Raw genomic sequence first — 144,179 nt, 5'->3', positions numbered from 1 at the left:
TTAATAGATGTCACTGTCAGCATAACTGTACCAAAACGAACGAAAATTTACATACGGTATTAATTAGATAAAATGTTCATGTCTTCCATGTTCTTTTCTTTTTTTCTTTTCCTTTTCTTCATTTTTTAGCAAAAACGCAACCTTCGAATACTATAATTTGACCTTATTCAAATAGAATCTATATCCGATGCAGCTATTTATGAATTAATAGTCATAGTACCAGATCACCTTTTCCAGTTAGTTCTTCCCACTTTTGACCACTTTTGACCTTTCGTTATTTACTTATTATACTAAAATGTTGACCAATGGAGCGCCGACATTGAAACTTGCCTAGGGTAATACCCCTCAGCGTGGTGATTAGGTTTTGGTAGGAGTTGTTATAATTTTTACTTGGACGCAAATAAGTTACAGTGTTGGAGCTAGTGCGAGTAGAAAATTAGTTGAAAGCTTAAAACATTCACAGAACACCTGTGCTTAGTGTAGCAAAAAGCTTTGTAAAGATTGTTTATATTTGATGTAAAAGTGAGAAATTACAAACAGTCGTGCTATATAATTGTGTAATGCGGGTCACATAGTTTTGTGTAGAAACTTTGGGCTAATGGCCCATATAAAACTACCGGCAGTGAGACTATATTTATAGCAAAATTTATAAAACTATAAATATTAGGACCAGGACCGAAAATGGGGGCATAAGTCCTATGGTGATCTAATTCACGCAAAGTTTCATTTCTGCGACAATACCAATAAGTTTTTGTTTTTTTATGTATTAACTTGCACTGTGTGATGTGTTTTTGGTTTCTTGTTTTAATTAAAATCTTTCAATTATTGATTTATTTTCAGATCTTTGAGAAATGAATGTTTTGAATCAACATTACATAAGGCACAGTTGATTTTCTTATTTTCTTCCACCTAACTCGGTGGCCCATATCACACAGAGGATAAACCATATGGGCCACATCAAGGTCAAAGTTCAACAGCAGTTTGTTCCGGAAGCGTCATGTATTCGGTTTTGGATTTCTGGCTACTTGGATTTCTGGCTACTTTTTTGCTACTATTGTATATATCAACAAGCCGGATTTGGTGAAAAAATAGGTTAATATTTTAAAGTTATCGCAATTTCTACTTAGATGGCCCATATTTACCTCCTTTTCCTTACGTGCTAAAATTTTACAATGACAATTAAGGTATGCAATGATGGAATTAGTCTGTTTTGACAACACAAACTCAAACAGAAAATTTATACAGTATAATAGTTTACAAAACTAAATATCTTGTTTATCGACAATCTTGAATAAATTTACCTAAGTTACTAGTAATAAATGCAATGCTTGTATTACACAAAAATATCAGTTTATTCACCAACAGAAAATTTAACGAGTATAATTATTTTTTTAAATTTATTTCTGGCAGCGTCAAGTATGTTATGGCTTGCTTTTGGCATGGCGGCCAAACTAATGGCGTGTTTCGGAATATACAGTAAGTAAATACAACTTAACCTAACCACAAGATAAAAGTTTCATGTAAACGAAACATCAATTTGAAGAGGTAGATTCACAACGAAGAGGTGCAGTTTTACAGTCAACTTGCTAAATAAGGTAGAAAGAAAAAAGGCAAGGCGCTCTGATAGTATCCTCCACTACTTGTCAAACATACATCAGTGTTAGGTTGATTGCTTACAAAACCAGATATTCCAGTCGTAGATTTGCCTGGTTGTGTATGCTGTGAATAACCAAGCGAATATAACGGGTTTTGATTGGCTCGTCGAAGTAGTTGACAGCGTACGTGTTGCGGTCAAAATTTCCTGGAAAAATCTAAAACAAAATAATATTATAATATTAATAATAAAATAATATATAATAATATAGAGCATATAAAATAATATAAATAATAATAATAAAATAATATATAATATAATATATAATAATATAATATATATATATATATATATATAATATAATATATATAATAATATATAATATATATAATATATAATATATAATAATATATAGAATAATATAAATAATAATAATAAAATAATATTATAACACTATATTATACATCAAATAGTGAATGGCAGAAAATTACTAAAACATAATCTTTGGCTGAATTATTGATTAATTTTAGAAACCTATGTCTTCAGACTGAAAAGGTCTCTCTGGTATCTTTACTTTGGGCCATGCCCCTCATTTTCAATGGTTTTTTAAATAGTTCAGTACTTTAACGAAGCACTTTTGTTTCTCGACCGTCGAGTGTACCAAGAATTGATAGCGATAGACATCAAGTAATTGATTTTCGCTCGCGTAATAAAGAAGTCTTGATAATCGTATAAGACCAAAGTCTATTCCTGTCACCACCCCCATATTTTCCAAGACTTTGCCGAAAGGCTGCCTAAACTCGGCCAATCTTTGACAAATCGAAGGAGCAACTCATGTTAAAAGCTTCACTTAAGTGGTATTTGTTTTTCAAAATTAAAGTTTCTGAGATTATTGCAGCAGCTACGATGCAAAACAGGATAGCAGACAAGACTTTGGTTCAATTCGAATCGAAAATCGAATTAAGTTTAATTCAAGAAACGTAATCAAACAGCAACTTTTACTCAAGTTCCTTTACAATCTTTTTATGTCTTAAAACCTTGTTTGGCTAGACAGTTAATAATGGAAATGAGATGGAAGACTGTCTTCCATCCCATCATCCAAATCAATCTTCCATCCCATTCCATCTTTGACATTTTCCATCTTCCATCTCACAATATGCCATCCATTCCATCCCATCCTATTCCCTGGTTTTGGATAAAGTTATTTTTTATCCGAAGTCCTACCCATTGAAAATTGTTCCAAAATAATTCCAAACACTCTTTATCATCTTCATCAAACTCATCAAAGCATAATCATGTTTGCAAAATTAGTTTACATACAGAAATTATAACCTAAAGGAAATTACTAGATTCATCACTTGACACGTGATAGCCTACTTTATATCCCTTGAGTGTAGTTTTCATTTTCTGAGTTTTTATTCAGTTTCAAAGGCTTAGTAAAATATTTTTCAATCTCTATTTTTTTTAAATTAATTAAAGTTTACAAATATCATTGCAAGATGAGTTAATTACAGCCGCTTGTTTTGGACTAATTTTGTCCAATCTCAAATTTTGGGTTGGTTTAGAATGGACAAGGTTCTGGCCACCACTTCTTGGAAGTGGCATTTCTTTTGACATTTGAAAAACATTTGGCAACAGTTTTTCTCAACTCACCCTCTTTTTGGCAGTTAAACTTAAGATAGCCTCAGGGATTCATAGTATAGGGATCGCCAACTCGGCTGAATATCTGACAAGAGGAGTGTAAAAGTGTTGCCAAATGTTTTTTAAATTAAAAAAAACTAATTTTTTGGCATTTTTAAAGAGTTAGTGCTCGCCCAAAGCTTGTCCGTTTATTTACGGGCAAGTTTATTTACGGGTCCGTTTATTTACGATAGCCTAGTTGGGAATCTTCTAAAATCCTGAACGAAATATTATCATTTTACTTTCCCGTTTACTATCATGCTTTTTATATTCACATATCTATTATTTAATATTAACAGTAAAAACAGTGGCATGCACAAGACAGCGAAAGCTTATATTGCGCCAACCTATAGGCCTATAACCGACATAGGCTATATTATAAGACATTGAAGTGGCATTTGTTCTCCGAAAATATCAAATTGAATTGAATGCCCCCAACCAGGCCCGGATTTAGGGGGGCAGAGGGTGCAGGTGCCCCGGGCCCCCCATTTGAAGAGCTCCCCGAATTAGAAAAAAGGTAATTTTGTGTTATTAATTTTTTTTAGCTATTGAAGTTTCTGCAAAATGCTGTGTAGTGCAGTGCTGGATTAATGTTACTGTAGACGTAGAGATGGTTTTTCGCCCCAACAGCGCCAAAAAATTATTTGCACAGGGGTCCCCCGATGTAAAAGTGCCCCGAGCCCCCCATCAGCTAAATCCGACCCTGCCCCCAACCGTTACGAGATCCTGCATACGCCACTGTGTAGAGGTTTAAAAATAAAGCGAACTGCTTCCTGTCGTAATTTTGTACTCACTTTGTCTTTTCCCTGAGCAGTTTTTATCTTTATCCAGTTGGTTGTCCAAAACTCAATTTTAAAGCTGGTTATCCAATGGTCATGGTTTTCTCTTCCTTGAGTGATAATTCCAAATACTAAGAGCTCACGATTAAAATCTACTCTGATCCATTCGCCGACAGCCTCTATAATGCAATTCAAGCAGGTTCATCGTAATCACAAACAATTTGACAATCCAAAACACTTACAGCTTTTTTCATAAACTTGATCATTTCTATTGCTTTTCCACTGCGTCAGCTACAACAAAACTGGGCACCAATAGCCTAAACAACTTAATTCAAAGAATCTAAAACACTCAAAACAAAACTCAATTTTTTCAGACATATCAAGAAGATCTCTGCCTGGGTGGTCACTTTTTTGAGAGAGGTGTGCCCGCGGCAGAAACAGCGAATGACAATTTTTCAACAAGAATCAATTGACCAGCCAAGAACATTTTAAATCACTGCACCTATAAGGTGGCAAAATTCACAAGCCCAGCATCTGGTTTATAACGGGTAACATTGGCAATAATACATACGAGTACAACGATTGTTTTTCTAACTTCAAAGTTACGTTGTTTAAAACATTATTAAAGTTCAGATTTTTTTATGAAATGTAAATGGTTTTTGAATCGATTTTTATTTGTCAAATTTCATACAGGCGCATCGTAAACATGTTTGCCATTGGTTATTTTTATGTGTGTGTGCATGTGTTGCCAGGTTAGGTTTTTCAGGGTTTTTTAAATCGCTAATTAATGGTAGATATTTTGGCTATACCAAGATTTTAATAGGCCTAACCCAAAAAGATCCAAGAAAAATAAACAATTAAGTTACTGAGTTCCAAAAGAAGTTTAAAAAAAAAAAAAAAAAAAAAGCTGTTTGCACAAAAGACTACTGTTGCTGGCTCGCACAATTCAAAACAACATAAAAGTTAAAGTTTGAAAATTTAGTCTTGTAGCTCATAAGCTATGGTGCTATGACGTTTGCACAATATGTCTGTGTGGTATAATTTTTGATGCAAGTAGAGTAACTAAATTAAACGACCTTACCATAAAAAGGAGGTAACTTTATTCAAAACGTAGCTTGATCTACTTCTCGTTTATCTCCAATTAAAACCGGTAAAAGTCAATTAAGGCTATGTAGCCAAATTTAGTACAATCATGATGCATTGATAACGTTCTATTGACATTTGGCTGTAACAACTTAACCTAATTTACAAAAAAACACTAATAAAATCATCTCCTCGCAAATAAAAACAATAGGCTTCTAAAGTCTCATGCAGCCCAGTCACGAGCCGTATGTTGTACACTTTTACTTTAGAATTAGACAGTTTACTTACTGCCTGCTTTCGGCACCCATGCACCGCCATGTGAGTCCTGGCGAACATTATCCAGCCTTCCGTAAAATGGAGCAAATCTTTCACTCCATTGCGACGAAGCCGTGATTGCACTGTTCGGTATTGTCCCACTTTTTACTCCAGCGTAAAAAAGAGGAACTGCAACACAAAAGGAATACAAGTTGGTGTTGCAGAACAAGGAGGTGAAATAATAGAAAATCATCGAAATCAATTTGAAAAAAAGTGAAATAAAAAACTCGACGTGTGAACACTTCATAAGTAGAAATTAAAATTAAAATTGATCAAGTTTGTAACTGAAAACCATACACCTGGAATCAAACCAAGAACCTTCGTCTGAGTTCGAGAAACCTAAGAATGTTGACGCAATTAACTGACAAGTCAATTCAATTGACGCAACCAACTTATAGCTTAAAGCAATCTTTTTTTAGCTTATTGTATGTTTGTGAAATTTTTTGAAAGTAGAAGTATTGAAAAACGCTTCGTCAAAAAACAAACATCAATAAATGTCTCCAAGGTTTCTTTTAATTGATATTGTTTCCGAAGTTGATGTATTTTAATAAAAAAACAATAATAGTAATTGGCACTGTTCTTTCAAAATCAGAACCACAACAGTATCCCTGTCTTCGTTGGTTCTACATGCAAAAGTATTTTACAATGGAAGATTAAAGTAGGCTACTATATTGAAGAATTTATCTTTCAAACCAAACTCAAGTTGTTTTAAATATGACCAAAAGATTGTATTTTTTCATTGAAAGGTTGCTAAAACGTGCTGAAGTCTTTTTCCTCTTTTTCGACCCATTTGCAGGAAATATATTGGATTCTCAGCACGTGGGTTTATTATGGTTAATGACTGGCATGATCAAGGTAATAATTCAAGTGTTTGCGATGCTATATATTTTCTAATGATGATAATATCGTTACTCAAATCCAGTGACGTTCGGTGGCTTAAACCGTTGGGAAAGCAACTTGGAAATATGCTGCAGCAAGGTAGTAGGCACGAAGGGCGTAACCGTCGGGCGAAGCCCGAAGGCGTGTTGCCGAAGACAACACTTCCAGCGGGAGGTCTGGGGAGCCTCCCCCAAAAATTTTTGAAAAACACTTCCAATTTGGTGCGCTCTGAGAGCATTTCCAAAACAAATCAAAAATAAAAATCTGTCAAATTGTGCTTCGCCTATGTCGTGATCATACATTCATTTAATGTTTAGAAGTCATGAACAATCTTAATTTTAACGTTGCAGCACCAAAATCCTGTGTTAGGCATGGAATAATAGTTGTCTAAATGTTTAATTCGTCATAAATGTTCATTCTCAGATATTCAGTTAGGCCTACACTACAAAAACTAACACTTAGGCCTAAACATTACAACCGCAAGCAATTTGTACAAAAACCTGGAAGTTTGCCTCCTGCGTATAGAAGCTTAACAAACTAAATATTGCATCCGCACCTGAACGTTCATTGGCGAAGTAACGTTATATCAACGCTGTAAAAGGGGCAAAGGCATGACTATGAAAGCTAGTACAGTAGGCTAAAGTACATGGCGAGGAGACATCAAAAAACAGCAACAAGCTTTTTGGCATTATGATGCTGTGCGTGTACCGTGACGAGAGACCATTCTGACGAGTTAGTCTGGTCGCTCTAGCGAATGTACGCATTGACGTCAATGGGAAAGCACAACTAACCATACCATAACCATAACACATCTGATTGGCTAAGCAGCTGGTGACGTTTTGCAAAACGAGTGAGGATTGGATAAAACGAAGGCGTTTTTTGACATTTTTTGAACCTGGGAAAGCAACTTTGATAGTTGATTTTCCTGGAGCTGCAGTGGTTGTTTCTGACAGAAGCGGCGTTAATTGGCATTTATAGGCAAGACATGCGGTTTGGTGAGGACTTAGACTACTCACAAGCGTTACGAGTAATTCTAGTCACGAATACAGTAATTTTCAAGTTAAAATAGACGTGATAAAAATAATAAGTTAAACCTAGAATTCAGTCATTATATTTTGCATAGTTTTTGCTAAGGTAAGCACTGCTTTCCTTGCTTTCCCTCACCAATCGTCACTGCTCAAATCCTTACGGTGACTCAGTGCTACAAAGGATTTACACAGTTTTCGGATAACCTACCCCACAAACTAATAATACAAGGTTTTGCATGTTATGAATTCTTAGAGTAAATAAATTGCTTAAAAATATTTTTTTTACGGGTTTTGGAAATATTTCCAGAGCATCCAAAGGCCAGTGCTTCGTTACAAGAAACTCCTTGTAATCTCCAACCGGTATAATCGCATTTCATAAGGCTGTTTTCATTGGCTCCACACTGAAGAGGCTCAAGAAAAATCTAGAATGCAGCAAACCAAATAAACACAAAAAACAAAGAATTTCTACAAAGTTAATCAACAGTTTGCCTTTTATGCAGAGTCGATCATGTTAACAGCGAGGTAGCAAAATTGCACCCTTAATAACAGAATTCAAAAACTAGGGTCTTGCTTTAATTGTGTTTCGTGTAAATAATGCAGTATTAATATTTACAACAAAAATGTGGCCAAATAGGTTGTTTTAATTGGTAGGTTGTCTTCTTGTCGTAAAAACCTAGTTACGACTCTTTCAAAAAATCCAGACTGTATCCAAAACAACCTTTTCAAGAAGTAACAAGTAGGGTATAGTATTACAAGCTTTGGTGTGAAGGCGAGGTTGCGTCAATCTTGGTCAGACAGTTTATCTGTAGTCAAATCAAGTATGGAAGTTCCATGACCTTGTTTGCCTGACAGATTTCTTGGTGCTCGCAAGCCTCAGCGTGTTGATCCAGGTCATGTTAGAGTAGATATAACTGGTTTAACTTTATTTACAGGAGAGTAAAAATATAGCTAACAAAAAAAACATTGAATCAACGGTAGGCTTGATATTTGATGGTTGATGGAAATGCTCTAACAAAAGCAACTCTGGAATTTTAAGGTATTCTCGTTGTCGTCATGTGAGCCTCTGAGGCCGAGAGTCTATTCTTTTACCTTTTACTCTATTTTTTACTATTCTGTTACTATAAATAATGAAGGTTGACAGACTTTGCGTTGTAAAGATTTTCAAGTTATGTCTCACTTTTAGAAAGTATCAAAATCATCAATGAAATTGTGAAATGGAACTTACTTGATTAAGCGGGACTCCACTCGAAACAATATTCTCCTCCAACACTCCCATCCCATATGATTTACACATTACAAACTTATTAAGACGATTTGTTGTTTCATCTGGAGACTGAAAAACATTTGTAAGCGTTTTTACCTGAACAAATTTTCTTGAAAATTACGTTTTCTTCCTCTAGTGTCGTCTTCACACCAGTTTACGTCATAACACACGTCATAGCTAATGTCACAACAGGCATTGTTTCACTTTGCTTTAAATCTAAAATCTCACTCTTGCACAAATGCACAGTCTTTATTATACCGTACAAGTTATAACCAGAGAACACAAAATACAAAAACGACTTTCAATTTGTTTTGTTTCATTTTTAATGAAAGCTCGTTAATTCTCGTTTTTTTCAACTGGTTGCAAAAACATCTTGTCTTATGCGGCAACAAAACGCATTATTACAGACACTTGCTGGAGTAATGGAGAGCCATAACCCATTGAGTAAAGTTTTCAGAAGAAACTTGTGTGAAATACAAGGTTGCTAAATAACATAGGATATCGCTTACTTTAAAGCACATATCGATGTGAGTACTTCAACCAACGGTGAATATTTTTTAGCAATTCAGAAAATCTCTACCCATTCATTCTTCCTCTTCTACATCTATAGTCATGGTGGATTCAGGGAGGCGATTGGGGCGATCTCGCCAGTCACAGAAAAGTAACTTTATTCACGGTGTAGCCTATACTTGCAAAGTCTTATTAATGTAGATCGTTACATTGTTGGGCTTGTTGAAGTCGTCCCATCCTAATGCTACTTGCTGCATCCGACCCAATATACTGCAGCGAAACACATACCTTGCATAGATATCTCCACTTTGGCTCAAACCACTCGCTGTCGTCGTAAATAATGGCCTCTCCATAACTTCCGTTGGTTAGTCGCACTGGCGCTGAAATAATTTAGTAATAACTTTCTTGGCCTGTGAAATCATTGTTTTTGGGCTTTTCAAATACACCGATAAATATAATATGCCTTCGATATCCCATGTAGAAAACAAACACGTAACGTAGGCTACAGGTCCTTTTACAATAGTATGAGGCTAAATCGACATAAATTTATGAACAAAAAGATCTTGTAACGTGATGATTTTTCAATGCTAGTTTGAATTTTGAAAAAGTGATAAGCCTGCAAAGTTTTCGCACAGAGCCGCCATCTGTCATGTAGCGTTCTATTCAAGCCGTTTAGTTTTATTTATTTTATTTTGTAACCGTTTGAAACTCTTTATTAAGTCAGAACGATTGCTAAGGCGGAGGTTTGAACAGAGATTAGCCTACCTTGTTGCATAACACTAGTGATGAGATTTCAGGTGTTTTGTCCGCTTTTTGTCTTTGCAGAAAGTAGACTACAAGTTTAAAAGTAAGAAAGCAACAGTGAAAAAATAAATGCAATATTGCATGATTTGTATTTGAACAGTTGGCCGTTGCCCTATCAATTGCGTTGAACAAACGTCCCTTTCTTTCTAATAATAACCACTTTATGTTGTCTCCATTAATGTAACAACATAAATACAATGATATAACAGGTGCAACATGGAGGAAAATCAGAAGCACCAAATGACAATAGAGTCATCGAGAAAGCTGATTCTAATTTGGCAAGCTGTGATGTGTCTTGCCAACACACATGTTAGCTCTTGTTGGGTTAGTGTCATCTTTTCGAGCATCGTGCAGGCACTATAACCACTTAGCAACTCCAGCAATTTTTTGTCGTTGTTTGTTGAAATTGAAAAATAAGAAGATTTGTTTCGTTTTATTTTAACACAATTTAGGATAAACTTACTGTTACAAGATGGCGTCCAACAGGCAACTGTTTCTTCAAAATCTCCGTTGCAAGATTTATGATCCGGTAAAGTTCCGTACCGACAAGTTCTGCTCCGATTTCTTGTTCCTTCACCACAACTTGAAATACTGCTGCAGTCGCTCCATGGACCCCAGTGTGTCCAATCTTGTAAAAAAAAACTTTTTTCAAAGATTACTCAAGTGATATATAACTATCAGACATACAAAAGAAATTAGATTCGTTATAAGTATCAGGGCCGTTGGGAGAATAACTTGGGTCGTGTACAAACGAAATGTTTGGGCCCCAACACAAGACGCTTCTAAGAAAAACAACTATAACCAAAAAATACGAATCGGTTTCTTTAAATCCAAGGCCATTTAGAAAGATTACGGCCCTTAAAGTATTTCAGGACCCGGTTACATACGTACTCCCTGCACCCTATGTTAATGCTACTGGATGTAAAGTGATAATTAAGGCCAATTTTATTTTGACCTAAAAAAAAATTTTTTTGACTTTATTTTTATCAAATTTTGACTTTATTTTGACCTAACGAAATTGCCTATTTGTAGAGGACACAGTTATACCTTGAATTGATACCGGTTACCCAAACATAATCTTTTGCCGATTTCAGACCCAAATGTAATATTTCGTTATTCCTAATATTCAAACTGTTGATCTTCGAAAAGACTTTAGCCTACCGAACTGCAATCGGTACAAGACCACGTTTGTGAAGAGGGAGTGTTTTATAAAAATCATTTAAATACGTAACAATGAATAAACAAGCGACAATTTGCGATAAAAGTTACTGCTGATCTAAGTGGGTATTGTGACATATTTGATAATTCCTGCTTTCATGGGTTAATATGGTTTAATTGTGTCGCAGTTCCTGATTTACAACGCTTCCACAAGGATTTTGACAAAATTACTCTTAAGAAACACAAAAAGTTTGTCAAAAGCCATAATTTGACAAATTTTGACTTTATTATCAATTTTGACTTTATTTTGACTTATCAACTTCTTAGAAACAGCCCCCTAGGTACTGAAAACAACTTTATTCTTTGATTCGTGGATAAACGAGGTCCTTAAAAAAATTTGGCTTTATTGACTTCTGCTGGCGCTAGTGATAATAATAATAATAATGCTTGTATTTTATATAGCGTTGTATCCATCGCAGATTGCGTGGCTCTTCAGCGCTTTACAAAGTCTTTGGTAGCCTATGACCCGACAAGGTATCGAACCCATGCCTACCGATTCAAAGGCGGACGCACTACCCACTAAGCCACCGAGTGTGAGTTGTAGAATTCATGTTCTTGACAGGAAACATTTTTATTGTTCATCCATGATAAATGTCAAAAATCAACCTTTCTTGCTGTTGACAGCATAAACAGGCTTCGTCTTCTTGCAATGGCGGTTATATCATCAACAACTACACTGTCTTAGTTTTACGCAGCCGAGCGAGCACTCTGCGTGTATTGGCCTCAAGGCTCAAGCAAAGGCAACAACCATCGTGTACAACAAAACAAAAGGATTGGTAAGATTATCGAAACAATAAAACAAGGAATTGGTAAAAATGACATCAAAAGATGGGTTGGAATCTTTAGACACCAAGTTTTTGTTCAGCAGTGAAAGTTTTCTCAATACAGAAGGTCAACTTACGAGGGCAAGGTGAATCAGCACATAATCTTCGTTCCTGTGTTCTCCCTTCGCAAGTCCACCCAAGATCGTTGTTGCTGCATGCGCGGATTCTAATTTGCCTGCTCCCCCCACACGATACAGGGCAGGGGGCCCAACTATTCCATGGTAACCAATTCGTCAAGAAACCTAAAAAAACACAAGTCGGACATAAACCGTACTTTGGCAAATGTGTTTCTTTTATCAAAACCGCTTGATAAACTTGCTTTTTGTGTCTGAGCCTGGATGGGCTACAAAAAAATACTTGGGTGTTTTATTGTGATAACCGACAATTTTTGAAATGACTATTTACTACTGTTTTTAAGAAATTACAGAGAAGTAAGTAATTATCGAGGCGAAATACTGCAATTAACTTTACCCGTGGACGTTGTTATGATAGCAATTTTACAGCGACGCATACGCTTTAAACAACTCTTTAAACTAACACAACTTTTAAAATATAAAATTATACAAAAAAATTATTTTGTTTTATAAAGATTACTTTATCAAGTTAGCTGTGTACCCAAGTGGTGAGAACCCCGCAATATTCCAAAAAGAGTACCGATTCGACACCACTGAGCATGCGGCTGTGTTTTCAGCTAGACACTAATAATGACATGCTTAAAGGGGAACACAACGTCTCGATTTCTTGTCTTTCCGTCCACTGAATCTAAATCTTTCAAGCACCCGGTATAAGCTTAAATACAAAAAAAACAACTTAAATACAAGATAAAAAATAATAAATTCCAAGTTGAAATACAAGACCGAAAATAAACATTCTTTTACGGCTGAAAGCCGAAAGAAACCCAAAAAATAAAGGTGAGTTATAAAAAGAAATGGATCCTACTAAAATAACAAATATTTTCAAATTAATTTTTATTTTTAAAACTTGTTTCAGGAAACTAAACTTTTTACTAACCTTCGCGGGTGAAAACAGTTTTCTGACATTGATGTCCACCTCCCATGGCAGGAGAACAAACATGATCTTCAGGACATGGAGAAGATGAACAAGGTCCAAGATCAAACTGTGGATCACAAAAAGTTTGCAAAGTCAGTTTGTTTACACAAATGCTTTGAAGCAGTAAAGATGCTTGCGATAAACAACTAAGCTCTAACAGTTTCCGATCTGGTTGAAATGCTGGACTTAGGGTTTGATTTATAGGATATATCATTTTTCACACTTTTACTTGTCCTTCTTGTTTTTAACTTTTCTTTTGTAATCTCATATAGTTGGTTGTCTACTCCTCGACGAAGGCACAGTAGGCTACTACACCAAACATGTTTGAATTTTTCATTTCTTTTGTTTATATCATCTGTCTATGATAGTTCGCACATTACAGCATCCAAAATTATTATTTAAAAATTATTGTGCATTTTATTTGTGTAGGACCACATTTAGCGTCTGATATAAATAGTAACTGTAAGATTGTAACATATTAATTCCGCAATGGGGTGGGAAAATGTGTGTATCATTTCTTCATAAAAGGCATTTAGTATGAGTAATAACTAAACTTATTTGGTACATGCATGCAAAGCACTAATAATTGTCCAAAGGAATATTTGATAAAAAATAAAAGCAGGTTAACAAAACATTTTGCTCCATACCACACAATAGTCGGGCATTCATCATCATCAGCCAGTCATGCTACTGCTGGTAGATGACCTCCACATATGTTTCCACACTATTCTATGTTCCGCTGTTCTCATCCAGGTGTGATGCCAATCTTTTCTTCAATGCTATTCCGCCATCTTCTTTTTGGTCTCCCTCTAGTTCTTTTTGCATATTTTTATTCTGTGGTTATTCTGGCCCATCCGCTGTCTGTCATTCTGGCTACATGTCCCGCTCATTGCTATTTCAGATTTGTTGCTGTTTCAATGACATCTTTGATATGTTTACTTGTTTCTGATACCTTCGTTTCTAATCTTGTCTTTTCTATTTGTGTTTAGTATTATTCTTTCCATGTTCCTTTGCGCTGCTGCCAGTTTTAATGTTTTCTGTGTGTGTGTGCTCCATATGTAAAAGTTGGTAATATTACTTTGTCCATAATTTTTCGTTTCAAGCTAACTGGAATGTTCTTACTCTGTAAAAAAGTGCTATATTGATCAAATCTTCTCCAGCCTGATGTTATCCTTTGGGTGATCTCAGTTTCGATGTCGTTTCCTGGTGTTATTATTTTTCCTAGATATTTGTATTGCTCAACTCCTTTTATCTTTTCTACATCTATCCCGTTCTTGGTTGTTTCCTTGCTGTCTCGTTACATATTATTTTGTCTTTTTCTTGTTCATCTTCATTATCAAGATTAAAAATATATTTCAATAAATATATAAAATACCATTCTAAACAACTAATTGTGACGACTAAGGTCACTGGAAGATGTTCTTGTACAATCGAATTAATCTTTTTTTATTATTGAACGGGGAACAATAGCAAATATTATAGGTAACATTTTTGTGAAAAACTTTTATCAAAAGAAGTAGGTAACTTTTATTTAGAGTTAAATGATTAGGTCACATACCAAACACTAAAAGAGCATATCTACGTCGTGTGGCACATGCTAAACCTGTTTGGAGGCAAAGTTTTGTAGGCTACTATACCTGTATGTTCTATCCAGATAGCAGTCTGCTATTTTTACAATGATTCAACGTCTGCAGACGTTCAACCAATGTAAAGATGACGAATTTTTTTGTGTGGGTACAGTAAAATCCAATATGGCAATCACAGCTTCCCAGATACTGCTTATGCAATAAAATACAGCTTCCCAACAATATTCTGTTATCAACACTGCGTCATTCAAAAATTGCTACATTAGTTCATTTGTATTTGCTGTAAGCGTCTTATGTACTTTCGGCTCTTACATTTCTACATTGAACGCGGAGAGGCGGGGCAGTCACCTTCAATTTGCGTCTATTGCAAGTGGCAACACTGCTAAACGGAGACTATCAAAAACTGAATCTCGATCAAAACTTTCAAAAGCCTTTATAAGAATCACTCTTTCAATGCGCAGTACTGTAGTTCCGTTGTCTACGATTATTATCGTCCCAGCATTTTCCAGCTAAACACCAAGGTCATCACATGGAGCAAAATTGATGTGATAGAGAAGTTTGCTCATAGGAACCAGGTTTTGTCGTCCTCCTCCAGAAGTCACATTGCCTTTCTGCAGACAAGGTAGTGATGATACTCATCCATACCCCACCACAAACTCGCTGGGTTTATGCAAGGCAGGAAGCATGGTCTTGCCATGTTTGTCCATGAGAGATGATTGGAAGATGCAAAGTTCTGCATTGTGATAAATAGGTCTACTGTAACTGCATTAATGTCAATTGTAAACAAAATGTGGTTGAATCGAATCACTTTTTTTCTTTTACACCTTTCACTAATATGATCAAAACGTTTGAAAAATGCCATTCCATACAATGTAAAGCATACTCCGATCGGGGGACTTTGAACCTTTGATGTTGGATTTTCTACATAACGAAACAATTCAGATTGTAAAAAAAATGGCAAAGAAAATTATTACGACTAGAATGAAACTTGCCTCTCCTATCAGTTCGATGCTCTGTCTAGTCAGGTACTGGGATCCTATGTGCTTCACCAGACCTTGGTGTGTTGGCAGCAGTTTGTCATCTATTTGTATCCAGTTTGGAACTTTAGTTAACTGTCGATCCGTTTTGCTCAATTCGCACTTTTCCTCTAAGCTGAGATAGTTGTACGATTTACAACTGTAAAATATTCAGCATGCTGTTAATATTCTGAAGGGTTTTAATTCATTTCAAAATGCTTTTTGTGTTATGCATAATAATTAATAATATGTATCCTCTCTAATCTAATTCGTAGGCTACTAATACCACAAAAAAGCGCTCTTTGCGAAGCAAATTAAGTTTGTATTGATCTTCTCTCGCGTGATAATTTTATAGCGACAGTTGTAGCAAATTATAATTATTTAACGTTTAAGTTATGATACCTTGATAGCTATTACAATATAATTAACAGTCATTTTGATACTTTGTGCATACTTCTGTGAATCAAAAGTTGGAAAATTGAATACACTATTATCGAAGGATCCTTTCCAATACAGGGTAAATAAGCTTATTTTGTTATAAAATAATCAATAAGTGACCGTCAAACTCTCCAGCAGCCATGAATGGAATTAGTAACAATGGACATTTAATAAATATTTTACAAAATGTCAAAACAATGCAACATTAAGATAGACCTGCTTCGAGCAATGGTTGTTGCAACGTTTATTAGAAATTGACAAGATGCGCATTGACATGATGCGCATTGACACGATGCACATTAACATGATGCACATTGCCTTGATGCGCATTGACAAGATGCGCAAATGGTCAGTGAAGCAATAAAACAACTCATATGTTTCAGTTTTTTACTTTGCATTCATCAGATGTACGTTGCAGCTACTGCTAGAAACGATATCATTCCTGATGAACACCCAATCTAATCCCTGTTAGAAGAGTCAATATTTTTTTTAGTGCCGTAACTTTCAACCTATTTGTGCTCACGACCCCCTCTTTAAAGGACTATCAAGCTGACAGACCCTTGAAATGCCTAATTGGACTTTAGTTTTAATTTTCAGCACTTTTTTAAATGTCAATAAGCTACACTCACAGTCCCTATAAAATGCTTTTCGCAGACTTCTTGGTGATCCACGGACTACAGCGCAGGGTATGACATCCACTGCCGTCCGCCCCGTTAGCTCATTGGTTACGCGCCCGGCTCAAGATTACGCTGCGCTGGTTTGACTCTCCGGGTGTGCGCTTGAGCAACGCATATCAGGACTGCTCTTCATTCAGCGGCACCTAGTGAATGGAATAATTGCCCAACAAGAACACTTTAACAATCGGAAAACTTTACTCTGCCAATCTCGGTAACTGGCCCTGAGTCAAGAGCCTCTACAAGTATGTAAAACTACCAAGAATAACCTATCAAGGCTTTGTCAGTCCGAGGATAAAAATTCAAAAACCAAACCACTGGTTTATAAATTCAAATTTTAAAAATTCGTTTTCTATATTTCTTCTAGCCTACTCCATCACAAATAACTCACCGTCCATCTTGGAGACAGAACAATGCACACTGATGCACGTCATAACACGTCATGCTTCGGTAAAGATGCGAAGGGAAACGATACCCAACTTCACTTGAATCAGCTGATTTGCTTCTTTTAAAAGTATTTCTCGGAGCACGAATTTCCTCTCCAAGAATTACTAATTGTTTTGAACAAATTAAAATAAAAAGCAATAGATATGAAACGAGCGATTTCATATTTAAGCAGCAGAAGCCTGTATGCAACGTTAAATAATGAAATAGCCTAATCTGAACAACACTGTAGAAAGTTACTCCTGCTATTCACATAAGTAGGCCTATAGTTATCTGAAACTATTTAAAAGTTACGTTTTGTCCCCAGTAGTTAGTCGTATATGGCACAATTTACAACTGCAGACTGTTTGACCTTCTAACAGGTCTTCAGCAGCAATAGGTCTCTGATGTGGGCTACAAATGTTACAAAGAACGAAATGAAGACATTGCCAAATGTTAACACTTTGCTCCTCAAAGGGAGGCCGGATTTGGCCCCCCCCTCATATTTCCTTTAATTATTTGAAGCACAGTAACGCCATGCACTTGGTTTTTCTTGACTTTTCCTAAAATTGCCAGGCGGATCTGATGATATTAAATTTGATGCTAAAAGTTGTGTAGTTTTCTTGTAAATTCAAGATTTTGGTGAATTTTTGCTATTTCTAGCTAACTTCCAGCAAAGCGTGAAATGGATTACATTGCGATGACAAGCCATAAGCTCATAATTGCTTCGTGCATCGATATGCGCGAGCAGAGAGAAGCATTCTCTTGCTTTCTTTTGTTTGGTTTGACCTCAATAATACAAAGCGCGTTATTTCTTATGCTACAAAGAAAAGCCAGTGATCGCAAAGCTGTTAATTAGAAACAATAATAGCAAACGTTTTTTGCGTTATCAGCTCTACAAAGAAGAATAGCAATCCACGATCAAAATAGTAGACTATGGAGGCCACAAACTATTCAAAACAGTTGTTTCAAGCAGATAATATTCATTGACGAATAAAAAACGTTACAATAAGAAATCTTCTCTTGGATAAAGACACGAAAACTTGGTTTCGAAATAAACGTTCTATGGAAATGCTCTCATTGACAAAACTTGCAATTGAGGAAATGTATCACTGCAAATGCTTTTGGGAGAAGCCGGAGAAATAGCGTTTTTGCAAACAGTAATTGTGAGATACTCAAAATTATGAGATAGGCTTCATTTACACGTAGCAGCTAACTCGATGGCGTCCCTTCACTGATTTATGTCGCCTACTTGTTGTTATGTCCTGTATTTTTGTTTCACAGTGCACTGTGTTTTGTTCCAAAGAGCGCAAAATAAAGATGATAATGCTTCATCTACATTACAAAATATTTTGTAATGTAGGCCTACAAACAAAATGTACAATGTACACAATGTACATTACAAAATATTTTGTACTGTAGACGAGGCATAAAGTTAGGCGTCACATAAGACAAACAACAAATCAGCTTTCTTCATCATTGATTCAACATCTGAATACGTTGCGCCAATGTATAAGAGGCCGGCTATTGTGAAGACCCGCCATTTAGGCTATAAACGATCCGATTATACCAAAAGTGGGACAAACTAGTGGATCAAAGAATGAATAAACAATGCTGAGAAAACTAAATCTAAGTGACGAACAATACCGATGTCTTCATTTATCTTGGAAAAATGCTGCCCAAACTTATCAACAAAAAATACCGTAAATAACGGCAAGGATCCCGAAAGCAGAATTTGCTCAACTTTGGCATGAATTTAGTCAGACATCTACAGTAATAATTCCACACATACAATAACGGGCTCTCAACTGCTGTAAGATAACACGATGGTTCTGGTTCTGGGCGATTTGTGTAACAGTTTAGGGGAAGACACTACTTGAAATGATGCACCACACAAAAGATTTTCAATGAAGACTGAGTCTAAAAACCGATGTGGATTGTGCTGCACAATGACTTCAAGTTCAGGACAGACAAGGCACAAAAATATCACGATAAAAATAAAGACCTTGTGGGAGATTTTCGAGAATCATAACACGATGCAAATACCAAAAACGCATGGTTTGCATGCTGCTCTAAGCTGGCCGGCAACCACAAAGGTAGACAATACAGGCAGTTTATAATTCGATAACAGCGCAATAAACATTATAAATACGTAAACCGACAATTTTCTTTTACAAACGTTTTACGTCTAATAGTAAATTTTCCCTCAACAATTTTTTGTGAAGCACTTGCAAACCACGGTTTTATAAAATAATTCATCATTATTATTTTTTACTTCTCGGATATTGTAAAACGTCATCAGCAAAATCACAAAAAAAATTTCATTACTTCAATGTAGTAGGCCTAAGAATTTCTTATAGAATTGTAGCCACGTTGTTTCAACAAAGAAGCCATTTTTTAGCAATATAGAGTTATAGAAAATAATTTGCAATCATGCAAATGGTTGGAAAGAATCTAGGAAGTCTTCTCACAATCTGGCACAAAATGATTATGTTTATTGTATCTCTGTAAAATGTTTTACGACAAACTTTGAAGCTTCGTTATAATCATTTTTATCTTTGAAGTCAAAAGTTATTTTTTTTTTTTTGGCCAGAAACATAATCACTGCCTTGCTGATGTTGTCGATATTACGCGTATTTTTAGTGCTTCAAACAATAAGGACCCAGTCAGCAATCCAGTCCTTTTACATTGATTCAACATTTGTAAACGTTAAATTTATGTAGATTTGCTGACTGTGGGTTATTTCACATTTCCTTTGTTTACGCACGTTCCTCAATTCGCTGTTGCATTATTTCGACGCTGGCGGCAATTCGCTGTTGCATTATTTCGAATTGATTGACACAATCTTCAATAAAAAGTGAGCTTCGAACTTAGCTTTGTTGATATAAATGCTGTATTTTTTGTGGATGTAATTTATGAGTCATGTTTATAAACACCCGTAAGCGAAATGACTTATGATGTGGCCTGCATGATATTTGTGATGCGACTTGACACAAATCCACAATTTCAAAAGCACCTAATTTGAACTTAGAAATTTCAGATAATTTCAACAACTTGTTCAACTGTCTTCTCTCTACTAAAAATATTCATACTACAAACTCAATTGTAGACCTAAATACACAAACGAAGATGTAAACAGCTATTCAAGCAGGCTAAGGTGTTACTTATGAGAAATTTGGTTCCATAAAACTAGAAGCTAGCCATGAGTTTGGGAATGCATTAGTTTAGGATAAAAATGTAAGACAACAAACGCAGTTTTGTTTTTTTTTCAAATTCGTGTAACAATGTTACTTTGATTGTAACTATTTTAGAATCAGTGAGTAGCTTACAATAAGATTTGCTCGCAAGTCGTAAATTCTAATCAATGCAATGATTCGGCACACCGCACACACACTTCGTGCGTTCGATCGAGCTCTTTGTTATTCAGAAGTTTGCATGAAATCGGATTAGCACGGTAATTAAATAGCGGCAAGTTAAATCAAAATTGTCGTTTTTGGGTACCTTTGCAAAAATTGAAATATCAAGTTTAACATATAAAATTTTAAAATAATGACTTTTCAAACTTATATACAAATGATTTGCTTTCACACCAGTGCAACTTCTGTTCAAATAGCATCAGCGGATAACACGTAACAGCTGATTGAATTTGATCCAAAAACGGCCCCCCCTTGAGCAGTTAACTTCCAAAAAAACGTTGAAAAGCAAAGGGTTAATGACCATGGATAGCGATGTCAGATGTCAGCAATGGATACAGCGCTGTATAAAAACAAGCATCATTACTACTATTATCATAAACCTTATGATTTTACACTGGAGTTTGAAAAGCTAAACGATAAGTCATACATGAGAGAAAAGGTGATATTATTAATTTTGTTTTGTCTCCAATTATTTTACTCAATTTGACAAATAGTAGCCTGTGCCAATTGTGCTATAACCTATATTTAGCCTCGCGCCACTACTTTCAATCTACTATCATTGTCAAAGTAACAGAATTTCGACCACCATGAATATTTCATGAACTGGACAGATTAGCGTAGGCTACTTAAAAAAAGGTGTCAAAAGTAGCCTATTAACATTATCATGACCAGGTTAATCATGAAACGAAACAGAGAGGCAGGTGGGTTTTTATTTTTAGATTATTTTTTGGAAAAATAATGCAGGCTAGATTGTAAACGGTAATCTGCAACAACTCACAACTGCACAAAAGCACAACAGACCACAATATATAACATTCACTCTTATTATAGGTTATGATTTATAAAACTAAATTGAAACTAATCCAATCTATAACCATCAGCTATTTGCTTTCTTAATAATGCTTTGCAGTGATTTGCGATGCAGTACAAGCCCAGTGTTAAGCAAGTTAAGCCATCTTTTAAATATAAGACTATTTGAAAATTCTTTATGATGAGTTCAGTTTATATATAAAGTCAATAAACCAATGGTTTATTAAAACGAGGAATCGTAGAAATCTTGTATTTCTTTCACTTATTGGACTAAAGCAGGAGTCACCAACCTTTTTTGCATGCGGGCCACTTTGGCACTAAGGAGAGCTGTGGCGGGCCGCACTAATAAAATTTTCGGTAGTTTAACTCTACAGTAATGCTAGAAAAGAACGCATTTCGTACCCAATATCCAGCGTTACATGTTGTTCATACTTATGTTGTTTTGCGCACTTATAGCTAGGCGAGCGGTTTCATCAGAATATTCATCGCCAAGCAAGATTGGTGTTGTCACTTTGCTTCACAAAAGATATCTTGCAATTAACAGTTTTAGTAAACAAGGAAATGTTTGACACATCGCAATACAGGCAACAATACTTGCCTGCAAACATATCAGAAAAAAATTGGCTCCAATAACAGGAAAAAAGGAACCAGGCACCATGAAACAAACGCTTGTGGAAATCACCGAAAAAACGTTTCTATCGTAATTCATGAACAGTCTTCCCTCTAAAAAAGCAATGAGTTAGTTTTTCATCCTTTTTGTGAGAGTCTATAAAACCGTCTTTCTTGATTATTAGACAACTGTCACTTGTGGTGCTTATCAGCATGGCAAGATTAGTTGATTAACAACATTTTTCAGTACGAAGCTAAATATTTTCATAATACAACCAGAAAAAGTCTTTAAATTTATATATAATATTTTGCCAATTTATTATAACTTGAGTTAGCAAAACAACCTATTTTGCCAACAAAAAACTTGCATAAAGGGAACACTGCTCGTGAAACACAATAATGGTGAAACGCACACTAGTGTTTACATGACATTTACAAACTTAAAATAAGCAACCCTATATGCTCACAGACAATTTCGAAATTCGAAAACAGACGTTTTAATCAACCACTGGGATAGTGTGGCTGGACATCGCATTGGAACAACTTTAAGCGACCCCTACCTAGAACTACAATCTGATTGGTCGGTCAGTGGAATCGTATGCAAAGCAAAAATATGCTTCCGGAAAGTAGTTTTTGCATTCATGCTCTTTAACTCCTCAAGAAAAGTATTTTTGGTTATACTTATACGCTGATACCTTCCGCGGGCCGCACATAACAGCGTGGCGGGCCGCCAGTTGGTGACCCCTGGACTAAAGTACAAGCCGGCTACATAATCGACCGGTGACAGACCTGGTACAACGTTTGAAAGAGTGTTGGTTCAATACCGCGCAACAGCATGCGGTTTTGTCTTTTGCAGGGCGCTTAAGCATGCCTGAAGGTACAATGGCTGTTTTCTTTCTCGTCCACTTTTTCTAAATCTTCAACTACCGGGCGTGAAGCGTAGATACGATCAAAGTACGAGTATTATTGTATTGTATACCAACTGTACAGTATAATCTGTAAAAGTTGTGGAAAATGATGTTAATTATGTAAAAAACACAGACTGAGGAAAAAAGAATATTTTGAAACAATATTTCGTTTTAGCGCGTAAAATCGAACGTCTTGATTCCGGCTAAGGTTTTTTAGAAAAGCGTTTCACTTGAATCTAGTGATCTTGAAAGGAAGTTCAAATTACCACTTCAAAGTTAATCATGCTGATTCCCAACGGTAAGCCTAACCTTCCTTTCCGGCGTGCAAAGAATTCTAGTTAACATCGTTCTTTTGAAAACAAAAAACTTTTTAAAATGATTGTTTTTAAAACTTAGGATTGAAAAGGATAACAATGAGTGACATTTTAATTTTGCATAAGGATATCAACTTATTTTTTTTTACTTGGTTTTCATTTTACTTTGGTGACTTGTATTGTCAAGTTCGATTTTTTTTCAGTTTTTATTTTTCAAACCCTGGTTTACATCCGATGGATATAACTTTTCATCGTAGTTAAAGTAAGGGTATACCACATTGTCAAACAACTAAAGCCAAATATCCGTGTTCCACGGTGTTCGTTAGAAGAGCATGGTTGGTCATGTGATGGCAACTCGCCGTTTAAATTTTATGGTTGTCCATCAATCTACTTTGTAACCAGCACATGAAGTTTTTCTGGTCATTGTCAGAATTTTATAGCTCAAATAATTTCATTTTGCAAAATTATTTTAGTTTGAGTTAGTAAAATAAAAAACGATTTTTTTTTATTCCTAGTTGAGCACTGAGCAGCCCTGTTGCAGCCTATCTGAGGTTCGAGTTCAGTTTGTCAACTATCTAACAACTAATAGCCTAATCCTGTCAATGAGCTCAAACAAAAAAACTTTAATGTGAATTTATTACAATTTTTCTATTCCACATACTACAACGCTTAACACTGACAACACCACAGAAAATGTTTTGTTTATTTTCAAATTTACTAAATTGTTTCATCACATAGCATATTCCTTGCACGATCACGTCACGAATAAAAATAAACTGATCAATATTCTACCCCTGATACATGGGTCAATGATATTGAAACTGACATTTAAAAAACAAAATTTGCAAGAATATAAAACTCAGTGGAATCCGTTTAATAAATCCATAGATAACAAATCCATTTGCGCATTAAATCCAATTTCCTGTGGAACGGATCTTTGGTATTGCATATCAACGGTAGTTATTACATTCTAAAACCTTTACAGCCAGTTTTGTATATAGGCTATAGTTTTGTAGGCTATAGTATTGTATATACTGTATATATTTAAATGTGGCATCTACCGCTTATTAAATCCAAAATCTCAGTACGGTACTGAAAAAGAATTATTAAGCAAATTCTACAGTGGTATTTAACATTATGCAGAAACAAGAAGCTCATTAAGTATTCCGCTGATATCAACTTTCTTGAAATCTTCGTAGGACAATAGCAAGACACCTTCGTCATTCTTTTTCAAAGCGGTGAAGACTTCATCAGTTTTTTTAACTGCTCTATCCATTGCCGACATTGCTGATTTTGTTGCAAGGTGTTCCAGTCTATAGTAAGCCTGAAACAATAAGTTGAGATATTTTTGAGATATATTAGATTTATTTTTATTGAGGATTGGAACTAACCTTTTAAGGATTGGAACTAACCAGACACAGAGGAGAAACGTAAAGAACATGCATTACGGAATGCAAAACTCCGTTTTCCGCCTGCAACCAGTAGCGGTGACATGGGGATCCAAGGTTACGTTTTGACCCGATCCGAGATGAATTAAAGACCAGAAACTTTTCCAGAAAGCCAAAAAATTCAAAAACATCGTTTTGTAAATATTTGCATTAGTGCATATTTAGCGGTGATTTGTTTTTGAGGCCCAGACATGTCATTGGTAGGCTACCGGGCCCAAATTGGCCTCTCAACGACTCTGTCTACAACCCTCTGCTTAGAAGGGCAATGCTCAAATCGATAGTTTTTTAAGGTTCGTCACCAGTTCCTCTTTTAGCCAAGAGCCTAAACAAACCCTTAAGAAAAAGAAGATACGGATTAAGTATCTATCAGTTTCACCTATGATGCAAACGAAGGTGTGTGTTCAGCCATAAAATGTTGACTTTTAATGCAATACAGTTAATTATAGTACAGACATACCGGTACAATACAAAGTAACTTCGATAGGTTTAACATATTTTATTTGTAAGATGATGTAGCCTAAAGTAATTTCTGATGAGAACACAAGTAAGCTACGTGTCGTAAACGTTTGAGAGTTAATTTTAATTTTGTTTCATTTTCTTTATGTGATAAAATAAATGATGTTAAACTCATCGAAGTTAATTTGTTTTGCATGTCTGTGGTACAAAACAATGAATTCTCAACCAAAGATTTAACTGTGTATTATTAATAAAACAAATTTACAAGATGATCACAAGAACCTTTTATTTGTAACAAGTCGAACATAAATCTAAACACCTCTTACTGCAAAAAGAAACATTAACTCTTTTCTTGAAATGAATCCATCATCATCTTCATCCATCAACCGAAAAGCGAAATGAGTCTTCTCCTCCTTATCTCCGAGAGAAACGGCAGAAAGGCCACAAACGAATTCTTGGAAATCAATCACACCATTTTCATCAGCATCGTATGTCCTGCGATAACAATAGCTGTCAGCAAAGACTTTAGTTAGGCCTGTGTCATATTTTCATTGCTTAAAAAGAGAACAAGTATTGCCAGCAAGTAAATATAAGTAGAATTTACCGTTTGAAGAACTACACCATGTTTTTATCAGCATCGTATGTCCTGTAATGGCAACAGGTGTTAGCAGAGCCAGGGACTTTATCACAACCTTCAAACTTTAGCACTAAACAATGGCAAGCGAAGCACCTTCAACGTTAGTGTCTGCATCGTTAGAAGAACCTCCCGGCCAGCTTTTTGGTCATGCGTAAATGTCATGACGATTGACGAACTACATAGAGGCCGAGACAACGCACAATGGGTGTTCCAGACAATTGTTCACCAAATCAAGCATCATATAAAACCGTTCAGGTCTACTGAATCTTAGCGTATTACGTAATGAAATATTTCTAAAAAATGAGCAGATTGCACAATCGTTTGCAAGACCTGTAAAGCATTGCAGCTGCAGCATAACATTACATCATCGTTAAATCTTTAATTACTTGAACAGGTGTAAGCCAAACTTGAACAGGTGCTTGAATAACTTATCATTGCTTATCATTACTACGTCACAGTAGCTGCCTACTTGCGTTTGAAATATTGCAAGCTATTCTCGTCATTTTTTAAATTGTTGCTTGAAGAGTGGTCGAATATTTAACCGTTTGCTTTGTGCTTGCCAGCTGGACAAAATTTCCGTCTTTATCCAAGTAATTTGCATTGTAGTGACAAGTTTTAGTGGCGTACGGTGTTGCGTCCCAATTTCGACAGCCAGTGGCTATTTTTACAGAAATACGATTCTCGAATAGACGTTTCCAGAAGAGTGTTTCTTTCGGTCATTACATACAGACGAACGGATCTGGGAATCTTATGTTACAATTTTCCGACAAAGAGATTATGGTTTACCGCTGTGACCATAAATAATAAAGACGATTCTCTGGCTAGAGTTTGTACGGAAGCACGGGCAAGACATAAATAATAAAGACGAAGTTGTTGGTTGGTAGTCTACAGAAGCAAAGAATAATAAAGACGAAGTTGTTGGTTGGTAGGCTGCAGAAGCACAATGGGATTGTTAAAACTGAGGGCAGATAGTGACTTCATAGTGTCATTGTGTTCAGTGAAATTGCTCTGCAGATGCTTCCATTTTGCAGTGCGCTTAGTTCAGGGCAGTTGGGAACTATTTCGCTTCAACGTATACCTGTGCTTAGTTAGAAATTAGAACTTAAAAGTTAGAAGTCTAAACTTGGTAGGAAAGTGATTTATCGGTGTCCTTTGTCAGCATAAGGATGAGATAGACCGACATTTGAAACAGAAACAGCCTACTTTGATTGGTTTTGGCGCTTCATAATTATGATTTTTAATCGTTTCAAAATCCAAGCAATTTCATTTTAGTTGTCGTCGTATCCAGTCTTACACCCGGTGGTTGAAGCTTTAGATTAAGTGGACGAAAGGCAAGGAAGCCAATCTTCGTGTCCACCTTCAGGCATGCCTTTAAGTGTCCTGCCAAAGACACAGCCGCATGCTTATGAGCGATGTCGAACCGGCGCCCTCTCGATCGCCGTTTCAGCGCTCTCACCACTCGGCTATGCACTATGCAGCCGACGTCATTCAGTTGTGCGGTCGTAACGAAAGCGAAAAATCTCAGAACGTAATGAGCTGCCTGACTAAGTTTGACCCAACACGTCTGACGCTTATAGGAATAAGATCACCAGCTGAGCGTATGAGGCTGCTATACAAAACTACTAGACTAGGCTACTATAGTTTGAGAATCTCAAATAAGCAGTAGAAGATTGTAGCACGATTGTTACCACGTAGAAGATTGTGAAATCTTAGATAATGTGAGAAACATAGCTAGCTTGGCGTTACCACCGGAAAGCTGCCATGCTAAACCTTACACATTGCGGTTGTAAATCTTAGCCTGAAGAAACATAAATAAGAAAGAAAGGTTTCATACCTGAAGGCGTGCTTTGCAAAGCCTACTGCATCCGCATCCGGATACTTTTCTTTGTAGGTTTTTATGAAATCTTCTTTGTTAACTGATTTTGAGGAGTATCTGGTTTTGAACACCTTATAAAGGTCCATGATTTCTTGCTGTGAAAACCCAGTTTTGCCTACAATTTCTGATAAATTTTTTGGCTTAGATGACGAGCCTCCCATGTTTAATAATTTTCAAGGAAACTTTGAACTAAATTATCATTAAAATAACGAAAGTCAAAACTCGAATTAGTAAAAATTATAAAAGTTCAAATGATTTGCTGTAAAAATATGAAATGTTATTGCGTGTTGTTAATCTTGCGCAGGGTTGATACCTTTAAAAGACGACGATTTGATACCAGTTCCGGTTCACATTCAGTTCCAGTTCACAGTCACCTCACACCTAGACATTTGCAGCTTTCAACAAGTTTAGCTAAAGGTGATTTAATACAGGCCTTCTCAAACTATGGCTCGTGACCCTAAACAGGGTCGCAAAACGTAATTTTTGGGTGGTCATATAAATTAAAAGTGGGCTTTATCGGGTAGTTAACATTGTAAACTGTCCAACAAAGGATCACATGAAAAATTTAATTTCTTAAATAGAGTCGTACACTAAAAAGGTTTGAGAAGCTCTGGTTTAATAATCATATTTTGTTTTAATTACTTTGTTTTTAATCAGAGGCATGAACAAAACGAAGACTGAAATTTTCCTCTTGCCTGTGGATCAAATCGTTCACAAGTCTTTAAATGTAGACAGTTTTCTTGGCCGATGAAGAAAAAATATCTGTCATAAGGTAGTTCATTTCAGTGTGTTATTATTTCTGACCATTACAACCAAAATAATGCATGCCTTCAAGCGAAAAAAAAGCAAAGAATTTTTTCTAAAAACAGGGAGTATTTTAATTTTGAACAACGTTTGTGAGCATCATGTGTCGTAGATGAAAAATGTCTTACAACCATTCGGTTTTGAAATGTAACAATAAAAAATCATGTACTTCTAGACTACCTAGAAGGTAGTCTAGAAGTACATGAAAAAATCTACCACCTTCTTAACAATTAGTTTGCTTGCGCCATTACTCAAGACATGACCAGATGATTTGATCACGTGCAAGAAAACGTAACGTTATGAGTTATGTCACTCCTGATGATCAAAACTCTGATGACATTTTCTCGGCATTTCTGCTTGAAATTATGCTGCTGTAAATATCATAGACTGAGATACCATCATGGACTGCGATATTATCATAGACCATTATATTATTGATATATCATTGAGAATATGGTTCAACAAATTCTCGATGGTTCAACAAAGCAAACTCTCTACCAAAGTTTTATGATATATCATTGTTGAACATAAACTTATATATTATCATAAGCTGTTAGAGGCTATCATCATAGATTGCTATACTATCATAAAATACTGATTTCTATATTGGGTTGTTATGTTATATTAACAACGCAGGGCTGTTCAAACATCATATTATTCCACTTTTTTGTTTTATTGCCCCTCTTCGTACGACACCATCAAGTTAGACGTTTCTCGTCATTCTATGTTACGTAATAGAACTGTTCTGACAACGTCAAAAGACGTCGTACCAAATTAGCAGAGTCTCTAAGTGGGTCAATGAAGATAAAAGTCAAAAGCTTCCAGTGTTACTAAAGCGTGAGATCTACCGCTTCATCATCCATCCCAATAGTGACTTAACAGTAAAATCTTTATTTGCTTCCTTTTAAATGTTCATGTCAGGTGGCATTCTAAATAAACAAATATCGGTCATCTTTACATTGGTTTAACGTCAGCAGACGCTAAATCAATGTAAAAACGACCAATTTTGCTGTATGGGATGTAGCGGTAGACCTCAAGCTATAGTAGCACCAACGCTTTATTCAACATTTGTTCTTTTCAATACTTTTCCATAGTTTTGATCACCTAATTTTTGAAGGTTTTGTACATCTTAGAATGCTTCTCCTTTTGATGGCTTCGTTTATCATACTGCTGCTGCCAACCATGCTACTCACTCCAAGATATTCAAACTAGTAGCCTACCTGCAAAGTTATGGCAGCTCAGTGCTGCGTGTTGTAGGTTAGGCTGCACTAGAAAAGGTTTCGAATTCCAACGTCGATTGGAAAAAACAAGTAAAATTGTTTTGGTGTTAGACACATGCTGTCCAGTTCTATTCTCGCTTAAAGCAGCGGTTCTTAACCTTTTGCCTTGTCGGCACCCCCTTCTAGGATTGGCTGAAAAGTAATAGTCGCCTACAATTCAAAATTTTTGTTGAATTCTGATAAAAACAACTTTGCTGCTTACGTCGTATTGTAACAAATCAAAAAAAACAACTTGATATTTCAGCATCCTCGCACCCGCCTAGGCACAGGTCTCGCACCCCTTAGTGGTGCGTGGACCCCTGGTTAAGAACCCCTGCCTTAGACTATGCTTGTAATCATATGCCAGTTGCAAACACTGTCGTGCGCGTATGTGTACGCTACCATATTGCAAAAAAAAAACAATAACATGACTCGTTTGGTCTCTTCCGCAACTATTTTTAAGTCTGACAGCTTTGGAACTTTGGTCGCTTTAACTTTATACTACTGTAGTTAAAGCAGGATATGCTGAATCGGATAGAATAAAGAACGATGGCGCGATATAGGCTTGAAGCAATAAATTGAAGGCTGAGACCCACTACAAAAATCCCTTCTTTTCGTGTTACAGAAGCCCTGTCTGCATGGCAAGAGTAGCCATATGAATGCCTAATGTAAGTTAGACCTGCAAGCTTGTAAAACACGCTGTTGATTCTTACGCAGTTACCAGGTGTAATTAGTTTTGCATTATGTTTTAATATTCTACTGGACATACGAAAAGCTAACAGGCTGATCTCTAGCGATTGATTCTTCGCTTATAGCTTGAGATATGACAGTTTTAATACTACAGCCAGAAGGTAAAGCAATTTGCGTTGATGTGTATTTTTTGTTGACACAAACACTATGTCAATATGGGCATCGCCCACGAATAAAATGTTTGGATAAACCTATGCTTGTTGACCCAAAACAAATTAATATCATTGTTTATACACAATATGGCAGGTTAACCAGGACCGAATTAAACCCAGGGTATGAGACCTTGAATCGGAATCACTCCCCATGCAAACTTTCAAGCTATTGTAGCAGTATCTTTATTCTTTTCCTATCAAACAATTGAGAATCTCTGGACAAGCTTAAATGGATGAGCCCTAACACAAAGGTGAGCCCTGCAGCCAGAGGTGTGAAAAGTGGTTCACACTCTTTGCATATGTAAGTTATTGAATATCAAGCTTCTGCAGCAGTGTTTCCATATTTTTTCTTTTAAAATGCAAAAAAAATTAAACTAAAAATGAATGGGCCGTGAAACGACCTCGCCAACTTTAGGCTGTGACCTTCTAGGACGGGAGATTAATACGGTCCTGTTCACAATTGCCTGCGTAGCAGTGTGAGGGGGGGTCACCGCACAAGCAAATTTAAAAACCAATAGGCTATTACGGTATTTTCTGCATTTAGTTGGCGTTGATGGATAGGCTCCATGGATCTTCGTTTTTGCTTGGTAACTTCAACTACGGATTATATAGCCTACTGCACACATCTTCACCTCCGTATAACCACAAAAATAAAACAGTCTCACAAAAACCTTGTTTTTCATTAATTGTACCTTACAGAGACATTGCGGTGTTCGGTGTTCCCAATGTAAGGTATAGGCTGTGTCCTGCTAGTTTCCTATAGGTTCCTTGTTGTTACAGAAAACAGAATGATTTCGTCCGCATTGACAGCGTTTCAAAATAAACAAAGCACATTTTAGGCCTACCAAAAGTAGGCCGCGATAAATTAGATTGTAGGAGTGCAGAGCATATGGCTTACTCAGCCAGCCAAAGCTTACCAACTAATGTAAGCGTAGAGCTTAGCCTCCAGCTGGTCGATGGTAATGTTAATTTTTCCAACAGTTGACTGCTCTAAGAGAGTCTAAGAGAATTGACTTCTCTAAGAGGTCTGCAGACCTATAAGGTGATGAAGCAATGACTGAATTAGTGTGAAGCTAAAAGATTTTGAGCGGCCGGTAATGGCTTAGCTTAAATAATTTCCTGTTTAGGAAGTAAGCTAGACGTTGTGTTTTGATGCGAAGTAGGGGTGTTTAGACCACACAACAATTTGTTTTATAAAATAATTCGTTTTAAAGTAAATCTAGGCTAGGAATGCATGAACATTCCTTGCCATTGATTGTGTCCACTTTTTTAAATTTTAAAGTTTGTGGGCCTTGTGAGGCTCTTGCCAAACTGCAGTTTGATAGGTTTGCCCACCCCTGGCCTATAGCTAGTCCGACACAAGAACGTTGGCTATGGAGCAGCAGCATATTGTCTTGAATAGACATCGGTAGAGTTTGCGAGAAGGTCAGGGGGTTACTTCTGTTATTCGCGATGAATATTAAGGGACCACCCCTTTACAGGAAGAGCAAGAACTGAAAGAAATTGCCACGTAGTCTATTTGTAAATTTCACATTGTATTCATAAAGTACTTTCGTAGAAATAATGTGGTTGATTCCTTTAATAAAACCTTTCTGCTACTGTAAAACTCAAGTAAACTATGTCTCCTTGAAGCGGTTGACTGCCTCAAATCAATTAGATGTTATTGTAACGAAATTGGTTTCTAACCATAAAAATGAGGCTGAGTAACTGTTGTTGCGTGATTATTGCATCATGGTTGAATTCAATACGGACTAATTTTTGTAGATAGACCACAACTCTTCATTTTTGTTAGAAACTTCTTCTTACTTTGATCAACTTATATTTCTCCTTGAGGAGATGTATTTTTAGAGGTATCTTGTTTAAAGGACAGGGCTTTTTATTGGCGCCCTGCCTCAATTAGCCTTTCAACGGGTCTGAGACTGTTGTCGGTGTTGCAATCGAGGAAAATTTTATACTGAAAATTCGGTCTTAGGCACGTCAGCTATGCTATGCTTGGCGTACATTGTCAGCAGCACGTCAAAACCTCTGCTATGTTTGGCCTGTATTTTTGTTTGCTGTTATGGCCATAAATAAAAAACAAACTGTTAGTTGAGACTAATACTGGGCTAACAGGTTCCATAGCTTACTCGAAAGTAACAGGTACCTTTCTCAGAAACCGATAAACTATGATCAGAATGATCTTTTACCTTTCTTATAGGCTACAAATATTTTTTAATTTCCATAAATCAAGAAAAGGAGGTGAAGTGTTATACATTCAGCGTGTCCTAAGCATTGACGTAAACCAGCAAGCAGCCTAACCGGAAAGGCTCCCGTGTTTGAAACCTGCAGCAAGTCATGTCGTTTAATTAAAACCTGATTTAATTTCATTGGCCATTTTCAAAACAAAAATGATCGAGGAACCAACATTCACAAAGGTAAGCTAGCCTGGACTTCTCAAACCTTTTTGTTCGCGAGCCCTTTTAATCTCCTAAAATGTTTCGCGGCCCCTTACGATTAAAACGACGAACAGTGCGAAATATACATTTGTGATATTTATTGAAAAGCTTAAATCTAACGAAAACCAAAAACAATTTACCGGCACTCAGTTCAGTTTGTTTTTATTTATTTCTGACTATAACAACGCAAAACAAAGAGCAAACACATTTATTCAGTGTGATGGGTGTGACTGCTCTCTGCCACAAAGCAAGTCCAGCCGTGGCTCAGTGTTTGTTAATGCAGGTCTCAAGGCGGTTTCAACATTGTATAGGATGGAACGGTAGGCGAAGTGAGAACATTTCAGATAAATCAATTGAAATTTTGGTTTCCAGAATCCAGATGTTCAATTTTTTGATGAACGCATCAATTTTAGATTTCAATGCAAAATATTGATGTTTTCTCCTAGGAGGGCAAATTAAATCCGTTCAGTTTTTCAAGCAAATCTCACATTTGCCATAATTTCATAAGCTAGATGTCATTGCGAAAGTGATGGACCAAGACTGAATTTTATTCTGTTGGAAAAATCACGATTTCGGTTTTCAACGTTAATTGGCTAGCCATTTTAAAGCTTTAACTTTTGAAAGCCACCTCACTTTACGATGCAATAAAAGAGTTTTTAACTCCGATTCTAACTTATTTCACCTCATAAATTTTCAAAAATACGGTATCTTTAGGTAGCCATGGGGCAGCCTATTGAGTGCGCGAGTAAAGTTAATAACTGTCACAGCATCTCGCACAAAAGTGTTAAATATGCAGTACTTTGTGCAAATTGCTACACTTTCTGCAACCCTTGAAGTACGTTACGCGACCCCCAGTTTGGGAAGCCCTGGGCTAAGCTATGCGGTATGAAAAAAGAATAAGTTACTACTTCTAGTAGCCTAGAGGTTTTAATTAGTTGGTGCAGCAAACAAACGCAATTCATTGGAAACACCAAAACCAATTTCAATAATAACAACAACACGAATAATTTCAACTATTATTTAATCTTAAACTTTAGTAGATGTTGTGGTGACTCTGAGGCCTATTGTAGTATAGGCCTACTAGAGCTCAAAAAGTTTACCACATGACTATATCTTTCAGCATCTCGTGAAACCAAACGCTGATCCTGTGATTGTAAGCGCCTTCATTCACCGCTAAAACATTGTAAACGTAACATATTCACAACATTTAGGCTACTACTAAAGTTTTGACGCACCAATGATCGACTATAAAACTTCATATTAGCAAGGCTATATATTCTCACTTTCTTTGTGTAATCCTACAAGTGTAGACTACAATAGCCTGACAATATGCTGGCATGGTCGTTTGCAATGAGTCATCAGAAAATTTAATAAGTTTCAACAAATTGAATCTTCTAAAGATCACAACAATCTTCTCCTTTCTAGGCAGTGAAAATCGCATATTTTAATTAAAAATAATCATATCTCTAAAAAGGAGGGTCCTCATCAACAAAACATAGTGTTCGCCGGCCCAAGCGACACACCGGCAAAGTACCAGAGTTTTCGGCTTATCTTTCCTTGACCCCGAGGACTGATAACAATGTATCGCTTTGCAATACAATCCAAAAAGCAAACGTGCAATCCCAAAATTCATTGGGAAGCAGGAAAAAAGCACATTTTTGTGTAAACTACTGAAAACGATATGACTGGGTTGTCGTATATCCATGCTGATCTCCAAATCATTGAAGATTTAGATCTATGCTTAACCTACTTTAGGTGTCTTTGTTGAGAATTCGTTCCTGTTTTGTTGGTGAATATCTTGTTAGAGATAAAAGTAACCATCAATTTACATTTTTTACGGTAGGTAGCTTATCTTTAACATTTCAGGTTTAACATTTCAGGTTTTCAAGATGTTGCAGATAATTCAGACAACAATCTAGCCTATCGGGTAACAACGACACCCCCGCGAAGAAAACACTTAGACGAGATTTACAACGAACCCACAAAACTGTCTGTAGCATAGTAAAACGTTGCAAAAAAAATGGCGCATCTTTGTTTCCTTTTACCATGCACACCAGATAATGTATTCCTTAACATGCGCCATTTTTTGTGCAACATTTTTGTATGATGAAGACAGTTTTGTATGTTCGGTGTAAATCTCGCCTTACTGTAGTTTTGATTAACAAAACGTTTTACAATAACACGTCAATCGAGTCTTTGTCTATGAATAAAGAAACACAAGTATATGCTATACTCGCAGCTAATTAAGAAATCCATCTACTGCAGAGATCTGATGCTATTTTGGTTCTCCTGTGCCACCACTAACTTGCAGCAGCAAAATCAGATTTGGATCTTCTCCTGCCGCCATTTTGAATTCTTCCAATGTTATTTTCGAGTCTCCGTTTTTGTCCATTCTCTCAAATATTTGATCCACCCGCTGCTGGGGAGTAAGCTTATCAGCAATTACTTGAGATAGTTTTTCCTCGCCAACCATTCTGTAAATCGCCTAAAAACACATAAAAGAGGAAGTTAGCCTATATAAATATGTCTCAAAATACGTAAATACGTTGCAGAATATCCATAGGCTATACACACTACACAGGGTTGTGTTAACCGGACCCCCTTTCCGTCTGAAGAGGTTACCGGCGTCCAAGCTTTTTTGGCCATTTAAAATTTAAAAAAAAGTAAAAATAGTACCTCATATAAATCAACAAATTAAAAAAGGGAATCATATATCTTCATGCAAGCCTTCATGTACCGTAATTATTTCCAGCATTTCTTTCTTTGTCACGTGACCGTTATTGTCCTGGTCATACATGTTGAAAGCCCAATCCAGCTTTTCCTCGAATGACCCCCTTGACGTCACAGAGAGGGCGCACATGAACTCTCGAAAGTCGATAGTGCCATCACCGTTGTTGTCAAAGGTTCTAAATCCGTATCAGCATAATAGTATAGCTAGCCTATGACGTCATGTACCGTAATAATGTTTACGTACTTTGTAACTATCCACAATAGGCTATAGCCTACTCCTACAGTATAATAATTATAATGATTCATCTTCATTATTATACGTCAAAAAAAAAAAACACAATTGGTGGCATTTTAAAATTTTTATATGAGTCAATCTGAAGTCAAACTAGACAACTTTTGTCGCATCTAAACGCTCGACGATATGCGTAGGCCAGGGGTGTGCAACGTGCGGCCCGCGGGCCAAATGCGGCCCGCGAAGAAAAATTGTGCGGCCCGCAAAGATGTGCCAATTTTGAATTGTGTGCGGCCCGCGAAACGTGTTTATAATTTAGTTTAGTCTGGTACGTGTGAACAATTCATTGTGGAGTGAATTTCGCACCTTCTGTTAACCATTTTAGAAATCTCCCAGCGGCCACCGCTAATCCATTGTGTTTAATTATCTGGAACGTAAAAATGTATGGTCACATAAAAGGCTTTATGAACAAATTACGACTTCGGAAAGCTCACATACAGATAGGAAATCTTTTCCACTTTCCAACTTTGAGAGACTACGGAATGCATTCTGAGAAGAGAACTAAATTAAAAAAATTGTTGTATGAATTTTTGGCTCTTCAAGGACTTCAAATCTCATGAACATTTGTTTGACATATTCTCTTCGCCATTCAACACAGACATTGACAAAGCACCAGCTGATATCCAACTTGAACTGATTGATCTTCAAGAGAAAACGGATTTGAAAGCAAAGTATTTGGAAATGAATCTTGGCGATTTTTACCGAAAACATCTCAACCAAGATGACTTTCCACATTGGAAACAATCCATTGCTTCAAAAATGGCTCTTTTTGGCTCAACGTATTTGTGTGAAGAATTTTTTTTCTAAAATGGGCGTCATGAAATCTCCCTATCGATCGGTTCTGACAGACGAACACTTGGAAAATGGACTTCGAATTGCCAGCACTTCCAGTAAATTTGGAAAAAGCCGTCAGGAAAAGAAGCCAGCTGCAAACTTCTCACTGAACTCGGTTAAAGACGGTTTAATAATAAATTGGAATAACAGTTTTCTTCAGAAATTTATGCGTCTTAACTTATTATTTCTGCTAGGAGATAACCTCTAATAATGCCAAAAGAATAACATGAATAACAAAAAAACTACTTTTTTGTGCCTGCAACTACTAAAAAGCATATGTTAAATAAACGTGCGGCCCGCGGTTTCACCCAGATATTTATATCTGGCCCTCCTGTAATAAAGGTTGCACACCCCTGGCGTAGGCTATTGGTAACTTGCAAGTTGCTTCAGCAGATGAGGCTTATTACTTAACCAATCAAAGGGCAAGATTTACAGTTGACTGTAGTCATGCAATTCATGCACACTAGAAAGTGAATTAAACGAACGCTTCACCGTCGCCAACTTGAAAATAATCCTTTAGATGACGTAGATTCAATTCCCACCACTGCTATTATTCTTTTTTTCTTTTGTAATTACTAAACAAAGTTCAAAGCAAGAATCAATTAACTCTCTGGCTGAGTGCTAGAAGGCTCACAATGCTGCAGTCAGCTGGTTCATAGAGAAAGTTCAGATTGCCAATATGGTACGCCGACTGTTGAAGATTTAGATCAAGTGAACGAGAAGACAATGAAGCCAATTCTCGTGTCCACCTTCAGGCGTGTATTTAATTGTTCTGCCGAAAATATCATCGCGTGTTCTTCAGCTGTATCGAACCAGCGCCTTTTTGACAATCTTACTAGGGCTTTTACTACTTGGCTACACAGTCGACAGAACCAAAGCCTGTCAGAGGTAGACGAGAAAAACATCGACTGAAAGTTTATCACGGGGCTATAACCAGGGGTGTGGAGTCGGACAAAAATATACGACTCAGACTCCTCAGTTGATAACTGGTAGACACTTTAACATAAAAAGTTTTGTATATGTTAATATATATAAATATAAAAACTATTAACAAATCAATCAAAATAAATGTATTCCAAACAATTTTTTTTCTTCATCGTGTTTTATCAAGTCGGAGTCGGCCATTTTTTTAACTCCATCTCCGGACACGCCAAAATCCCACCAACTCCGACTCTACAGCCCTGGTTGTAATAAGAGTTAAAGTCTTTTTAGCGAGCTTAACCACATGCTATCCCATTTATCCTGAGTGCCTTGTGCAAGAAAAGACACAACCGGTATCGTTGTTAAATGTTGAGTATGACCAGACTTGTAATCAAATCTGGACCTACCAGCAGTAGAGTCGAAGGCGCTAACCATTCAACCACTGAGCTGGTGTACGTGAAAGCAATTTTCAAAAACTAGCAATAATTGTCCAAGCGACTGTTTCTTTTTCAGTTTACGAATTACGTTTTTCAAATCATGAATTTTTAACGATGAAACGAATTACTGTAGATGACGTTTCAAGCCAATAGCTCAAAGCTGCAAGAAGCAGCAACACGCTACCAAGATTGATTACCGGATTAGTCTCTTCTATTGGCATTGGACCTATCTTGAAAATTAGAGCTTACTGTGAGCGTCGTAGTTCTTTTATATTTAAATTGTAGCCGCTCTACCCAGAGGGGGATTTTGAAACAATTGGAAGGATTACACCTAATTGCAAGAAATGAAACATAATACGAACAGCCAGCTTGAAGAAATTCAGATGTAGATCACAAGATTTGGGCGTTTTCTTTTAAAAAAATGATACTTTTGTTCAGCTTGGCACAGGATCTTATATTTTTCAATTTATTTTTATATTTTTGGAAGTGTGAATAAATCTGTCTCTTAATCTATTGCTGAAATTTAAAACCGAAGCTAATTGAGGCGTAATAAATAAATGCTTGCCAGCTGTTGCACGATTTGAATTAAATACTTTTAGCTGTTACTCCCAAAATAATGCATTTTTAGCACAATTAAAACCTTTTATAGTTGGCTACACTTTTTTGGCCTAAAATATATTTCTGCTCTTTTGAGGAAATGTTTGACAACAATACTGGATTACCTGAAACAATGTCTGGCAAAAGCCGATGCGTCGCCACTCGGGAAAAATTCTTTATAAAGTTTTTTAAATTCATCTAAAGTTAATTTTCCACTTGGGCAGTCTCTCTTGAAGGACTTGAACCACATCCGGATCTCCTGTTCCGTGAAATCCGTCTGTTCTGCCAATTCCTTTATGTCATTGGGGTTGATCTTAGAATGTTGAGTTCCCATTTGAATTATTTAAAGAAATACGACAATGCTAGATATATAGCTGAAAAGAAAATAATGATTAAATCAAGATGCTTAACAATCGTACACCGAAACTCGACTGTAACTTTTTTGATAAACATGACAACCATCCAGCAGGCCGCTAATGGATAAGATGCAACCTCACATACGCTTTAGACAACATTGAATACTTTGCTAACATTATAGTAGATACAGTCTTAATTTATACAGATCTTGAGTTCACAAATCAGGCCAAATCTCCATCCTGCTTATACAGCATATCTTACTTTTAAATAGATTTGCATTACTCCCATTTTGATAACATACTATGCGTCAGCCCACATTAGACATTACAGTAGTTGCAATGCAACAGAAAGTAGCAAAAGAATATAGCTCATAGTTATCAAATCAACTGCTGCAAATCTCATAAGCTATAGGGTAAAAATCCTTTGCGCGTTACACCACTCTTTTTACTTTCATATTGTGATAAATCAGTGTCTTGAATTATTTCTGCAAGCACGCTTGCCTGAATAAGGCCGCTAAGAAGATACGCAAGGTCAGTTTATAAATATTTGATTGACGGTTTTAAAGATAAAGCATTTCCTGACAAAGCCCGTCATAAATTCATTGATATTTTAAGCTAATTCGTTGAATATGACACAGCTTTTAAAGTCCAGGAGTTCCCAACCTGGGGGCCATGGCTCTCTAGTGGGCCATGAGCTTTTTTCAAGGGGGCCATGGAAAAATTTGAAAAATAATAAATTTTTAATTTATCATTTCTAAGTCCACTCCAACACTACATAACATAAAAAATAAATTAAAATTTAATAAAAATACTAGTAGGCCTACATACTAATAAAAATACTCCAAAAACATGCTCAACCATCACATTAACTGCATATGTAATAACTAATTAATGTACTATCATATTTATTGTGTGTTGTATTTAAATCATTTTATCGTTCTAACTACCGGTTACTGTATAAACATTAAACAAGTTTTTTAATTAAAATAACGTTTCTTAGTTTTTTCAAAAGGTTGAAAAAATAGGGGGGCCATTAATTTTTCAAAATTTTTATAGGGGGCTAAGGTGTAAAAAAGGTTGGGAACCCCTGTACCATTCTTTTAAAGCGCAAATTCGCTATCAAACGACGACTGCACCATTTGCATCACAATACCGAGAAGAAGCTGAAAACCAAATATTTAATAGATGAAGTTCAGCCTGCTGATGTAAACGGAGTAAACCACTTCTACAGGAAAATGCTTTCGTTTTTGTGTTTTATTTTTGTATAGGCCACCTTTTGCAAACAATATATGAACCAACAAACTAATTTTTATACACCACTTGCAAAACTGGTTATCGACTGCGTTTAAGAAATAAAAACAGCAACTTTTACGCTTTTTTGCTGCGTTTTGTTTGGTGCAATGTGTGTTGAAAAGGAGCCGAAATTAAATTACTCGCTAGGGATGTTCAAAACGCATTTTTCGATCAAAATAAATTCTTCACAAAAAATTAATTCGAAATCAAATCAAGAAAAAAATTCGTTGAAACAAAACGATTTAAACTAGACTATTTGTGCTTAAAACAGCCTTATTCATCGTATGCTTGTGTTTTTTGGCTAGTAGCCTAAACCAATCACTGACTTCTTCCTTTAGACCAGTATGGATTTCAATCACTTCCTTTTCAAAAAACATTAAATTACAGCTTGCAATCAATTAATAAAAAAAATGATGTCATAATTTACATTCAAATCATTAAACTTATAATTAATGGGAAAGCTGATACTGTTTCTTTTCTATCAAGCTGTCAATTCTAGACAAAGTGGAGTATAGACAGCATTTCAAATCATTGTCAATCCCAAACTTGTTTCGATATTTCGTTTTCATAGATGCCATTGCTAAAAATCTTATTTCACAGCAATATGTTGAAGGAAAGTGGGTCAAAAAACTTTATGCTTTTCTGGAAAGGATTGGATATTCATTTTGAAAGCCAACCAAATTCTTTTTAATATTTTCCCTTTGCAAATTCGGTTTTTAGATTAGTATTTTCACGCAGTCCAAGAAACTCTATTTTCGCTGCCATATCGTCATCACTGATACAGTTTTCTTCAATCGAAAATAGCTAATCTACAAGTCATTGCGTCGTCTTTCAACACTAGGAAAGTATTTTTCTGTAGCTGTAACTATCGAATTCAAGTGGCTAACAAAACCCTGAGTAAAGCTGCATTTCATATTTGGTTCGGATCGCAACAGCATTGTCAAATTTAAAAACACGTTGGTGCATTTTTTGTACCATTCTGTCATATAGTTGCATCTTATTTTTGAAAGCTTTGTCTTTACCTAAAAAATTTTTGTCTTACTTTGTCGTATCAAAGTCATGTGCAATCACTGACGACCTCGTGTAGCATCGAATTGTGGGAATTTAATTCAGAAAAAACAAAAGAACAAAAGAACTTAGCAATCAGTGCAACTTCTGCACAAAGAGCTACATGTATCCTTGATGTTGTTGCATTTGCAAAAATATGCTTTACAATTTTTATTAAATCTTGCAGCACTTCTAGAAGTACTCAATACTTCTGGAGGTTAAAGTTTTCATTGCTAAAGCAAAATGATGAATCAAGCAATGAATAAATGATACATGAGATGCGATATTGTTGACTAATCCTTTGAAACCAAACTTGTAACCAATCATAGCAGGAGCACCATCTGTACAGATGCCGAATTGTCGTTTTGTATTTTATTTGAATGTAACCAAAAAGCGATATTCTAAATTATCCTCCAAAAAATGTCAAATTATCCCTTTAGAATTAAATAACTACAGGTTGAAACCACTGCTTCAGGCTATAAAAAAAATTAAACATAGCTTTTCTAAATAATTATGGAAAACACAAAGTTACTGATAGATAGAAAGTAAAGATGATGGGGTACAAGGGCGTAATCAACGTATAGTAGGCAAGCATAGCCTTAAAAATATCGTACAAACGCTATTGTTTGAGTTTGGCTTCAATGGGTTAGTAAATCCTTTTTTGGAAGGATTTGAAGAAGTTATTTGCTTGCTGTAGAGCAGGGGTCACCAAACTACGGCCCGCGAGCCAGAACCGGCCCGCGAACTGATTTCATCCGGCCCGGCACGTTCTGCAGAAATTACAGATGCACTACAATTCTGTACATGTGCTTCCCTTGACATTAGCAACCGTCTTTGGCTTTGCCTTTTTGTATAATAGAGACTTCTTTGTTAATATTGTTCGTTCTTGTAGTTCGTTGTTGAATGTTGAATTTGTAAATTTTTCCACCAGGCAGCCTACATGTTGGTGTTCTGTTTTTATCATTAGGCCACCACAAATGGGGACAGCATAGGCAAAATTTGGAAAGATGTAATGTTTTTTCAAGAGCACGATGCCCTGTAGTGTATCACAGCAGGGGATAACTTTTCCAGCAACCTTTCGATTTTAATCACAACTTTGCTATTCCACCACTGACTTTGTTATTTATTGTGCTCAATTCAAGTCAATTGAGATTCTAAATAGTTGTATATCTTTTCGCAATTTGTATCCGGCCGTAGCTGTTAATCTCGCAGCAATCCGGCCCTCAAAGAAAAAAGTTTGGTGACCCCTGGGTTAGTAAATCCTTCTCAGCCAATCTTACCCTTGGTACAAACCTCAAGTTACAATTCTGTTTGTATTTCTACCTGCATTTCTAATCACTCAAAACCAAAAACTGTGTCAGAGTATGATGTCTTCTTAATAAATACTACCTCATAAAACTTCAACTAAGTCCGGTTCGTTACTTGTACCTCTGCTGTGCAAGGATAATTTGGTTTGGTACTGTGCAGCGACACGACACAGCTATTCTGATAACTGAGGCTGACATTTCGAAGTTTATTTGTCACTTACAAAAGTAAGGCTTTTCAATCGAATAACCTATGTTATTTTTTCGCAATTTTATGGTTAGATCTTTGAAAAATATTTATGAAAGGAAACGAGATCTCAAATCAAGAATCCGAACGCTCGCTCATAATTTATTGATGCATGACTAATACAAATATTGCGCTAATCTAACTTTTTAAAAAATCTAAAGTTTTAAAAATAAACATTCTCTAATTTAGATTTTCTTCTAATTATTCAAATTATCGAGGTTCTCCTCCACAAGAACAATTTAAAAAGAGATGCTCTGTATTTTTACTACTCCGCTGTGTTTAAACCTCTATTAATAGCAGACTCTTCCACCTAAGGTAATTCTTGTGCTGAATGGGTTCCCAGACAGCAAAATCCGTCATTTTTACATTGATTCAACGTCTGCAGACGTTGAATCAATGTAAAAACGACGGATTTTTCCGTCTGGGTTGTTGTGTTTCTGTACCTGTAGTTGGTATATAGCAAACAATTCAAAGCTACCTGCACGACCACGAGAAGAAAAGCCAGTCACCAAGCTTGGTTGGGACAAAAAGAATGCTTTACGCTTTAGCGCTTCACAGAAGACTTTTTAGAGGAGAGGTAAACAGCATAGCTTATTTTGCAAACACATGCCAGTTGCGTGAATATCGACAGAGAAGTTAACAAAACCAACCGAGCATAAGAATATCTATAAAACTTATCTCTATTTAAATTATTTGAGTTCAGAACAAATTCAGAAGAATTTTTATTACGTCATTGATACAACACAGCTTCTAATGTACTGGTTGAAGAAGTAAATTAATTTTTCTTTTAGATTTACTGTCGTGGACTACATCCAAGACATAGGAAATTTTAGATGATTCCGAGCATAACTCTTAGCTATAAAGAAAAAAATACATTTTTTATAAATTTTCCTCCTTGGAATAGACTGTTGGCTTGAATCGTCCTGTTGTTTTGCCCGGGTAGAGATTGAAAGCTGATAACAACATGAACCCAGTTGAACATAGCAATGACCACGTTAATAAAGTTTTTGAAAGTTTACAAACTACTTTCTTTATAGCCTACCTCTTGGCCTCAAAGCTAATAAGACATAAATAGATTACAAGTAGGTCAATCAAAAGCTAGTCGAACTTTCCGTTAAGCTAACTATGAGTATTTACATTTACATCATGTTAAACCCGCTAAAGTTACTTGTTTTATTTCTCTAACTATGAATAATTGGCACAAGTTTTGTAAATGCGTTTAGTTGAGTAGGCCTGATTGCCGGAAACTGTTTTCAGGTTACTATTCTTGACTTTTGGACTAGTACCTTGTAATCACTGTCAAATATTAGCATGCAACTGTCATATTTATTAATAGCATATTACATGAAGCCTTTCTCTGAAAAGTTTAATTGTAAGCTAGGATCAACATGACTGAGATTGGTTGCTTGACTCGAAGAGGTTCATAATCACTTTGTAACTCCCCGTTGTGGCTACTTGAAGCATTTGCTTTGATTGAAGGATGCAGTGTACATTTACTATTTTCCGTTGTTAATTTTGATTGTTATGCGTGTTGTGTCATTTAATGTTTAGCTGTTTTGATATTGCCCTACAAAATAAACCAATCAATCAACTATACTATTTTGTAAGTTGGTATAGCTGGCACATCATAAAACTGGTGAAAAATACAATTAATGTTTTACATTGGATCATTTTAATGGAAATAATTTTGACGGGTACTGTACCATCTGCAAAATTGTTAGGAAATAGTTTAACAGTATTTTCCAGTCTACACAAACCTGGCCTTCGTGTCTTGCCATCCTGAATAAACACATAGCCTTCTTCAGCGTAATTTTACGATGCTTGACATTTGTCACATTAAGAACAGGGAAGCAGCTGACTCAATGACTGATATAGTCTTTCGCTGCTTCCTGTCTGTTGTGGTATCTAGATTGCTATGGTGTTATTTTATGCGCATTGTGTATAATTGTACCGTACTATTCTCGCAACAGATAAAATGAAAGGTTTCTCTCTCTCTCTATTGTGGGCTTGTATGAATAATTTACTGATACGTAAAACAAATAATTTTTTTTCGCTAAACGTAAGCTAGCCTGAAGAGCTAGGTGGCGTCCTGAATTACCGCCTTGTGAACTGAGCTATAATTGCTGTCTCAAAGCGTTCTGCTCCTGAATCGCATTCATGTTTTGTTTTTACTAAAAACTTTACTTAAAAACGATTTCACTTGTTCCTCGCTTGCCTGACAGGATTAAAGTTCTGCACCAATTACTCTTAATATTTTACTTTAGTCTTGTTCGGTTTATTTGTACACAACAACTAAATTCCTGCAGAGTTTCATCTAATGTAAAATGAAATACAATCACAGCTCTACAAAATTATTGAAATCAAGCATAGGCTATAAAGTTGCTTATCCTTTCAAACATGATGATAAACTGGGATAACCGCATAATAACCAGCTAGCAAAATCCGCACTTTTTGTATTGATTTGGAGTCTGCAGACGTTGAATGAATGTAAAAATGACAGTTTTGCTGGCTGGGTATGATGCGTTGTCGTATCCAGGCTTTTGCCGAATGGTTAAACATTTAGTAGACTGGGAAGGCAAGGAAGCCAATCTTCATGTCCACCTTTAGACGTACTTTCAAGTGTCCTGCTATAGACACAGCCGTATGCTCTCGAGTGGTATCGAACCACCGCCCTTTCGAATGCGGTATCAAGGTTCTGACCATTCGGCCACGCAGCTTGCATGACGTCACATACACAAGGCTGTTTTTACTAAGTGACAGAAATTAAAAATAGCTTTTCTATTTTGTGGGGTTGCTGCAAGTTCTTTCAACTGGTATGTGAAGACACAGTTGTCTTGTCGTTTATTTTCAATGTAAAATTAAAGGAAGTAATAAAATCTAACGCGACGCTGCTGTGACGTATTGATTTACGCGTAATAGGCAAGACTTGAATAAACTAAACCAAACAGGGCAAACATCCAAGGTAGTTGCCCTTAAAGTTTTTTTAACTTTGTTACCTCTACAAATAACGTAAATTGACTAAGCACTGAAACAAACTGTCTGTACGAATCTAAACTTTAGGAAGACCTGAATTGAGATCATTAGAGTAATTTCAAAAATAATTTTAACATTTTGTTACAAGATTTGAATTGAAAAAGATCTGGTAATGCACAGTCTAAAACAATGGTTCCCAACCTTTTTGTCATGGCGGACCCCTTTTGGTGTCCTCGAAGCTCTCACGGACCCCCCAAACATTACCTGAAATTTTGATATATCGCGTCTCTTATAGGAAGCGAATGTTTCATAAGTTCCGAAGCGACACAGAAGAAAATGCTGACCTCGCGACGCACTTATGACGATTGATGGCATTGAGTCGAAGTTATGTTATGAGTTATATGCACACAGAAGCAAAAATTAGTAGGCTACATGCTGATTTAAAGGTTTCCTATAAGTTTTGTCGAAACTTAACAGAATGTTTGCGGCCTTCACAAAGAATTTCTCGCTGTTTTCATTTGTAATCAATATTTTGTTGTAATCAGAGTCATGGGAAAACTGTGAGTGCTAATAGGCTGCAGAATAAAGTTTGCATTTCTAAATTAAACATTGGTCAACAATTTGCGGTCCCAAAAAATTAAGTTGAACATAAATAGCCATATCCTTATTAAAATTTAACTCTTGTATGACATTTTTTTTATTTAAGAAACCGAACCTTTGTGCGACGCCTTTGGAAGTTTCAAAGGACGCACCACTGCGTTGTGACGCACATTTTGAGATCGCCGGAACACACAAATAAGGCACAACTAATTTGTAAGTATCGTAATTTATTATCTATCATGCTGCAAGTTCGAAAAATCTTGCAGGCCCCCTGAAAACGCTTTGCAGATTCCTTGGGGTCTGCAGACCCCCGGTTGAGAACCCCACCGGTCTAAAAATTTCAAGCCTAAAAAAAAATACGTTTTTGTTCCTAATTAAGAAGTGTTTATCTTGAAAAATGAAAGTGTTGAAAATATAATTATTTACATGTTTCCACAATGCAGCTTATTTTGATCATTTGCAGCAATCCAAAGAACTTTGTCATGAGGACAATTTTCTTGTTCATTTTCGAATTCAAAAATATTTCTTAAGCTAAAAAGACTTCATCAACGCCTGAGATCAAGCAGTTAGTTTGACCAAAGCTTGAGGTTGATTTGGTATCTCTAAAAAAGTCAAATACATAAAGTCCAATATTTAAACAGTAGAAAACACTTTCGTTTTCAAAGAAATTAAGTCAATGAGGTATAGAGATATAGGATGGCTGGTAACTTCGTTCCATGTCTTCGTTAGTTTCGCAAGAAAGCGCCACTCTTGCAAGTGAACAGAGTAGAAGATGATACTGAAGCTCAGCCTCTAGCAAAAACCAAGCGCTCTAACCAGTACTCCTCCTGCGACTTGCATCTTTAAACGGTTTTGAATAAAATTTATACTCTTATATAGCCTAGATTTCTAAAACACATTATCAGAAAAGGATGTGGAGATCTTGGGAGACGTGTCCCTAGGAGACAGCAAACAACATTTTTATCAAATTGTTAACAAGACGAAATAAACCAAGCTATATCACATACTAATATTACCTGATATTGTCTGAGCTGGCAAAACAAAATGTCTTAAAATGCTACAATTTTATCAATAACATTATCTAGACTAAGCTCAAACTTATTTCCGAACACTGGCATTACTTGGAGAAAGAAAAGGTTTTTGCTCCATCGGCTGTACAGCCTCTTTTGCTTAAAAATTTCTCCTGAGCTTGAACCAAAAATACGTTTAAGCAACGTTACTGTCGTAATAGATATCTTATGAAGCTGAAGTTTCTTTTAGTTTCATCATACTCTTCTGTATATTCTATCTAACAGTATACTCTACGCAACTACATTAGGATACTATCATGGTTTATTCTTACGGCTTTCGGTAAAAACAAAAACTATTCAGTACCATCCTTGAAGTTTATCGTTTGGCTTGACCGGAAATCGAACTAAGAGCCCTCAGAAGCATAGTCGAGCACAGTCGTCAACCAGTCCGTCATTGGGTTGGTTTTGGGCGTGCGAGGTTTGGGCATTGGGCGTTCCTACTAACAGCTACATCATTACTACCCAGGAACATCCGTTCTTTTGACGTAGATTCAACATCTGCAGGCGTTGAAGGATAAAAAGGACAGAGTTTGCATGCTGGGATACGACTTAAACCTAATCGCGCAGGAAAATGATACTTTTCCTTATCATTTCAACGCCAAGAAAAGTTGAAACTGTGCAAACAAGATGTTTTGCGAGCTGGGATAGCTAAATATATTCTGGCTTATGGAAACTGAGAGTGTAAAGATATAATTGATGGTAAACTTCCCTGTAGAAGAGAGGAAATATCAGTTTTATGTAAACATAAAACTGCTACTTCAAAGCTAATGCGAGCATTGTGTTGTTTCAACGAGGTAGCGAAGAATTGTTCCTGCAACAAATTGCTTTAACTCACAGATTTTCTTTGCACATTTGTATAGTCATATTTTTGTCTTTTCCTAAAATTATTTTGCCCCCTAAAAATGCTTGACCGACCATATTACTACACCTGCTTCAGCGCGATGGTTTTTGATCTTGATTATTAGATTCAGGTTTGTTTTTAGAAAGAAAGAAAACATTTTCTTGCACTCATATTATAGTAAAGCGAAACTTTACTGTTTTTGATAAACACATCAAAAACAACAGAGCACAGACCAACTTAAATATCACAAAAGGGTTCAATACGGGTTAGTTCTTTAAACCGCACTTACATCGAGTAACATTGCTATTACGCGGTTTTCTTTAGGATCTTACATTACAAAAATACAACGTGCAATTTTGGGGTGTAGGGTGAATAAGACACTTATTTAAAACCATTAGCGTCCTGTCTGCAGTTATGCAAATACAAATACTATTCCTGACTGATACAGCTCAATAATGCAAATTTGTAACGTCTTGCGCAGCTACCTGTTTTTTGTTGAAATAGTTCTTTGCAAATATAAAACTTTAATCTTGTTTTTCACCGTTAGGAGCCACGGATCGATAGCAATGTGTGAGGTCAAATATATGTCGTGTGTTTTCTTTGTTATTGACACATAGTAGTTTGATCAAAAATATATGTCTGAAAAGATACGTTTTTATTGCGTTACCTATACTATATAATGGCAAAATAGGTCTTCGGGCGCAAGAGTTTTGTAGCTCATTGCAGTCATGCAACAACTTAAGAATTATTTATCGCAGCAAGGTTCGACTCTCGGGGTGTGCGCTTGAGCAACGCACGTTAAGGACTGTTCTCCATTCAGCGGCATCTAATGGATGGAATAGTTCCCCGGCAACAAGACTTCAACAATCGGAAACTTCACTCTGTCAATCTCGGTGACCGGGCCTGCGTCAGTGATTCAAAGCCTCTACAAGTATGTGAAACTGCCAGGATTAAGCTCTGCAAGAAGCTTTCCCAGTCCGAGGATAAAAATTCAATCAATTAATCAATCAATCAAGCAATCTTTGAACTACGACAACTAGAGCAATTGAATAAAAGTCTTAGTTTCTTTGTCACATTAAATATTCTTTCAATCTTTCGTCCCATTGTCTCTAAGTCAGACTATTTTGATAACTTTGCTGCCTTTTCACAAAGTGATATCTTGAAAAAATAATTGACTGGTAAAACCTCCTCTGCCAATTCTGAAAGAATGATCAGAAAAAAATATGCAACAAGCTGTAAAACAAACCACCACACAATTCGGCTAACTTGTCATACAAAAACAAAAGCATTATAGCCTACACCTGTGAGACGGTAAAAGTTTCCTGGGCAACTAATAGGCTATGCCTTATGTTCAATTGTTCATATGCTAGTTTTGATTGCTGGTTTATTTCTTTTATACCCTTCTTTTTCATATAGTCTTTTTTCTACCGAATCTATATCTACTTTCTCACCACTGTTGATGCAGGTAAACAAACAAATTTTGGAGTAACCAGAAGACCGGCTCCTCTGTGGTGAATGGTTAAGTACGCTTGCAGCAACTGAAAGGCCAAGTAACGGCGAAACGACGTTTCTTTACGTTTGTCAATCTTTGCTGTTGATCTTTTAGCGATAGCGCAGTTTGCTTTTCTAGCTTGTTAGTTTGTCCACAAAATCTATTGCTTCAAGAGTAAGCTAACTAGAATTCTGGAAAACTGTATAACGTTTTTTGGTTTACCAAGAAATAAAAGTATTATAAGAATATCAGTTTCTCATAAAAGTTAATGAAGCTAAACGAAACTATATCTTTCCTGAATCTCATCTGAACTTACATCAACAGTGACCATCACGCTTGGGAGTGTGTGAAATTGTTGTGGCAAGTAATGATTAATCATGGATTATACGGTACGTCCTCGGGTTAATATCAAATCTAACAGGTACTTTTGGACCCGGGCGCCAGAACTTGTTTAGTAAACGGTACGAAGACTTCGTAAGTGAGCTCAATAAAACTACCACACTGAATGCAGGCTAATAAAATTATAGCCTACTTGTGTTGTCGCAAAAAAAAACAGCAAAAACAAAATTGAAGGCACTTTAGAAACTATGCGACTTTCCAAGAAGAATTATTATTTGGGTGCCTTTTTTAAAATAAGGCACTATTTTGGTGTCGGCTGCATGGCTGAGTGGGTAAAGCTCAGGAAACTCCGGCGAGAAACCCTTCAAAAGCATCCAAATATAAGTTATCTTTGGCAGGACACCTAAAGGCATGGTTGGTTGGTTAGTTTTGAATCTTTATCCTCGGACTGATAAAGCCTCGATCGGTTATTCCTGGTAGTTTCGCATACTTGTAGAGGCTCTTGACGAAAGGCCGGTCACCGAGATTGACAGTGTGAAGTTTTCCGATTGTTGAAGTCTTGTTGCCGAGGAATTATTCCATCCATTATGTGTCGCTGCATGGAGAGCAGTCCTGAAATGCGTTGCTCAAAGGTGCACATAAACATTGGCTTCCAAACCATTTGATTTAAAACTTTCTATCAGGCATTCAGCTTGGATACAAGCAAAAAAGTTTTTGGTTTTGCCTCACCACCAGACAATCTGTTGTATGTAACAAACAAAACAGCAACATCCGTCATTTTTACATTGACTCAACGTCTGCAGGCGTTAAATTAATGTAAATATGACGAGTTTTGCTGTTTTGACAACTTACATTTGCTTATATTTTCTACAAAAAATGGATAGGCTATTTGAACGTGGTAGCCAGTTGCTTGTTTTTACTCATTCATTCACATAAAAGTGAAAATTATCACTTTGCTATCTTCGCGGCCAGGGCCTGGTTTGCTAGAATAAATTGGCAAAGGGGGCAAGCTCAATGGGTAGGCCCATAAGACGGAACGAAACTTGGCAGGCTACTTCTTTTTGTGGTTAAATCAGTTTTTCTTGATTACCAGCTTGGAAAAGTTTTTAAAACAGGAAATTCTTTCTTTTACCGAGTGAAATTTGTGCACGAAGAAACTTCAACATCAAGCGGCGCTGGTTCGACTCTCGGGGTGTGCACTCGAGCAACATATTTCAGGACTGCTCTCCATTCAGCAACAACTAATGTATGAAATAATTCACATAAAAGAACTGTTTAACAATCGCAAACTTTATTCTGTCAACCTCGGTGACAGGGCAGCACCATTGGCCTCTACAAGTAACTTATGCGAAGCTGTCAGGAGCTCTCGAAGACGCTTTTTTCGTCCAAAGATAATGATTCCCACAGTCAACTTCATAAGTTGTAGTTGACCTATTCACAATAGAAAATTTGGGTTCGATTTTTCCACAAGCTGTGATGCAACTGTTCATTGCCTCAAATGTAAAACTTGTTGCCACATTGGGTTGCACAACTTCAACATGCTTGCGATCGTCAAGTTTATAAATCTATTATTCAGAAAGCACTTTCTTAACTTTGCTCTAAGCAAATCACAACATTATGATTGACATCAGAGGTTCAGATTAATTGGATCAACTCGATTTTCCAACAGATATAATCACCAACATCGCACCTGCATTATTTGATTTTCCTTGGGGACTAAGGTCAAAGGCCACCGACTTGCTCATGGTGATAAAACTACATTTGACAAATCGAATAGAGTTTTCCAGGCAGCAAAATCCGCCATTTTTACATTGATTTAATGTTTGCAGACGTTAAATCAATGTAAAAATGACGGATTTTGCTGCCTGGGTTCATGATTGCTTGGTATGGGAAATTACTGGAAGAGCACGGAGGTTACAATTTCTGGACTCAATTATAATTTAGCCTGGAAGCCCACCACAGAACATATGCAGCAGATGATTCCTTCATAAGGTAAAAACTAGACTCCGTGGTGATGTTTTTTTATGTAAAATAACGTACCATTTAGGACAGAACGGAGAGATCATTCTCTTGCTTGATGCCTTTCTATTTATAAACTTTTTTAATGAGTTTGTCACTGTGTCAAATTGCAGAAATGATAGGACTGAGTTGTACAAAGTGCTTTCTATAATAAACAATTTTAAACGACAGAGGACCTAAATTTCATCATATTTGCCAATTGAAATCACCTTCTGTGCGTCACAACGGAGCAGCATTCCTGCCGAAGAAGAGAATTGTGACAATGAATGCTCAGATAGTTCTTAAACTAAGCATTCATGACAAAATCACCATCACATGACGTTCACCTTTAACTTTTTAAAGAGAAAGTACTCAAAACGTGTTTTACTTAGAAAAATAAAAAGTAATAGAAACCTGTTATGAAACGTTGAAGAACATTGAAGTAACATCCCAAACCTGTCCAGTCCGTGAAGACGAAACTTTCCCGACAAAACAACTTGCACTAAGAAGCACTGTTCACAAAATTGAATCACATGTTTTATAAATTTCAGCAATTCTTTGTGTCCTCAGGCAAATGAAATAAATAACAGTACGTAATATGAAACTGCTGCTTTATATACAGTCAAGCAAGGTATGTTACGATAAAAACAGCGGAAAAACACAAAATTAAATGCAAGAACATGGAGAAATTGTCACACAACGCTTGGAGTCTCAGGCAGACACCTCACAGATACATCATGATCGAATTTGTAATTCACATGCAAATGGCTGAACCTTCCAACGTCAGATTTTTACAAGAAGGTTAAATCAACAGTCACAAATGTTAAGGAGGAAAGTAGCAAGGTGGGCTTTACAAGAGAGGACGCGTTAGACAGATCGATGTGGAGGCAGGGTGTGAAGGCGATTGCGGCATTTGGAGGTGAATTCGGCCGCCCTCGGTAACGGGGACATCACCGGATTAAAACTGGACTACTAGTACAAATAGCTTAGGCTACACAGATTTCTACATTGCAATTTTCAGATGCGATTTAAAAAAACAATTCAATTGCCACAACACAATCGTATATTTCCCGTTTCAATAATATTTGCTCTCAACCTAGTCTCTTGGTTAACATTTCAAGCACGGAAAAATCTACCAATCTAAACTTTATATACTTTCTACAAGAGCTTACTTCCAGTAAAACAGCTTATCATTGTTGCTTTGTGCAAAAAGTGAAGTTATTGTTTAAAATTGGACATGAGTTGGTGTTATTGTTGGAAAATTAAAAAGCTTTTACACTTACAGAAACGGACACCCTACAAATTATTCGTTCTTTTTCAAATTTTTAAAAATTCATGTCATTTTATGGACGAGCATTAGGTGACAAGAAAAGTCAAAACTCGTTGAAAATCGCAAAGAGATTCTGAAACCAGTCGCATGTGTACAACGTGTTGGAGACAAGTTAAAACAAAGTCATGGTATAAAGCAGCCTTTGAACGATATCTAGTATTGCACGAAAACTCTGAAAAAAAGCAAGTTATATAATAAACGACGTTTACACTAAACTAGCGGAAGAAACGTATATTTATGACGTATACTACTATACACCACTAGCAATAGGCCCCTTTTTTACTGATTCAACGTAAAAAAAGAACAGATTTTACTGCATTGGAAAGACCTTTGTGTAGGATAAAGTTTTCGTGCAGTGAAGCAAACATCGTCTTTGTGTAAAATTAATAACAAAAACATTTGCAATACGACATTACTCGTCTATTGAACATTAACAAATGCAAAAAAAAAATTCCAAACGACAAAAGCACAAGATGTAAATACGTTAAACACTGTGAAAACGAAGTGACACTATGTGGGATAGTTAAACAATTCCAATAAATACAGCTACACACTCAGTACGGACACATACAGCTCAACACATGGATAAACGACACACTCGTAAACTTATTGCAAAGTGACTGCTCAGGACTGAAGCTGTAACTAAATCTACCTGTCTTAAAGAAAAAAAACAAAAAACATGAAGTCCAGTGTATTGACAACTTTTTGCTTCACACAGTAGTATGTTGGTGCTGGCAACATTGCTGTGTTGCATACGTCATAGCACACTGTTAATAAAACATTTCTTATTTCAACAAGTTGGTCATTTAAATATAGCTGTAAGAAAAGAATTGGCTATCCGACTGCCACTGGTGAAGACAAAACCGAATTTGGACGACGATGATGATGATATTTCGGCACAATGAGAACTTGTTTTATGGATAAGCAAGTGTCTCCTGACAGGCGTCAAAGCTAAAAAATTCTCGATATACACAGCTCGACTCGGTTGCATATCTTGCAACATCCACTCAATTATTCTCAATGAAGTCCGTTCAATCCTGTAAAGTTAGATATCGATTTGCTTTAACATAATTTATTTTCTATTGTCAATAATAATAGGGGGGTATGTTAAAATTAAAAAAATCTCAGTACCCCCCAAAATTGTGCCACTGGGTGTAAAAAAATATATTATGAAAATTTTTTTGGGTTGCCCCTCCGGGAACTCCCCGCTACCGGGGGGTCTAACAAGCGATTTCCAAAATGCATGGGATTTGACACCTAACTTTTGAACCGTGGTCATAGAAAGCTCGGACTAGTCTCAAAAGTTTTGTCTTGAAAAGTTAAGATAGGAATGTGACAGTTTCAGAAGTGTCAGGTGTATACTTTGGTCCGTACAAACCAAGTTTGGCCCAAAATGACCTATTTAGCCTACCGCGATGGTACAAAATCGAAAATTTGGCAATAATTGGCCTTAATGAGTTGGCAATGGGCCTAAAATTTTTGATTAATAAGCTATGATAGGGTTGTAATATTTTTTCATGAGTCACATATGCCCGACTTGACTTCAGGCACATCATTTCCTGCAAACATCAGAGTGTGTTACTTCTTTTTCGTCAATTGATATGTTCAAATCGACATTGCCTAAACCAACAATTCTCAGCTCGATCAATGTTTGCTTGCAAGAACACTGTAACGAAGTTAAGAGCTTGCTTGCTCTATTCCTTCAATCTTTTGCAAAAGGCTTGGCAACTCAAAAAGAGTCTCTGTTTGGTTTTGGTCCTGCTGCAAATGAGGACACAGGATCACTGTTGAAAATGTGATGATGCAGTGAGCAAGTGATGATGTCCTACAGAAACTGGATGATCTGCCAGTCCACAACCTGGGTGAAGAACGTAGTGTCGGATTATTGAACTACAAGATAAATATTTATGGTGAAAGAAATCTTGATACAGTCTCCAGAAGCGTAGTTCTCAATAAAAGCACGGATTTACTTGAAACTATTCAGAAGATTGACAAAAAGAAATGGGAAAAACCAGTACAGAAATAAGACAGCAAAAAATTAGACTGCAATGGAATGAAAAGATGAAAGCTTATGAAGAAAAAGGTTACTCTAAAAAAGAAGCTCTTAATATCAGAGCAGAGCAAAGTAAACTTGCTGATTTAGATTTCCTGAAAGCGCAAAATCCACCAGGGCCTTTTACCGCTTCTGAGGAAGTGAGTGCTTACCTTCAAAATGATGCTGTAACAGATCACATAAAGAACAAAAGACTTTGCACTGAGGTTCGCTATGCAAAGAAGACATGCCTCTCCCTAAAATCAAGTGCTTCAATATTCCGACTGAAGCGAGACTATAAAAATTCCAGATTTGAAGACTATGCCAACAACCTTATCAGCTAGTAAGATAATTCACGTTCATGTGCAACTATAATAATGTCAGACCTCCAAAGTGTGCTTTCTGCTATGCATTTGCTTACAGAGGCAAATTCAAGCTCCACATCAAATGACCAGGAATCTGATTTTGCAGCACCAGTCTATCAAGTTGGTGAGTTCATAGCTGCCATCTGGATTGAAGGAAGCTAATAACACTGGTACTTTGCTAACATTGTTGAAGTTGTGAATGATGATGCCTTACTACTTACATACTTCAAGAAGGTTGGCAACAGTAGAGATTGAGAAATATGGATTTCCATGAAAATCCTGAACTTCTTGTTACTGTGTCATATGTCAGATCTGCCCGAATCAAATGCTGTGTTTCAAATGAAACAGTTCAACTATTGAATGAAGCTCTTAATGAAAAGATAAAAAAAACACTAATTTGATATCTAAAACTACACAATACTTCCATAACATTGGACCTTTGAAACATAACTATTATTATTATATACTTATTTGCGTCAGACAAAGCTGTCCATATCCAAAACAAAACAACGAAATAATACACAAACTGCAAATGCACAAACAAACTATCATTAAATATTACAGTAGCATCCTGTTCTTATTATTTTATCAGTATTATATACATTACAGTATATCAGTATATAATACTGAATATATATAATATGTCGCATTGGTAACTGACACGTACATATTATATTTATATTCCAAAAGAGCAAACATGGGCAAGAAAATTGAAAATGCTTTATAATGACTGGCTGTATGCCTATATTACAATCTTTACGACATTACCCAAAATGTCTCTGATTTTAAACGAAATGATGTCATATAATCAATCAATTTTCTACAACTAGACATGCATATAATTTATTTAAAAGTACTAATTCGAATCATAACGTTTTAAACAAAATATTACCCCGGTTTCAAACTTATTGAGGTAAAATTTTGAATTTCATACAATTATTGTGATAGGCCAAATAGGCCGTTTTGGGCCAAAATGGGCCTGTCCATACACCTGACACTTCTGAAACAGTTACATTCCTATCTTAAATTTTCAAAACGAAACTTTTGAGACTGGTCCCAGCCTTCTATGACAGCAGGTTCAAATTTTAGGTATCAAATCACATGTATTTTGACAATCGCTCATAAAACCCCCCGGTAGCAGGGAGTTCCTGGAGGGGCAATCCAAAACTTTTTTCCTAATATGTTTTTTTACTCCCAGTGGCATAATTTTGGGGGGTACTCAGAGTTTGTACTCAAAATTCGTCTTTTAACATACCCCCCTAATAATAATTAATCTAGCGTCGTCCAAGAAAATGTTGATCTGGAAATGAGCCTCACTCCCGATAGGATCAAAATCTCAAAATAGCGTACAGCCATCGAGCATTCGAGTTGTTGTATTGGAACTTTGTGACTGTGCTGACTTCAGAACACAAGAGACCTTTCTTATAACGTCATTTCATGAATGAATTGCATTTTGCTCACAAGTTCTCAAGTGAGATCATGCACAAACACACCACCCGTTGTGAGAATGAGCAGCAACAGTTGCAACAAGTCGCCACCCACGTGACCCATACGTCATGTATGTTTGGTCCACGTGACCCAGTGGCAAATGACGTCAAAATGCGGTTAGTGACGGTTAAGGTAACACTAAATGTTCTACAATCAAGTTGGCAACTCTGGAAGAAGTCACTCATCCATGGCGGCAATTAACCGCTTGAGGTCAGTAGTAAGTACTTCACTTCTTTCCACTTCCATGAGGTCAGAACTTAAAGGATTCTGCAAAAATAATCATACGTAAAAATTAGACCTGATCCAAAATTAGATTCACAAACGCTTCGCGGACTCATAAATCCACATCTATGAAAGTGTTCTCATAACACTGTTTCAAGCAATCATGACTAGCAAAATAAAGAACAAGAGGTCTATGGAATGACGGTCTATCACATGATCTATCTTGGCATGAATCTCACTGACCAATGAACTTGTCAACAAACTGACATAAACGACAAACCATTTACTGCTTGTTTGACCAAGTTGGATTACGTCAGCATGGGTAGACAGCTAGAGGAAAACCCAAACAAGTAAATCACATTTCTTACAGCGGCCTTTTAACAAATTTGAAAAATAATATGTCTCAAGAAATCTAGAAAGAATGTGTGCAAAAGAATTTGAACTTTCACCTCATCAAAGAGACTGCTGTAACCATACACGATTGGCGAAGACGATGCAGACCTCGGGGAATTTTCAGTCACTTCTGCGGGGATTTCTGCTTTTATATCCGGCCCAGTGTTGTCAGATTTGTCCGATGTACCGTCACAGGGTGAAGGAGTACGTTGTTGATAATACGACTCTCCTGCTTCTAAAAAAAGGTAAATATATTTCACTTAGTAGTGGATACAAACTCAGAGACGGACATTGTATTGCACAAGCATAAATACAACGTTGGACCACTTTTCTGTGTCAGAGTGTGTTTTGTGTTGGAATTGACTTCTGCAGTCGTGTGTCAGTCTCACCTTGTTTGATACCGCTGGATAAATTCAATACTACAGTCGGAGATTGTTGTCCGCACAATGGCGACCCTTGGCGCCCTTCCATTGGCACTTGATGATTGTCGATATGTGGCGCATCGTCCATGGCGGTGTTTCGTTCTTCGGTTGGACTGCAAGAAATTTGAAGTTAATTCAACAGAAAAATGTTCTACTAGCTTGAGGTAGGTACATCCAGATAATTTACACACAAGAAAGCCAAAAGCAGGTTTGCTCAATTGAGAATCGCTTAAAACTTTGCAAATTAGCAGCTGAGCTAACTTTAATGTTTACCTTCACAAAGTCAAGGCAAATAAGTGCAAAACGAGAGCAGCAACAAAGTAACCAAACGTGACCATATAAGTGAATAAAAAAATAAGTTAACCTCTCAAGTACATGTAGCTCTACACAAAGTAAAATTAACATGCCTTTTGACTCTTTTTTTATTTCTTTAAAAGTAATGTCTAAAAAGACATTCTAAAAAGACATTACTGTCCAAAAAGAATGTCTAAAAAGACATTATTAAAAGTAACTACGTGAAAAATAAGTTGACCATATTAGTTGGATAAACTACTGTTCATGGCGAAATGTTGAGAAAAGTCAATCGTGCTTTAATTGGATCTCAAGTGAAAAGAGGTTAAAGTGCTTGCATCGCCACCGCCATCACCACAGTTGTTGGCTGCATAGCTGTGTCAGCGTCAGAACCTTGGCACAGCACTCGAAAGGGCGCCGTTTGATACCAAACGAGAGCAGTCAACAGCACGCTCAATAACATGGTTGAGCAGGGTTGGTTGGGTAAAACCTTTGGGAGGTTTTTCCCAGTTTTCCCCGGGTAAAACTAGGGGAAACTGGGGAAACCCTTAAAACTTCTAAATGTGTTGTTTGTGGAGTTTCTTATGCAATATAGTGACTAGCCAGCTATTTAGCTGTTATCTCATGACATTTTCCATCTGAATTGCACCAATACTTAGATAAAATAGATGAAGCTCCGGATAATCACAGAGTGATATTTCAGGTTTTTCTTTTGACACTTTCTCAATACGTACTGACCCACTGTCTGCTGGCAGTACCAAACTACCAATAGTAATTTCTTATTGGATTCAGATGGTCTACCCCCAGCTCAAAGACCACGCCAGTCAGTGTTGTGCTGTTGTGACTAATTGCTTCAGTTTAAATTGCAGCTTGCAAACCAACTGATATCTTCCAGCACTTTGCCGGAAAGCAGTAGAGGTTGTCCACATAGCCTTCCCGGTCCGAGTCCCTCAGTGGTAAGCACTTTCCTAAAACGCTTCCTCCAACAGAAAAAAAAAGAAAAGCCTCAAAAACGATGTCTAGTGTGCTACTCTCATGGAAGGAGAAAAGTGAGAAGAAAAATGAAGGAGAAAATGTTGATCAGTTTCAAAAATATATGACTTTGTCTGCAGATGAGCAAGAAACTGCACGCAACTTTGTTTTTGAAAAAGATGACAATTTCATTCTCGTACTGGCAGGATATGAAACTAAGAATACATCTATTTTTCCAAACATCTCTTCTATCAAATCAATGAAAAAATTGTCACCACTTAAATATTGGCAGTACATAAGAAAAGTTGCAAACAATGAGCCAGTAAAGAAGGTTTGTTCATTGATGATGGCAATATCATCATGCCCACCATCCAGTGCTGGAATAGAACGCTTGTTCAGTAGGACAGTAGCATGGCTTTAATCCATCTGAAACCCCAGATGAAGAACTGTTCAATGTGGACAATGAAGACTGTTGACATGTTATCAATGACTGAGATTATACCGGCTCTTAATCTTTTCTTTCTTTGGCTTTTGTTGTTCAATGTTTACAATTTTGTTCGCTGACTGCATGTTAGGAACAGGGGAGCATCTGACTTGATAACATACTGCCACTGGTATGTTCATCTATGTAAACTAATGATTGGACGGTTTGGACCTATCTATTATTAGATATTAGTAAATCACAATATTTTTCTTTTTTTGTAGGATGAGCACAGGAAATCTTATAGGTTCATTCAAAATATGATGGTAATAAACATTAACTATATATGAGGAGTAATCATTATTTCATTCACATTTGCAAATTATAACAACTCAAGTTTTTCCCAGTTTCCCCCAAAAGGTTTTTCCCAGTTTTTCCCAGGGTTTTACCCGGGTAAAACTAAAGTGGGGGAAACCTCCTTGGCCAACCCTGTGGTTGAGTATGACAACCATGACTGGCTTCCTTGCCTTCCCATCCACTCATTCTAAAGCCTTGATACGACAAAAAATCACTACGTTTTTTCTCAAGACAAACGATCTCGGCTTGGGAATAAACAAATACAACTGGTTGTTTACACCAACTCACATGTACCGTTTAAAGACTATTGCAGACATTCAAGCATTTCAAACGGAAATCCAAACAACTATTCAGTTACTCACCTTTTCTGTGTTGGTTCTATATCAGTGAACATTGAAGGAAGGATTACAGGAGAGGACACAAATATTCCGTTATCTGCCTGGATTCCGCTTCCGCTTTTATCCGCGTGTCCGTTGTACCTGTCCAAGGCCATCTGGGACATCAAGAATGCATCTTTTGTCCGAAAAGCCTTCCGCGGTCTAAGGGAAAAGTTAATATGTCCGGAAATGAAAAGAAAAGTTACTTTTTGCAGTTCAAATTTTTTTTGCATTAAATTTGTCCAGACTTGAGATAACAACTTAGAATTTAGAAAAAGATTAGTTAATTATCTGTACACATCTATCAATGTACATTTTGACTTGCACGTTGCGATCTGCAAACAACTCACCGCTTTCGGCCGTCCATTGTCATGCCATGTTGATGGCTGTTTAGGTGATGCTAGAGAGCAATAATACGCCATTAAATATTCTGTTTAAAGCAAACAACATTCACAATCATTTTTACAAATTGATATGCCGCTTTTTAGGTTTTGGGCTTCTCTTTGTTCCTGCTTTAAAAGCAGAGTCAAAACAACGAGGCACAAAGTAGTTATGTAGGTAGGGGGTGTAGTTTTTATTTTCTTTGTTTCATCAAGTGTGTGAGTAGGTTCACAATATGTACCCTGACCCTTTAGGCGCAAAACCGGTTGGGAGAAACTGGGGAGTTCTATTTGAACAAAACCGGGGAAGGAAACTGGGGAATTCTATTTGAACAAAACCGGGTGGAGGAAACTAGGGAATTCTATTTGAACAAAACCGGGTGGAGGAAACTGGGGAATTCTATTTGAACAAAACCGGGTGGAGGAAACTGGGGAATTCTATTTGAACAAAACTATCCAAATGCTTTAACAGACAAAGCATGGCCCAGCCACCACGTCCAAGGTGAGACGTACCTTAAGATGTTCCGACCTTCTGAAGCGCTTGTTACAGATTTCACAGGGGAAGGGCCGCTCTCCAGTGTGGGTCAGAATGTGACGTTTCAAGTGCTGTTGTCTACCGAACGATTTGCCGCAGTGATCGCATCTAGACAAGCGTGGATCGGTGTAAACATTAAAGAATTTAAATTGCATGTGGAACAAATGTTGTTTAAGGGATAACAACGTTTGTGGAAGTTTAAAATTATTATACCACAAAGCATAGGTGACATAGGCGACAATGCAGCTATGGTGCATGTCTGAGTGGCGCGGGTAGCGGCACTGATTTGGTTGACGTTGAAATGTGCTTCTGACGCAGAGAAGGCTTGAATGGGGGACGATGCAGCTGTTAATAGCTGAACAAACCACGGAATGGAGATTATTTAGGAAAATAATAACAACCCTATAGTTTCTAATTACGCGTTCTAACAGTGTTGCCATTTCTTACTTACCCAAATTCCTTTTTTGGCTTCTCTTTATTCGGAAGATGTGGAGAGGAATTATTTTCTAGCACTCTGTAAAAAATAGTGAGTTTAAAACAATGAACCAAACAGGCATTTGAGTTTTGGTAAAATAAGATACAAAAAACAAAGAATTAATTCAAAATTTAGTTCTTAGAAAATGTTAGCTGAAACAAAATTGAAAAAAAGAAAATGTTCAGTACCCACTGTCCATACCTGACACTGCAAAATAAGATAATAAAAAAAACTCCCAAAAACTTGTTAATAAGAATCTGATTCCAGGAAAACCGACGCACGAAATAAAATTTAAAAACTGCAAAACCCACTCTACACTGTAAATAAGCAGGACGTTAGACGCAATTAGACCAGCAAGGTGTTGGCTTTAACTTCAGGCTAACCAACCATACAACTTTACGCTGGGTGGACTTTGGAAAAAGGCTTTTCGGTTAAAATAACCAGTTTTTCCAGAATTTATTAAATGTAAAAACTAATTTACCTTTTTAAATTGCTTTTGATTGAAAGGCCATTCGGCGTGTTGTTAATGACCACACCGTTTCGATCAAAAACCTTTTCGATTTTGAAGGGGTGCTGATTTGATGAGTCATTGTCAAAGTTATTGGAATCTGCGGTTTTGATGCTTCTTTCGTCTTGATCGATAGAAAAGTTTTCCGCCAATGAGCGGTGATCAACCCCAGTTTGTTGGTCTAATGGGGAAGCATACAAATTACAATCTTAGTATTTATTTGCATCAGACAAAGCTGTCCATACCCAAATCAACGAAATCATACACAAACTGCAAATAAGAGCTCACTGAACATCTACTGTTACAAATTCAAATACAGTGAGGGTTGAAAGAGTTGAAAGTATTTAGAACGATAAAAGCAATCGGATGACATCAGGTCTGATAATATTTATAATCTACTACAAAGCGTGTAATTTAGTGAACGACGCGATGAACCATATTCACAGCTACACTACAGACTAATGTCATAGCAAGCAATTAATTGTTTTAGATCTGTTTCTGTATCCACAGAGCGACTCTTAATTTGAAACAACTTTTGAAACTGAAAGAAATTGACAAAAACTTTAAGAAATGCTAACACGAGGCAGACAAAGAAAAATAATCGTTTGTAGTTGAAGTTGAATTAGCGAGCGAGTGTTCCAAGGCCATTTACAATATTTCATGTCCTCCTAAAACTGAATCCAGTTCGTCTGGTGTCATGTTACTGCATTGTTTAGACTTTTCTGAAATTCTTCAAAGCTTCATTTTAAGAAACTTCTCAGCTAATTAACTATTTCTGATCGATACTGGGAGTGGCATAGACAAAAAGTTACCTCTGGAGCCCAGTTGAAAAAGTTGCTTCCCAGTCGGACGACGCATGCAAGTATTCTTCCCTGCACCACCAGTGTATGATTGAGAAATCCTGTAATAATAACAATGTGGGTTTTTATACTGTATAGCGCTGTATCTATCGCAGATATGAGTTGCTCCTCAGCGTTTCACAAAGCAGACAGTGTCAATGCAGCCGTATAAAGGCCGAACTGAGTACATTATTACCCGAATCCATTCCATTGCTCGGTGCCAAGCAGGAATTAAATTCAGTACAGTTTTTAAAAAGTCTTTGATATAACCTGACAAGGCATCGAACCCATGTTTATTGCCCACCGATTCAGAGGCAGACACACTAACTACTAAGCACTTCCCAACGCAGCAAGCGAAAAATAATTTCCTTTCACCTCTTCTGGCTTGTTTTTACGTAAATCGTGCAACATTATTGCGCTCAGCCACATAATGACGTCACGATTGCGTCACCGCTTACCTGCCTCGATGCGAATACAAAGTGAGTTGCTTGTCTTTGTCAGTTGCCTTGTCGGCATTGTTCTCGTGGTGAAGGGGAAGCTGTAACAAACGCAATCGTTTTTATAATAAACAAATAAAGCCAAGTAACAGCAACGTATTAAGATTCAAAGAAAATAAAGGGGTGTACCAGCAAACATCTATAGGATTAGCGCATGATACAAGAGAAGTATCCACAGAGGATACAAACTGATATGCATAAATCAACAAGTGAATAAAAAATAACAGTAACCTCTCAAGTACATGGAGTTGCACACAAAGTGAAATTTGCATGACTTTTGACTCGTTTTTTATTTCTTTAAAACTAATGTCTAGAAAGACATTATTAAAAGTAACTAAGGGCAGTGGTCAGTGTTTCGATCTTCCGATCTCTTCACTTGTTGATAACAGCAACGTATTTGTTTTAAACGCACAAAAATTCCATTAACAAGGATTTACATCGCACGTTTTGGACGCACCACAGTGTCCTCAGCATTGGTGGTGCAACAAGGCGAACTTCCTTCCAAAGCTCAATTATTTTCATATTTAGAGAAGAGTCAATATAAATAGTTAAGTGACGACAAACAAAGAGCAGTATTGGTGAATAACACCTTCCACCTGAGCGTGAGCCAAACAGCTGTTAGTTTTCACTGTTTCTAAAACTAGAACTTGTTTTGCTTCCTTTCTATCGCTACCTGCAGGAATTGAGTTGAGGTGATATGGTGCTAATCATATCCATTCATAAAGCAAACATTTATTACAGGTAGAAATGGAAGGAATAGAGTTGGTGAATAAGAATCCAAAATTTCTACACTCGTTGGCAACAAGTCGGAAATATTTGGAAATTTCCGCACTTCCACGTTACAGTACAGGTTTCCAGCTCAAAAACATTTTCCGATTGAATTTACAAACAAAAATAGTAACAAGCCCGAGGCTTGGAAAATATATTAAGACGGTTCAATAAAAACACCACGCAAGAAGAAACACGTCAAAAATAAACTGGTCACATTTTGTCGATCACAATGTAACATAAACGTTAAAAGACAGCAAAGAGCGGTAGCTTTAAAGCGCTTCACACTGGAACCATTCCGCGTCAAAAAATAAAACTTTCGCTATTTTATTATTTATTCAGGTAAAAAAAAAAAGTTTTTTTGCAATTAAAAGAAATGAATACCGAAAGACATCTCGAAGGATAAATTATCATCGTTTAATCATCACTAGATGTTAAAGCAATCTCGAATTGTAATTTTTGCAAGTTGGGACTTTTGCTAGCACTTTCCGCAAAAAGATTAACAAAGTTATCTTGCCACAACAACATGAAGTGTCTTGCCTAGTACAGCCCCAGAAGCAAAATTCATCATTTTTACATTGATTCGACGTCTGCAGACAATTTTTACAATGAATTAAAGTAAAAATGACGGATTTTGTTGTCTGGGGCGGTGGCAAAGAACTTACCACTCGAGTACGCAGCCTAATCTGAGCTATGGTGTAATTATGTGTAGAAAACTTTATAAGTTTTCTTGATCGTAGTACCAGGAGATATTGACTTTCTAAGTCTAAGTTTCTAGGTCTAAGACTCTAGTCTATATGCAGTTGCACACTGGCATTGATGAAAACATTGAACCTAGCGTGCCACTTTATGTTTCTGACATGTTTACCAAATCGTCCAAAATAAATCCATTCAAATGCTTTAAACATAATGTTCAGGCGATGGAAGGCAAGAAAGAGAAGATTTATATGAGACCTGGTGTTTATGGAACGATATTCCCATCTTGCTAGTTGTAGTTTCGAGATCCTTGGCTATCCAACGCACGTCAGTATCTTCCGGAGTGACCTTCTCCTCCTCCTTCCCTCCCATGGAGCGGTTAGTGGGGGAAGGGGGCGTGTTGATGAGGTCGCACACCTGAAATACAAAACGTTATGAAAGGCTAGTACTGCAATCGTCTGGAAAGACAACGTTGGTGGAGATGTAGAACATACTACACACGCACGCTATATTCCGTGACATTAATTTGACGGTACACGACATCTGGGCGAGCCTAGGGTTGTAAAGGGGTGGAAACTTTCCGGGAATTTTGAAGGACCCGGGAATATTGGGAATTTTCATTTGGCGTTTATTATGTTTAAAACATTTGTTAAATATTTCATCAATTAGAAAAAATATCAAAAACCTGCATTTCTTATTTTCTTTAATTATTATAAACACTAATTTGGTGTTAATTAAGAATGAGGCTTATGCACACACTTTTTCAATATTTAAAAAAAATACTGATCATATGTGAGAACACTCACACCAAGGTCCGCAATAGGCTCGCAAGTAAAAAGGTGAAAAACTAGCATCAGCCAGGTCAAACTTGACATTGTTTGAGCCATGTGAAGACAAGTCAACTCAAGTTGAAGTTGACTCTGAAGTCAATGACGCTGCCAGAACAGTCATTAAAACATCATCTGAAGAAGCCGAGCAGGAGATGCTAACCGGCAGCAACTAGAACAACGACTTTGTAACTGACTCAGTATTGTTTTTCTTTGTGAAAAAATAGATTGGTGATGATTCCTTTTTGGAGTTATTAAACTAAAACAGTATAAAGCCATTATTTTCCTGTTTCAACATCAAATTAAGATTGTTTTGAAAGTTTCCGAAAATTTCCCAAAATCCTCGTTAATTCCCAAAATTTCCATGGAATGTTTCGGCTCTGAAAATTCCCGGGAATTTTGCAACCCTAGGCGAGCCCATCTGGGCGAAACCCACTTGGGCGAGACCACGTGGGCGACGGTCGAAGTGGGCGACGGCCCATGTGGGCGACAACCAAAGTGGGCGACGGTAGCGAAAGTTGAGCCGTTCGGAACGGTGGTGACCTATATAATTTATCTTTGCGGCGTCACGGCGTATCGTGAAGCTTAAGAGAAGCCCTTCATAAAAGAGACAAACGGTGAGTTTTTTTTTTTTTTTACAAACGACATAAAACGGCACAAGGCTATGAATAGAGTTATCCGCATTTGGCAACCGAATAAAATTAAACCTGATTTGTAGGACATCTTGTTCTTGCAGTTCCATAAACTGCGAAAGACAACATACACATTACACAGTGTCCATAAAGTCCCTTTAATTTCAAATAGTTGTAAAGAGAACTGGCTATAAACAAACTTTATGGATACCTTGTGAATCGTGTTTTATAAAACGATGATTGATACAATGCAACATTACCAGTCGTTCGTTAGGCTCGGTAGTCTTCTGAGGAGGAATGGAAGGATTTTGTTGGGTAGAGGATAATAATGACATTCTGGCCCGAGATTTCTCACTCAACTGATTGAGACGAGATAATAGAGGCAAGTCTGCACTTAGACTCTGTAAAAGAATGGCAACTGTAAGCAACCAAAAACTTACTTGGGCACCAACACAAGATTGATCTACTGCGTAGTGATAGTAGGAAATGAATGAAATTGCGTTTTTTACAACAATTTTACCACATTTACAAAATTCTATGTATTTTGATTAATAACAGTCGGGTGCGTCTGCAGCAAATGGTCATGATTTGTCATAACAAGAGCTCTTATAAATGAGATTGAAATCATGGCTATAAAATTATTTCCAGCCAACTTGCGTTACATCAGTTGATTCTAAAATAATCAAACTTTTGTTTTAACTCAAAGTTCAGAAATACTCTTCGGTGATACCATTTACAATATCACCAACGTGTTTATTGTGAAGTCACTTATCGCTATTATTATTTTCCATCACAATATTTAGATATGGAAATCGCTTGAATTTTCACTAAATTGTTACCACAGTATCATATTTTGCAGCAGCAACCAACAATTGCTATCTACCGATACACCATTCAAGTCTTAAACCTGCTCGAATTTACCAAGGTATGAAGCGGCCGACTCGAAGGCTTCTTGTTGACGGCTTCTGGTTGGCCAGTCAAAGTCACATGACCATGGGTACCAATAAACTCCTGGCATTTCTCAACTACGTAAGGAATTTGCAGGTAACAGGCCGAACAGAGAACCTAAAAGAACGAAAGGTATTGAATGGATCACAAATCGAAGTGTCGTCGTGTGCAGTGTAAAGAAATTCTTTTACATTGACTTTTACATCAACTTGCATATTTCTCACTGATTGTCTGTTGTTTCGTTTATTTATGTTTTGTTCTATATATATTTTTTTTGTTTCGTAGAACCAGTATCCCAAAAAGTAGTAAAAATGTGTAAAAAAAACGGTAAAACATTTTCTTTATCAAAGAAAAAATCGAGCAAAGAATGCAGCATCCTCTTGGACAATATATCGATATAAACAAGACGCCAGTTATTTGTGTGAGGTAGCTTTCGTGCTTTTTAGTTCAGTTTTTTACCATCAAAGCAAAAAAATATAAATGCCAACATTGTAGAGGTCTAGAAAAAGGTGGAAGCAACAACACGGGAACCTTAACACGTACTTGAGACCGAAATAGACCAACAAGTGAAACAATTAAGAACGGTAGCAATATTTAATCAATTTTACATACCCATGATGCTAAAGAAGAACTTCCACTTTGGAAGTTCTCAGCCAATTGAAGCAATGGTGCCATGCGGTAGGCAACAAATATTTAAGCATTATTCTTGAAACTCAACCCATTAGTTTAAACATCAACAAACATAAAAGTAAGCAGAAAATACATGGTCCTAACACAGATAAAATTGTAGTTTGGTTTATCACTATGCGATCAAAATTTAACATTTTTTGATCGGTTAAATAAAACCCCTTTTTTACATACAACGTCTTCATCAAAACAATGAGTGATCGCGAAAACAAGTCATCAAATTGGAAAATTAAATAGACGACCAAAAACTGACGTTTCTGAATATTGGATTGACAAACTTTTCGAATGTCGATGTCTTCCACTTGAAGTAAGTATCAATAACTGCTTCAGGCAATCAACCTTGTCGTGGATCAAATAAAGGGGTGAGCTGGTTTCAACTGGTATGATCTATCATTACATCACAAACACTTTGCACTATCGTGCTGGAAACGAATCGAACAAGGACAACTGGAAAACTGATCGATCCCAAATGCTACAAGCCATATTATCATGCCTGCTATATATTTTCTTGGCTCGACATACTGCCATTTTGTCGCAAATTATATTTCTTTCTAGCACTTGTCATGACAGAATTGATTTCGTCATAGCAACAAGCACCATACTTTATGGCACAAATTTTCGTTTCTGATGGTTTACGATCAACTGAAAAAAGAGCCCAGGCGAGTCCCATCCCAGATAGCAAATCAACCGTTTTTTTACATTGATTCAACGTCTATGCAGTTCGTCTGAATGTCAACGCATCAAACTTTAAGAGAAAGACTAGTAGCCAAAAGCTTCCAAAGCAAAAGTTTGAAATGGAATACTAATTTTGTAGAATATACGTAAATTAGATGAAATGTCATCACAATAAAAAAAACGATTCTGAATAAATCACAGCCAGCAAATCAGTTACATTTTATATCGATTCAATGTCTGCAGACGTTGAATTAATGCAGTGTGGAATTGACTTGTTGACTTAAACAATGTTAATAGGCGTGTAAATACAGCAATTAACAACGAAGTGTTAAAAGTAAATTTTGAACCAAGGTGTTTCACTTGTCATCTTGACCGAAAACTTCAGAAATCCATGCGACATTTCTGACATCATGAAGCAAACCTAAAAGAGCTATTGAGCTAGCTGTAAAACGTCTGCGGAGAGAAAGCCAGTCCTAGATATAACTGACCTTTTGCTTGCGTCATCCATGCATCATCGCAATTACGGAAGCGAATTTATTTGGCAAACAATTAAAAAATTCCGCATAACGCTCCCAGCAAGCGAAACTAAACGTTACTTTTAAGACAATAGATTGTTTAAATTAACGACATTCCAAAAGTAGGAAGTTTAATTTGATCTAGCAGATAGTTCGAAAAAAATCGGCCAAACACATTTCTAAAAACGCAGAATAGTATTCATCACTCACAAAATCAACATCACAAAATCAAAATGTAAGAACAACGCAAACAAAATGTCATAACAAACGTTAGGACTCTGGTGTTGTAGATTTTAAGATAGAAAATACGTCATGATTTGAAAACTTCGGTTGCAAACATCGTTTGCTTGTGCAAAACACGTTATTTTTACATTGATTACGATTGAAGCAACTGCACGTGAAATTCCCAACAGGAAACCGGCGAGTAAGGGAATTTCCAAGAAATCAAAAATTACAGCAAAGAATTTGTTTTATTAATGGATTCACTCCGTCCAAGCGTACCCAAGTTTTAACTCACAACACAGATAAATGAGTCGTTGGAGCTTTCAATTTCGAAGCAGCGCGCGCACCACGCCTATAATGCCTAAAAAATTACCATCCCAGGTAGAAAACTTCGTCATTTTTACATCAGCAGACGTTAACTTAATTGGCAAAGAAAAGATTTTGACACCTGGGGCTTTAGCAGGATGCATTTGCAGCTAATATCTTTTTTACGGTTATAGATAAATTGTTCGTAAACAATTGTTCGTAAGCAGTTGTTCGTAAAATTAAATCCCTAAAACAATTCTTCGTAAAGCATTTCTTGGTATGCAATACATCAATTCTCAATTGCATGCACGAAGAAATGCTTGATGAAGAATTGTTTTACAAAGAATTAATTTTACGAACAACTGTTTACGAAAAAAACGTCGGACACCCTTTTTTACATCCCAAGGAGCTAATCTCAATCTTCGAGTAAATATAATATGCAACCCACGATTCCAAGACTGCACTGATTCAACGTTTGCAGACGTTGAAACAATAGGAAAAAAACGGACTGATTTTCTGACTTAGACAAGTGCCCTCCAGTAAAATAGAGTTAATAACGTCTATATGCGTTGTAAGGATGCAGCAAGTGCGGAAATGGAACCAAGTCAAAGTGCTCGACTTGTCAGCTGATTTTCATAAACGTTGTTTAAGTGTGTACCCAATGAATCATTTCTTCTGTGAGCAGAGTTTCCCGAACACAAAGTTTAACCATAAACCACTGGGATAAAACAAGCAAAATCCCCTGGAATTTGGGTTGCGAAATTCCCGGGCATTTTCAGAGCTGAAACTTTCCATGGAAATTTTGGGAATCAACGGGAATTTTGGGAAATTTTCGGGAATTTTTGGAAACTTTCAAAACAATCTTAATTTGATGTTGAACTTGAAACAGGAAAATAATGCCCTTATACTGTTTAGAATAAAAATACTATGTATAGCCTAACTAAAACACTAACATACAAACACATGATTTAGTTTAATAACTCCAAAAATGAATATCACCAATCTTTTTTTTTTACAAAGAAAAACAATACTGAGTCAGTTACAAAGTCGTTGTTCTAGTTGCTGCCAGTTAGCATCTCCTGCTGCTCGGCTTCTTCAGATAATGTACTAATGACTGTTCTGGCAGCGTCATCGACTTCAGAGTCAACTTCAATTTGAGTTGACTTGTCTTCACACGGCTCAAACAATGCCAAGTTTGACCTGACTGATACTAGTTTTTCACCCTTTTATTTGCGAGCCAATTGCGGACCTTGCTGGTGTGAGTGTTCCCACATATGATCAGTATTTTGTTCAATATTGAAAAAGTGTGTGCATAAGCCTCGTTTTTAATTAACACCAAATTAGTGTTTATAATAATTAAAGAAAATAAGAAATGCAGGTTTTTGATATTTTTTTCTAATTGATGAAATATTTAACAAATGTTTTAAACATAATAAATGCCAAATGAAAATTCCCAATATTCCAGGGTCCTTCAAAATTCCCGGAAAGTTTCCACCCCTTTACAACCCTACCCGGAATGCATCATTGCATCAATGTTGCGCTTGAGAAATTGGTCAAAACATCAACTGCAACTTTGTGCTCATAATGTCTTCGTTTGTGATTGGTTGGTTGTGGACAATGGACACTACAAAGGTAAAATAGCTCGATTGTTTGTAAACTGTTTTTTACTCGCGTTGATTGTCAAGTGTATCCATGAAATAGATGCCAATTCTCTGACATGCAAAGCTTCATCTAGCAATAGCTGCGGTAGGTCACTCATCTAATGATATTAAATGTAGTTTAAAAGAAAAAAAAAATTGAGTTTGATGCCGGATTTACGTTTTGCACACCATGACAATGCGCAACCTCCGTGCGATGATGTACAATTGCACATGAAAAACACATGGACGATTACAAGGTCGATTCCCTAAGACACTGTTTTGTGAGTCATAGTTTTATAACAATCCCTGCTACAAAAGCATTGTGCTATAGACGCTTTGGCTAACCACCGCACTCATATGAAATTCTGACAAGGGGAATATTGCTCAGGCAATGCCCAGAAAATCCCCAAAGATAGAATTCCCAGGTGCAATGCAAATATATCAGCATATTCTTGTTAGAAGCATCTCGATCAACTAAATTTGCCACGTTTACAACATTTTAAAGTCACCAGACGTTGAAACAATATAAAAGTAGCAATTTTTCTAGCTGGAATTTAGCCCAAGGGGGTTTTGCTTCCAGTTCTCTTTCTGTTACGCAGACCATAAAAACCAAGGTTAATCCCCAGTCAGAAAATGAGTCTTTTTTACAGATCTAAAAGGGGCACATGTTGAATCAATGTAAAACCGGAACGACCTGGTAGATGGGTTGCCATTATCCATCAGTTAAGCTTGCTTTAAAAATTTCTCCATGCAAAGCCCAATTGAAAATGTAAAATAAAAAGGAAATAACTGAAATGATGCAAGTATAAGTAAACAGGTGTGATTCAAACAAAACTAACACTTAAATTCTGGGATTTTATTCCGAAGCCTTTCCGATGTTGCTTATTTTCCGATGTTTTTTTCCGACCTTTTCCGATGTTGCACTAAGTTTGTTTATTTCGAACCATGGAAGCACAAGTCAGAAAACTTGAAAGAAGCATTTGTTGAGGCCGAACATGGTTTCTCAGCTATGGAGTTTCACCAAAAACTAGATTGCTTTGATAAAGATACTATTGGATGTAAGTGATGTGGCAAAATTTCCGTACGTTTTAAAATCGTGCAAAAGTCCCAAACCGAGGATTTCTAAGTGATACCTTTTCAAAATCTCCACCACAGTTCTAGTCAGGGTTGTCGGTATTTTACCCGACCCAAAAAAAACCGGGTGGGTTGTTTTCAAAAAACCCACATAAAAAAAAAACCAAAAAAACATAAAAAAACCAGAGCATCATATTTGTCCAATTTTTATCAGAAAATTGAAAAAATGAACCAAACTACTACAATGTACTTAAAACAAACTTCAAATTAGGACTTAAGGATGTGATTGTGAAGGAAATTTCCAAGGATAAATTGAAAACACAGTGGATATTTCTGTACACAACTACACATAAATCAAGTAATGCCATTTTGTACTACACTAAAACTCATTTATGCAAGAAGGCCTCATACTTAAACAGCCCTAGTGCATTATTTTATTGAGTTATGCCAGCATGTACTGTGAGTGAGAGGCACTTCATTGGTAAAAAGCAGTATTTGAGATGAAATAAGCATGAATCTACCTTTTTTGCATCTTTTGTAAATAAAACCCCAAAAAAACGGGTTTTTAAAAAAAAAAACATGCGGAATGGGCCTTTTTAAAAAAACCCGGGTTTTTCTCAACCCTGGTTCTAGTGGCAAAGCCAAACCAAGAATAGCACAGTACAGGGCAATGCAAAACCTCAAGTATGGTTGACAACATAAGCCATTTAGCCATGACTAAAGTAGAAAAAATATGTTGATGAGCTATTTTAATAACTAGGCTGCTGAACAGTGCCAAACACAAACTCTTGTCCAACGCAATATTTGCTGAAACGATTCATGCATTGATCAGTAAGCACTATATAATCATCATGTGGTGGTCTTTTAGTTAATTAGGCTACTTCTAAAGTAAGAAAGTACTCTGAAATCAGGGTCTGCTACTATTCGGCGAGTCCGATTCGACTAGTCCGATTCGGCGAGTTCCCTATTCGGCGAGAGCCCTTTTCGGCGAGTGCCCTATTCGGCGAGTTTTTGAAATTTTTGAAAGGAAATTATCGGGTACCGTAGCCTATTTATAATTGCCGTTTTTACATCGTTTTAACGTCGCTAAACGTTGAAATCGTGCAGAAAGGAATAAAAAGAAAATGTTTGAACTATTAAATTAAAATTCTTCATGTCAGTTTAGTTGTTTTTATTTCTGACCATCATATGAAAAACAATACGACGTCAACATAGCAAAGGTAGAAGCGACAAAACGCGAACGTTAAAACGTGCTTGTGACCGAAGTAAGTTATTGAGTTGAAAGAAATCTGGCACAGTCGCAACACTTTCAGAAAAATTTAAGATATGAAGGGAAAATAAAACAAAAAAAATGTTACAAAAAAAAAAAAATACATCATGTTTATGTCTATAAGTTAGTACTTTTGAATAGTTAAAATGATTAGTTTGGACCAACAAATGTGTGGCCTACAGCTTGGGTTGAAAGGAAGTTATCGGGTACCGTAGCCTAGTTATCCCGACCAGCAAAAATTTGTTCCAAGAACACAGTTCATTTTTACATTGTAGTAACAGAATGAAAAGGCTTAACAAATGTGTGGCCTATCGTGTTAACGTCGCTAAACGTTGAAATCGTGTAGAAAAGGGAGCTTTTGCTGACTAGGATACTTTGAAACTGAGAAACATTCACAGAAGCCCTACGACTTGTTCCAAGAACCCATTTAGCATAACATTTCATTTGTACATTGATTCAACGTCTGAATACATTATCTTAAAAATGCAACGTATCGTAGGGCTTCTGTGAATGTTTCTCAGTTTCAACGTATCCTAGTCAGCAAAAGCACCCTTTTCTACACGATTTCAACGTTTAGCGACGTTAAAACGATAGGCCACACACTTGGTTAGCCTTTTCATTCTGTTACTACAATGTAAAAATGAACTGTTTGTTAGGCTAACTGGGTTCTTGGAACAAATTTTTGCTGGTCGGGATAACTAGGCTACGGTAGCCTACCCGATAATTTCCTTTCAATCTAAGCCGTAGGAGTGTAGGTCACACATTTGTTGATCCAAACTAATCATTTTAACCATAGGCGCCTAAGCCGTGGGGACCAGGCCCCCACGCATATTTCCGCGTGAGAGCAACTCTTTATGCGGCATTGATACATAAAACAATAGATGAACTAGCGATCGGCAGCAGGAAAACATTTTTAAATGCAAACCGCAACAGCTTCGCGCTAAATAATCACTAGAACGAGTAGCGATGCTACAATCCCACCCCAGACAAAAAATCTGTCATTTTTACGTTGATTTAACGTCTGCAGACGTTGAATCAATGTAAAAATGACTGATTTTGCTGCCTGTGACATAGCAAAAATCTACCATTTTGCGTCGATTCAATGTCATCAGATGTTGCATGCACCCAAAAACAACATAATTTGCTACGTTGACGCAGCGTGCGTTTAACTTAATGCGCTTGCAAACAGCCTCGCTGTCGCTTTCGAAAGTCGAAACCTCTGCAGATAATTGTCGCGGCAGTGAATCAGTTGCTGTGAAAATGAACTCGAAGTCTCGGCCCGAGGTTACCACTAACCAACGTAACAAGGGCTGGTACAAACCGCACTGCCCACAGTTGCACAAGCGGCATAATCAACACAACAACGGACTCGCGCAAACTGCATGGCGCACACACGTCCGTTGCCATGGAAACCCGATCAAAGGCGGGGAAAATGCGCATCTTTTGTTTCATCTGCAACACGAAAACGGGCGTATTACAGCGAATTGGAACTTGAAAGCTGGTCAGCCATAAGTTGCGATATTGTAGTGAAAAGGGAGCAATGTCAAGTCGAAAACTTAATCAAACGTCTCTCTGTAACTATTTTTCAAGGACTGTTTACGGATGTCAGCAACTTTTAAATTTATTAAAGGTGACGTGCTGTTGAATTGATGTAAACATGAATGATTTTGCTTTCAACAGGTATATTTTCAAGCATATGATCAAGTTAGTATTTTCATTCCATTTACAGTATACCTTTTAGTAAACCTTTTCGTCTCTTGTTTCATGCTAATAAATCTAGTTTGTTGCTAAACTTTATGTTGTGCTTAGCTTAAAGAGTCGCAGTCCATCAACCGCTAGCCAACGCACACGCATAGCATGTGTTTTGGTCGAGCTTTATTTATAATAATTAACGGCAGGTCGAACGTAGCGATAACTACGAGTGTGGCAATAAAAGCAATCCTAGTGTGACGACATAATTACGTCATCCATCTGCGTGACATTTCGCTGAATTTACGTTGCTGCTGATGAAACACGCTTTCGCCCCCACGGCCAAAAAAATAGTTAGGCGCCTATGATTTTAACTATTCAAAAGTACTAACTTATAGACATAAACATTATTTTTTTTCTAACATTTTCTTTGTTTTATTTTTCCTTCATATCTTAAATTTTTCTGAAGGTGATGCAACCTTGCCAAATTTCTTTCAACTCAATAACTTACTTCGGTCACAAGCACGTTTTAACGTTCGCGTTTTGTCGCTTCTACCTTTTTCTACACCTTTGCTATGTTGACGTGAATTGTTTTTGATATCATGATCAGAAATAAAAACAACTGAACTGACATGACGAATTCAAGCACGTTTTAACGTTCGCGTTTTGTCGCTTCTACCTTTGCTATGTTGACGTGTATTGTTTTTGATACGATGGTCAAAAATAAAAATAACTGAACTGACAAATTCAAGCACGTTTTAACGTTCGCGTTTTGTCGCTTCTACCTTTGCTATGTTGACGTGTATTGTTTTTGATATGATGGTCAAAAATAAAAATAACTGAACTGACATGACGAATTTTAATTTAATAGTTCAAACATTTTCTTTTTATTCCTTTCTGCACGATTTCAACGTTTAGCGACGTTAAAACGATGTAAAAACGGCAATTGTAATTAGGCTACGGTACCCGATAATTTCCTTTTAAAAACTCGCCGAATAGGGCACTCGCCGAAAAAGGCTCACGCCGAATAGGGAACTCGCCAAATAGGGAACTCGCCGAATCGGACTCGCCGAAACGGGCCATTCCGCTGAAATCATGCCATCTTTTGGGATTGTTTTACTGTTAGATGACCTATTCCTAGTGTACTACAGTATCATGGTGACCTTTGATGAAGTAGATGTTCACTTTGTTTAGTTAAATTTTTTCCATGTTCTGTATGTCTTGCAATGTCCAAAAGTGTTCGTGGTTGGCTGATTGATTAGTATATTTTTTGACAATATGCGATTAATTTTGAGTGTAGAAATGCAATTGAGATTATGGTGTATTTTTATAAATTTTTTTCACACAAGCTTGGTGACATTATTTTCATTTATCTCTTACCTGCATAACTGTACTTTGACTCAAGCAGAGCTGGGAAGTGTAGACAAAGTCAAGTACTTTAGCAAATCCGGTGCTGTGAACAATGGCAGGAATTTCAATAATGTCATCATTTCTCGTGATGTTTGATTTTCCAAAAAGATCTCTGAATGACATGAAAGAGCATGTTAGTTTTGAACCAAATTAATACTTTCTGGGAATTAGTCTATAGTACGTATGCATTAAAGTAGTTGTACTTCAATATGAAAACCATAAATGTGTGCACAAGCACAAAGTTTGGGAGCCTAATTAGTAATCATGAATAACAAAGAAATGTGTCACCAAGAAGAAACAGCAGATTCATAAAAAGCCTAAAAGGCCAAAGACCCATGTTGTAAACTGCTGGTTCAAAGCAACAATATATTTGTACAAACAATACTTTGGAAGTACCGGTAAAGTCAGAATGAAGACAAGTGATTGTTCATGATATCATTATCATAATAATGTTAAACTAAGTTTTTTTACTTTTACATTTACAAAGTAATTATTATACACCATAAAATTAAAGTAAATTCGCATAATTTGATAAAGTTAAGAGAAAACACTGTCAATTAAACAAAAAATATCCTACTGCTACAAAAATACCATCGATGTGTATTTCTTTCAATTTAACAGCAAGTGCACTGACTGTTTGTAAAAGAGAGAACATGCATTGCTAACAGCTTTCCAAATTGATATTTATCATTCAATATTACACAATTGCAGAATACTATTGTGGTTTGAAGTATAATCAATTCATATCACATCAGCTCAGTCATAACCACCTGAAATATCCCATTGCTGTAGCAAGAACATTGATATGACCTTTGAAGTGATGACCTTGCACCCGGACTGTGACATCACAAAGTTGACCCTGTTTTTTTCAAATATTGATATTTATTCCATTATAGTACATTACACAACTCTATTAGAAAAAAAATGTTTTGTGGTGATTTTGTTTGCTAGCATAGAGTTAGTCACTTTCAGGACACTACTAAAAGGCGGAAGTATTATTATTAGGAGCATATTTATGACTTTCCACCTTTAAGTGTTGCCCTTGTTTTCACATCAAATAAACTCTTGTAGAAAACTGTGCCACATATATATTACAGCATTATTAAGGACCATCTAAAAAAATCTGATTTTAAGTAACTTGAGCAATGAAACAAAGCTTGGTATACGCAGTCAACGGAGGAAAAAATAACCTGATTGAAAATGCAACTACTGCTTTGTAAAATATGTTTATCAACCAAAAGCTATTTTTTATCAGTACATAGCAACACAAAGGGTATCTGACCATTGAAATATTGCCCCAGGAAGCTAAAATAGAGTATGAAAGAAATTAGAAGCAGGCTATGAAAGTTTTAAAAAATTCAAAATAACAAATTACTTTTACAAGATTAGGCCTAGCATATAACTTAAAACCATAGCATTAAAATCAACAGTTTTATTCAAATTAAATTACTACCTTCAAACGTTGTTTATTTAGGCCAGCCAAAAGAAATGATGAATGTTCTTCTGATTTGCACATATACATGTGAGTTTCCATTGTTATTACTTAATCTCATTCATTAAATATCACACTACCACCAATTTAAAAGCATTATAGACTACGGTACACATAAAAACCTGCAAGAATATATAGGTATTATTACCCATAAAATTCTAAATGAGTTTAATTACAATTAAGTCTTAACTACAACAAAAACAAAGGCAGTTGGGAAATGAACACGACTCCCATTGTTTACAAATTTCTTAAATACTCAACTTGTTTCATGTTTGAGCATATTTTAAATACTTTTCAAAAGAAAATTTTGTTTAGGTGCAAAATTGTTAAAATGCTTAGTCTTATGTATCAAAAAAATAGAGCTCAAGATGTATGCTGGATACTAAACTCATGTTCAGTTAGGATAGTTAAAGCTAGTTAGAGCACCATTTTACGTTCTTTGTTCCCCGCATTGCAAGGGTTAGATATCAGTAAATTTCAATCTGGCTTGATGACGGCTTTCCACATACTTCTATTTTGAATATTGACCACAGCAAGGTTCCCTTTTTGGAATTCGCTCTGCAGTCTGCATGTTATCACATCACCTCTTCTTTGGTCATCCACGTGGATTACACCTTTCTACTTCCATCGACTGAACCTTCTTAGGCCAGAGGTCCTGTTCCATTTGTTGTACGTGGCCATACCAACAAAATCTCCTCCACCATACAACCTCTTCTACTTGGTGGATGCCAAGTCTTCTTCTCAATTCTTCACTTTATACTCTGTCCGCCAGTCACTTTGAGCATATCCACCACCAGTCACCACCTCACCATAGCGTTATGATTATGACTCAAATGCTTAATTGCTTGATGTCCTCCACAATGACTTGTCATGTCTCAGCTGTAACGTTGAGCTTCTGGCCACAAGATACTAAAAGTCATCAAGCCTCAAACCAGACGAGGTAGAAATGTTGCCAGACGCTGTTGAATGAATGTCCCCAGAGCATACAATTTTCCAATGGAAATTAGATCTCACAACCGTTTTTCTAGTGCAAATTGCCCTGGAGTGAATGGAGTGTTTTCCACCACCTTTAAAATAACATAAGTCTTCCGTTTGTTTTGATGATGTGAAGCTAACTGACTTTGTTTGAATGGGCTTACTTTTGTTACAATGTCATTTAAAGGAACTTGATTGCATGCACTGTATAGTGTATACCATCCCCAAATTCAATGAAAACCAATAAAATGTTTCCTTAGAATATAACAAATAATAAGAATCAAAATATCGTTGAGGTAAAACCAAACTGGGTTATGTCCACTTTTAGTTTTATTGCAGTGTCTCGGTTTTTGACCGTAGTTCTTTCCAGCACTCCAGGTTTGCAAAACAAGGTTGTAAGTATTGTGGCACTTACATGGTTGTAAGTATTGTGGCACTGGTTGGTTTGATCCGTTTGAGATATCAAGAACATTCAAACAATTTTTTCGAGGTTATCTCAGTTTGATGATTTTGGACATAACTCCATTTGGTTTTACCCCAACGATATAGGCCTAATCATGTTTTATTTTGCGGCTATTGCCATTGCAGATGCGATATATACAACAGAAAGCAAAGGGACAATTAGGCCTAGTCTTCGAGTCAGGTTGCTTCAGGGTTATCGGTATTTTACCTGACCCAAAAAAACCCGGGTGGGTTTTTTTAATAAAACCCACTTAAAAAAACCCAAAAAAACCCATAAAAAACCCAGAGCATCATATTTGTCCAGTTTTTATTGGAAAATTAAACAAATTTACAAAAACACTACAAGGCACTTACAACAAACTTTAAATTAGGACTTAAGGATGTGATTGTGAAGTAATTTCCAAGAATAAACTGAAAACGCAGTGGATATTGCACAGTACACAAAAATCAAGTAATGTCACTTTGTGTATACTACACTAAAACTCATTTATGGAAGAAGGCCTTATAGTTAAACTGGTGAAAGTACTACTCTACTGTAGTCTGTATATATGATGTGAAATGCAATTTAGGAGGCTATTTACCAATTACAGATTCTGGATTCTAACGCATGGCTGTTTCAGAGCATTTGCCTAATTGGCCACGCAATCGCTCAATTGCTCAATGCTCATCCATTACTATATATATATAATATATATATAAATGATAAAAAATATTTAAACATGATGGCATAAATGCTCCTTGCCTTCAAATCTAAACAAATGATGCAATAATGTGATTTCTACCACGGTAGCATCAACTTGGTATAGAAATCAGTGGATGATGCAACATCCAACTTGATCTTGAAATTAATGGATGATGCAACATTCAAGCAACAACAGCCTTAGTGCATTATTTTATTGAGTTATGCAAGCATGTACTGTGAGTGAAAGGCACTTCACTCGTAAAAAGTAGTTTTGAGGTGAAATAAGCATGAATCTACCTTTTTTTGCATCTTTTTTAAAAAAAACCAATAAAACCCAAAAAAACCCGGGTTTTTTTAAAAAAACCCGGGCGGGTTGGGCTTTTTTAAAAAAACCCTGGTTTTTCTCAACCCTGGGTTGCTTACCTCTAAAGGATGCAGCCTATTCCGTCCCCCGATTTCGTCCCCTAAAAAGATTGAGAAAAAACTAGAACAAAGCCGATGTTGCTGATCGGAGCTTCCGCAACATTTTAAAATTTTCCCCTTGAATTGATCATTGAATTTTTATAGGCCATCACAAAATAACCCTAATCTTACTCTAACCCTAATAAACCTCTAAATTTTAAAAACAGCCTTATGATGAATTTTTTCTATGCATGTGAAAACGCTTTTGAAGAATTACACTTTATTACAGCATAACGTTTTAAAGCAACACTGCATGGGGAATTTGATCTGTATGGCAGATAGTGTTGGGCGATATTGAAAAAAAAACGATATGATATTTCGATACTTTTCAATATTTTTGTTCTAATTAAGAAAAGAGTTTCTCAGTCGTCAAAATTAGTGTCAGCAAGTGCCGACGCAGATGCATAAATGGTGCATTAGCGTTGGCAATAAAAATGCAGAGGCCATACGAGCGCTTGTAAGGTTAGGGTTAGACCATGGCGACCTTTATACACAGGCCATGGCAAGATGCAGCTTAAAATTTGAGTGAAGGCCGATCTGTTAGTAGCCAAAATTGCAAGTATAAGTTGATAGTTTGAGTATTAGTTGATAAATAGAGTCTTTGTCTCTATTTTGTGAGAGTTTGAGTTACTTTTGTGCTGTTTTTACCATTCAAATAACGGAATAGATTTTGGCACTTGTACTGGAAATCCAAAAAGCGTCTGGCAACACCAGTATTTCGGAAAATATTGTCATTTTGTCAACATAATTTTAGGAGTTTTGCAGTGATTTGGGATTCAGTGATCACACTATGAGTGAATTTAGCTTAAACTTCAAAATTGAAAATACATCGGCCTTCAGTCAGCCCTCCAGTTCGTACGTTGTCAAGGCCTGTGTATACAGATCGCCATGGGTTAGAAATTACTCCCAGTCTTTATTGTGCCGAAATTATGTTAGTGCATACGTAAATCGAGGCAATCTTCTGGAAGGGAGCTATCAATTTGTTACCGGTACCTGGTTGAGCAATTAATGTAATTTTATGATAATTCAACGTCGCTAGATGTCGAACTAATGTAAAACAAACGTAAATTTCTTATTGGGCATTGTTGTTACGCAATATAACCCGCCAGGAAAATTAAATCGATTTGTGCTGACTCGAACTTTGAATCAACCCAAAATTAACTTACTTTTCCTCCCCATGAGTTATTTAACGTGAATTACCGTAACAGTGTGAGTATCGCATTGCTCGCATTATCGCTACTTTTGGTATTATTACATCACAACAGATCAAACAATACGGTCGTGGTAGACTACTCTAGTCAGGGTTGAGAAAAACCCGGTTTTTTTTTAAAAAGTTCAACCCGCATGCTTTTTTTTTAAAAAAACCCGGCTTTTTTTGTGTTTTATTTAAAAAAGATGCAAAAAAGGTAGATTCATGCTTATTTCACCTCAAATACTACTTTTTACCAATGAAGTGCCTCTCACTCACAGTACATGCTGACATAAATAATGCACTAGGGCTGTTTAACTACGAGGCCTTCTTGCATAAATGAGTTTTAGTGTAGTACAAAGTGGCATTACTTGATTATTGGGCAGTGGCTATTTGACCGGCGCCGGTCTTTGAATCTGAAACACTATTTGACCGGTCATGACGTCACTCTATAGGCACTTCTTTCTTTTTCTCTTTCAAAGCAAAAGACGAGAAGAGTACGGTAGGTATATAAGTTGTAAATTCGACGATTATCTTCAACTGATTGGATGGCGCGGGGGTTACGTCTCTGGTTGGTGTTCCAGAGGGAATGAGTTCGATTCTTCGCGGAATCGTTTTTTTTTTATCTTTTAACTAAATTTTGATCCGAAGTGACTCAATCCTTAGGCTGCTGCATTTTTGTAGTCAATTTTTATTTTCGGAAGCCTACAGCCCAATTTTTTATGTCTTTTCAACTATGAGTAATAAAGTCAGAGTTTTTTAATTTTCTTGAATTTGAGAATTTCTCTGGATAATTTTCCGTTCGTCATAAGAGGATGTGACCGTGTTTTCCGAACGACGCATTACATTTTTGCGATGTGACCGTGTTTGCCGAACGACGCATTACATTTTTGCGTCGTTCGGCTAACACGGTCACATTCTCTTATGACGAACGGAAAATTATCCGGAGAAATTACCAAATTCAAGAAAATTAAAAAACTCTGACTTTATTACTCATAGTTGAAAAGACATAAAAAATTGGGCTGTAGGCTTCCGAAAATAAAAATTGACTACAAAAATGCAGCAGCCTAAGGATTGAGTCACTTCGGGTCAAAATTTAGTTAAAAATAAAAAAAAAACGATTCCGCGAAGTATCGAACTCATTCCCTCTGGAACACCAACCAGAGACGTAACCCACGCGCCATCCAATCAGTTGAAGATAATCGTCGAATTTACAACTTATATACCTACTCTTCTCGTCTTTTGCTTTGAAAGAGAAAAAGAAAGAAGTGCCAATAGAGTGACGTCATGACCGGTCAAATAGTGTTTCAGATTCAAAGACCGGCGCCGGTCAAATAGCCACTGCCTGATTTTTGTGTACAGAAATATCCACTGTGTTTTCAATTTATCCTTGGAAATTTCCTTCACAATCACATCCTTAAGTCCTAATTTGAAGTTTGTTTTAAGTATATACCTTGTAGTACTGTACTTTGGTTCATTTTTTCAATTTTCTGATAAAAATTGGACAAATATGATACTCTGGGTTTTTTTGAGTGGGTTTTTTGAAAAAAACTTACCCGGGTTTTTTTGGGTCGGGTAAAATACCGACAACCCTGAGTCTCTAGTAGGCTACATATATTTTTCGCTTATTGTTTTACATGTTTGGTACAATTTTTTCGTAATAAACGTTCACAGCAATTGCCGAGGCAATTTCAACTTTTGCCATTTCGCCTCGGCAACGTTTTTGTAGGGGTTTGCACTTGTCTTTGCAGTTACGAGTTAGGGCTGTGATAGTTAAAATATCGAACAAAATTGAAATAAATATCGATATTGAAAAGATATCGTATCGTATTGAAAATTCGATACCGGGTATATCGCCCAACACTAATGGCAGAGGTGTAAGATCCAAGATTTTTAGGATCTTGATCCGATCCTGTTTTCACTTTTTAAGATCCGGATCTGGCAATTTCCCGATATCTTGGATACAAAGTAAAATCATGTTTGAAATATTATTATAAAAGTATTTCACCACATGAGAGATTCACACTTTTTGAAAAAGTACCGTAGTTTACAAAATGGATTAGGCCTAATGAAATTCAGTAGCTTACTATACCGGTAGTATTTAGTAGGTGAAGCGCATAGCCTACTACCGGACTTAACGCATTATTGGCTGATCACTTTTCATAGCATGTTTCATCCCAACATAACAAGCATCCTGACTTGTAGCTTAATGTGTTATTTTTCTTCATTCAAATGCATACCTAATTGCATACCACTACCAGTGTACAGTACACATGGCACAATCACTAAGGTAGTATGGTTGCTGAAATAACCACAAGCTTAATAATGCAATAAAATCGATCATCATTTGCCAACTTAATGTAAGCATAGCGGCCTACCTTGTAACCCCATGCATGGTTGTCTAACATTAAACGCATACTGCAGTAAACATGCAAGAAGCAAAACTGAATACTGTTGATTGAAGTTTGGAAATGTTATGATCTCATTGATCCCTTTTGAGTTTTGACTTGAACAAAATTTCAGTGTTGCCACAAACGCAATGGTTCAAAACTTTTTCAAGGTTTGGAAATGTCGCTCGTTAAAACTTTACTTTATGTACAAAATTTTGGTTTATGTACAAAATTTAAAAAAAATATTATTTAGGATCCAGATCCTGTTTTATTTAAAAAAGTAAGATCCAGATCCAATCTGGATCTGGTGAAAAGCAGTAAGGTTCGGATCAGATCCGGTTCCCTGTCGGGCTTACACGTCTGCTCACCTTCGCCTTCTTATGTCTAAATTCTATAAAATGTATGCTAGAGTTGAGCATGAGCAAGTATAGTGGAGTAAAAATATGGAACTCAATCCCACTAGATATTAAAAAAAATCTTTTGACTTATTTAAAAAACAATTTTGGTAAAGAGGTCACTTTCTTCAACCACAGACATATACAACCAAGCAACCACACGGCACTAAACATAATCCATTAAAATTGAACATAAACTATAAGCTACAAACGTTTTCGGCCATACACACGTTAGCCCTTATCAAGTAACAAAAAATAACTGCTTATCATTTCTACACTGAAAAAATTTTTAAAAAACTTTACAAAAACTATCTAATTGCAGAATATTAAAGTTGAATGCAGTGTAATTTACTAATGTGGACCGATACTCTTTAACCCTATATTGCCCAGGTGGTGCTGAATCAGCACCAAGCACTTCAAATGTACTGTCGCGGCTTAACCACTGGCTCCATGCATCCAGATTTTTTTGACTTTTCCTAAATATCATCGAATTTTATTGTGTGTAAATTTGGGCCTCCAATGTCTTTTACTTTTCATGCAAACATATGCATTTTGAAATGCAATTGGTGAAATTTTGCTAAATTGCTCTTTTCGGAGAAGACTGTGTGTTTCTTTATTGCTCATATGGAGCGTCGCGCTGGCCGAGAACTGTCTGAAAACAAAACCGCAAAAATGTATGACTCATTTTCTGGTTGGCGGTTTCTGCTTTAGCGTTGTCAATCAAAGATTTGTGCTGGAGGAGAATTTTACTTCATACACAAACCTTTCATCCAATAACATCATATTGCTGCAGTAAACGTAACATCCCCAGGAAATGTTGAGAAGCGGCGTGAAAAACCAAAGTAAATTTTCTTGGTAGATTTCAATTTTTTTTATCAAAACACTTGCTACTAATTCCATCGTTTGAACGCAACGCTGATCTTTAGTCAATTTGCTAAATAAAAAATCTTTTTGTTTGCTGTGAGATTCATAGCAGTTGTAACTTATGACCTCACAATTCCTTGATCTTCAAACGCAATCTATGAATTCCTTTTCTAACAACAAAACTGTACACATTTATCTATTTTACCTTCAAAACTGGGAAGTGGCGATGACAATACAAAGAGCTTTCACTCAAAAACGTCATATCACTGCAAACTTGAATTTTCTCCAGTCCCTAAATGTTCAAAGGCCACTTGCAAAATCTATCCACATTTTCTGGACAGATCTCAATTTTTCATGAAAGTGCTTGGTGAGAGTTTCATCGTTTCAACGCAAATGCTGATTCGGTCAATCTACCAAGTCCGCAATTTCTTTTGTTTGCGTTTGTAGACAATGAATCAACGTTATGAGAGCGAATTTACTGGCTCTGCCATACCAAGAAAAAAAACGAGTATTTACTCTAACAACGTAGCCTACGGTTTTCGAAGTATTAGATCAGAACATTGATCACTCTTTGCTGTGTACGTGCTTGTTATGATTATTTTTTTGCATCGATCACCTGCTTTAGGTTACGTAACTCAAAGAAAATCATAATTTATTGCCGTCATAATGCACCGGCTATAAAATTCATCACAGTAAAATCTTCCAAATATTTTTAAACCTTTGTCAATATTTTTAAACCTTTCTCCCACTGATTAAACATTTATGTCAACGAAAAGGCCACAACTTTTACATAAGTGCTGATAAGGAAGCATTTGAAGTGAGCGTAAATACCTTCTTGTAAATCGCGGAGGGCTGACGCCTATATCCATTAGGAATGAAGCTACCCTCTTTTTCCTAAGCATCGCCCAGACAGACATTTGCAGACGTTGAACCAAAGCTAAAAAGGATTAATTTGGTGGCTGGTCTTTCATGTTTCTTGTAAATATTTTTTTTTAAGTCACAATCAGGGTCTCATTTTATAAGTTATTTTGATAATTATGAATCCATTTATCGAATGTGGGCAACAATTTCTAACATCTTTCATGCCTTTAACTTTCTAAAGATTTAGATAACTAGGCTATACTTTAGAAAATAGACTGTATACATAGGTGACGTCAGCCGAGTGGCTTTTAGAGCGAAGCATAACTTCCAGTGGTGGGCACTAGTTACTTTCAAAGTAATTGAGTTACAGTTACTTCGCTCAAAAAGTAACTAGATTCAGTTACAGTTACCATTTTTTTAAAAGTAACTTGTTACAGTTACTTTTCAAAGAAATGGATGTGTACTGACCTACAACTACTCTTCTTTGCATGAAGTTCAAGTTGAAAAATACATGATAAAGGGCAAGACGATACTTTGTTCGTAGCTGTTGCCTAACTACAAAACAGCGACCACTCTGCTAGCTGTCCACATACTATAATGCTTCTAAAAATCCATAATCCAAGCCCAAAACGTCCGCATACCAAATATAAAAAAATAAAAAATTGAAAAAACGACATGGCAAGGACACTCCGTACTTATAAGCAGAAGGCCGTGTCAATACTTTTATACCGGTATCTAAAATGAGCGAAGAGGCACAACATCAATTTCCTTTTAGAAACAACAGCATTTCAAAATGTTGATCGCTAAGCCCAGCTCGCTTTGGCTTCAAAATGTCTTTTCCACGGGTAGAAAACATGGATTTACAGGGACGCAACATTTAGCCGAGTGGCTTTTAGAGCGAAGCATAGCTGCATAACATCAGCCGGAACTATAAAGGCTACTCGAAAAGGGATTCCGACAGGAATTAGGAGTATAGAGAACCGGGAAAAGTTTTCCTATATTCTATTAACTAAAGAAAAGTGAAACAAAACCAAAACAATGACAAGGTTTGCTTTTTGGCAACACATTATACCCAACTGCAGTACCGAGTTATCCATGTGCTTTTCATATTTCCACCTGCTAAATATTATCACAGTTTGATGGCAGTTAGCTCTGCATTGGAAAATAACTTCTGCGTGGACTTCGCAATACAGGCGCTATACCAAAGTTGCTATGTTCAATCTGCCGCGAGTCTGAAGCAGGATTTTATTTAGTCGTCATTGGGCAATTTGTTGCAATGCAAAGTAAAACAGGCATAGGCCTACAATAGAAAATTTTAAATGAAAAAAATTTAAAATTTAAATTTTTAAATTAAAATTTAATAATTTTCTGGTCTTATTTTGATTGAATAAATAAGAGTGGCTGGACTATGAAATCGATGTAGTTGCAGTGACGTTGCCGTTTTTATGAGCATTTACCCAGCTACTAAAACGATGTATTTTTAGTACTGAGAGAAAAGTCTACAGACATTGAATCAATGCAAAATGCACAAATTTTTCTTGCCGGGTAGTGCTAGGCAAGTCGGCATGGCTTCAAAACTTATTTGAGGTTTATTCGTGCATTTTTTTAACTTCCGTGATGCTGCAAAAAATTCAACTGTTTTTTGCTATTACAATCTACTTTGTGACAAACGGTCCTACTCAATACAGTTTCTTTTACTAAGTTAAACAAAACTTGACAACACCATAGAATAAATCAAAAACAAATATTTTCATTCTGGTGAGTGGAACAAACTGCAAGACGTTTTTATAAAAAAAAGTGTCCAGAGTGTCGTGAAGATTCGTTTGACTCGCACAGAATAAGATACTTCTCAACAATACAAAATTGTGTGAACCATAGGCTATAGACCAGAGGTTCTTAACCTTTTTTCCCTTATTACCCCTTTCTGTCCTGATCAAAGTCCCATTACCCAAAATTTAATTTTATCTATTTTGACATATTAAAAATATAAAACAGCGTTATTCAACAAAAACAACATTTAATTCAAACAAGGACATCAATAGTGAGACATTTGCTCTTGTTTTATGTGTAGCCTACAATCGGTGCAATATTTGGTGCGATTTTGAATAATTATTGCACAACGCAAATCTAACTCCAGATCTAACAGCTTGTCTGCTAGGCATGCCACCCTGTTCTGAAACATTGTATTTGAAATATCCGTCTTCAATCGTTGTTTATGTTGCATCTCAAGAAATTCAGTAACCTCTGGTAAGAAACACACAAGCCGAATCAACATGTTTCTATTTGAGAGCCAGCGTGCAGAAGTATGAAACAACAGAAAATTATACTCCACTTGCTTATCTTGACACAATTTTCACAAGAGTCGTGTATTAAGGCCACTCGCTTTTATATAGTTCATTACTTTAATAGCACAATCAAGTGCTTGCGTGGCTGTGACATAGTTCTTGAACAATCGGAAACTTCACTTTGTCAATCTCGGTGACCGCGCCTGCGTCAGTGGTTCAAAGCCTCGACTAGTAGTAGTATGCGAAACTGCAAGGAGCTCTGCAAGAAGCTTTCCCAGTCAGAGGATAAAGATTCAATCAATCAATAGTGTTGTTGCGAAGATACCGAAAAAACACCATCAGTTGAGAAAGATTTGCAACATCAACAGACTCATCAAGCTGTATTCCAAACACAGGAGAACCTTTGAGATTTGTGATGAGTTGTGATTTGTTTGTTACATCTATAATTCTAAATATTCTGGTTCAGCTGATTACCCACCTGCTATCCTGAAATTACCCACTTGTGGGTAATTACCCATAGGTTAAGAACCACTGCTATAGACGAAACAGCTTGAATTGTTTCTGACTATCCTGAAAGACAACAGTGAAACCTTTTCAAGAAAAGCAATTCTAATATTGCGTTATTCAAAATCAGACTAACGTCTTCGGACGTTAAAATCCTTTAAAATGAATAGCTACATTGAGCGCTGACAAATACGTCGGCAAGAAAAACCGCAGACAGAAAAATCTTAAAATCATTTGTAAGCCTTCAATCTCTCGAGAGAATGGAAACCGCAAACGCTGATGACGCGGAGAGTGAGAAAAAACGAACATTTTTTCTTGATTGCAGTGTTTCTTTATTTTAAATGTGGTAAAAAAAGTACTGCTTGTGTATTGCTTTGAATCAAGAGTATTTTAAGCAATTGAATGACAATTTTACAATTTTCATAACCCCAGATAAATTTTCTATCTGTAGTCAAAAGATGGTAATGATGAGACTCGTAATAAAAGAGTTATAAGCGTTTAAACTGGGTGCTGAATCAGCACCACCTGGGGATTCGGTGGAACTCAGAACCTAGGGATAATAGGGTTAAACTTTTAATCGTTATGACTATCAACACCTAATATTGGAACTTGACATTTTAACGTATTATGAATGCAAGTTTGTTTCTGTCCTGACTCTTTGTTGCAAGTGTAGATAATTTAGTGTAATGTTTATTAGATGTTTATCATCGACTTGGCTGAGGGTGGCTGCTTGACTCGAAGACCGTCATGGTCACTTCTCAGCTTCCCGTTGTGAATTACTTCAAAGATGCAGTGTACTTTTGTTATTTTTCTTTGTTTCAATTGTATTCGTTAGGCGTGCTGCATCATATAATGATTTTGCTGTTATAATATTGCACAACAAAATAAACCAATCAATCAATGGAGCAGAGCTGGAGTTTGCCAATTTCCAAAACATAGGGTGAATTCAAAATTTCATTTTTTACAAATTTTTCGAGCAGGTTCTAACCTTAGTTTAGCAACTTTGCATTTCAGTTAAATCAAATAGCCTAAGTCCCGTAATAGTTATGCTTGTAGAAGAAAAAATAAAAACGTCGCCGCGACTTTCTACCTTGCAGTAATGCTTATAGGCTAAGTGTCCTCCACCAAAGTAGACCAAAATTTTTTGCATCCTTCAGATATTTCGTGTTATAGGCTACGCATCGGCAAGAGTTAACTCAGAATTAGCCGACATTTTGGGTAGAGTGGATTCGGAGTTTAAACGATAAAAATTTTCAGAGTCAAATTGGAGTCTGGTTCGGGTCTGGTTTCATGGAGTAGGAGTGGAGTCGGAGTTTTGTGGCCGTAGCCTACTAGCTACAGACATGACTTACTACATAAACTACTATTCGGGCATGTGTTAAACCTTTCAAGGTTTTGCCACCTGTTCCCGTTCATTGACAAAGCGAGTAGGCTACTTCGACTATTGTAGCTGGTAATAATGCCTTTTTTTTAAACAAGCAGCAAACATTAAACAGACTAAAATTAGTGGGCCCATAAACAGCCGTGCCCGCCTTCCCCCGGATGGTTAACACGGTCCTGATAATCACACTCCGCTTAACACTGCTTAATAATTATAAACATTATGGCAGAACTTATTGCCGTCTTTACGTGCTGACGAGCTATGATTTTGTGTTAAGGCACCTGCAGCTAATAAGGCCCGCTAATTTTCAAACCTCAATATTTTTCTAAATAGGCTACTGCATAATTTTCAACGAAACTTGGAATGAGGATACTTTGGGTCTATCTAAGCAACATATCTATGAAACAAGTTTCTAAGTAAAAGGGGTTGTAAAATATTAAAAAAATTAAAAAAATCTCAAGCGGGCCTTATTAGATGCACGTGTTGTGAATAAGGCCCGGTTTGAATTAGCACCAAAAGTGATGAAAAAGGTGTATTTTCACTATAACCACACCACAAAACAAATTCTAATCGACAACACAGGCACATAACTAATAATTAAATACACAGAGACAACTATTCCCTCCCCCGCCCAATGCTCCATTTTTCAAAAGGCGACATGGTGTTTTTAGATATGGTAGGGATGATAAAGTATTTTGATTCTAAAATTATGATATTTCCATTGCAATAACAAATTGGATTAATGGTGTAACAAGAATTGTTTAGGTCACTGAAGTCTTTAACCCTCACTTTCTTAACCAGGGGTGCACAATAGGGTGGAGTGAAAAAAATTTTTATAAAATTTTTATTAGCTTGGGGTTGGAAAACTTGCCAATTACTACTAAAACTAGTTGTGCAAAATTAGAATGTAATCTGACGAGAGCTTGATCTGCCACCAACCACTTGAAAATTTATCATTGGGCCATTCGGTGTGAATTCACACGCAGTCAAGAAATTCAACCTCTTTCATTTTTCTTAAACTTTACACACCTTTTCATTATCTTATATGATGAACACCTGCAAAATTTGAGTGAAATTTATTGAGAAACACGAGAGTTATAAAGCATTTAGTTTGGGGGGGTCTGACGAGGGGGCACATTTTTTTTAATTTTTGGCCTTGTTTGAGGTCCTATTGCTGCTTAAGTAAATTAGGTAAGAACCTAATTTTTTTACAGGTGATAGTACTGCTGACAAGTATTGAAAAAACAACACCATTCACATTGTCACTCTAAAAGGTCAGACGTCAAAGACATCCAAATGTGGCCCTTTCCAGCTCTCGGTTAAAATTTTCTAAAATGTTAAAACCGTGCCAAGACCCTATTTTTGATTGGTTTTGGCTGACATTTAGTAGAAATGTTGTTTACAGGATTCTCTATGAACTGAGAAAATTTCAGTACAAAATATTAAAGGGGTTGGGAGGTATTTAATGTGAAACATGGGTCAAAATTACAAAAAGCAAAAAAGAGGTCCTTTTAATATCCCGATTACCCATGACCCCAGTAAAAATTTACCCTGAAAGTTCATAGAAAATCCTGTAAACAACATTTCTACTAAATTTCAGCCAAAACCAATCAAAAATAGGGTCTTAGCAAGGTTTTAAAATTTTGGAAAATTTTAACCGAGAGCTGGAAACGGCCACATTTGGATGTCTATGACCTTTTAAAGTGGGAATGTGAATGGTGTTGTTTTTTCAATATTTGGCAGAATTATTATCACCTGTAAAAAAATTAGGTTCTTTCATAATTTACTTAAGCAGTAATAGGACCTCAACATGGCCAAAAATAAAAAAAATTGTGCCCCCTCGGCAGACCCCCCAAACTAAATGCTTTATAACTCTCGTGTTTCTCAATAAACTTCACTCAAATTTTACAGGTGTTCATCATATAAGATAGTGAAAAGGTGTGTAAAATTAAAAAAAAATTGAAGAGGTTGAATTTCTTGACTGTGTGAATTGACACGGAATGGCCCAATAGTAAATTTTCAAGTGGCTGGTGGCAGATCAAGCTCTCGTCAGATTACATTCTAATTTTGCACAATTAGTTTTAGTAGTAATTGGCAAGTTTTCCAACCCCGAGCTAATAAAAATTTTATAAAAAGTTTTTTTCACTCCACCCTAGTGCACAACGTTACCCCAGGGGCCCATGGTCCTTATTACCAAAATTAGCCTAGTCTGATCATCATTATCAGTCTTGCTTTAATTAGAAAAAAGTTCAAATTTATTGGTTTTACTGCATCAGCATGCACCTATCTTTCACATAAAATACAAAAAAACGGAAGTCAAAGCGGCTTGTTAACTGCAGAGCAGTCTAAAATATGTGAAAATTAATAAAACCACTCATTTTCAGTCCCTCCAAACTTCAACTTTCCGTAACTCAAAAAGTTCTCAACTTTAGGCTGTGAAACTTTACCAGTTAGTCTCAATTCACCATAGCAGCAATCAGAGCTTCCAATTTTGTTTAAAAGATTTGTAACAACGGAGATCCAGGGGGTGGGCCTTATTACTGGCCGGGCCTTATTAGCTGCATATGCCTTACATGTTCAGGAAACAACTTTTTTACCTCGTAAACTATAGCCTACTGTATTTATACGAAACAGGGCTACCGCGTAGTGTTAGTCTGTTGGGGATAATGTGGCAGCATGCTGTTTCTCAACACTTATTTTTCTACAAAGTTCACTTTACTCTGGATGGCATTGTTGGTGGAGCTCCTGGCTGGGCAGCAGCCCAATCGGCCCCATCCTTAATCTAGCACGATTCAATCTACCAGCCTTTAACCCTGAAACTCAACTTCGCAGTCGAGAGCCTGCATGTTCGACTCCAGCCACCCGCACTTGCTGTTGTTTTTCTGGGCAAGAAACTTTACGATAATTGCCTCTACCCAGCGATCGATTTCGAGTAATGGGTAGTACCAAATTTAAGTCATAAGATAGAGTAGACAACCGGAAACAGACATTGCAGTCGGCTGAAGCGTGGGTCAGGTGTAAGTCGGAAGGCGTAGGCCTACACCGATGCATAGCGCTCAAGTCCGCTTTCCCGCAATGCAGGATAAAGATAATAAAACAAAAAAACAAACAAAAGGGTTAGCAAATATCTTCCAAAATAGCTCAGTTGGGTTAACGTCCAATTAAAAACGAAGACAGGCTATATATGACAAAATCAAGCAGATTCAACTTTCGGCGCACTTCAACATCACCCTCCCTGTTTTGCAGTAGCCCACTTAGTGGATAGAATAATCTACTAACAACACTTCAGCAAGCGAAAACTTTTCTCTGCAAATCTTGATGGCTTGGCCTGCGCCAGTGGTTCAAAGCTGGTACGAGTAGCCTATGCGAAACTGTCGGAATTAAGCTTTCAAAAGCCTTTTCAGTCCGAGTTTCACAATTCCCAGTCAATCAAACTAGGCTACATCTTCTAATCTAAATAAATTTCTTTGCGAATCTACTGAAAATCTAAAAAAAATAATTGACAACACAGTTGCAGATTTCTTTAGTTATAAACCAAACATAATAATTATTATACGTCACGAAAATGAAAACCATGCGTAAACGTTTATAGCACAAAGCTGAATTGTTGGATACACTGTAGCAATAAGCCTACAGGCAATAAAGATATTGTATTTACAATGCAATTGTTTCGAATTTGTTTGTCTGAATAAGATAGGCTATGTGGCCTACAGAAATAGTAATGTAGCCTGCATACAGTAGGCTACAATACGTAGACTAGAAAACACATAGGCTAATTTTTAAGTTAAAAAGAAATGTCATGTTTGTTTCATTAAAAATAACCAATTGCTTATCAACTTGCATGTCATGAAGGCCTTAAACTGCTTTGGTCTCGGATTCAAATAATATACAACCACCACGTGAAATGAAAAGCTTGGAGGTGTTTTGGGTTGAATGCACCAACATGAGATCTTTTAAGCGGCCGATTTAGCAAATAGTTTGAGCAGTAAGGGAACGTTCAAATATTACGTAACGCCTTCGAGGGGGAGGGGGGGTTTATGCAAAGCGTTACGTTAGCGTCACATCGGGGGGGAGGGGGTTCAAGCAAAACGTTACGTAACGCTTTCGAGTTCGGAACGGTAGTTTTTTGTGCTGAATTTGTAGTGAAAAAGCGTTACATGGGGGAGGGGGGGATTGAAAAAGACGTTACGTTGGCGTTACATGGGGGAGGGGGGGTCAAAAATTCGGAAAAAAAGCGTTACGTAATATTTGAAAGTTCCCTAAATCGACAACCAATTTTCGCGAACTTGATCAGTAGGGCTAGTCAACGATACATTATGAGCGAGCTACTTATGGCGCATAAAAAAATAGTGCTTGGACTAAGTTTCTTAATCAGCAGATTTGCCTAATCGGTGGATTATCTGCTGTTGGTGCATCTATCCCTTATAGTGTAAAAGATTTTATGTATTTAAATATGCATAGGCCTAAGTGGAACATATGGCTTTGTTGATCAGGGTTGCAAATATTCGCAAAGGCGTTATTATAGTTATAAATTTCACGAAGCAAGTCACAACAAGTTCACACTTTCGTTTTCTTGGGTCAATATTAGGCTACCTTGCAGCCTGCAAAGTGCAATTAATATGAAAGTTGCTCAGGCAACCAATGTCAGTACATTCAGTTTGACTTTACGTTTGGGGCATGCATTTAAATCTAAAGGAACAATTGTGTAAACAGGCTGAAACAAGTTCAAGCTTTGCAAGTCACCTTTTAACAAAACGGAAAAAAAGAAAAAATTACAAATTCTTTTCTTGTGCTAACGCAATGCAATTTGATGGTGAATAGATGAAAAATCAAGCAACAGATACCCAGACAGCAAAATCTGTAAGTTTTACATTGATGCAACGTCTGCAGAAAAAATGACGGATTTTGCTGTCTGAACATTAATCAACTCTAATAGAACATAAATAAAGTCTGGCGCAAAAACATAATAAAAAAATATAAGTTTTACAAATAACAAAAGCACAGTCAGTTGTCATTGACAAAACAAACATTTGTGATTCACCTTACAATGTTAGCCTACATAAAATTAAAAATAGTGTCTTCTGCTGCTAAAAGATTATTAAAACACCCCTATCAAACTTAAAAACTATATTTACCTCGATTTATTTTTGTACAGGAGAATTCTTTTAATTGGTCAGTTTGCCTTATTCGTCACATGTTTATCGGTCCAGGCAGAAGTCGTTATAGTTTTGACATGTTTGCACAATTCATCACATTTTTCTAATCCCTTTAAAGTGACGAATTAGGCGAAGTCTACTGTACAAGTTTTCGCTTAATCAAACACAAAAATATGCAACTTTTGCAACCAACTAAAGTTGGAGACGACAGTGGATGCCAGTGCTGCTAGAAACTTTGAGAGAATGGTTTATAGAAATCATTGTTTGAATATCTTGGGAAAATGATAAGAAATCGTTCATCAAAAGCTTTAAAATCTAAGAACAATCATTTAGAAACGACTTCACTGACTTCTCAAAACATATCAAAAGCTCTAAAAAAGTGCAAACCAACATTATTATATCTTTGTTACTTATTGATCTAGAGTATACGTAAATTATCGTCGAATTCACATCGCTGTTATGTCATGACAAACACCTTGGCTATTTATCTGTTTCAAATGAAGGAATTCAACCCAAAATCAAGGTAAAACACAAGAATTTAATTAACTCACAAGTATGTTGCTAAAACGTTTGAAGACGTTTGATTCAGGTTAACATAAATATTGGTTTTGATAAAAATTATGAAGTCTTGTGAATGAAAGTTATTTGTCTAAATTAAATCGTGCAAAGTCACGTCTTGTGCCAGATAGCAACGACTTGCGGGTGTTTGCTTAACTCTTAAGTAGTAGGCCTAGTTTACTTTAAAAATAGGGTTTCACTTCAGGAGTTCAAGATTAGCAAAAGCATTCATGCATTGTCATGTGTCAATGGAAGCTTTTACCAGCTTTTTACAGTTTTGTGCAAAGACCCACAAACCGATGTAACTTTCAATCCGTTTAAAAACTTTGATTATAACGAGACTAGAACAGTATAGTATTCCAACTCAAGAGCTTACGACAAAAATACACGTGGTGACGAAAGAAGTTTGACAGCAAACATCGTCTTTGTTGAAATCGTAGATTATCCCTAAGAGGATATTAGTTGTTGGAGTAAAAGTAACCCGTGTTTTCAGAAAAGTTCTTGTAAAACAAATAATAAAAACGTAACAAAAATGATACTTGTCAAGATCATATGGAAAATAATATGAAACGGAAAAAGCAAGTGATCACAGAAAGCAACAACTGTATATTTTTCAATTTTATTCTTATTTTAATATGCTCGACAATTCGGCCAAAACTTAGTAAACTATTTAAGTCATTGAGATTAAAGATTCCATGATGCATCAAAGGAAAGTCATGTTACTGTTTGTTCTCTCACTCAGCATAAGGCTCATGGAAAGTACAATATGGGCGAGTTCATTTTTAAGATTCTTCTGCTTGTTCTGAAACTGAAGAAAGTGTTCTCATTAGTTTACTATTTTGGTTTGGATTGGTTTAAACCAGGGGTGTGCAACCTTTATTACAGGAGGGCCAGATATAAATAACTGGGTAAAACCGCGGGCCGCACAATTTTTCTTCGCGGGCCGCATTTGGCCCGCGGGCCGCACGTTGCACACCCCTGGCTTAAACAATTAGTGAAGTAGTTTCCAACTGAGGCCTATTTTGTCAATTACCAGTTTTGAAGTGATTAAAGGGATAATTGAGGACAAGTTAAATGAGCAAGTAAAATTTGAGCAAATAGTGGAAGAAAGCAAGTGAAGATATTCAGCGGGTAACTATATAAACTTAGCAAGTAACAAATTAGCAAACCCAAAACTAGTAACTGCTTTGCATAAAAAAAAAATCAGAAAAATATCCATCAAGACTCGCATTTTATGATTGTCACAGCCAAGAAGTTTCACTTGCTGACTGGCAGCCTAATTGTGAAGTTTTGGCCTGCTAAATGGGCTTTTGACTTGCCAAGTTTTGACTTATTCAATTATAGTTTTAGTTGTCACTTGCGAATTATAGATTTGTTGGCTTCATTGCTTGCTGTCAATTGCTAAAACTTCACTTGTTGAATACCAAAAAAACTTCTTGAGCTTAAAAACTAACTACTCACAAAGCAATGTTTTAAATTATTAATTAAGACGTTTCGTGATGAGTGGGGCATAGCAAACTAGAACGGGTGTCTTCCAAAACAAGACAATTAAAACACTCGTTAAATGTTAAGACGATTATCAGTTACATCATAAAAAGGTTTCAACAATACTAGAAAATAGATGGAGCATCAAAATATTGCCCACATGTTATGATAATCATATTAAACTTTAATTTATATAATTAAAAAAGCTTTTGATTTGCGTTTTCTGCTTTGTATTAATTTCGAGAATACCGAGAATCTGTACGTGGAACTATGGTTAATGTAAACAATTAATTTATGTTTTTTTTGTTAGTATCTAGCTATTGTTAGTAGCCTGCATTCTAAAAAGAAACCAGGATTCTGCAACTTCGAAATTGTTCAAGAAGGGATTCAATAAAATATTATCTTTGATGATACTCTTGTATCCACTTTGGATTTACATTACAAGAGGACATCATGTGATATCGAAAACGTTCGACGTGTAATTTTGATTCAATGCACCCTATACCTAGTTTTTGTTTTCTGTAAATATTACAGTAAATAAACGTGAATATGTTAAATCTGATTAAGTTACTCGGCTTCGTATGCTTATGGTTCAACAAGACAAGAGCAGCAACAAAAAATGTTGCTCTTCCAATCGCATGTAACTTACCAGGGGTGGGGGGTTTAGGGGAGACTGCCGGCGAAGGCGTCTTCGTGGCAATGCCGGGATCTGTTGCGCAACAATCGGTTAGTAGAAATTCAACAGCAAACGATTAATAATGGTTTGGCTACTTCATGCAAAGTAATTCACACCGCAATTAAACATAGTCCTACAGGTAAGTTATGTAATGTTAAATAATTAAACATGCAGTTATGTAATGTAAAGCTTAAAAGCAGTGCTAGTTAATGGACATGATTATTAACCGTGTCGCTAAAGAAACGGGGTCACGACGTAAAGCTTAAGTTCACAAAAATTATAGAAAGATGAAGGTTTGTGCTGAAGGGTAATGTTTTAGTTGTGTCAGTGAAGTAATACAGTTAGGCTTAGTGATATAATCAATGATACGTAAAACAAATTAAACTAATAGCTTATCATCGGGTCTATTACTAAGCCAATCTTTATTGTTGGTCAGAAATAAAAGCAAACTGCACTGCACTCATAACTTACAGTATATCTGACCATCACAGCAAAACAGTACATGTCAAAGTTATCACAAGTCTAGCAAAGGTAGAAGCGATAAAACGCAGACGTGATTGAATTACATGAAGAGATGATTATATTACAATAAGTGATTGTATTACGTCACGGGGTGATTGTATTACGTCAAGATGTGATAGCATTATGTCAAGGCGTGATTGAACTAAGTCAAGGCGTGCTTATACCTTCCGCGGGTGAAGCTGCATCTTCTGCCGGAGCATCAGTGGTTTCCGCTTCAGGAGCTAATTCTAGATATAACACAACACTTTAACCTATATCCTCCTGCTCCACTTTAAACTGACGACATATAAAGAATGATTTCAAGCATACGGATGCGAAAAAGAGTCCAGTTTTTGGTTTCAGCGGTCAAACAGTTATATTAGATAGATTTTTCATTAGACTACCACCCCAAAAACTAGACTCTTATCGGGATCACGAACCTATGCTTGGAATCCTTTTTTGCTTCGTCAGTTTAAACTAACGCTAGGAGGATTCCTTTTATTTGGTAGTAGTCTACTTTGGTTTGAGATGCCTGGTGATCTCGATCGTTAAATGGTAGAAGTTTTACTATTCATATAATCTTGACACATATGTTACGCAGATGACACTGTCTTGCAAGTTTGCCCAGAATTGGCTCATGCAAAACGAGTTTCAAGTTGGCTACACAAAGGAAGAAGCAAAAAAGATTGCAATGTAACGACTAAGCCAAAAGTTTAAACTTACAGTATACTTTTATTTTGGACTCAGCCACGTTTTCACGTTCACGTTTTTTCGCTTCACCCCTTTTCCTGGGACTTTGCTATATTTAGAATGTGTTGTTTTTCTCTACGATGATCAGAAATAAACACAAAATAAACTGAACAGTGTTTCGCATTTGAAAAGAGATTGTATGTTAGCTAACACCGACTACTTGCACATACTTTGCCTATAACAACACAGTTAGGTGTTAATGGGGCCCCCTTGAAATAAAATGGTGGAAAAATACCCCTGCTTGGATAGCCAAGGTTTCAATAACTTGTTCTTGTTTTTAAGTTACCTTCGCCACCTGCAGTTTCAGCTTGTTCTTCAGCTGGCTTTGTCTCCTCTTCTGTTTAAAATATCTTTAATTACAAACGTTGCTTATCAAAAGTTAAATAATAAGAGTTAAATGATCTTAGTTGTTCTGTAAAACGATGATCATTTCAAAATTCCAAACAAACCTTGCTCTGCAGGAGGTTCCACTTGAACTTCAGCTGGTTCTGTAAACAAAAAATCATTTACAAATCTCTTTCAAAAGAAGGTTTGAGTTTTTTCTCAATATCAGCACAAAGTCGAAAGATCACCAGCATAGCGAGTATATTGCATTAGCTAACCATGCCTCTCCGGTGTACCTTCCACGCTAGCCTTTCAACTTCCAATCAACATTATGTTTAGCAGTGGAGTGTAACAGTAATTAATAGTAGTAGGCCTAGTTAGGCACTTTGCCCTTTAGGCCTCTAATATCAAAAATATTTTATTTGATTTAAAAAAGACAAGCTTTCGTTCGGCTTTGACAAACGTGTCAAAAAATTCAATAATCACAATTAGGGTGATGGTTCAAGTAGACTGTGCGATTTGAAAAACATAAATAAATTACAGCGATCTAAATTACAAGTAAGGTTAAAGCATTTCATCTAGGTTCCAAATTTAGGCTATTAGCTTGGCTTAGATTATACATAGAGTCATAAACTACATGCAGCTAATTAAATTGAATTGAAGCTTTGAAGGCAGAAGTATAGACTCTTTTGTTTGAAATACAACCGTCTCATCAAACCATTATTTTTGTCAAACACAAGTAGGCTATATTACCCAAGACACACGCACCATCATTTACGTACACATTAACAAGTAACACACGTTTTGTTTGTAGACTACAACTACAAGAGGGCGTCTACTTTACAAGGGTTTTCCACAACCTACAACAACAAAACTATTAGAAAATAAGAAAATTTTGAGCAGAGAAACTAAACGTTTGTTTGGACGTTTCATGTTTAATGTTTTTTTCAAGAACTCAATGAGGGAAGTGTGTAAAACTTTGTTCTTGAAAAGACAGGTTATTATTCAACTGGAATGCAATTTCAGATGATGAGGCAACCTGGTGCTGGTTCCTTGGGTGGTTCTGGTGTCGGCTCTTTAGGGGGTTCTGGAGTGGGTTCTTTAGGAGGTTCTGGAGTGGGTTCTTTAGGGGGTTCTGGAGTAGGCTCTTTGGGAGGCTCTGGCGTGGCTTCCTTGGTTTGTACAGGGGGTTCCGGCACAGGATCTTCTGGTTCCGGAGAAGGTGGAATTACTGTCAGGAAGATCATGATCAAAGTGTGATGGTTCTGCTACTAGCAAGACCATGGCTTGAAAGAACCCAATAAAATCAACAACAGAAAACAACAAAACACTGAAGAGCCATTGGACTAGTTGCACAAAATCATTTCAGTGAAAGCAAAAGCAAACTTCGGCTCATTATGACCAGTTGAAAATTATCGCAGTAAGCGGTGCCGCAAAATAAGCAAGCCAAGCGTTTGAGCAACCGCACATTTTTATCATTACAACATCAATTCTGTTAATGGCCTGCTATTGTAGCCCACACGTGTTAGTCACGCAACAAACACCATGAAAATTTCAACCAATGAAATGACACCACCAAGAAGATAGCCAACACACAATCAGTCTGAAGCCAACATTCTCTTGCAGGTTGCAGATCAACAGAGATCATTAGTGGTGACGTGTTAGTTGAAAATTGGGCAAACAAGTTAAAAGAAGAAAGTGTCAGTCTACACTAGATTACATCCAAGTTCCATTTTTCCACGATGCCTGGCAGCAGTTAACAAATCAGATACCATTCGTAAGATAGGATTAAAACTTTTTCCATGGACAGTAGACCTATAACAAACATTCTGAGTAGTTTTGAAACTCCTAACGTAAAGCTTTGCTCTCCTTTCCAAACAAAAAGAACTAGTGCAGACTATGAATTGGACTAATGGTTTGTTTACGTTTTCTGAATGTTTAGATATTGATGTGGTCATTACTTAAATTTGAACTGTCATCTATTCTAGCCTACAACTTTCACTACTCTAATGACTTTCTTTTGTGTCGCTACCTGTCAAACAAAGCCAGAATACCGAAAGCTATATCCAGGAAAAACTAATTACACACAGAATATTTAAGATATTGCGAAAAGCCAAGTCAACTGGGATCACGTCTTCCCACAACAAAGCAATTAAAACACTATCGTTTTGTAAATTATTAAAACAATTGGCAGCTATTTTGTATACAGTTTTAACAATGCAAAGAATTAGACCTGTGAGAAATACCCTGAAGGTTTGCATCAATAATAGTTTTTCGCTTTTAGGCAGGTCCACTTTCTTATTTTCATACATCTCAATATTCTAGTTTACTCTTTATTCCACCACATTCAATCCCTTCCACAACAAATCTAACATTTCTTCCTCCTTATATTTCGTTTTTTTATCTTCTATGTAACCTGCGATTAGCCTACTTCTTTTAGTGAACTTGAACTCCCATGCTGGAGAGTCTATCCGATCCATAAGATGCTGCCTTTTTGCTAGTGTCTCAATCAAAAATGTTCTTTTGTCCCTCATGCTTAACATTTCTTTATTTGAACGCTTATTTTTTATAATTTGCATGTAAAATGCTTACAAGCAACTGTCGCTTATGCCAAAACAAACTAACTCGAATTTACGATTCAACTTTTCCAACATGGCAAGTCATGTAAGCTGCTTTGGGTCAATTCAACCAAGATGATTTCTTTGTTTCATGTTTAGGGGAAACTGCCAGCGAAGGAGTCTGTGGTAGCGGCCGACTTTATTTCGCAACAATCGATTAGTAGCGATTGGTAGCAACGGACTTTAGATAGTAGGCTAATGATTATGTTATTTCATGCAATATAGTTCATATTCCAAACATGCGTATAACTATGTCATGCAAAGCCAACTAAAAGCAAAGCCTGCAGGCACGGGGCCTATATCGTTTAACCCCCTCCAAAAAAAAACCCTCCCAAAATATAAATTAATAATAGAAAAGTAGCCTAAACAAAAATTAATTGAACAAGAACAACTTTTGTGTGCATTAGCACACTTTGTTGCTAAATACCAATCTTTAGTTCATTGTAATGATAAAGAAAATATATATTCTAAGATACTTTAAACATTAAGAAGCCTACTCTCTACTGTATGTTAGAGCTTAAAGTAGACCATCCATGTAGATAATAATTTCAATATTAATAGATATATTTAATATTAATATATACGGTATTAATATTAATAGAAATATTTTGGTTTTTGGTTCTGTTTTCATAATCAGTTAGTTGCAGGTAGTTCTGATTACTTCAACCAATGATTATGTGCGTGAAACATGCATCTATAGTGGAAGTTCTCAATCAAGGGTGGAACTACCCCCTGGAAGCAAATTTAGTCTTTAAAGTTGGTAGAAATGTAAACCAGAGTGTAAAGTTAGAGAACATCTATTCCATAGATTGCATGACTAAATGAATGAATACAAGTTGAAAATGGTTGAAACGCAAGACAATATTGAAAATGAAAAATAGACCTAAAATCCACTTCTGTATCTTTGTTTGAAAGAAATGTACAATTTGCCAAAGTTACTGGATAGGCTATAAGTGAATTCGATTTCAAAATAGCCTACACATTGACTTGAGCCATAGCGTTTTTTTCTGTGTTTCACAAGACAAAAGTTGGAATACCTACCTGGGGATGGCGTAGGTGTTTTCTCACTTGGCTCAGGTTCTGTCCGCAATTAAACAGTTAGTTAGTTAGTTAGTTATTATGTTATAAAACAAAACTAACCACTTAGAAAAACTGTTCATGAAAAACATCTACACTTGCAGGACAACTTGTTACAAAGCAACTTATTAGTCCACTCTACACAACCACTCCCAAATAAATTAACTCTTCTTTGGTGAGCTTTAGGCTACTACCAGCGCAATGTCGCCTACTTGAAGCGTGGGTACATGGGTAGTGAGGTCAGTCTTAATTAAAAAAAGAATCATAAACATGACCATTACTATATTATTCTTTTTATACGATTTTGAAAATTATTTTGTTGCTGAAGTTTTTTGAAACTTAGTATATAAAGCGTAATTTGGCCAAAGAATATAAAAAGGATAATACTACAGTACAACAATAAATAGGTACAGAATGAAATGAAACATTCAAAATGCTGGTAGTGCCAAAGTCTTCTCTACGTTTTCCACAAGACAAGGTTTACGTCAAACTTACGTGGTGATGGCGTGGCTGGTTTGGCCGAAAGGGCCGGCGAAGGCGTTTTATCATCACGTGATTCAGGCTCTGTTCCACAATCAGTTAGTTAAAGTTAGTTGCAAAAAAACAAACAGGTTATTTATCACATGAAGTCGTTCTATGAACACACGTCTTGTACACTTGAGCGACAGCTTGTTTGAATGTAGGCTACGCAGCAGTGTAGCCATAAGGGAACAATGTAAACTCTAACTTCTGTTTTAGACGTGTGTGCCTGTGACATGGCGATATTTAGATCAACAAGCCTAATTTGTATTATCCATGGTCCGGTCACTGTTTAAAGTATCCTGAAATCATGCAAGTCGCAAAAGTTGCTAATCTTTCTAACTTCTTCTTGGCGTTAAGCACCTTCGTGGTTGTTCTCTTCCCAACTTACACTCGACTGAAGCTGCTAAGCTGGTCAAACATAGTTTGTGATTGGATGATTTTGACTAACTTCTACTTAGTTTTTTACGTTCACACACGATTATGAACTGACTATATTGACTATCCATACGGTTAACTTAAGTGAGACTTTGGGTAGTTGAGGTTAAATACTGCCGCTACTTACGGGGTGACTGAGCATTAGGGGAAGGAGCTGGGGTTGGAGTTGGAGTAAGAGGTATGGGGGATGGTCCTTGGGAAAGGGGTTCTGTCTCTAAGGGAATAGGAGACGGAGTTGGTGGAGTAGCAAAAACTGAACACGGAGGGATGGGAGTCGGATCTCTTTTTTGAGCCGGTGACTCTGAAGTGAAAAGTTATTTGAATTCTGCTGAAACAACGCAAAAAACGTCGTGTAGAAGCATAGCAATTTCAACCTGTGCTAAACTAGGTCTGTGTGATTAGCCAGGTCATTACTACAGTGTACAGTAAGTTAGAAAGCAACCATACAAGCGTCATTGTCAAACTCTTGTTAGTTTTAATACTCAAAGAAGCACATCACAATGTTAAGTTTGTTGTATTATGTCAGGGCATGTATATATACAAGATAGCTGAAGCCCATGCTACAAAACACATAACTGTACTGTAGGTAAACATTGCGCAACTACAACTAGGCTACTGTAGTTGTAGGTCTACCAAACAAAATAATACATGTGCAACCTCATCACTCACAGAATATCGTTCGAATTACTGTTTTTATAACAAATATTGTGTTTGGCGTTAAAATAGACTATTCATTGAAGACCTGAGTTATGAAAAAATACTTGTCCAAAATACGACTTTTGAAATAGAACAAGTAAAGTTCTTTCATCGTTGTTTAATCTTTTTATGTCTAATTGTCTATGCAAATACCAGCTTGTGTTATAGAAAAATTAAGCCGCTTTTATAAATCAAATCTTACGAGGGGACAGGCAGTGTCCCCTCGTAAGTGGTCATTATACAACATGTTTTTGGTGATAACTCAATTTCCACAAAATGTAACTTAAGCAGTTCCACAACTGAGGTCTTCAAGTGTTAAAAGCAAAGTAACCCATTTCCCGTGAATTTAGACACACAGGAACTCGTACTCATAAATAACATTTACTGTATCATATACACGATTTTTTGTTTTCTTTACAGTAAGCTATCTTTGTCGACAAACTACAAAAGAAGAGTTCAGTCAAACACGGCTTTTAACAAATTGATAAAAATTTCCACTAGCAATATATACTGTATATATATATATCAGTTCATACCTGGAGTTTGCATATTAGCGCCTGGCTCCCGTTCACCAGCTGCAAAAACATTTAATTGAGCTGTAACCAATAAATAAAGCAGACAAAATAATACTAACAACTCGGAGAAGGTAGGTGCAATTTGCAGCGCACATCTACAGTACAAACAAGGGGATTTGAAAAAAGCGGCACTATTTGAAACGGTGTAAACAATGGTATATGAATGTCTAAACATCTAGCCAGAGTCGCCGCCACTAGGCTACTCAAGAGTGCTAAAAAGGCATAGTCCCTTGACCCATGGAGTAGAGAAGAAAAAGGTTCACAGGAAGAAGGAAAAGAAAAAGATGCAAGGAAAAAATGTTACATCAGTAAAAAAAACATTATTTTGCGTAGAACAGATCTTTCTTGGCCAATTTCTGAAGGCTCGTTCTATGGCCACGTGCTTGGTAAACCGCAATTTGCAACAATTTGCGTCGTTTTCATGAAATAAAATTTTATTTCGCTTCAGTGAATTTTGTTTTGAGTCCCTTGTACTATAAAACAAAATGTGAAATTTAATGCTGTTGATATTGGATAACTAAGCCTACTAGAACCAACTTCAACATCAGTGTGCAAACAGAGGTGTGTTTGCATAGAATTGGGGTATGAATTAAAATCACAAACCGTCTTGTGTTCAGAAAACATTGTCTCGTTACCATGGAAAATAAAAATACAGCAAAACTACAAGATGTTTGGCATGCTTTGTTCACAACCGTATGAGTATTTGTACAGAAACGGTCTTCAATGAGCTAAAAATATTCGTCTACATTCTAATCTGCTCTCATGTGACCTAATTGAGAAAAAGCGCAATTCTCTTCAGGTACAAAAGACAGCTGAGTAGAATTACGAAACAGCTCACGGGCCACCTCAGACGCGGCGACTGGAAGCGCAAGACAGTGAACAGCATAGACGTACCGTAACGGTGGGACTTTTGAATACGAATCATTGCTTGAAATGAAAGAAAATTTCTTGTAAAACAACACCTCGGAACTGGTTAAAACGAAGTGCAATTAAATCTTGTTTTGCTTCATAAACTGTTGATATTTTTGCTTGGACCTCTTGTCATCAAACCTCCGAGGAACATGGCTTGAGACCTCTCATTTATTAATGTGGTTGCCTATGGAGACTTTCATACTTTTTCAAACTTTTGTTAGCCTACACTTAACTTTTCTATTTTTCACACAGTATTGCGGTTTCGTGGTAAAACATTTAAGCTGCAGCATGCTAAAGCAAGCATTATGTGGTGTGGCTAATGTTCTTGCAACGTTATTGAACATTTAATTAGCCTATGGTTGCAGAAAACAACAGTTACATGATTTTATGCCGTAAATGGACAGACAAAGCTTGAAGCAGGCGTGAGCCGTGAACCAAACGCAAACAATTGTCAACATTTTGTAAAAAATTTAAACAAATAGCAACGGTCATAATATTAGCAGGTCTGTGATTGGAAAACTATAATGGCATTTAAAACAAACCAGCTAAATAAAGAATCTAATCTGAAAGCCACGCCACCTCTTCTAGAAAAGTTGGAGAAAAGAAAGCCTAATTATCAAGTCGACATTGTGTCGTCAGTTAGAAAACCTTTATAAAAAAAGAAATGGCCACCGAAGCATTGGACTTCATCAGGAAAACAGCATTTATACTTGTTGCTACAAAAAATACTTTATAAAAAATTTTCAAATTGCGTTCCAAAGCAAGAAAGCTGCTTTTTACTTCGTAGACAAAGGAAAACTACTCGGTAGTGTGGAGTTTAAGTTTATTCTTGTCTTGTGATGGAGTGCGTTGCAATGGTGACCGGTAAGGCGCATTCAAAACAAATTCTATTTGGCAAAACAACACGAGAATAAACAAAAATTTCGATTTAATAACTTAATAGTTCCAATTTCCAAATGAAACAGACTGATGCTTAATTTCCTGAGATTAGGAATATAAAGGCAGCAAACGAAAACATCCCTTTTTACATTTTAGCCTGCGACCCCTCTTTTTATCAAACCTGTGGGATTTTTATCAAACCTATGGAAATACTGTGGGATTGCTTTGGTTGTCCAAGTACGGGGATATGTGCTATGGCATTTTGAAGTAAGAAAACCTTTTATATATTCTGTTGTGACAATGATCATAAAGAATATGGTCAAACAAGTAATGAAAAGAACAAGCAAAGTCTTTTTCTTGTCTCTCTGCAAACAATACGAAGGAAAAATTGCTTATTTGTTGATACACTTAGAGTAGAATTAGTCAAAATATACGCGACCAAGCTGGAAAGTAGAAGTCTGTTTGATACTAAACTAAACGGTGTTTGCGAAATAAACATCCCAGCAATAAATAATTCATGATTAAATTATATTGTTTTTGTACGGAGCTACTGAAGTGAATTCTATGAGGTGTTGTACCGTTAAGTTTGTTATAACGTCATAAATATTCAATGTGGTCTCAAAATACCATAAAACATCTCAAGCTATGTCTTGCAACCAATGTATGGGCTTGCACCCACTTTAGTGGCTATACACAGCTTTGATGAGACTTTAAAAGTGCAATGGGAACTATGGTTACCTTTGTATTATGGTTTCGTTACAATGGTATGGTTATGGTCCCTTTTGTAAAGCTGTGTACGGGCAGGGCACTTTTTCATTTATTTGAAACCTCAAAGTTACTCAAGCAAACACCACCTGGAATTTATTGTGTATGGTTTTTTGTTTCAATGTCTCAGTACCTTTGAATTCAACAATCAACATGAGTTGGGCTATTTCTTCGTCTAATTGGTAAGAATTTTTAATTCGCATTAACGAAGACAAACTAACATAAGCTAACATCAGTAAAATGCTTACTTTCTTTTCCCGGTGTTGCTTGTTCAACTGCAAACAAAACAGTAAGTTATTACCTTTCGAAATCAATACTAAAATGCATTTTGAAAGTGCACGTAGAAAAGTCATTTTCAGAGTTTAAATGTAAACTTTTTAATGATAAATGAACTAATAAACATAGTGAAATTAAACTATTGAGTTCGTAGTGTAGAAAGTGCAAACTATCAGTTTGTGAATAGCTCATGTTGTAGCTGTTACCAGGACACCTAAATCAATCTACTCTCCCCCCCCCCCTCTCTCCCAGGTTATTATATTTAGGCATGCCTCATGTGTAAAGATTGCAATTGAGAGAACTGAAAGGCTACTAAAGATCCTTCGTGTCCACCACATGCCATGATGTGTGGTTTCCAAGAAGCGTTCTTCTTGGTTGCCGAACAAACAATTTACGGTCACCATTCGGATCCTTTTAATTTAAACCATCAGGTCACGCAGCCACAAATTGCAAATATAATACTGACTTCATCGAATTGGAACATTTTCGTATGAAAGTTCAATACCCAAATATAACTTGGCACAAAACAAACTATGCTGTAGCACTGCTTACCTGCTTTTGTGACTTGGGATATAGTCTCAACCTTAGTTTGTTTTGTGGCTCCATTTGTTGCAGTGCCGGCCACAGCTTTGGCCGCCTGTGGGTTTATGTCCACTGATTTACCGCATCCCATTTTGATTTCGAGTATTTTCGAGGTTTTCAGTGACAAAGGTAGAATACAGGTACAAACAATGCACTATACAAAATAAATGACTTTAAACAGGTACAATTTTTACAAGTTAAAGCAATACCTGTAACAACATAAAAACATAAATTTTATAAACTTAAAAGGATATGAACTGCTGTTTGCTGCCAGCAACCTTTTTGAATCATTAATTCCAGTAATTTTTAAGACCGTTTTATGCCCGCCATATCACCTGAATTAAGTAGAAGGTGACTTGCCCAGTTTTAAATCGATGCAATTTTTTACCATATTAAACTGAAGAATGCTACTTTGAAGAAATGTTTGGTAAACTAATTTGTCTTAAGTTAAAGACCTACGGAATATTTAGCAAACGCGTTTACTTCAAAAAGTCTGGCACTGCATTTATTGTCTGTACTTGACCAAATCTTACATTACATACCAACAAATACAAAAACAGCCTTTTCTGGTAGGAATTCCCACTGTCCTGAAAGCCTTCTCAATTTGACAAATTCTTTGCATTATTCGTAATTTACCGTTCACGATATGTGTAAGGTTTGGGCAAGCACATGGAATACGATCCTACTTGACTGTTTATTGAAGGAGCGGACGGGGAAGAAATTGTAACAATAAAGATTTTGTTTCCTATAGATTAGATTTGGGAATTCAAAACACGTAACAATGGATTACACGATAGCGTCTGCTCCTTTAACAACATAGGAAACTCGATATTGATCACGAATGCTTTGGAGGTCGAGGTAAAAACAAGGATTGAATGAACCCGCCTACGAAGGTGGACTTATATAATTTTAGGCCTACATCAATGTAACACATTGGTTTACCTAGAAAGTGTTTGACTGCAAGTAACTGCGAAAAATTGGTATTTCTACCACAAGTGTTGATTTAAAGATTTAATTTGAAGTTACAAACTCCATTTTCTGAAAACTTCAGATTTAGTTTAACCTTTAACCTTCAGGAAAACTCAACTCTCTATTGTCATTGTGAGGAAAAGTTTTTCATAATTTAATTACTGCGCTTTGTCTGTTATCAGCATGAAACAATCCATTTCAGCAACTGGCGTGTAATTGATTAGATTCCTCTGTAAGCAGAAATTTCAATGCTTTTAGAAAAATAGTCAGAGCTGTAGAATAGCAACGCAGGCAAAAAATCTAAAGTCAAATTCACCAAGCCTGCAGCATAAAGCTTCCGAGACCAGACTTACCAGCACAAACAAAAACATTCCCACAAACAAAAACAAACGCAAACAAAACTGTGAAAATATACTTTACCACAAAGTCACTAGTTTCAGTAGTTCATTAAATTAAGCTCATTACCTTTAAACTACTGCTTCAATAAATTTTAACATTTGACTGAATTATTTCGCTCCTGTTTACATTAATTTTCTGTCCTTATGAAAGAAATAGGGAGTCCATTTAATCTGTTGTTAATCCCGAAGAATAAGTTTAAGACTTCCTTTCACCTAGTGTTTGTTACTGGGCGACTGTAGCTTGATATATAAATGAACAACAAAACCGTCCGACTACCAGTCTCATAAAAAATCTTTTGAAAACAATATTTTTAATCAATCACTTGATGAATCCTGCCATATTTCTAAAATAAACCGTCACCTAGCAACTGCAAGGCGTAAGTTTATGCTGGATCAGCTTGACAATGATTTAACAAAGGTTTCTCGCTTTTTGACAATGAATTCGCTTGTTTACAAAAGAACAATGGCCATAAAAACGCAGTTTTTGTCGTATTGGTCTCTTTTTGATAACCGTGGCTCAAACTTTTACGTTGAAGATAATGTAGCAGGTCCTGCCATTACCACTCAAAGCTTGTGTCAATAACTTGTTAAACTTAGTCAAAAAGTCAACACTGCACTTTTTAGTGATGAGTTCCTGCTTTTTTACTACAAAAGTCAATCCAGACAGCAAATCCGTCATTTTTACATTGCTTCAACGTTTGCAGACGTTGCTGTCTGTGAAAGTATCTCTTTCATCTGTGTGTGCTCAAGGCAAAGCGTAAAGTTTTCTTGATTTTAATTAAGTTTTTCCACCTAACTTTTTATCAAGCGTCCATCACCACGTCGTAAAAAGGCAATTATTTTCGATTGACTGGCGAATTTAAAAAGCTAACTAAAAGTGCATTGATATCAAACAATGCTGTTTAACATCATTCAGTGAAACAGCGAAAGTTTAGTTATTGAGCTGAGAGATCTGAGTTTAATTCCAGGGTCGAATTGCGTAAGGATTTCAAAATACGACTGCCTGTGTTATTCCTTGTGTAAATCGATGAATTTCATATCTCCATTAGTCCATTGTACACTAAATATGATACAAAAAATTAATCGGAAAGTGGTTGGAAAACTTTCGTTGCTGTGGAGCAACAAAAAATAAAAGCACAACCCAAAATAATAGACCTACTGGATTTCAATTGCTTTGCCGCGGTTTACACAAAAACGTCCATCTGCTGACTGATACAATACCTTGTGGTTTAGGTCTGCCCTACCAGATCGTAATGTAATGTTGATATCTGTGGAAACCTGTTGTTTGACAACGGGCCGCGATGATGCAATACTGAGAGGCAGATTGTAGTCAGCTGCTACGGTAGCCTACCTTAAAACTTTTCAAAGTTTTTACCGGAACTGTACAAGCAGTCTGGTATTAGCGTGAGGATGCATGCCTATTCTTCCCAGCAAAGGCGTTCAGGATGTTGCAAGAACAAAACGAGTTTAACTGCGTTTCATCGGCCTCACCAGACTTCAACTATTTTACAGATATAGCCTACCACCACTTTCCATTTAATGTTGAAGCATGTTTCAATGCAATATTTCCACAGTCAAAACTCAATTGCTAACAAAAGATAATACGCAAATAAAACGAGCTGGTTTTTGTTAACACTCACCAATCGCTGAAGCAAGAGGAAAAAATTTCTTTGATAAGTTGACTTTTTTAGACTGACCAGTGTCCAGTTGTTCACGAAAATATAAATGTGCGGTTTGAACTGTTGAACTAGGCAACTGTACTGTAATTATTTCATTTACTTAAGCTTGTTGATGTTAAGAAACCACTAAAAAATAAAACGAAAGATATCATTCCGTAATTTTTGCACAATAAAAATACGAGAGCTAGATTTTTTGAAAAAAATTAAACTTTATTCGATTAATTTACCAACGCCACCTTTAAAAATTATTGTTACGTAACCAAAACCATTCTTTGTTCATAATCGATACAGGTATTTCACAACGTTTTTTTTTAACAAAGCTCAAAGTCAAACTGGCGAACTTTAACGACTGGAAGTTTGGGATTGAAAATTTATACTTTTTAACAATTACATGAGCTATTTATTGCGATCCAAGTAGCCTACAGAAAGTTCATCCATGGGTGGAAACAATTTCTTTATGTGCAATAGAAGTTCTACTGTTAAGAGTTTCAGAGACTTTTATTTTTTAAAATTTGAAGCATATCTTGGCATTCATTTAAATTTAGAATCAGTGCTTATTTTCTGAACCTACTCAGCTAAAAACTTGTTTATTAGCTTGCAAGGCCTATGAGAGGGGGGTACGGCGTACCCTTGAGGGCCCCGGACTGTGATTGTTGGGGGGCCCGAAATTGTAATTTTGTAGTTTACGCACAAAAATGTTTGGTTAAAACCTTTCCAAACGACTAAATTCAAGCATAAAAGTTGTTATTCTTTAGACCTGGGGAGGGCCCGTAATGTAGAAAAAAAGCCCGGAAAGGTAATTGAATGCATTGCGAGCAAATTAGGGGCCAAAAGTGGTGATTTAATGCTTTACGTGCACAAATGTTTTGTTAAAAGCATCCTAAATGAAATCATTAAAGTTGGTTACTCTTCTGTCCATGGGAGGGGGGCATAGTGTAGCAAAAGCAGGTTTGAGAAAAACCAGGGTTTAAAAAAAAACTATTTTAAAAAGGTGGTTTCAGGCTTATTTCACTTCAAAATTAATTTCGAGCAGAAGCCGGAGTGAATACTTTCGGAGCAGGAGCGCAGGCGGAGTAAAAAAAGTGACTTCGTTCACTTCTGCTACCGGTAGGCATTTGGTGAATGCAAAAGTTAACAAAGAAAGGTAAGGACTGGTCAGATGATTAATTTGATTATGTTTTAACAAGATGTTATGTTTGAGCCTTGGTAGAGAGCTTGACTTGTTGTTCCAGATACATAACCTATAACAGCGTGGTCCAACTACAGGCCCGCGGGCCGCATGCGGCCCGCGAGCTTTTACAGTATTGATTTAATTTGTATTTAAGTTACAGAAAGTAATTTAGAAAAATAAAACATAGTAACTTTAGCGGGTTTAGCATACTTTATTTCACACAAAATATAACATAATTAAAATAAATGTCGTTACAGTTACAGTGCATAGTCAAATTTATCTTACGATTTTTCATTTTATGTATTGCAGATTTAATTCCTGATGAGGACACACGTACGTGTCGAAAACGTTTGAGTTTATTTTATTTTAATTATGTTATATTTTGTGTGAAATAAAGTATGCTAAACCCGCTAAAGTTACTATGTTTTATTTCTCTATGGTTCAACAAAGCAAACTCTCTACCAAAGCTTTATCAGAAAGTAGTTTCAATTAGAACAGGGGTCACCAACCTTTTTTGCATGCGGGCCACTTTAGCACTAAGGAGAGCTGTGGCGGGCCGCACTAATAAAATTTTAGGTAGATTGATTCTTATGTTAGAAAAGAATGCATTTTGTACCCAGTATCCAGCGTTACATGTTGTTAATATTTATCTTAGAATACCACAGCAACAAAATTAGTCGAACAACGCTACTGCCAGGCCAAACTCCTTTAACAACAAACTCCTTTAACAACACTTCTGACTTCTTTAACAATGCTTAATAAACGAGGCCACTTGTTTTGCGCACTTGCAGTGAGGCGAGTGGTTTCACCAGAAAATTCATCGCCAAGCAAAAGTGGTGTCGTCACTTCGCTTCACAAAAGATGTCTTGCAATTACCAGTTTCAGTAAACAAGGAATTGTTTGACACATCGCAATACAGGCAACAATAGTGACCTGCAAACATATCAGTCAAAAATAGGCTCCAATAACAGGGAGAAAGAAACCAGGCACCATAAAACAAACGCTTGTGAAAATCACCGAAAAAACGTTTCTATCGTAACTCATGAACAGTGTTCTCTTTAAAAAAGCAATGAATCGGTTCTTCATCCTTTTTGTGAGAGTCTCTAAACCGTCTTTATTTGATTATTAGACAACTTACTGTCACTTACGGTGCTTAGACTACTGCTTATCAGCATGGCAAGAATTGTTGATTAACAACATTTTGCAGTACTAAGCTAAATATTTTCGTATTGGCCTACCACCAGAAAAATTCTTTAAATTTATATAATTATAATATTTTGCCAATTTATTATAAATTGAGTTGGCACACCGACCTATTTTGCCAACAAAAACTTGCATAAACAGAACACTGCTCATAAAACACAATGACGGTGAAACGCGCAATACTGTTTACATGACATTTATAAGCTTAAAATAAGCAACCCTATGCTCACAGTCACAGACAATTTCGAAATTCGAAGATAGACGTTTTAATCAACCACTGGGACAGTGTGGCTGGACATCGCATTGGAATAACTTTAAGCGACCCCCACCTAAAACTACAATCTGATTGGTCTGTCGGTGGAATCAGCTTGTAGGCCTATGTAGTTAGCTTGTAGGCCTATGTAGTTAGCTTGTAGGCCTATGTAGTTAGCTTGTAGGCCTGTCTCAGAGGCATCCAAAGTGGCTCTCTGTGACATTTGCAGTTTGTGTATTATTTTGTTGTTTTTGTTGTGGATATGGACAACTTTGTCTGACGCAAATAAATAATAATAATAATAATAAAATGTTTCTTTTTTACAAAAGCCTACGGGACCTTCATATATCTTGCTTATGCAACGCATGAATAAGCTTTCGGCAAATTTGAAGATTTTCTCAAGTTAGCGCACCAGTTCTCTCAGTTCTCTCAGAGGCCGCAGAAGTTCTCTCAGAGGCCCTGTTAGCTTGTAGGCCTATGTAGCCTAATTAGGGAAAGGCGGGGCAAACAGATGTGCTAACTGGCGACCGAGCCAAATTTCTTTCAACTTAAAGGGATAGTAAAGGAAAAACCGGACTTGGCGATTTTCCACATTCTTTGTGTTTAACATGCTACCATAAAACGATTTTCAATAAAATTTTGCCCCATTACGGTCTGATCAGCATTCTGCGCCTGCTTTTGTCAGAGCTTTCAAAACGGGAATTGGCGTGAGCAGCGAAGCGTGCAACTGTACAGTCTACCTCACTAAGGACAAGCAATCAGCTGATCGGGCAATATTTCTTACTGCGGGCGATTTAACTGTATGCATTCTCTCATTAACCAGAGTTTCTATGATTACAATCCGTAGTTTTTATACTTGGAGAATGAAATAATGTTTTGTCTAGTTCAAATACACATGATTTTACACAACCAACCAACTCTACATAGGCTACTGTGTAAATTCACGCTCGTCTGATCACATAGGCTACATTTCGTGGACCAACAAAATGAGCGATTTTATATAGATTTAACAGGACATTGATTGATTGAATCTTTATCCTTGGACTGGGAAAGCTTCTTGCAGAGCTTAATCCTGGCAGTTTTGCATACTTGTAGAAGCTTGAATTGCTTTTCATAGTTTAGTGCATTTTTCACTCGGTGCAGACTTACATATTACTAAGGCTATTTTAATTTAACCTAAAAAAATTCTTTTTTGCTTTATTTTTACTGAACGGAATTGCTAACTTGGAAACAAATAAGCCGATAGCAAGTCATGTCAATTTATTTTGTTTCAATAGAGCCATATATTAACAAAGAAGCAGAGTAAATGTAATCATGCATGTCCAATTGTCCATCTAGCATGTTGCTGTTTTATCTTTTCAATCTTCTGTAGTTTTACCATAAACATACAGAACAATGCAACTTCAATGGCCATTTTTATTGTGATCAATATCATACTGTACAAAAAAAATACAACACAATTAAAATAAACTTTCAAACGTTTTCGACACACACTTGTGTCGTCACCAAGAATTACTTTACATTTGCAATATATTGCATGTCTGCGCTAGGCTACAAAGCGAACTCTTTATCAAAGGTTTGTTGTTCTAATAGTTTAAAAAATCAATAAAAGCTGAATTTTGATGTGATAAATGTTAAATGTTTGCCACAAGTAATGTGATAAATGTTTGCCACAAGTATGCTGTTGAGCATGAAATTACTTTCAATTCTAAAAAGTCATTTGGTATGTTATTTTCGCCAAAAAACTTTTATCTTTCACGTGCTCCTCTGCTACATCTAGGAAAATCTGAAATTGTGTTCACAGACTCTGTAAAATACCTGGGTGTATTTATTGAGAGTTCTCTCTCAGATGAAAAAGATATTTCAAGGCAGGTACGCTCTCAGTACTGTGCTGCAAACAATGCAGAATCTCATTTCGCTAAATGCTCACTCGCTGTAAAAAACATTGTATTTCGCTCTTATTGTATGTCCTTTTACGCATCCCAGTTGTGGAACAAGTTTAGATCTTCTAGTATAAAACGATTAGGCTACGTGTTGCTTACAATGATTCTTTTAGAATATTGCACAACTTGCCTCGTTATGTCAGTGCCCGTGAATATCAAGTAATGTATAATATAACAACGTTTGATGCTTTAATGAGGAAAAACATGTTTTCGTTTATCAACCGTTGCATTCACTCCTCAAATCGCTTTATATCAGACCTGATGTCATCTGATTGTTTTTATCGTTCTGAATACTTTCAATTCTTCCAACGCTCATTGTATATAAATTTGTAACAGTAGATAGCCCATTTAGCGAGCTTTTAAACCGACGGCATCCAAAGTGGCTCTCTGTGACATTTGCAGTTTGTGTATTATTTTGTTGTTTTTGTTGTGGATATGGACAACTTTGTCTGACGCAAATAAATAATAATAATAATAATAAAATGTTTCTTTTTTACAAAAGCCTACGGGACCTTCATATATCTTGCTTATGCAACGCATGAATAAGCTTTCGGCAAATTTGAAGATTTTCTCAAGTTAGCGCACCAGTCGCTTATTCTTGTAACTAGGTAACCATAGATTGCCTTGTTTATGTTTGAGAGTGTTGACTAGAAGCAAACAATAAGGAGTTTTGAGTCTCAATCAATTTTATTCCAAATATTTGTGCACATTTTATCTTGCATGACTGCATGGTATGTTAACTGAAAATTTACTAAATTAGCCTTCGAGGCAATTCTTCAACAATTATTTAGAAATTAAATGTTGGAAGTGGCTATTTTTCCACAATCTGGTGTTGCCAGAGTTAGCATTAAAGTTAGGAAAGGTTAAGTTAAGGGTTAGAGTTAGGAATAAGATTAGGATTTTGATCTTCCCAGGACTAAAAAAAATTTCCAAAATACAAGTTTTTGTTTTCAACAGCTTTGAACTTTTCTCAAATTAGGGCAGAATTCCTTATCTGGCAACACTATTCAGGCTATTATTACACTATATAGTGTAAATATAGCCACAGCCTTAAATGTTTGTCTCCCTTTTTATTCAAAAAGCAATATCAAACGTAGCCTACTTGGTCAGTTGTTACTCTTGCTAAATGCAACTCCATTGTGTATTCTTCAGTGGAATTGATCTGACATGTCTGACAGCTTTTGGGATCTAATTTGTGTTTTGTTTGATTCTCTGTTTTTGTTTTTTATGTCATGTTCATATACAATCTTCTCATGTTTTGGCTTGCATTTACTAACCGCCACATTGCGATTGTAACCTTATTCAACGTTTCATTATTTTCTGTAAGTGTTTTCAGTATAATTTTCATTGGTAATATTTTTTTGTAAAATACTGCCGCCGGGGTGGAAGCTGACTTGGTGACCTCATAAGGTCTTTTGCTTCCTACCTCTCTCACTTCTATGTAATGTACCATTGTATTTGTCGTGATAATTTAAGAAAAAAATAAACCAGTGATTGATTGATTATTTCTTTTCGCATGTGCTATTATCCTAAATATAGCCTATCTGCTGCACTAGTTTAGTTGTTTTTATATCTGACCATCACAGCAAACTCAAAAAGCATTTGTTTGTTTAAATTTTTTTAAAACCGCGACTGATAATTATTTGGATTACGTGAAAGCAGTTTATTTTAGACCTTGAAACGCAGCAGTTCATGCTTGAAATAGTTTTGCCCTTGGTAGGATTTCTTTGTGAGGATTTTTTTGCCTGCCTTACTCTTCTTTGCTATGAGCTAAACACATCAAAATGTGTTCTCCCCATGACCATCAGCACTCGTGATAATGCACTATGGCTGTCGGCCGATCTTCATAGCAAGTGTCTATTTATACAAATCTTGAAAATATCAGCTAAAGCTATATATATGGGCTAATAAAGCTATTGCCTAAGTATATGTTGTTGTTTTTTTATTTTTGTTTGTAACATTTTCTTTTTTTATTTCCCTTTCTATTTTAAATTTTTCTGAAGGTGTTGTGACCGTGCCAAATTTCTTTCAATTTAATAGCCTAACTTGCTTTGGTCACAAGCACGTTTTAACGTTCATGTTTTGTTGCTTCTGCCCTTTTCTCGACCTTTGCTATGTTGACGTGTATTGTTTTTGCTGTGATGGTCAGAAATAAAAACTAATGAACTGAACTTTTGGATTTCACTCATGACTTGCAGGTCTTACTAAATTTGTGCTGACTGTTGTACTTGTCGTAAACAGGAAACAGCTGATTCTTGTATAAAAATTTTGTAGTAGGCCTATATATATTTATGCGCTACATATTTTTCATGCATTTGTTTATTTTAGTTGTCTGTTCATTGTATTGTATTTGCTTAACTTCAAAAAATGACAGATAGCCTATACTCAACAGATTCTGTTCATGTAGAAGTGTAAGACAAATTGTATTAACTGCAAGTTTTTTGCTTTTAATGCTATGTTCGGTGCCATACTAAACTAATTTTGTTCATTTATAACTGTTTGGCAACATTCAAAATTATTGCAACTTTGCCAAGATTTTCTTATGTTGGCTTTAGTCTTGTTTTGTTATCATCGTACATTGTTTGTTCTTTATTACCGGTATTATATAATTTCTATTTTGACAATGAAACATGCGATGACATGCTTAAGGCTATAAATTAAGTTTTTATTTACTTCTTGCTACAATAGGCCACTATACAAGAAAACAATTATTGAATTTTGCATCAAGCAACATATTTGTTGCCTTGTTGCAGACAAGCATCTTTGATTCTTTGACCTTACCATAGTTTTTGCAAGAAGCTTTTGGTTGAGAAGTGTACATTATCAATTTATAAGATGAAAACACAGTTTTCAGATCAATTCATTTTTTTATTTCTGACCACCACAAGGAGATAACTTGCTTGTCATAACAGAGCGTAAATTTAAAAAAACAGAAAACAGGAAAATCAAGTGGTATTTTATGATGAAATGAAACACCAAATAAGCAAGATTCCGCACCAGTGTTTAAGATAATGATCTGCATTCTGTTCTACACTATCTACTGGAAGTAGAACTTTTAACTGTAATAGTATCCCAGAAGATGAAAGTAACTACGCACAGTGGCCAGTGTTTCAATCTTCCGATCTCTTCAGCATAGTAAAATGAAAGTGGAAAGTTGTCTTGAAATTTTGAGAAGATGGTTTCTAAGAGTGATTTATTAAGCCAATGAGAATTGATTTAATTTTTGATTTCAAACTCTGGACAGCGAAATGTAATATATAAATAATAGTTTAATTTTTTAAAAGTACATGATTTGCTTGCAAAAATAATTTATTGCTGTTGTATGATAGCCTACCGGTAGTGTTTTTATAATGTAATATATGGTATAAAAAAAAACTTAAACTACTGCATCAAATATAGTTGTTAAATTTCTAATATCACTACAGCCTGTTTCACCCTAAAAGGGTTCAGAAGGTCGTTATTTAAATACAGGAGAACAATTTCATTCCATCTGAATAAGGACCAATTTGAATAAAAATAGAACAATTTGATTCCCTTTGAATAAGGACCCTTTAATGATCCCACGTTTAGGATAAAACAGGCTGTAGAGATTTTAGAAAGTAGTAACTATACATATTTGATGTAATTGGCTTTGCTTGACTTTTTGCTTGGCATTAAACACTTTTTGTAGTATTAGGCCTTTATGTTTTACAAGTCACCGCTTGTGAACTGAGCAAGTGACAACTGAGCATGTGACAACTTAGCTAGCAACATTTCAGCAAGTGACTGAAGTTGGAAAATGATGAAACTGAGCAAGCCGAAGCTGGGCATGTCGCAAGTCAGCAAAGTCAATTTAGCAAGAGATGTCCAAGCAAGTCTGACCCTAACTGGAAATTTCATTTGTTAACTTCAACAGGAGCTAAAATGCAATTGCTGAATTGAAGCACTGGCTGAGTTGTCACATGCCGAGTGGTGCGACAATTTTTCTATTAATGTGCAGTTGTGCACATTACATTTTGGCGATGTCTGCCTTAGCAGACTATATATACAATTTTTATGCAGGTATAATATATGTGTTTACTTTAAAGTTATTGTGTAAAATGGCTAGTTTGACAACTCCAGCATTTGTTTCCCCCAATGAGCCTCCTGATCATGGCGATGGACATCATGTTAAAGGTGGTCTAATTACAGAAATGCATGAAAAAGTTGAAAAACCTTCCCTTACCATTGAAGGAGATATAAAAGTTCTTAAGACAGTGTAAGTGTGTTTTGAGAATCTGCTGTTCTGCCGCTCTGCATTATCAACAGGTCTTGTCAATGCAATGACCTTTTCATGCAAAACTGCTATTCAACTTTAACTCCAGCACATTATAGTCCTTGATCTAAGACTTAGAAATAATTTGAACTTACAATGAAATGGATTCACCATTTTTGAAAATTAGTTTCAAGTTCTTTTTCATTGCAGAGAGTTAAACTGTGACGCGATGTGCTGTCGGTTTTCAGAAACTGGGGAAAAACTTGCTATTGGTCTGTCTAACGGCGATATTAAGGTCAATATTTGCAGTTATCTTAAAAATCTTATTTTGCTGTGAAAATGTGATATTGAACAAATTAAAATTTATATAATTGAATAGGCTGTGTTTTGAATAACAAGATATGAAAAAGGGTTTGCTACTAAAATAGCTGTGTATCATTTTACAGTTGGGTCAATATAGTATGCTTTGCTATGAGATTTAAAGCAAAACTTACCATACATTACTAAAGATAGACAATAACTACTATCTGCTGAGTTTTCATGCCAACTTTCTATGTTCAAGGTATATCGTGGCTCCACTGGCCATTGCATTTATCATCTATCGGATGAAGACACAAAAGCAGATCGTTTGCCGGCAACTTCTCTGCATTTCATTCCTGCTGAGTTATCAAATCGTGGAGAATTGCTGGTTGCTACATGTAGATATTTCAATCTTATTTGATAGATGTTTCAATGACGTAAATATAGACTGTACATAAACTGCATAACAGTTTATTTCACTTACCAATTCAGAGCTACACAACTCTAGGTCTATAAAATTTTAATCAAAATTTGTAAAAGAGTGAAAGTGAAACCAATGCAAAAGATGAAGCTTAACTTCTGTAGACTACACAGAACTTGCCCTAACAAAGGGGACATAACATATGGAATACACAGTGAAATGGCATTCTTAGATTTATCATTTTGTCAAATTATGCTCACTACCATTGATACTATAGTAATGCTTGTTCTAGCCAGTTAGTAACGACACTTCAACACTTGTTCTAAAAAACCCTGGTGTCATGTCTGTGGGCAGTCATCGCCAAACCGGGCTGCCCATGGCGTGGTCATGAACTGCCTAAATTCGGAAACGTAAACTGTTTTTGGAAACTTCCTCATTGCTTTTTCTAAAAATGTGATTGTGTGACCTCAAAAGGTATTAAGAAAGACCGTTGGCCGTAGTTTAAAACGTTTGTCTTCAAACAGGTCCTGGACCCACAGTTGCCGAACTCGGAGTAAACAAAATATTGTTTCATCATGAGTTAAATTGTCAGACCTGTAAGCAATCACTTTTAAACACAGTGTAGTTATGGTCGTGGTCTGGCCTCAAATGGTCTAAAAGGAATCCGGTTCATGGCTTGGATCAGGCTCAAAACGGGAGTCTTGGGCCTTCTGTCTATGAAACTTTCAGTGTACAGAATGAATGCTACCAATCTAATCATATGTTAAATTTGTACAGACGCCAGTGGACTGATAAAGTATTGGCACATCGCCACTGGGACTGCTCTCCAAACTTCACACGAGTCTATCCAGCTGCTTACGTCATCTCTTGCGCCGACTGTGTCTCACCTCATAGTTGGAGGAGGATCGGAGGAGATCTGTGTTTATGACATCGAAACAGGAACAAAGATAAACACCTGTGCACCGAGGTAACATTTTCATTCAACAGTTATATTTAGCGTTAGCGTTATAGGTTAGCGAAGCGTCACTGCAGCTCGCTGTGCTAGTGAGTAATCAGCCTTGTGCTGATAGCCGGGAAGAACGCCTTTCTTCACATTGACCTACCCCTGGCACCTGCTGGTTTTGTTGGCTCTTTCTTTCCACAAAGATAAGAGTTAAACTGACTGGTAAAGCGGCGGTCGATTACTCAAGTGGCAAGAATACGGTGCGATACTGATGAGCTCAGCCTCATGGGCGAAACACGTGTCTATCGCTGTCTATTCGATGCTACAATCGGCTGCCAAAATAACTTAAACGTTTAATTGGAGGTCTCAATGGCTGGCGTGGAAGCTACACCGTTCTGGTTAGCGAAGCGTCACTGCAGCTCGCTGTGCTAGTGAGTAATCAGCCTTGTGCTGATAGCCGGGAAGAACGCCTTTCTTCACATATATATCTCTGTTGTGAGATTTTTTAATTGCAGTTTTGTAATCAAGTCCTGACCAGTTTTTCATTAAACCGACATCCAAGCCAGTTAATCAGTTTATTTCAACATCTCATGCGTCGAATCAATGCATAAAACGGTTGATTTATTAGTTGAGGTTGAGATATAACTTTTCGCGTTCTTTGTGGTTATGGCTGCAATATGTCAAGCATTGGAATATTTCCGGAAAATAGTGATGTGTCTAAACTAGGTATGACCACTGAAACGAACTCTGTATGTTTCAACGCTTTGTTTTGTTAATAAGTCTCCCAAGAAACTTACTTAGATTTTCAAAACTTTTCATTGATTAGAGCTTGGTGTTTTTGCTCGGAGTTGGCTGTTTTGGCCAGGTGATATTCAGTTTATTGATTGTGACAGTCGCCACTGCCTGATATTTTTTTCCATAACTCCAACCCAGAGTGTCATTGATCGATGTTGAATGATATTGAATGTAATAAACAATATATTTTAGTCCAAATCGTTTCGTGATGGATGGCCATAGATTCCGTATATGTGCACTGAAGCACCATCCAATGGAAGACAACATCTTCTTCTCCGGAGGCTGGGACGACACCTTGCAGATCTGGGATCAGCGGGAGGAGCATTCTATCAGGTACAAATTTAGTAGAGGGGGAACCAAGCAATAGCACGGTATTTAGCATATTAGAAAAACTGTGCAGTTTTTCGGATGTGCATCATTATCTCCAAGGCGTCATTCGGTTGAACTCATTCGAACCACGTCATAAAAACTTGTTCTGCATAACTGCATAATATAGATTTTCAACTCAAATTATGCTCTTAAAATCGAGGACAAAAATAGAAACACTTTCATTTCTATACAATTATACATGCGATCATTTTGCTATCACTTTACGTCTAGACCAACATTTACACATACAATCATTGTTTGTCAAGTGGCAAAAGTTTTGATTTTGTAACTTAGTGGTAATTTTATGTCTTTCTCTATTACAGAAGGATATATGGTCCTCATATATGTGGTGAAGGTATAGACTTCGACGCTAAGCACGGCCACATACTAACAGCGTCTTGGAGAAAGCACGATGTTTTACAAGTATCTATCAACAAGTTATAAGTTAAAAGTCTTGTTTTTCTCTGCTACATTGTAACGTCAGAGGTCAAACTAGTCGTCAGCTCAGATGTTTAGGCAATGAACGAATAAAATAGTAAAGAAACTTGTCATTACAAACTTAAGAGGTTAATGCTTTTCTGCTGGACCATTGTTTTAAGTCGTGTAAAGCAATTTGCAGAGTATTTGAATAAGGACCTTCTGATGATCTCCAGTAAAGGTGAAACAGGCTGTAGTGTAGTGGTTATTAGAGATAGTAACTGAATTTGATGCAGAGACTGCATGTGGGTTTTCGAGAGATGATGCATGCAACTGTTGAAGCAATGCATAATTGTATATACCGTGTTTCCCTGACATGTAACTCAAAAACAGCTTGCAGTGTTGAGAACATTTTATCGACGTTCTTTCGAACATTGTCTTCGTTAGACCCTTGACATGCTTGAAGCTGGACACGAAGATAGATTTCTTACTTTCCAGTTTGCTTAGTTTTAACTTTCAACTACCAGCCATAAACCTAGATGCAGCATTAAAATCAGCCAAATTGTATTCTCTTGCAGGTCTGGGACTACAAAAGTGGGAACCGGATCAAAACCATCCCTCCTGACTTTAGTGGTGACTCTCTGGTAAGTAACGAAGCATCAAATGATGCTTGCTAGAAGTCTCTTGGTTGAGTTGCAGGCGTTGAATCCGTATAAAAATGACGGATTTTGCTGTCTGGGTCGTTTATCCCCAACCACGCGGACAATATATACACTTTGTTTTATCGTTAGCCCAATCGATGCTACTTTGCCGCTAATGAAAGTCAAATCCAGTCTGTCTGGTTGATTTAATGTCAATAGATATCGAATAAATGTAAATGCTATCTATACTTCCATCTAACCTTTCTTCCACAAATCTACACACACTCTGTTTTACACTAAATGATTGGCTTTCAATCCTGTCTGGTTTGTTTGTTTATTTTGAGACAAAATCTATTGTTTTCTTTGACGAGTGAAGCTATTATCTGATCCTCCATTATTTATGCTGGCTGCCTTTTCCTTTTGAACATCCACACTGGCCTTTGTCTCAATTGACCGTTCTTTTACCTCAATGAACTCGACAAAGAATTTTGTTATTTATGAAGGCGGTACTTGAACTCCTTCTTTTGAGATTGTGCAACAAAACTTATCATATCGTTTATTTCAACTATTTTTGTGATAATGTTGTTGTATAAATACTTTTGTTCCACTACCGTTATTAGATGATAAAAAGTGCCATTAAAACGACCTAAAACAGAGCAATTGTAGACAGCAAATACCAGCTGAAGAAAAAACAAAATTTTTAAACCAGAAATCAAATTTCCTTTGCTATTGCGTTGCATGGAACCTATGTTTTGTGTTTTTTATTACTATGCAGCGCTATTTTAAATAGAGTGTATTTTGCAGCATATCTTGGAAAACCAAATCTTTTGTTAAATTTTTAGTTTGGAAGTGCAAAATTGTAAGCGCTCGCTTTCATTGTACAAACTTTCATATACCGAAACTCTTGCTTTCCCTGCAATCGCCTACGTAAGCTTGAGTACATTCAACGTCAGCCTACGTAAGCTTGCGTACATTCAGCGTTCATTCTCAAACGGTCATACCTTTACAGCAAGCAAAAAACTTCTTCAAATCTATTCACAGTTTTATTTTTTGCTATCCTCGTCCAGATGATGGATATCTTTCTTCATCCGACAGTCTTCTCATGAGTCTTTTTTGGTGTTCTTCATATCTTACCGTTCTCAATGATATAAGTCTCATGCTTCTGCATTGTAGTTTGATTTCATTGCTCCTCACTCATTGTCTCAGTGCAGTGGTTGCGGCCATCGCTGTTAGTGGACGTGGGTTTGAATCCTGACATGGTCGTAGTTTACCAGAGATTTCCAAGTTGCTACTGGTATTGTAGTTATACATTGAACACTACATGTCAACATCTTACAGATGCATTCACCTATGACACTACTGTACCAATATGAGAAAGCCTCTGTAGACGGTAAAAACAACGCTTCCCTTTTAACGCTGCTGCCTGTACAAAAACTGTGGGATGGCGCAATGAATAAGGCGTTGGCTTTCCAATTATGCAAACCTAGTTCGACTCCCGGCTTCAGCTGGTTGTTGAAAACACCGCTCACCTCTACCTAGGGTGTAATAAATTGGGTGGGCATAATTGCTGCAGGCCACCCTACTCTCCTTAGTGCTGAAGGCTTAGTACAATGAGAACCTCATACCGTACCCGACACTTGAATCAAGTAGGAGACCACCTTTACGTTTACAAAGTACTATCAAACCTAACATTACTATCACATACCTTGCAGCTATACTGCGGCCAATGGCTGGGGAAGGAGCACATACTTAGCGGCGGATCGGATAACAACATGATACGCATCGTTGATAAAACGACACTAGCGGTGAGGACTATGCTATTGAAACGGTTATGAATACTTTATTTTATAAAATGAGCTGTATATAACGGTTAACACTGTTTTAGTACGCCAACAAATTTACTATTCAATTGTATTGAATGCGTCCTCTTGAGTGTAGTCTATCCATATGGTTATACCTTACAACAGAGGTGTGGACCCAATGGATATACATTTAAGTTCACACAGCATTTGTAAGTTCGAGATGTCGATGACTGAATATTTCACAAGTTCAAGTTCTATGACTTTTATTCGGTTTCAGCTTTGTGCAACAAGCGGTGATTTTTTTTGGTTGTTCAAGGTAGCAATCAGTTTTGAAAACTCTCTTCCCAAAATTAAGCCACTGTACCCTGCTTGTGAACTCGCTGTTCTTTTTGCTTTGAGTTTTAGCTCACAGCTTTGGATTCATAGTAATTTAGGTTCTATAAGGTACTTCATTATGAACTAAAATTGCCCTTTGAACAAATTTATATCAGAGAACGGTTTATTTGAATCGTTGCGTTTGTGACCGTTCTGCTTAGTGTTTGTGATCTGACGATCAGACTTCAACCGAGCAAGTAATTGTTTTCTTTTTCACCTCGTGTGACTGAAAACTTGACAATGGAATCAAGTTTGTAAGCCGCAAGTATATTCAAGACCATTGTGTGATTTGTGAAGTTCAAATTCACTGTTAGAAAAACAAAACGATTGAGACGCCACTGTCGTAAGTTACTGAGTGAGGCTACTGTCTGGCTGAGGGAAGTCCTTTTATGAAACGGTTTGTACTCAAATTAGGCAAGCCACTGAGAATCTTATATTTCAAACAGTAGATTTGACAAGTTTTATCTTATGATTAAACGACTGGCCAGCGAATTCGGTCATTTTTCCGTTGATTCGACGTCTGCAGACATCGAATCAACGGAAAAATGACTGGATTTGCTATCTGGGTAATAACAATATACATGATCACTTTACCTTCACACGTCATAATATGTTGTCATTCAACAGACGTCAGGCATGATCAGCAACCTTCCCTCCGGTGTCTACAGCGTCGACCACGATCAGCATCGTCTATCTCATCATCACCACGCTCATAATGACGTCACAATGATATCAGCCGTCGCTGGGAAGCATCTCTACTTCATCTCGAATGCTCCAACCAAACGGGACTAACTAGCGGCAGTTGATTGCTCAATGCTCAAGGTGCCCCATTTTTACTCTGTTGTAACGACAGGGCTTTGCGCTGTGACTGTAAAGTTTATCTTGTGGCTGTGAGGATGAAGTAAGCCAAGTTGTGTTTTAGTTTTGTTTTCAAAGATCATTTTCTTCAGTGCTGCACGAACTTCACAGTAACTTTAAACTTTTAAAATTGAAATGAGACACGATTGTTGATGGTTTTGTTCATTGATTGCCCAGTAATGTGCATTGAAAGCCATCCTTGGGTAATTTAACACACCGGTTCCAGCCAAAGCAGTTTTGCCAGGGCTGTGAGCTGGAAAAATGTTGGCGCTTTCGATGGCGACGCTTAGAAATATTGGTGTAGGATTTTGTCCGCAAGATTTTACGCAATCCTGGTGTTCAGATTTGATCAAATCATTAACTTTGTTGGTTTGGCTTGATTGCAGTATTACACGGTACATTATGTTTGTTTGTCGTTCGTCTTGTGGCTTTATTGTGGTTTTATATATAGGCTATAGTTTTTGTCTACAAAATAACTTTGATATTTTCAACTTGTATTTTTATAAAAAAATATATTTTCAATACCGGAGTCGTGGTTTTGTTGGAATAGTTGACCATTTGATTTTATTATTGCGCTCTACAGCGGCAGGCAAGTGATGGATTAATGAGACATAAAGTTCAACGCTACTACCATGAAGTTTTGAGTGCGAAGCAGAGCTGTGGAATCGAGCGAAAAATATTCGACTCCGACTCCTCAAAATTTATAACTGGCCGACTCCGGTTTCAGTGTTGCCAGATTTTTTTTATAACTTTTATTCTTCATTTAATTTCAGTAGTAGTAGCAGTAGTCCAGTTTTAATCCGGTGATGTCCCTGTTACCGAGGGTGGCCGGATTCACCTCAAAGTGCCGCAATTGCCTTCACACTCTGCCTCCACGTCGATCTGTCTAACGCGTCCTCTCTTGTCAAGCCCACCTTGCTGCTTTCTTCCTCAACTTGCCTTTTCCACGTTTTTTTGGGTCTTCCTTGTTTTCTACGACCCTCCACTTGTAACTCCAGCGCTCTTCTCAAAACATCATCTTCATCCCTTCTCAAAACATGTCCGTACCACCTCACTCCATTCACTTTCGCCAACTTATCAACATCATCATCATAATCCATCGTCGGTTTGTTCCCCACTAGTGGGGGTGGCCGATTGTTTCCGCGCAGCAATTGTTTTAATCCCTTTTCTCCATTTCACCCTGTCCCTTGCATCTTCCTCCTTCAGTCCGACTTTTTTAAATTCATCCTTCACTTGTTGTTTCCACGTTCTTCTTGGACGACCGCGTTTCCTCTTCCCATCCACCTTTAGATCTAGTGCCTTTCTAAGAAAACTTCCTTCCTCCCTCCTTATCACATGTCCATACCATCTTACTCCATTTGCCCTTGCCAGTTGGTCTATGGTCTCTCTCATCTCTAGCATATCCAACAATTCTTCAGTCCTTTTTTCCCTTCTCGTTTTCACCCCACACATTGCTCTCACCATTGACCTTTCCGTTCTTCTCAGGATTGCCAGTTCACTCTCTCTCAATATCCATGTCTCGCTACCATATAGCATTGCAGGCCGCACACAGCTCCGATATACTTTCCCAAACATTCTCATTCAATCCAAGCAAGTTCATAAGTTCTTCTCTTCGGTATTCCTTTTGTCCATCAGCTTCACAGCACACATTGCTCTCACCATCGCTCTCTCAGTTCTTCTTAAAATCGCCAATTCGTTTTCCCGTAAGCACCATGTCTCACTTCCGTACAGCATTGCAGATCTCACACAACTAGCATAAATTCTTCCTCTCATTTTCAACGGAAATCTTCTACCACATAACAACTCTCGACACTCTCTGAATTTCACCCAACCAAACCTTACCCTTGCAGTCACTGCCGCTTCACAACCACCAATGGAATTCAATCTATCTCCTAGATAGCAAAAGGCATTCACTGATTCAACTTCGTCATTCAGCTTTTCAACAGGACCAACCATTCCTTCCTCAATCTTCTTGCATCTTTCACATACAAAACCATCTCCGGATCTGCATGTCACTCTCTTCATCTTTGCACATCTTCCATGCACCCACTTTCTGCATGTCGTACACTTAACAGAATTTGCCATCACTCTTCTTCCACATACACCACATGGGTCAATTTTGCTCATTGTGATTTCCCCTTCCGTTCCACTTATTAGCCTACAACTTTTGTCTTTTTGATATTGACCTTTGCATTGAAGCGATTCCTTCCATCCATTTCTTCTTCCATTCCTTCCATTTCAATTAAATTGAAATGGCTATTCTTACAAAAACTGGCAAGAACAAATAGCCTACATCTTATTTCTGGTAACGTTTCAGGGCGCAATAAGGAGAACAGAAAACAACGTTTTTAAAAAAAGATTGCGAACAGAAATTTTCTTGTAGGCTACATCGTTTTGTATCAAGTTGGAGTCGGCCTTTTTTTAACGACTCCGGACAAGCCAAAATCCCTCTGATTCCACAGTCCTGGTGCGAAGGGCACGCAGCAGGCCATCACGCATTTGATGATTGGGACGCTTTTAAACTTTCTGGGTCGAACTCAGATTGTCTTCTTTGCTTTCTGGATGTTGTAACTCGTTTCTTCATCACCATTTTTATTAACACATAGATCTACGTCATCCATCGAATTTCCACCAGTCGACAGAACACGTCCTTGGCGGTCGTCGTCGTGTGAGCCTCTGGACCCGAGGGTCTATCCTTTTAGGCCTACCACCCCAGATTCACGATGTTCTCGGATTAAGCTGGAAGGCAACTAGAGAGCAGCCAGTCTTTTGTTTTATCATCCAAGACACGTAGACCTTCCACTCCATCAGCATTAGGTGGCTTAAAGATGGTGCAATCTTTGATGATTTGGTCCGCGGTCTGTTCCTCAGCACCACATTCACATGTAAAGGAAGAATCCATCCCCTATTGGTGAATGGTTGAGCAGAAAAGCCCGACGCTCGTACGGAGACGGTTGAGGCGCACCCACGCCTGTCGGCATCGGGGATAAACGAATGGAGTCTGGTGGTTCCTGACTTCCATTGATAATTCTATTTATGGTCCGCCCAATTAGTCGCAGAGATGTTTTGTCTGTCAGTTTCGTTGATCAGAAGTTAAACGGCTGGCACGAATGGGTGTCTTGATTTCAATTGACAGGGGGTACTCTCTTGGGAGAACAGAGATTGTGGAATCGAAAAAATGGTTGTCCTCCATTCATGGCGCCGGAACGATTTTTGACTGGGGGCACGCTTGTGAAAAAAGGGCACTTTTGTTGCTGAAAGGCCAATTTTTTTTAAAGTTTTAAGATTAGATATACCGATAATGCTCATCTATCAGCTCATTATCGAGTAATGATACAAGTGTCCGGTATACAAATAACAATGGCATATGGAAGGGCATCATGCTATGTTATAATGATGTAACCTACTGTAATAGAGAATTTTGTGTCGTGAATATTATTTTGAGGCAAAAATGAAAGATTATAATTAGGCTAAAAGCAAATAGCAGAAATTTTTATATTGCAAAATGTGCCGTAACTTACATGACCTCAAAAGGGCACCATTGCCCCCTTCCCACCCCCCATCCACAGAAAAATCCGCCCGCCTCCTGCCCCCCAATTCCGGCTCCATTGCCCGTCGACAGAGTGGCTTCTTTGCGACGAAGGTCATATCACCTAAGTGATAACATCCGTCTATACAGTCTGTTGCATGAGATACGGTTTTTTCTAACGGATGGTTCAAAATTCAAACCATGCCATAAACTTAGCCTACTTTCGCAAATACAGTAGCGTGCCTCTTTTATTTTGGACCCTACTCAGTTTGGACCCTACAGTATCACAATCTGTAGCGCACCTAGCATGGGGCTAAGGGGGCTCAAGCCCCCCCCCCAAACCCGCCATCAAAAATGAAGTTTTTGTATGTTCCTCATTTAGCCTATACCTTTTTCTTACAGGTTAGATATGAATAAGACACAACAATACAACAGGGATGAGCATTATAACAATATATTTTACATATTTACAAATAGTTTTAACAGTCGATAAACGTTTTCGACTTAACTTAAGACCTCATCCGGAATTTGAAAATATTTATAAAATGCAATAAATTTCAACTTCTTGAAGGTAAAAGTACATTAGGAAAAGGCAAACAGGGAACGTGATGCATCAAGTAGGCCTAAATGTTGAGGAGAATGGACGCTTCTCCAGCAAATAATTGTTTGTTTAAATTTGGGTTGTAGCGTTTGATTAACAGTGCTTCCTGAATTTTAGTGTCAAATTGGGATTTTCCTTTGCGTAAAATTTTAAATGAGTCAGCAGAGAATTTTCGATCTGTGCAAAAAGAACACTGCATGATATGGTCTTTGATGGCACTTTTTTTCAACTCCCTAAAGTTCAGATGCTCTCGTACTCTCGTGGTCAAATGTCTGCTGGTGGACATACCGATGTACGTCAATGCCGAATCACACGGACATGTAGAACTGTACACGACATTTGAGCAGAGAGACAAAGAGTCTGGGATTTTAGTTGAAAATACGAACTAGGCTACTTTGAATGTTTTGTGAGTAGGAAAAACGTCCACATCAAATTTACTCTTTACAAAATCAGTGTTTTGTTTCAAACTGTTTTCGTGCTAGTTGTTGTTTTCGCACTTCTTTGTGTTGGCAAACGGAAAGCTAATTCTATATGTTGTCATACATGACGAAAAAGTCAAGATCTATAGAAGACTGCGAGAGTGGACGTAGGGATGAGGATACTGATGGTGCTAGTAGCATGGAGTTCACTAGGCCAACTTCTAATCTGACTGAGAGAACGAATCCTGATGTATCGGCAACCGGTGGGTTCTGCGCCGTGAGTGTCTTTAAATATTAATCAAAGGGGTGGGCATTGGCCTATTGTCACTGTCACTATTGTCGCAAATCACTCGGCCGACATTTCTGAATTAGCCCCCCCCTAACTTTTTTTCTGGATGCGCTACTGATCACAATCGCACCATCAGATCTGAAAAAAATCATATGTTGTTTCAAATAAGCTTTTCAGTGAACCATTCTCTCTCATTACTTTCATATATAACTGTTTCATAAACAGAACCTAACCTTGGCCAACAAGTTCACAAAGATCGAAGTTAATTAAAAGATTAAGTAAGTTAATTAAAAGATAGCTGTTAGTTTTTACAGTACGCCAGGCCAAAGTGTAACTAATAAAGAATGCTATATATTATAGGGCGTATCAGTAGGCAAATTATTTAATGAAAGAGTCACATCACATGCGGACCATGCACAATGACAACAAAACCATAACATCTGTTATAGGCTATCATTCCTTTTTATCTTATTTGCAAAAAGCTTAAATTACTGTCCATTATGAAATCCTGTCGATTGTCAGATGAACTTGAGCTAACTTTGGAAAACCTAACTTGTCCCAAATTTATCTTCGAAATTTTGATTGTTCTGATGTGAGAAAGCTGTTTACCGCTCAATCGAGAAGTTGATATTCGGCCAGAAAAGCTGAAAAATGAATGCTAAAATGAGCCCTCCAGAGTGCTCCCTTCATCAATTCTTTTCTATTTTGGGAAGCTGAGCTCCCCAGAGCCCCCGAACCCCTCTTACGAATTGTGAGAGTCACTTTGTAGTTGGTAGCGTGTTATGCAATATGCCTACCACGTTTTGTGTAGGCTACTGCAAAGAATCCACGATTTGTGTTGGCGTCAAATTTGCAGGTTGACAGCTTTCCACACTATAAGGCTACAGCGTATTTGCCTGCAAGGATTATTAGTAAGTGCGATGCTTTTAACTTTGCAATGTAAAATCCTGGTAGTGAGGTTCTTCACGTGGGGGTTATTCGGTGGCACTGCCAGACCTTCAACAATGGGGGGGGGCAAAGTATTGAGAGTGCAAGACAGTAGCGTAGTCAAAATTTTTGAAAGGGGGGGTGCTGACGGCTGGCGGGCGAAGCCCGAAGGCGACACTTAGTGGCGGGGGGTCTGGGGGCCTCCCCCAGAAAATTTTGAAAAATTACTTTCAGTTTGGTGCATTCTGAGAGCATTTTCAACAAAATTGTGGGTATGAATATTCCTGTAAAATGGTGCTGTCCGGTGGCATAGCTAAAGGATAAGATCATGTTTTCTTCGGCATTTTTCGGAAATAAAGCTAAGTCTCTATGTTTTCTTGTTGTTAATTCCAGGCTGAGATATTTGAATGTTTGGTATTGGCAAAACTCGCTCTTTTAATGCAGTTTCGTTTAAAATTAGGCAAACTTTGTTTTAGAGACATAGGTTGATTGCTTTTTTTTTTGGGAGATTATTTATCGATTTTCTCCTTGGTTGATCTAAAAAGCGATCTTATTCCGGTAAGTCACTAACTTTTATGCTTTAAAGTCAACACAAAGTTTAGAAAATGTAACGTCATAGACGTCACACATCTTGATGAGTGTCAAACAAAAAGCTTTGAGACAATGAAGTTACTTTATTTCTGATATATTCAAGTTTTGTATAACGAATAGCTGTTTAAAGACGTTAATCTAGATTCTAGATCGAACAAGATATCTCAGCAGTTACAGATGGCTTGCATCCTTGCACAGTTTGACGTGAAATTACATCATAGGCTAAAGGTTTTCTTGCAAACAATGTATTAACATCCGTAGATTCAATTTGAAAGGTTGAAACCCCAAACTCCCCTCCCTTGGCTACACCACTGGTGCAAAACATGCAAGACAGTGATATATTATTTAATTTCTCTTGTTTTCTACTGCTATTGTCTACTGCAATATAGCCTACTAAAAGTCCCACATTTTTGACATGTCTGATCTGTTGAAAAAATTAAAATTCAAAATAAATCACAGTTTGATTCCGTATGGGACTTGCAACAGCGGTGGCTAGCGAAATTCTGCGTAGCTTTTTTCCAGATTGAAAAACCATTTTTACAAATGCACTTTCTGATTAACCAACAGTCTGTTAGTTAAATATGCCTCATGATTTTGACTAGTCTGTTAGTTGACAGAGAAATTATCACATACTGTACTGAAACGCTGTGAAAACGTTTTTCCATGCTTGGAAAATACAGATGTCAAAACATAGTAGATATATCAAACGCAGAGGCGATCACATGCGTATTGCGTAGCCTATGACATTGTGAGAATTGAGGCTAATAAAAGTTAATGGAATAAATACACTGTGACGGCCACCGGGCGTAGTTCAACTGCAATATATACTCAGCCGGTGTTAAATGATTTTTTATTCTTAATATTTCTTCTTCTTATCCACAAAGGTTTCATCAGGAAAATGCACAATATCAAATGATAAGTTTAAAACACAACATTAGAGAACAATTTTTATATTTCTTATTAAGATGCCAAAAATGCAGTATGACGGAACAATACAGTTAAAGTCAACATGTTTCTACGTTTATTAGACGTAAAAACAAGCTTTACTGAAAGTAAAAATAATCAATTAAAACGCCATGCCCAGCCAGCTAAATCTGCTGATTTTACATCGATTCAACGTTGTAGGGCGTTGAATCGATGTAAAAAATGCACAATCTTGCTCGCGGGGACGCAAGTCTTCCAAGTTAAAGGCAATAAGCAAAGCAATATCCTCACAAATAAAAGAATGAGAAAAGAATTTTACTACAAGTGAAACGTATTTTAACGTCGAATAATCGTAGAAACATTTTGACTTTAGTTGCATTATTTCGTCATACTGCATTTTTTGCATCTTAATACGTACATAATATAATATACAGTATACTAAAACAATGAAAACTATTAATACTACAAAAAGTGCTCAATGCCAAGCAAAAAGGCAAAGCAGAGCGAATTAAATCAAATGTAGTTATTACTATCTGAAGCCTTTACAAATTGTTTCACCTAACGGATCATCAGAAGGTCTGTAAAAACATGTAAACAGTAAAGAATCGATAATTCTGAAAAGATATTAAATATTACAACTGTAATTTAATCTGCCAAAAAAAATCTCTAAACCTGTACTTCCTGAGGAGATATTAAATATTACAACTGTAATTTAATCTGCAAAAAAACCCTCTAAACCTGAATTCCTGAAAAGATATTAAATATTATAACCGTAATCCAATCTGCAGAAAAAAACTCCAGAATTACTAAGGACAGCCTCCATCCGCCACGATAAAGTTTCAATCAATTTGTCCCAATGGAAACCAAGCAACATGATGGCAACATCTATGACATCACAAAGAAGCAAAATGCTTGTTATGATCGGCGCATCCTGTAGTAATCTGAACAGAATGAACAAAAATTGTTTTTAAACCTGTAAAAATACAGTACAGTATATATACAGTACAGTACAGTACATATACAGTACAGTATCCTGTACAGTATACTATATATACTACAGTACATAATATACATAATATAATAGTTCGCTCATTTTGTGTTTTAAACTTTATCGTCATTATATTGCGCATGAAATCTTCGTGGATAGGATAAAGAAACATTAAGAATGAAAAATCATTTAACACCGGTGGAGCATAATTTCAGTTTTTATAGAATAAACTTTAACTAATATTAACAGGACTATAACATACCAAGCTGTTGAAAACTCGACAGGAAAAGCAAAATGTGGCATCCTTAGCTTCTGAATACTCCAGCCAGAGATAGTCATCAAACCACTGGTTACTTACTGTATTACACTGTATTACTTTAGTAGACTTCGTTGAGTTAATCTACATTATATCCTTAAAATTTGAATGACCCACTGCTGTATGCACTGCCACCACTCAAGAACCAAGCTAGAGCCAATCTGCTGAACAGCCGGTAACAATTGTTACATGACCGGCAGCAGGCGAAGTACGTGAATAGAATCACAAAATCGTAATAATAACAGCAGCAAGAAGAGCAAGTTTAAAGTTCTTGTTCTGCGTACTCGGAAAAAAACAAATACCCTCCCTCGCATTGAACGGTATACGATTGCAATAATAACAGCTTGATTGTTTTAAGACGTGTCCGAGGGTTCAAATGGCGTACTGGACACTGCAATATAGGCTAATCTCGACAGCGGTTCGATTTCCACTCAAGTCGGAGACCTCCACAATTCCCATCAAGTTGGAAGTTCGATTCCCGCTTAAGACACGTGGATATGCGCCACTGATGATCCCACACAAGGGTAAAACCTTTCATTTTTGTTCGATTGGGGCCTTAATGACTTTTCAAAAACATAAGAATCCAAATGCCGACATGCATATTTTAATTATTGTGTGAACCAAAAATTGCAAGCTTTCAACCTGTACAAAAATAATCATAGCCTAAGATAGTGCTATAGCCAAATTTTTATCCTAACGTTGGATTTGATCAATGACTGTGTCAATCTGTAAATATCGCCGTCATTGACGTCATCACTAAACAAAACTTCGAAACATTTGAAATAATTTAAAAGCGGTTGCTAAAAACCGTTTCGCTTCTTGAACATGAAACGGTCTTTGAAAGAAAACTTATTTTTCATACAAACTTCTCAGGATAGAATTACTACAGCAATTTAGAACACAACCATCGCGTGCGAACGCTGAAAATATTTTTTCTTCACTTCAATGACCTTGACTGAATTTTACTTTTCTATTGGTTTTGCAATATGACATCACAACTTTAAAAAAAATTCTGGAACATTTGTCTTGGATCGAAGTCGCCACATACAAATACGAATTGACCCCTTAGTACAGCGATCGTTCTTTTATTTGCGCATTCTTACAACTCTATCTTGTGTCGCAAATAGTGTTTTGTGGAGGTAGTTTGTTACAACTAAGATTGGTTTGTGTTTTGTTTTAGTTTACTTTTTGTTTTTTTAACTCCACTTCTTTTTTCTTCTTCGTTTAAACCAGTGGTTCCCAACCTTTTTTTGGCTGTTACCCTAATCTCCACCCTGAAGTGAGCCAATTACCCCCCACGATCAATTTTCAAAAACAAAAGTGTTTATTGCTATGTATTTCAAAGGGCTAACAATGACAATCAAAATGCAATACAATACTCGTCGTCGTGTGAGCCTCTGGGGTCGAGGGTCTATCCTTTTACCACCCCGGATTCATGATGTTCCCGGACGACACGATAAAGTTACCAGAGAGCAGCTAGTCTTTGGTTTCATGATCCATGACACGCAGACCTTCCGCTCCATTAGGTGACTTGAAAATGGAGCAGTCATTGATGATGTGGTCTGCGGTCTATTCCTCGGCACGACATTCACAAGAGGAGGAAGAGGCCATTCCCCATTGGTGCATGGTTGAGCATGCATGCAATACAATACTGATTACTGAATACAAGATAAAAATGCGTGGTGAACATTCAATGCGAAGGTTGGGCCTGGACGTCATCCGCCAGCTTTGTAATCCTGGGCTTTGTGGTACTGAGGGCAATTCTTGCGTCGCTTTCGACATCTAGGCGATTGCGCTTCTTTTCCAAGACAGTTGAAAATCCTTGTTCACAACGATACATTGTTGAAAAAGATGTCAGGATATTTAATGCCCGTGTCGCTAATGTTGATGCGTCCTGGAGTCTGCTAAACCAGACGGGTTCCAAGCCTTTCCTTTTGAAATCAAGTTTTAACGCTTCGTTCATTCGGAGGGTGATAAATTTTTCTTTGGTCGGAAAGTTGTCATCATCAACCTGGCTGTCATCACATGTGAAGGGCTCAGTGTACCATTGGAGACCAGCCGTGTCCAAATTCGGAAAGTGCCGTAGTTGTCTATCTTCTTGGCTAGCTGGGCTAAGTGGTCAGCTATGTCCTCCTTCAACGCCGCTGTCAAATCAAGTCCATTGCCTTCGATCGAGGTACATGTCAAGCGTCTGAAACTGCACTACTGTGCCTCTTCCAACTCGCTTGTTCCACAATTTAACCTTTGCGATAAATGCTGCTGCGTCTACTTTGGTGTCGATCACAATTAGCTACATTCTTGCCTTGAATTAAAAGATTGCCTTTGTTCAATTCACCAAAGATATCAGCCAGATAGCACAGCTTGGAAATCCACCGTTGGTTATAGAGAAGTATTCAGTGAAGTCGGACTTTTTTTCTATCAGAAAAACATGGACAGCCTCACGAAGTTCGACCAGGCGGGTTATCACTTTGCCACGAGACAGCCATCGTACTTGTGTGTGGTACAGCAATGCTTCGTATCTTTCTCCCATCTTCTTGCACAGTTTCTTGAAAAGACGGTTGTTCAATTCCTTCGCTTTTATAAAGTTCACAACCTTCACTGTTTCCAAATCGGGTCTCGTTACCCCCCAAAAACAGGCAAATTACCCCGCGGGGGTAATTTACCCCCAGGTTGGGAACCACTGGTTTAAACCTTTCTGTTTCGCTTTTCCAAGGGTAGCCTGTATGAGCTCTGCGTTTTATCACTTTGAAAAGCGGTGGTGAGGGGAGGTGTCGAGCAGGTATTCGATTGATTCCTCATTCGCCTTAAGCAGACCACTCACACCATTTGGCGTATGATAGATGGCGCAGTTGCAGATGGCGTGGTTTGCGGTATCTACTGTACCTTCTTTTATTGTATTTTTTGAAACATTTATTAGCAATTAATAATAAATTCCATAGGCGCCGACTTTTCAAAAAACCTTGGGGGGCGAGAAAGGTGATGACGTCATAACCATAACGCTATTTTACTCAATTAAAATAGTCTTTGATTAAGCTTAGTGTCTTGTTTATATTGACAGTTGACACCTAGGTCGTAAACCGAATTTATTAGAACCGCTGCTTGAAACGATTAGTTTTACGCATGCAGTACGTCTAGTCGTAAAAATTTTGATATTGTTAGCTCATAATTGGAACAGTTGGAAAACAAGCCGATTCATTTCCTTTTCGTGCAAGTGAATAACAACGATCAAGACAGTGAAGTTATATATTACGAAATAAAACGCAAAAAGTCATAATCTCAAGTAGAGTGGAAACCCGCTATGAGTTTTATTAGCTTCGTTTTGCTCGTTTTGCTAATTACTTACCTTCAAAGCGTTAACAACGGCGAAGCGTTTTCTCTTGTGTTTTTTATCGAAAGTCTTTGCAATCTTTTATCGAATCCCGTATAGGCTACACTCGAGTATAGGTCGAGATCTTCGCAAGTGATTTTCACCTCAAAAATACAGGTTCAACTTATACACGGGACAAGCTCGGCAGTTTTCAAAATGAACACATTTTTGCTGCGGAGATCATTTTTTTATTTTCGATGTTAAACCTTAGCGGCTGCATAAAACAATGATGTCAGGTTAGCTAGGTGATAATAGCGGTAATAGACATCGTTAATGCAGGCAATATCTGCGACCAAGACCATTAAACACCTTTTCATTTATCGGTTTTCAATTTAATTCTCACACATTGCGAACAAAACAATGCGTTCTGTTGAATCATAATTGATCTCACAGCGGGAAGACCTCGTTGAAAATATCGCGTATAATTTAGCTGGTTTACTTAATATTGCAGTGAATAGTTACGTGACTATTCCAGCAGCGTAAGTTACTCCACGTCTGCGATCTACTTTGACATTTCCATACCGTATAAGAAAGCCATGCGATCAACTGCTGTTTTGCGGGCAAGAGCAACGTAGGCTATATTTCGCTTTCGGCGTTCTTTAAGTCCGTTTAAATGATCTAAATCTCTTTCGCGAAGTGTTTTATCTTTGAAACACCACTTGTAATAACCATTTTTGTTGCCCCTCAACCATAAATTTACGGGGGGCGCGCCCCCCGCCCCCCGGAAGTCGGCGCGTATGATAAATTCGTGTATGTTGATCAAGCCAATTCAATTGTAGAAAAGAGCAGATATAAAAGGCGATGCACTTTTCATTTCATTATGATTTCTACGTTCAAGAAATCTCATGCATTTCGCTTTTTATTTTGATAGCACAATGAAAAGAAGTTGAAAATAAAAAAGGCCAAAATCATTCCACATCAAGACAAAAACATTTGAATTGGTTGTGGTAACGATGAAGAAAAATAAATACGGTATGTTGAACTGAACAAGCTCCACATTTTCTTTGCAAAATTTTGCATTTCTGGAAATCAGAGTTCAAGCAAAAGAAGTGAATACCAATCAGTCATTTACAATTGCGGCAAAATCTCGAAAGCGGTCGTTGAATTTTGCTGACAAGGAAATCAATGAATGCTTCCCTGTATCACTCATTACTGCACTACTCTCAAGGCTATAGTTGGTTTAGCAATCAATCGTATCCAGGCTTTCACTCAGTGGTTGAAGGTTTAGATAAAGTAGATGAAAGGCAAGAAAGTCAATCTTCGTGTCAACCTTCAGGCAAGCCTCTAAGTGTCCTGCCACACACAGCCGCAAGCTCTTGAGCGGTGTCGAACCGGCGCTCTTTCGAGTGCCGTACTATGGCTTTTACCACTTGGTTATTAAGCAGACAAGTTTCGCAAATTAATGATGCAACAATGATCACAACTTCACTCGCCTGGCTTTTGTCTGTGAGAGAATACTGTAATCACTATTTTTTTTTTCAGAAATGCAAGTTGAATCAGTACGATTTCTGTATACTAGCGGGCTGAAAATAACACTTTGCACAACAACAGGCGCTGGCCATACAAAAACGTGTCGCGGGCCGGAGTTTGGGCATCCCTGTCTTAGATCCTTAAATGTTCTCATTAATTTTTTGAATTGTTGAAAAATAAACGACCTTTAAAATGTTGTCAACAAAACTAAAGTTACCAATAGAATAATGTCTTAATGTTTTTTAACTTTGCACATGCGTAAAACACAAAGTATTTCTCTTGATGCTTATGATGTTCAGAAAGAAAAACGAACTGAACTGAGGTGAAAAACTTTTTTGTTACCACGAATGTGTCGTTCGTCTGTCAGATTTGTTGACCACGCCTTGCCCACGTGATTATTCAGTCATAAAAGGCGGGCTGCTCAGCGCTTCTAGCTGAGCTGCTCAGTCGACAAGTTGGTTGGTCTGGCTTTGAATATGGTAATGATCAAAAACAGCAAAAGCACAGTTTGCCATGTTGATTCCAGTTCAGTGGTGAAGATCAGTTTAAGTTACAGCCAGGGATTTCTAGAAATATGGGATGCTCGAGCCTCGAAGACACTTGCTCAAATGCTCAGAGTAGGGAGCGTTATGTTATGAAATTGACTAGTGTTACCAGATGCTCTATCAGAGAAAAGCTCTATTCTTGGCCAGCTTCGAGTTAGATCTCAAAATTCGTTAAATCCAACAAATCTTGTTTGTTTATTTTTGTTTATATGGTAAATTTATCTCAAAATTCGTAAAATCCAACAAGTTTTGTTTGTTTATGTAACAGCGTTTGGAAATTAATGTTGTTCACAGCAATTAACCTAAACTAAGAGCATGAAAATACAAATTTACTAAATGAGCTAATCCTACGAAAAACAATCAATTAATTAACAAGTATAGCTTTGGTAGAGAGATACTTTTTGAATACCACAGACAGATAATCGATAACAGCTTTATAAGATTGAAATGCATAATTCAAAAAATAGTACATAAAATAAAATAGCTACATAACAAGTAATTAACAAGTTATAATTAACAAGTAGATTTCAAATTCTTACATTAGTGATTATTCTTTGTTGAATTCGTTATTTTATTTCATCCCTGGTTACAGCCAAACTTGGACAACTAGAATTTTTGACTATAATTATAATTAAAGTAATTTAAGCTTTTACAAATTAGACTAGAATTAGAGCTACCCAAGTTTTCACAGATTAGAGTAGAATTTAAACTAGATTAGAATTAGTTGGACGCAGTTGCCACATATCTTTTTTTAGTTGGATAAAAACGCCAATGTGGCAACTCGGGATCAAAGTGTCATTCCACCATCACAGCGCCAAAACCGCTTACGTCATAATATACAATGTAACGCCAGTAAATTGATGAATTAATCGAATTTTTCATGACTTTGCTGCTCAACGGATGGAATGACACTTTGATCTTGATCGTTTTATTGCAATTTCTTTGTATAACGTTGATAAGAGCGCAGTATCCTTCCATTTGCCAAAAAATACTGTTGGACAAACTAAAATTTTTAGAAAAACTGGAGATTGGATAAGAAC

The 144,179-nt window shown here is 36.8% G+C and overlaps 5 protein-coding genes across 13 annotated transcripts; 1 reads left to right on the top strand and 4 right to left on the bottom strand.

Annotated features, from left to right (window-relative positions):
* Window positions 1-23,841: 23,841 nt before the first annotated feature.
* On the bottom strand, window positions 23,842-27,893 carry LOC145765446 (hippocalcin-like protein 4). 2 transcript variants are annotated; one of them, XM_082577267.1, is made up of 3 exons: window positions 27,598-27,893; window positions 25,453-25,621; window positions 23,842-24,546 (listed from the first exon to the last, which is right to left on the bottom strand). In XM_082577267.1, exons 1-3 carry the CDS (start codon window positions 27,798-27,800, stop codon window positions 24,358-24,360), a joined length of 561 nt encoding a protein of 186 aa, XP_082433393.1. In that variant the 5' UTR covers window positions 27,801-27,893; the 3' UTR covers window positions 23,842-24,357. The 2 variants fall into 2 exon arrangements, with proteins under 2 accessions (XP_082433393.1, XP_082433394.1); XM_082577268.1 differs by having other exon boundaries at window positions 24,429-24,546; window positions 25,446-25,621.
* Window positions 27,894-33,140: 5,247 nt separating this feature from the next.
* LOC145764484 (visinin-like protein 1) lies at window positions 33,141-39,192 on the bottom strand. The gene is made up of 3 exons (XM_082576098.1): window positions 38,976-39,192; window positions 35,777-35,945; window positions 33,141-35,524 (listed from the first exon to the last, which is right to left on the bottom strand). The coding sequence occupies exons 1-3, from the start codon at window positions 39,182-39,184 to the stop codon at window positions 35,315-35,317; spliced, it is 588 nt and encodes a 195-aa protein (XP_082432224.1). The 5' UTR covers window positions 39,185-39,192; the 3' UTR covers window positions 33,141-35,314.
* An 18,233-nt stretch (window positions 39,193-57,425) lies between these two features.
* LOC145765569 (uncharacterized) lies at window positions 57,426-79,262 on the bottom strand. Its single transcript, XM_082577403.1, has 16 exons — window positions 79,127-79,262; window positions 78,444-78,532; window positions 77,644-77,785; window positions 68,159-68,302; window positions 67,498-67,638; window positions 66,037-66,195; window positions 64,276-64,355; window positions 63,791-63,879; window positions 62,952-63,159; window positions 62,447-62,509; window positions 61,974-62,103; window positions 61,431-61,480; window positions 61,066-61,242; window positions 58,630-58,775; window positions 58,297-58,475; window positions 57,426-57,892 (listed from the first exon to the last, which is right to left on the bottom strand). The coding sequence occupies exons 1-16, from the start codon at window positions 79,205-79,207 to the stop codon at window positions 57,803-57,805; spliced, it is 1,968 nt and encodes a 655-aa protein (XP_082433529.1). The 5' UTR covers window positions 79,208-79,262; the 3' UTR covers window positions 57,426-57,802.
* A 15,859-nt stretch (window positions 79,263-95,121) lies between these two features.
* LOC145787773 (uncharacterized) lies at window positions 95,122-113,644 on the bottom strand. 8 transcript variants are annotated; one of them, XM_082599601.1, is made up of 12 exons: window positions 113,410-113,644; window positions 110,373-110,556; window positions 109,793-109,819; window positions 106,950-106,988; window positions 105,845-106,018; window positions 105,256-105,324; window positions 104,725-104,763; window positions 101,191-101,229; window positions 101,028-101,078; window positions 100,177-100,239; window positions 99,464-99,523; window positions 95,122-98,137 (listed from the first exon to the last, which is right to left on the bottom strand). In XM_082599601.1, exons 2-12 carry the CDS (start codon window positions 110,491-110,493, stop codon window positions 98,112-98,114), a joined length of 708 nt encoding a protein of 235 aa, XP_082455727.1. In that variant the 5' UTR covers window positions 110,494-110,556; window positions 113,410-113,644; the 3' UTR covers window positions 95,122-98,111. The 8 variants fall into 8 exon arrangements, with proteins under 8 accessions (XP_082455727.1, XP_082455733.1, XP_082455740.1 ...); XM_082599607.1 differs by having other exon boundaries at window positions 101,037-101,078; XM_082599614.1 differs by lacking the exon at window positions 99,464-99,523.
* An 8,419-nt stretch (window positions 113,645-122,063) lies between these two features.
* Window positions 122,064-129,696, top strand: LOC145764787 (uncharacterized). The gene is made up of 9 exons (XM_082576462.1): window positions 122,064-122,255; window positions 122,463-122,547; window positions 122,815-122,950; window positions 123,751-123,940; window positions 124,904-125,044; window positions 125,404-125,503; window positions 126,076-126,141; window positions 127,851-127,943; window positions 128,943-129,696. Exons 1-9 carry the CDS (start codon window positions 122,098-122,100, stop codon window positions 129,105-129,107), a joined length of 1,134 nt encoding a protein of 377 aa, XP_082432588.1. The 5' UTR covers window positions 122,064-122,097; the 3' UTR covers window positions 129,108-129,696.
* The last annotated feature ends 14,483 nt before the right edge of the window (window positions 129,697-144,179 follow it).

The sequence above is a fragment of the Aplidium turbinatum genome, chromosome 2 (genome assembly GCF_918807975.1).
Source record: "Aplidium turbinatum chromosome 2, kaAplTurb1.1, whole genome shotgun sequence".
Lineage (NCBI taxonomy): Eukaryota > Metazoa > Chordata > Ascidiacea > Aplousobranchia > Polyclinidae > Aplidium > Aplidium turbinatum.
The sequence above is the reverse complement of the archived record's forward strand: the minus strand, read 5'-3'. Positions and strand labels throughout refer to the sequence as shown.

What these genes read in the sequence shown, in the direction of transcription:
- LOC145765446 (XM_082577267.1), bottom strand. Translation starts at nt 27,800, where the DNA reads ATGGGAGGCTCGTCATCTAAGCCAAAAAATTTATCAGAAATTGTAGGC. An exon ending in TTTGCAAAGCACGCCTTCAG is followed by an intron (nt 25,622 to 27,597) that starts GTATGAAACCTT and finishes TTGTTATCGCAG; the next exon opens with GACATACGATGCTGATGAAA. An exon ending in AGTTAATGTTTCTTTTTGCA is followed by an intron (nt 24,547 to 25,452) that starts GTAAGAGGTGTT and finishes TTATTGTTTCAG; the next exon opens with GCTTACTATAGACTGGAACA.
- LOC145764484 (XM_082576098.1), bottom strand. Translation starts at nt 39,184, where the DNA reads ATGGGAACTCAACATTCTAAGATCAACCCCAATGACATAAAGGAATTG. An exon ending in TTTGCCAGACATTGTTTCAG is followed by an intron (nt 35,946 to 38,975) that starts GTAATCCAGTAT and finishes ATACGGATTTAG; the next exon opens with AACCTTTGACAACAACGGTG. An exon ending in AAATGCTGGAAATAATTACG is followed by an intron (nt 35,525 to 35,776) that starts GTACATGAAGGC and finishes ATGTGTTTTTAG; the next exon opens with GCGATTTACAGAATGGTTGG.
- LOC145765569 (XM_082577403.1), bottom strand. Translation starts at nt 79,207, where the DNA reads ATGGAAACTCACATGTATATGTGCAAATCAGAAGAACATTCATCATTT. An exon ending in AAGCCAAAAAAGGAATTTGG is followed by an intron (nt 62,104 to 62,446) that starts GTAAGTAAGAAA and finishes ACGCTTGTCTAG; the next exon opens with ATGCGATCACTGCGGCAAAT. An exon ending in GAAGGTCGGAACATCTTAAG is followed by an intron (nt 61,481 to 61,973) that starts GTACGTCTCACC and finishes ATTGCTCTCTAG; the next exon opens with CATCACCTAAACAGCCATCA.
- LOC145787773 (XM_082599601.1), bottom strand. Translation starts at nt 110,493, where the DNA reads ATGGGATGCGGTAAATCAGTGGACATAAACCCACAGGCGGCCAAAGCT. An exon ending in CGCTAATATGCAAACTCCAG is followed by an intron (nt 106,019 to 106,949) that starts GTATGAACTGAT and finishes TTTTCACTTCAG; the next exon opens with AGTCACCGGCTCAAAAAAGA. An exon ending in ACCAGCCACGCCATCACCAC is followed by an intron (nt 104,764 to 105,255) that starts GTAAGTTTGACG and finishes AATTGCGGACAG; the next exon opens with AACCTGAGCCAAGTGAGAAA.
- LOC145764787 (XM_082576462.1), top strand. Translation starts at nt 122,098, where the DNA reads ATGGCTAGTTTGACAACTCCAGCATTTGTTTCCCCCAATGAGCCTCCT. An exon ending in CGGGAGGAGCATTCTATCAG is followed by an intron (nt 125,045 to 125,403) that starts GTACAAATTTAG and finishes TCTCTATTACAG; the next exon opens with AAGGATATATGGTCCTCATA. An exon ending in ACTTTAGTGGTGACTCTCTG is followed by an intron (nt 126,142 to 127,850) that starts GTAAGTAACGAA and finishes CATACCTTGCAG; the next exon opens with CTATACTGCGGCCAATGGCT.